Consider the following 138571-nt stretch of genomic DNA (forward strand, 5'->3'; position numbering starts at 1 on the left):
GAGGTATAAAGAGGGTGTCCTGACTGGAAGGTCAAGCTCAAGACGCCAAATTCACACGAGGGACAACTTTAGAGTCGTGCAGGCTCGTAGTCCACAATCCATATCATATAGGCAGGTAATCCGATTATTTTAGATTACCACTGACCCTTGGACTTAAATCTTTGCTGGGTCGTGCATTACTTTCTAAGGGGTTGAGTAATTAATGAATGACTTTTGTCACTCATTGATATTTTCAATGCTGTGCTGTCTTTCTTTGTGGATTTATCATTTGTCAGCAAACAAAACAAAGTGACACAGAAATACTGTTGGATAGTGGATAGAATGCAATGGATTCAGGTTGTTATTACGTTGTTGTGGTGACTTCTTATCATGAGGTGGGTGTGAAAGGGAGGATGTGATGTTAGAGGTGTGAGCCACGGGTCAACCTGGGGACCCCGGTCCTCCCGACATGGACACCGTGACTGGTGGTCAGTGGCTTATATGATGTGATCCGGTCGCCCTGGTATGCCGAGGTGCGCATGCCCACTAAGAGGACGCAGCGGCTCCATGTGTGTTGAGGCGCATTATTTGGCAACAGACGCGGCAGCGGGGAGGGCCGAAAAAAGAGGATATCCCCTGGATTTCAAAAAAGCCACGATTTATCGGGGTTAACGGCGGATTAAACATTCCTTGGTCGATCATCGGCGAAGAAGGGACGACAAAGCGACCGAGTAAGTTGACTGGGGGTAGCCGAAGTTTTCCAGTAAGTGGATCGAGGGGAGCCTTTTATTCGGACTCGTCGAGAGGAGCCAGGTCTTCCTCCACCTATCTGTGACGATAAAGAAGCTGATGGGCTGTTGAAAAGTAACACTTATCCGCAGAGCCAAAGGTTGAGCGCTGGGAAGGGGAGGGGGACATTCACTCCACATTTATTTCATTTAAGGTCTTTTAAAGCGCGTCCACTTTGCCGGTGCCGGTTTTGTTCGGTGGAAGTCGCGAAATGAGGCGAGGATTATAACGTTTCATCGCCGGCGGCTCGGCGGCGACGAGCTCCGTCTGTGGGCCGGCCGATCGAATTCATGAGTTCCGACTCGGAGCTTTTTCTTCGGGAGGGGTCGTGCAGGTAAACATTCGTGTTTAGACGCACATTCGCGTACTTTTGGGGCTCTGATGGGAAAGTTTGGATCCCCTCCGATTTGGCTGGCTGGTGTCCTGCATTGGTCTGTAGCCGAGTCAGCGACCCAGACTCGGTTCTGGTTGTGTGGGTCACGCTGAAATACAGGTTCGGTGGAGTTTTATCACTTTGTTCTGAAGTGTGTGCGCCAGCCAGAGACGGTCGGCTTTGATTTCGGTGGGCTATTTGGGCTGAACCGGGTTGGTGTTTTTGTTTGTGCGATGTTGCTAATGTTAGCTCGCTAACTAATAACAAGCTCGTCTCCGCCGTGGCGGTGTCAATAATAAAGGAGCCGGCGAGTTGCACATGTACTGTGGGCTGGGTTTCGCTTTTAAAGGGCCGTGTTCGGTTCTGGGCGACGGGTTTGGGCTGGTGAAGTGTCACTGGTTATGGTTCGGTTCGGATCAAGCCCCGCGGCACCGAGGTTGGTTCTGCTATCTGGTAGCTAATCTTCCTACTTCTCGCTGTGACAACCGTAGTCTTCCTCCTCTTAAAGCTGAACACACACACACACGCGCACACACACACTCGCCACACGCCGCGCCACGTGCGCGCGCGAGAGAGCACACACATATTCTCTGTGTTTCTTGCTCGCGCACACCGAAGCACACGCGCGTGCGCGCGCGCACACACACACACACACAGACACCAGACGAGTTTGCAGCGCTCCAGGACAAAACGGAACCTCAATACCTCAAACCAGTTTATACTAATGTTTATCTGGACGGGTGAGTTGAATTATTTATTATGTGCTGTTTCCTAAATAAATATTATGTGTTTGCCAATGGTTTATTGAAATAATCCTGCAGTCATCTCTAGTGTTAGGTGCTGCTAAACTTTGATCTTTTCCTATTATTGAAGGATTCCATGCTAGTGAGGCTTTATCACAATAGTGAAAGCATAAACAAATATTGCTGGTCTTACGGTCTACATGGAGGATAACTATTTATCAGTGGTGCTCAATAAATTATTTCAATTGATTTGATAATTTAGTTTTTCAAACAAGTATAATTGCGTATGACCAAAACAGTAACACAACTTGTGGCGGTCAAGCTATGTTAAACAAGATAACTCCTGCTGACACTGCCAGGTGTGGATGTTATTACTATTTATATTTGTTTGGTGACTAGTATTGTTTATTGTGGAGCATCTATAAACCACCCTGTTGGGATGTCGTCACTCTCCCCTCAGTAGGCTGCGACTACGGGACCATTGTTACCATAAACGTCCACACTACTGGACCGTTACATGGGAAAAAAAGACATCAGACACGTTCCTTTCACACCATAATTTAGGGAAATAAAATGAAAATACAAAAACTTCCAAAGCAACATTTCATGCTATATTAGTGTTTACATTTCCTTTCTTTCTTCAGTCACTATTTTAAACTTCAGTAACTATTTTAAACGTGACATGTTGCGTCAATCCGTACACATCATATGCTGATCAGTGGATGGTCATTATGAGGGCAGCCAGTCTCTGGGATTTCAGGAATGTAAATGTCCATGACAGCAAAGACATTGTTAAGTGTAATTTGCATTCTAACTATCTGTTGCGCAGATGCATTCTTCATGAACTGACATGTCGGCCAAACGCAGGCCAACCGAGTTGCCTGTCAGAAGAAAGAGAAGAAAGCATTGTTGATGAGGTCACTTTCATGACGGATGCTTTTTGACATAGACTGAACCCACATTTTTCTGTTCACATTCTCCATATTTCTCGAGGTCACTGTCTTCCAAAAGGCTGTCTGCTTGTTACAACTTCGGCATTTGCACTTAACTCTCCGGGTCAGTGCGGTTTAGCTTTGATGTTGTGATGAAATATACATCCAGAATTGTAGCTTTTGTGGTGTATTTAGGGAGTGCCTGGCCTTAAATCAATGTTAACCAAGTGGGTGACCCACTTTAGCCATGACCAACTTCATTGATCCAGTCCCTTCAGAGTATGGTGCGGTGGTCATCGTTTGAGATCAATGTTTATAGTTGTATGCTTGTCCAAGCTAAAACCAGAAGCTATCCTGAATGATGCATTCACAGGCTAAAAGTCTGCACCCATGAACATAATGTGCTGCCCGCTGAAGCTAAAACATGATACGTTTGTTGCAAAAAAGCGAGTAGCAGTTAGTTCTGCGACTGAATAAATATGCTCTCTAGGATATGATGGAGAACACAAGAAGCATATCAAATCCACTCTTCTCACCATCATTTGATTCAGGTTTGAGTATTTTGAGAAATGTATTTTTTTGGGAATAAATTATTAAATTAGAGGACAGGTTATTTATAGCATATAATTCTTGATGAAGTCAACATAGGTCAGTCAGTAAATTTTTGCACATTTTTAGCCCACATTCACTCCAACAACTAGACTATTTCATACTGCAAACAAAAAAATGTAACAAATCAAGACAATTAAGATTAAGATTTATTTATTTATTTTTACTTTGCATAAAGATCATAGAACCCTTTTGCTGAATAACAAACCATGCTTGCATTGTCATTCTTGTCATCTTTCACTCACTAATGCTAAGAAGTGCAGACTTATTGCACTTATATACAAGTTATTATATATGATATATTTAAACCTACACTTCACACCTCTCCTTAATTTCATTGTCACGATAGAGCTATGAAGAATAAACAAATGTGTGATTTCTTCATCTGCCATGGAGCCTCAAATCCTTGTCCCGTGACCCTCCACAACCTCAATCTGTTTTTCTCCTTCATTTGCCTCCTTGTGCTTGTGTTTTAAATAGCTTAATCTAAATGGTTGACTAAGAATCCTATAGCTGTTTTACCATTTTTTGTTTGCCAGTCAATCTGGAAAGCACGACATCTGAATGTAGTCGTAAATCTACAACGTTTTTGAAGGCACCTGCTTATTTGATTGCGATTATACACATGCTGGGCCATTTACTGTTGTCATACTCTGGGTTTGGAGAAACCTTGTATCTTCTGCCTCCCTCCGTCTGACTCTTAAGTTATCTACTGCTGGATGCATCAGAAGTTGTCTGTCGATATGTGCTCTGTAATGTACTGCTGAGCTGTCCTGTCCAGGGTGTCCCTCCGCTGAATGAACACAAACTTTTTCTTGCCACAAATTTGTCTGTAGATCCTTTTTTATTTTTTGTGACAACATAAAATAGTGTAACTATAAAAAAAAATGCAAATCAAGGTTATTTAACTACCATGTGATGTAGTTCCAACTACATTACACTGGCAGAAACCTCAACGGAACCAGACTTCAGTTGCTGTTTGGTCTGATCAATGCTACAAAACAGCATCTTTTATTTTTTTCATTATGGAAGATGATAGAATTTGTCTGAAGAAGTTGATGCATTCAAAAAAAGTCCCCACATTGGAGCAAAACAAACCCTCGTGACACTGAAACCTGTTTGTCTTAACTTAGTGGATGCAGCATGAAGTTTCGAGATAAGTTGCCTTCAGTGGTTTTGCACTGGTTGCATGTGATGTCAAGTTCTAAAGTGGGTGGGAGTTTGATCCCGCAAGTGTGTGTGTGCGCGTGTGTGGGCTCAAAGTGTGTGTAAACTGCCACGGAGATGAAATGTGAAACCTGTCTGCCATTCAGATTGCCTGTTACAAAGATAGGGTCAGTGTCTGAGAGGTTGTCGGGGTGCGCAGCGGTGTGTGTGTGTGTGCACGACCATGTGCCACCAGCATCAGGTCAAAACTCACACACACACACATTCATACACATAATGGCTGCCGGTGTGGACGCTGTGTCCCTACAGCACCTGAAGGGTTAAAACTAGATCCAGCTTCTCTCACACACACACACACACACACACACACACACACACACACACACACACACACACACACACGACCCAACTGGTTTAAACCGGTTCTCTGGAAAAGTGCTTTGTGTGTCCTACTGAATCCTGGGAAGGGTCATGTCATGTGTGTCTTGTGATGTAAGAGTTCACAAAAAAAAGTCTTATCAGATCATCAGTTGATGTATTGCATTGTGACATAGAATGCATAGGCATCATGGACCCTCTTGTTGTATGGCAATATGCTTGTGAGCAGAAAGCAGTAAGTGTAAGATCGTCACGTATCAGCAGCCAATTAGAACTTATATCTTGAGAATGTTTCAGTTCATTTGCGTTTTTGTCTCAATCTGTGCTGGTCATCAGGATATTAACTCTCAAATGTTTTTTTTCTTTTTACGTGTCTCTGTTGGCAGTTGATGTTGAGTGATTCTTAAGCTAAGTTACGGATGTGTTAAGTGTAGATGTATGGGCAGAAAAGGAGCTAAGCCAGACCTTAAAAAGATGTCTGTCTTTCCCTTAACAAGAAGCTAGAGCTAATGATATGGAAAGAACCTGACTGTCTGCAACAGTTTCCGGGTGGAGCCTCTGTTTCTCCATGGACAGTTGAGGTGTGTGGCTGCTGGCCCTGGCATTACCGGTTCTCAGCACCGTGCACAGACCAAACATTTAGATGTGTTTCTCTGTGACTCTTTGGCTGCTCGACGGTGTCGTCTTTTCAGCTCTGGCTTTGCGCATCTTTCAGATCCAACTGCCAGAGCTGACTGAAGCAGTTGGAAACAGATGACCTGGTAGAAATGGATTGTTGAAGGAGAAATTGCATCACGCAGCAAGTGATTCATGCTTTGTCACAAAATGTAGAGGTCGCTACGATCTGGTGTTGTACTGTGAAGTGGTGGAGAGTTTGCTGTCAAGGATGAGCTTAAATGTCTCTGAAAGAACAAACAACGGTGATATTGACTCTCAAAAATGGTTCAACTGTCTGGTAAATAAAGCCTGTATTGGGATCCTAAAGAAACACTTGTTAGCATAGCGTGTTTCATGGCTTTTGTTAAACTGGTAACAATAGCAGTACTTTCGGCTTCAGTGGAAGCACTAATGTTGCATGCAGTTTGAGTTACGTCGACGGCCCTTGGTAGGCACACAACCTTCGTATGTGTGATTCATGTTGGCTGTCCTGCAAGCTTTTAGTCTGCTATCTCCCAGCATAGTCACTTCGACTATGATCTAAATAATCCGTAGTTCCGGACAAAGAACATGGTAAAGCTTTCTGCCGTGGATGCCCCGTGACAGTGGCACAGCTGGACTGTCTTATCATGTTAACCAAACTTGTTTTTGTAGTCCCTTTCATACCCAACAGAAGTAGATGTACTTTTTACTTATTTTGTGTAGCATTATGGATGTCGACCTACATATAATCTCATGTTTTCTTTGTGCCCCCCAATGGTCAACCTCCGCTGTCTGTATTTTGAAACATTCCTCCAGCCAATACGAGCCAATCCCCATGCCAACGTCTTCATATGTATAAACATGGGCTCTGGGTTCGGAAGTAGAATATGATAAGTGGAACTTGGATAAAAAGGTAGGCACACTGGTGCAAGTCACTATCTGTCTGCTTTTTGTGTTTACAGTCTGGAACAAAGGGTGTGACTTTGTTTAGAAAGGTGTCCAGACTTATGCTTCGTTTGATAGTATAAAGATGGTCACACTTTTTGTGGTGTTTTCTGTGGCAGCACGTCCTCTGCTGTGCTCACAAATCTTTCAGTTGGGCTCAATTGTCTGCGATGATGTTGCGTGTTGCAATAAATTATAAAGCTGACATCCATATTTACACCCCAACTGTTTCATATGATTAATAGATACTCCACTATAATCCTGCGCTTTAGTCCAAGATTTCCAATAAGTACATTAAAAGCTTTGTTTCTAAACTGCAGATTTCAGTTGTTAAAAAAACGTTCTGCATGAATGGCTTCACATTTGTCTTGACACAGATCCGTCGACATCTTTTTAAACAAGTCTTAAACCGTTTGTCTTTCCTTTATTTACCTTCTTTTGTTTACTTTGAATTCAAATATTGACAGAAGATTGGTCAATAGTTCCAGTAAAATGTTCGGTTAAATTAAAATGACTGTATTGGGACTATACTGAGATCACTTGAGCTGGAGGAAGTTTAAAACATGGGCGCAAATCTCCTAACTCAGGGGGCGTTTGGAAGGAGGTGGGTTTTGGTTGCCTGAAGGGAAACACCACTGAGAAATTTAAATATTATTAACAAATTAGAGCATACGAAGAATCTGCTGACTAACCAGCTGAGTTTGGTGGATCATCACGCAACTAAAACTAGGCCAAGTTCGACTTTCAATACCGCAATTGATGGAGTATAAGTGTCAATCGTATGCCGTGATTTTTTAAAATGTATTTTCTTCCTTGAATCTGCTTCAGTAAAAACGGTATTTAAATGTAAATATTGAGCAGATGCGTTTTTAAATGAAGATGGCCATGAGAACAAAACTGACACGCTCATATTGCATATAATCTGCACCTATTTGTTAGTCCATCTGCTATCTTCCCCTGTCTTCTGCAATTTCTGATCTCCTCACTGCTCATTTTCATCTATTGTTAAACAAATATTCAAACGTATGAGTGTGTCTTGTGAGAAATAAACAGTTTATTTTGCTGCAGATCACTCCGCCTAGTGAGGTCTGTTAGAGAGCAGCGTGATTGACCACAGCTTATTGATTCATTTAATCTACTTCCTGAATTAGATCCACGACATCGCGGAATTGTACGTCACAGGTCGGTGTAAAAAAGGCTGCAGTGGCACGTCGCCGTGTTACTTCTGTTGCATGTTAACAAGGGAACGTTAAGAGATTGAGCGTGGTGGAAGGATATTCGTTTCAATGTTGTGCTTCTCTGTGGGTGTGTAGTTAAATCGCTGGGGTTGTTGGTCTTCACTCGGCTCCGTCATGTGTTGTGCTAGATGCCTGTGCTGGTAATTGGTTGCAGATAATTACTGATTTCTGTGTCGAGCGCTGTGCAGTAAGAGTTGACTGATCCAGTCTCTGACATCTTGGTCATGTGACCACGCTGCTCCAACATGTTTTGTCTGGAGGCCATTTTAGTATCTCTGCATGTCCCCTATTGATGAGTCAAGGTTAGCTTTGTCTAGTAAAGCTTTCAGAACCTGCTGCAGTTGTAGTATGTTTAGGTGCAATACTTTAGTGTCACCATGTATTACGGCAGAGACAAAACATTTCTATAATATGATCATCATCTAATCTTATAAATGTAGCACAATTCATGACATCTGTAGTATTTGAGTGAGATCACATTTTGTATTATGAAATGGGAAAAAATGCGTAGTGTGTGCACCTCAGTTTGTCTTCTGCAGTGTTTGACATTTGAGCTAACTCATGGCAATGTTACCAACCTAACATTGAGGCAGAAACCTTGAGAGAACCAGACTCGCAGCATACAACTACACATTAACCAGTAGGAAAAAAAGCTCAAGTATGAGACAGTTTTAATACACATTGCATAATTTTCTGATCTAAACAGTCGCATCATGTTATTAATATTAAAATTCAAAAACCTTTTTGCCCCTAGTGTCAGGTGTAGTGTTTCACCTTTCCACTGTCTTTCCTCATTTTTTGCTCACATGTGACTGAAAGGGCTGGTGCTGTGGCCTGTTTGGAGTCGTGTCGTGCCAACAGGATCTGCCCAAAGTTGGGAAATTCCAAAGGTCTTGCTGTGATGCGCTGCATAATAAAACCGATGAAGTTTTGCAAGTCTTGACAAAGTATGACCATTAAGTCACTGGAATACATCGACGCAGATTAAAAAGGCTGGATAGATTTCGCAGTAATTATTTTTCCTGGCAAATTATTTTCTTTCCCATCCATTTTGTTGCAAGATAAAATTTTGTACATGTGCCTTGAGGTTATGTATTACCTCGCGTTAACTAGACTGATGCACAAGTGTGGGATAAACCAATAAAGAAGTCAGTTAAAGGGCTGGGCATGTATGAAATAGTTACCTGGATGTAACTCATGTTCTACGACACCGGTCACTTTTGGGTCCTCTCCCTCTTGGAGTTTCAAAATGGACGATTGGTGGTACGGATTTAGACTGGCCTAGATGAATATTCTCTGTAGTGAATGTGCTGAACATTAGATGACCATAGTGGCCATAAACCGTGATGGTCTCCAACAGAGATGTTGGATAGACGTGAAATAGACGTGAGTTCTTGACCATCAGATGGAACAATGACAACTAATGCAGGCGGCAGGATGATCTCATAATAAGGTCATCTCATGAGGTCACAAGGTTATTTCATTAGAAGGACCTCTTGTGGTCTTCTCATTAGGACCTCTAGTGGTGTTTAAGACGTCCACTGAAGATCCAGACGAGAGCTAATCCAGCTGCGTACGACTATGAAATCACTTCACAGCTTGTTTGGCATCTCAAAATGCTGCGCTATGATGTGGTCTCATAAGGACTGGATTGAAAGGTCACTTGGTTATCTCTTTACTCGCTTATCTCTTAAGGATGTCACTTGATTAGCTCATAAAGACGTCACGTGGACCTCACGAGTCCAAACTGGAATCACCTCTTTGGACTGAATAGTGTTGTGATCTGTGCTAAAGGTCATCTGATCGTGACTTGATGTCATCATGTTGGCAGAAGAACGCTGCCTTGCACCCTCATGAAAGCATTCATCTGGTGGGCCATGGGTACGAAGACATGGAGGTAATATGAAGAGGAGGTCATCTGTTGACAAGTCGCAGGACACCCAGTCAGTTAGTGAGCTTGCTGTGAGCTGTTCACTTGGTCATGGAACAGCACAGTCACCTGCTCATATTGTTGGGGAGTCACCTGAAACCTGTCCATCCTGAAAGATGGCGTCACTTCTGAGGAGAATGTGTCATTGCTAGTCACTTGTTAGGGGTGGGGGGGGTCACTTGGGACACTATCTGTTGCAGTTTGTGTGGCTACATAATGTGGTGTCCCCAAGTAGGAGGAGGGATGGATGTGGTTGACAGGACAACAGGGAAACTGTCGATTGTTCTGGTGCTTTATTGCCATATGTAAGTGTCTTTTATTTGTTTGTTTCCCAGGGGATGTCTGAGGAAGCAGTCCGCCAGACGCGCAGCCAGAAGAGGGCGCTGGAGAGGGATGCTGCTCCCCAGTCTTTGGAGCCCTCCGATGCTGCTAGCGAAAGCAAACGGTCTAAACTGGCACCATCTGAACAGACTGAACCTCAGCCCGAGCCAGCACTGGGACTGGAGTCTCAGAACCAGTCTGGTACGGGGTCTGAACCAGAACCCGAAAACAGTCAATTGCCGTTACCTTTAGTGTTACCCTTGGCGTCCAAGCCGGTGAAGGAAGAAGCGGAGAAGCCAGACAATCAGACTGGACTTAAGGACGGAGCCGTCAAAGAGGCGGTGAAAACTGAGCCGACAATGGAGACCAGGACCCGCAACAGGCTGATGGAGTCGAAGGTTCTGGCTACAGGAGAGGTGAAGGCTACTATTAAAGTTGAGGTGCAGACTGGAGAGCAGCCAGTGGACATGAGCACATCAAAAGGGTAAGAGACTGTTTATATTCTTTACTTAAGGTGTTCCAAAACATGAAGAAGTAAATATATTTTGAATGACTTCTAGTGTGCAGTGGCCTCATCTGATGCTGAAGTTTCAGTTGGGGGCGGGAGGGGAGGGAGGGTGTTCACTTTCAACCTGACTTTTTGGTCCACCTCCATTTTGCCCCGACTCTCCACCTGAACCCTAAAAACCTCCCCTCACACACAAAATGAAGCTGTGTGTGTCGCAAACCGGTTCCAGCCGGTCGTTGCCATGGTTTCCACCGTGGAAGAAGCAGAGCGGGGAGGGGGAGGGTGGGAGGAAAAGTGAGTGGGTCACGTGACGATGACTTTGAGGTCATGTGACTTCTTTGGAAGTAGTGATTAATCCACAGGAAGTGATGATGGCGCTAAGCCCCGAGGACACAAACGCACGCTCGCACACACTCACAAAGGAGGACGGCTCAAGAAGGAGAGGCCTCATGGTGTCACGTTGAGTTTAATGGCTTTATAAAATGCATTAACTGTTTCCATGCCAACATTACATATGAACTTTAAACACAGACCCTCATGTTTAAAAACCATCCCGAGTGTGGCATGAGGTGGACTGTTGGACGAGCTGTTTTTAGAAGCGTGTGTTTGCTTATTACGATCCAAAGCATCCATCAAAGCGAACCACCTAATATTTTTGTATGTATTCAGGTCGCCACGAAATTGGCGTTCCTTCTTTCCCACTCATAACCACAGTGTCATGCGGCTCAAACATTGTGGCTTAAAGCAGTGTTCTGGGAGAGCGCCGGCCTGTTCTGTGAGATGTCTGAACTTGTTAGCTTACAAAGAAGCAGATCAGCTCTTGGTCATAAATTTCACAAAAAACGTGACTCGCACTTTAATGACGCCTGTGTTTTAATAATTGAAACTCCAGGGTTGAGGTGTCGCTGTGGGCTTAAATCCCAGGCAGGGCCCAGGGGTGTGTCAGGAAGGTCAAGTGAAGATCTGGTTAGACCTGTGGCTGCTGGAATAACTTTAACTAGTGATGGCCCTGCAGGGCCTCAATGAGCAATGTTAAACATAGTTTACAGTCCTATTGTTGGTAAGCTCTTGTCAAATAGTTCACTCCAAATCAATAAGTGGATTGAGTTTAAATAATTTTAACAGTTGAGAATGTCGCTGTGTCTGCAATGGCCAGCAGGGGAATCTAGTGGGAGTCAACAACAAGAAATAACATTTGCATCATGTTGAAACAGGAATGCAAGCTTGGTTCGTAGTCAGTGTAGTGCAGGTGGACGATTCCATTTCCTAAGGGGCCAGGTTATGTATTGTGACCGTTGAGAGAGGCCGTCAAACCCAAAGAGAGGAGGGTAAGAAAAAAATTGAAAATACAAATCAAGTGATGACATCATGTGTGATTATGAAATTACACTTTAGAAATACACGGAAAATGTTGCTTTGTTGTGTTGTATTTCATTTAAATCACATTCCATTCAAAGATTCTCGACATGTCTCATACATTTCAAAATCTACTTTAAATTTTGATGTATTTTAAGGGACAAGAAATACTCTGAAAATAAACAAAAAAAACAATGACAACAACAATGTCAGTTTTATAGTTTCACTCTGACTCCTGGAGAGCCGCATAAATACAGTCAAAGGGCCATATTTGGCCCCCGGACCGCACTTTGCCCAGGTCTGGTCTAGTGGGACATCTGTATCTATCTGCTACTGCAGTGCATGAAGTTATCCCTCAATTTTATCGAGCGGTCAGGCAGCAGTTGAAGTAGAGAGGCTCAGACTTCCCTCCTCCAACTCTTGTGTGCCAAACCCTCCAGTGTGTCCTGGGTTGGACCCTGGGCCTCATTGCTGAGCAACAGCAATTCTAAGTCTCTCCTGGATGGCTAAGCTTCTCACTCTACCTCAAAGGAAGCGCCTGGGAAAAGTCATTTTAGCCAGCTCATGATCATAGGTGAGGGTTGGAATGTAGGTCGACCGGTAAATCAATGTGCCGTTTGACTGCTTCACCACAGCAGACCATCGTCTTCATGACTTAAGACACTGATCTGTCTGTCGGCCTCTCCTTCCCTGGCTCCACTTGGGGAGGGACATTTCACCCTTTACCAGCTGCTACAACAATGGGAATTTGCTTTAAACCATATGTGCTTTCCAAAAGGCGACAAATACTTGCATAGCTAGTCTCAAGATGCACTGCAACAGTCGACGCTGTCAATGCTAAGATGAACCCCAGCAACATTAGCTCTCTCGGTTCACCATTAAGTTGTCTGATGTTATTTTGTTGCAGTTGCCTATTATTGAATGAGTCATGTTCTGTTCTGCAGCTTGAAGAAAGAGAAGCGACCTCCGTCCCCAGAAGATGACGATGATGTCATCATCCTGTCAGACAACGACACCCCGAGTCCACCCATGAACGGAGTGAATCACTTCAAGGAGCTGGACACAGATCTGCTGATGGTCAGTGGTGGACGGCAGAAACTTTTATCCCCCAGCTAATTTGATTTGAGTGTCTTCTCATATAATGTCAACGGCAACAATTCAGTGTCAATGTAGCGTTGAAGCGTCACACCAAGTTGTGATGTGGGTGTTTGCTATTGTGCAGAAGAGCAGTCCAGAGGAGCGAGAGCGCATCATCAAGCAGCTGAAGGAAGAGCTGCGACTGGAGGAGGCCAAGCTGGTGCTGCTGAAGAAGCTGCGGCAGAGTCAGATCCAGAGAGATAATCTACAGAAGGTAGAGCCGCTGTCTCGCCCAACGCCTGAAGCAAAGGAGAATGCAGCATTTCTGTTCTGTCGTTGCAGCCCTCCAGTCTGTCCGGCTCCACCGCTCCTCCTCCATTGATCCGGGGAACCATCACGGGCAACAAGAGCTCACAGCAGGTGAACTTTAGCCCTTTGACTTCACAACTTACACACTGTCAACATGGACGCTGCATGTTGGACAGGTCCTGATTGATATGTGCCACCCATGTGTTCACTAGGTGATGTGTTTTCCCCCCAACAACTCTGGCATCTTGGCAAAACATTATTTTCCTGGTGGCCAAATTTGCACCAATTATCTCTTTATGAGTTGTCCAATTGTTCTCCTGGTCCAAACGTGTCCTTTCTCCATATCCACTCCCCATCTTCTACTTCACCAATTCGTCTTTTCCTAGACATAAAAAACAACATTTGAATGTTGAAAGTTTGCGTGTTCAGTGTTGAACTAGAAACACTGCCACCTGGTGGCAGGAGGTAGTGGAGGTTGTAAAACGGTGAGCGATGACGTTGGTGAATAGAGATTTTTACATTTATTTTAACTTGATGCTGGCCTCATTAAATGTCTCATCTGGCCGTACTCGGCCCCCGAACCTTGAATTGGACTCATCAGTATTGACACATCTGAATCGGACCGATCAGCAATGACAGTCGTGATAGGATAGTTCCAATGATCTCACGGTACTTGTGTGAGCTGTTGTCAAAATATTCTGCTTGACTTGGTCAAGTGACCTCGCGACACTGATGACTGCCGCGAGACAATGACCAGCATTTCTCACAGCAAATCGAGTTAAATGGTGTGTTGATGTGGTGTTTCCAACCCGCTCAGATGATTCCAGTCTGAAACTGAAACAACACTCGACAGCTTTTCTTTTCGACGGCCTGCTATTACGGCAACTTTGCTCTGCTAACTTACAGTCTGTTTCTGGAGCATTGTCATTGCTGTACCTCTGTAGTTAGCTTTCTAATGGTGTTTGTGTTGTCCAGATTTTGACAGGCAGGAGTTCAGGGGCGGTCATCCCCCCTCCGCTTGTGCGAGGAGGGCAGCAGATCTCGTCCAAACACGGCTCCCAGATCATCATGCCGCCGCTGGTCAGAGGTGCTCAGGTAAGCTGCGATCTGGAGCATGGCTCAGCACCCGTTGGTTTTAAGGTTCTGACTTTTCTTTGTCATCATCACGATGGCTTTTTGAGTCCTGCTCTCCTGGGTCTTAGACTTATGACCTCTGCTCTTCTGTCTGTGTCCCTTGCTTTGGTACTTTTGATGCCCCCGCCCCATCTCCTCCATGTCTGTGTTGCCCCCCTCTCATCGTCCCGGTTAGACCATCTCTGTATCTCCACAGCAGATCCAGGCTCTCCGCCAACAGCAGCAGCAGCAGCTGGCAGCTTCAGGTGGTGGAGGCTCAGGACCGCCACCGCTGCTGATGGGCCCCAGGACCTCGGCCCCTGGAAGCCAGCGGACCATGATGCAGCAGGGTCTCAGAGTAGTGAGCGGCGCCAACTCACTGGTTGGTATCTCTCAGACTTCCACCTGAACTGTATAACTGTAATTGGAAGAAACCATGTGAGTGAAGAGCTAAAGTGCTGAGTCTGAAAAAAGTAGGGCCCAGTACAGACCCCAGCAGGGCATTGTCAAGATGCGTGTTTACTTGTGGTTGTGAGTTTCAAGAACCCAGTTGAAGGGTGGGGGTCAGAGGCTGAGCAATGCTGCAGAAAGGCTGTTCCCTTGTTGATAAAGCAGGAGGGAGACCAGTAAGTAGCTCCTCACTTCAAAAGCCTCAAGTAGTCGGTGGTGAGGAGGACTGGGGCGTAAGGTGACTACCTCTGACAGCTAGTGAGCTGCGCTGCCCTCCATGTGTTTGGAAAAAAAAAAGAAAGAAAGCAAGCCACGTGAACGTTTTTAGCTCCTCACTCCCCGGTTTAAAAATAAATGCAGCCAAAGTCCGCCAAAGTAAACAGCTCCGTCTGCGACGCACCATCATAAGTCTGAACAATTTTCTCGACGACACAACAGCGATGCGTAATTACTGTGTAGTTAAACACTGGAGTGAAGAATTTCAACTGTATCATTATGTAAGGTTGTAAAAACAGTGTGAGTAAAGGACTGCTTTCAAGAATCCTGCGTCTCCAGCTGATGGCGCTGTATTAGCCGTTTAAATACACTAAACTGGGTGACGGGGGACGTATCTGACTCTGTGCAATATATTGTGGAGGCTTTTGGAGTTCAGAATCTGTGGTCATGATGAGGTCATCTCTGTCTCACAGGCTTCGGCGTCCTCCATGAAGAGCTCCTCGTCGAGCGGCGTGTCACTGGTGAGCGTCAGCGACTCTCCCGCCAGCCGCCAGGCTGCAGCCAAACTGGCCCTGCGCAAGCAGCTGGAGAAGACCCTGCTAGAGATCCCCCCGCCCAAGCCTCCCGCCCCGGTCTTCAACTTCCTGCCGTCGGCAGCCAACAACGAGTTCATCTACCTGGTGGGACTGGAAGAGGTGGTTCAGAACCTGCTGGACACGTTCCACAGAGGTGTGAAGCTTCTCCAGTCAGTCACTGCATCCACTGTTGATTTGACTTTCAAAATACTATACAACGTTCCTCAGTGCTGCAGGCGCAGAATGGCTCTGCTCTCAGACCCAGGATTCCTCTCTCCTCTTGTTGTCCTTCTGCTTCCTCTCGCTGTCCTCTTTTCTTCTCTGCCATCTTGTTGTCTCGCTCTTTTGCTTTTCTGTCCTCAAGCTTTTTAGTGTCCTCTTGTCTTTGGAACGACTTAGCTTCTACATCCTCTCTTCTTCTCTGTCTCCTAGTGTCTGATGTATAGTGTCCTCTAGTGTGTCCTCCAGTGCCCCGGTCTTCTTGCTCATCTGGTGTCTCTGACTCTCCTGTCCTGTTGTTTCTTCATAATCTCTATCTGTCTTCTCAATCCTCTTTTCTTCCTCTGGTTTCTCTGACCTGTCTTCTGTTGCTGCTGTTCTCTGTGTCCACGATGTTCTCTCAAGCCACTGGCCATCACAGGAGGTTTCCTCTGAGCATGTGCGAGTGAATAAGCGATCTGTTGCTGGGACTTAAATCCTTCTTGTTCTCCACTCCTCCTCCACCCCCCCAGGAAAGATGGGTGTGCCGCTGCCCAAGCCTGTGCTAAAGGAACCCTACGCCTGTACGCAGTGCAAAACCGACTTCACCTGCCGGTGGAGACAGGACAAGTCTAAAGTCCTCTGTGAGGACTGCATGTCGTCCAATCAGAAGAAGGCGCTGAAGGCGGAGCACACCAACCGACTGAAGGCGGCGTTTGTCAAAGCATTGCAGCAGGAGCAGGAGATAGAGCAGCGCATCATCCAGCAGACGTCTTCGTCGCTCTCTCACGGCAGCTCCTCGTCCTCCTCATCGCTCAAGGCTGAGCAGCTGGTGTCCCAGCAGCTGAAGCAGGCCCGAGCCTCATCTCTGCAGCACCACCACCAGGTCAACCGGGGAAGCAACATCATCCACCATCACTCCATCAAGGTTGTCCTCGGCGTGATGCAGCTCTGCCCAGCCCAGGAGTCGGGGTGTAACGCTTGCGCTGTGTTTCCTCAGAGCCAAGGTATCTCCCACGGCGGTATCTCCTCAGTGAGGGGCGTCCCCCACTCCTTCTCCTCCACCTCCCAGCTGCAGAGCGCGGTGGCGGCAGCGGCTTTGGTCAGCCGGCCAGGTAAGCACGAGCGTGTGTCCCAGCGCTCCATCCAGAGCTCAAAGGTGAGCAGCAGTGGACTCGGCGGCGTCAGGAATGTCAGCGGAGGTAGTTCCTCAGCCAGTGCATGGAAGAAGCAGAACAGCAGCAACACAGGTAGACTCCCAAACCCAGCAGCCCCTCCCTGGCTCCTGACATCTGACCTCTCTTCAGTGACCCTTTGATTCAGACTCTCAAATCACTCATCTAGTGCGATTTAGCCTCATGAATCCACTCCTCCTCCTCCTGTAGCTTGTCATTTGGTGGGCAGTTTCTTTCCTTCCTCTACCTCAGCGTAGACGCTTCTCCTCCGTGTCCGTCTCAGTGTTGGTGGGAGTCGGTTGTCTGTTTTCTCTTCTGTCCAAAGTTCACCTTCTGCTCTCTTGCAGGAGTGACCATGGCCTACGTGAACCCCAGCCTGACTGGCCACAAGACTTCCGCCACAGTGGACGCACGTCAGAGGGAGTACCTGCTGGACATGATTCCCTCTCGCTCCTCCATCTCGCAGACTGCTCATACATGGAAATAAAATACTGTTATCCAAGCGCCCGGCTCCAACAAAGCGAACAACAGCACTCCCCGGAGGACTGTTTAGCAAATACAATCTCAAATATTGAAGAAACGTTCCTCTGTAACTTTTCTATGATTGTCGTCCTAGTTTACTTCTTTGTTTTGAATTTGAGGTTTGCTGTTCTTTGTGCAGACTCTTTTGATCATCTGGGAAAAATCAAAGACAAAAACATACTTGAAGGGCTTCCCACGGAGACGTCTCACCTCCGGGCTGGGTAGTGATGTGTTTGTCTGCTTTGAGTACTCTGACAAGAAAAAAAAAACAAAACGTTTGGGGCGAAAGAGCCCCGTTTGCCATGATGTGGGTCAAAATGACTCAGCTTATTGACACTTGAATGATTTCAGTCATACATAACCATAAGTTCATAGTCAAAAACACATTATTTCGGGTAAAACAGAGTTGTAAATTGTCCAACACTCACCCCTGTAGTTTGACATTATTTTGTATTTACAATAAGTTATTTGTTTCCTCATGTTTATTTTATGACTGATGTTCAGAATCGCTCAGTATTTTGTGGCCTCCACAAATGAGTTTATTTTAGCTTTGTTTTCTTCTCGTTTATCCGCATGCATAGCCTTCCTCCTGTTTATTTTGCACCTTAGCTAAGGAGAAGCATGGTGTCTTTGCTCTACACACCTGTAATTATCATCTGTTATTTGCTAATTTTATAATGGAACCGTTGTAAGATTATTTTGAGTGTTGCATCATTGTTTAGAAGATGTAACACTTTGAAGTGGATTTTTTACAGTGGAGTCGGAGGTGGGACCTCGGATTCATACGGCTATGATCTATGCTACATAGATTGTCAATCACTTCTTTTGGGGGAAGATCCCCAAACTTCCGCAACCCTGGAAAGCACAAGACTGTCTTTAATAATCCACCGTATCACCGTCATTTCTCTGAACTGTATTGTACAAAAGTATTTTGAAAACTATTTGGTTTACTTTGACCTTTAGCTTCAAAAAGAGACAATAAAAGTATACATTTTAAACTGATAATTGGTGTTGTCCTTCTGGTTTTTTGAATAATTGTTTGCTTTGAAGTCATAACATTAGCCCTTACTGTTCTTTTCGCAATTTTGTGGCATCTTTTTCAAATATATTTGCTATATATCTTGTCTGAACAGCCCTTGTTATTTGTGGTTAATGGATTATTTACTTCAATTATTATTGTTTATCATTTGTTTTTAATTAATTTATTATTATCAGTATTATCTTATGATTCTAAAGACAGTCGGGATTCGCTGAAGAACGAAAACAACGCCTCCATCGCGAATAGAGTCCTTGTATTATTCCTCGCTGAGACAGCAGGTGGCCCTCTGGAGCTGGTGTGCCACTCTGCCTTACCGAAGAAGAGCCGTCGTCGCGACGTCACCGCTGTGTTGTGGACGAGGCCGCAGGAAGATGGCGGGGTCCAAGGTGAAGCAGGACATGCCTCCTCCGGGAGGTTACGCTGCCTTTGACTATAAGAGAAACTTACCGAAACGCGGACTCTCTGGTACATACGACACACTTTCGGACGCATGCAACGGCTTGTCTCGGTTCTTGAGGAGTGAAGATACATGTACACGTCCCGAACATGAGCTAATGCTAACCGGTGCTGCTAAAGCCTGAACAATAACACAACTACCAGTCAGTTGGCGTGAAAGAGAAAATCTAAGTGCATATTATAAACTCTTATGATTAAACAACTCTAATTTGATTCAAATAAAGTGGCGTTAAAATACCGTTTTCTGTCGGTAGTGGTGGTTAGCTTTCACTGCGATACAGTTCAGTCTGTAAAATTTAAACACTCATTCACATATATTTTGTTATTGTCACCGCCAAATGTTTTACTTCTTAGTACTTCATTTTGTGTTTATCATAGTGTCATAGCTGTCTGATGTGTACATGCTCTGCATCTGATAGTAAAAGACAATGTTTTGATTCCTCTCTCCGCAGGTTATAGCATGTTTGGCATCGGTATCGGCGTCATGGCATTTGGCTACTGGAGGCTTTTTAAGTGGAACAGGGAGAGAAGGTGGGTGTTGTACGTCAGGCTCCTGATCTCAATGTCCGTTGCGTTCATTTCGTGTGCTTTCTTTCATCACAGGCGCTTACAGATTGAAGAGCTGGAGGCCAGAATAGCTCTGATGCCCCTGCTGCAGGCCGAGCACGACCGCAGGTGAGGAGCCACACTTCCCTGCGCCGATTCTCAACATGTGCTGAGATGGTTCTTTAAAAATGCTGGTGTTATGAATCCAGAAAGATGCTGACATTCAAGTGCAGGACACTATTTATTCTTAGATTTCACAGCCTCCTGCTTCTTATAGAATCTCTGTTCCAGCTGATAATATTAATAACCACCTGTTTTACCCGACTTCACCATGAGAGGAAGTCGCAACAAAGTGTCGGCTCTTGCATCACTGTGCTCACTCAAGTCGCACGCATGTGTTAATGCTTGTATCCTGTTGGTCCAGAACTCTACGGATGCTGCGGGAGAATTTAGAAGAGGAGGCTATTATCATGAAGGACGTTCCAGGCTGGAAGGTAAACCGAAGCTACTATGTGATCTGAGCTGAAGATCCTCCATGAAGAGTTGACTCATGAGCATCTCTTCCTGCCTCCTCAGGTGGGTGAAACGGTCTTCCACACCGACCGCTGGGTCCCCCCAGTGTTAGAGGAGCTGTACAACCTCCGCCCACGTGAGCAGTATCTACACCAACGCTATGGCTTCGTCTGGTACGTCTAGGATCGCCACATGGACCCACCTGAACCTTCTTGTATATGTTCACTATTAAAGTTATTCTTTTTCTGTACCTCACACCGTTTTGAGTTTTGTCTTCTAACCGATAAAGCTAGAATTGAAAGTGCTGAGGGAAAAAGAACTCCAACCAAATGTGAAATTTCAATCTTTTATTGATTTAAAAAAAAATCCTCTGGAGGACAGAAGTCTCCACCTCTCACACGTCCTGGTACCAGCAGCTCCGCCACAGACCTTAAGATAAAAAAATCATTTAGTCTCAGGACATGTGAACAAACTCAAATAAAAAAAATAAATACCAGTTGTGCGTCAGCACCGATGGCTGGGCCTGAAGACCAGACCCTTGAGCTTAGGAGCGAACCGGGGGAACCTCCGCCCAGCAGGTCAGCCTACGAAAAGACAACCCTTATTAGCGCTGGCCGCTTCTTCTCCTGACCACACAGAGAACATGACAGCCAGAAGGCATGCAGCTCTACGAGTCTGAACTCACCGCTTACTCATATGAAGGATAAACTCAATAGTCTAGACAGGTTAGACTGGTGGGACATTACTGGAGCAAATTAGAGGTCTCGGTGCAGTGAGCGGAGGTGGACAATGCTACCCATGACTCTTGTTTTTGGAAGGACTGAAGGTGGAGAATAGAATCCAGAGGAGCTTCTTAGACTGTTTCCTCAGCGATCATGTGTTACGAATCAAGACTCGTGACGAGACCATGGCATTTTTTGGGCGACATTTGAGGACTATCGACAGCAGCTAAACTTGGAAGGTATTCATGGAAACAATGAGAACTGAGTTGGAAGGATGTGAGCAAAGCAAAAGGAGATTTTTACCTCACGTGCATTGGCCTACTTTCTCCACAATTGACCTAGGCAAGAGAGCAGCTTTCATCTCTGAGGAGCACTTGTTGGTAGGCGCAACGCTTCATTCTCCAAGGACTTGTAGGTTTTTGAAGTAGCTGACCTCTTGAACTCAATGAAGCATTAACATGACCAGACACACGACTTTATTCCCCCAAACTTCAGCCATTTTAAGGGCTGAAAAAACATCAAACCAAGTTTGATGGATTCCTTTTTTTTCTGTCAGGGTGTATTAGACCCGACAAGACTGAGCCCACCCCGACCTTAAACTGCTAAACATTGACATTCATCTCCCCCAGGTTGGTTTTAATGCTTCCACTAAACTTCCCAGTGCGACTTTAAAAGGCAAATGAATCAAGATTATTTTCCACAGTCTGTTTAATAGGCTCCATGAAGCCAAACTGACAAAAGAATTATCGATCATACAAAGAACATAAAGTACAAAACTGTTCCCGGTTGAGATCTTAATTGGGGAAACGTGAGTTACATTTTTTTTGATCACTGAACAAGATGAGTCCATTTTACAGCACATTTAAAATGCAGAGGTTGAGCAGAGCACAGAGATACCTTTGCACGGACTGTAGCATGCTGCAATTTGCAACTTCATGAACAGCCGGCCACTTCGGATGTGTAGTTCACCAGTCTGAAAGGAATTCAACTCTTTTGGGAAATTGAACAGACAGGAGCCCCAGCTACACTTCAGCTCGCTAGAATCAAATTTAGCATAAAAATCCCACCAATAGGTCTACAAATTAGCCTCTTCTGCATTGGGGAAAAAACAAAATCTGGCAGGAGGGTTGGTCATGGACCAAGAGAGGGAATGAGCAGAACAAAAATACCCAAGTCAAAAAAACAAAACTACGCCAAAAAAAAAAAAAATCTGGAGACAAAGTCTGCAGGAACGTTAGTGGCTGATGTGGAGAAGTTTAATAGCCTCTTAGTGAACAGACTTGCTAGGAATAAAAAAAGTGCCCAATCTTGAACTTCTCTTTTCGAACAAGGTTATTTTTTTTTCTTTTCGTAAAGGAATGACCAAAACGGCTACATGTTTTTTTTAAAGACGATTGAGCTACTACAACAGAACTACAAAACTAAGGTCAGCAATAACACGTGGACATTTTTCTTGAGGAGCGCATCTTTGAAATACAGCCAGCCAAGTGATGGATCTTGAATCAGGGAGATGTTTACTCGTGTGCAGCTGAGGATAAGAAGTGGGCACACAGGTAAAGACACTGAAAGTTCCAACACTAGAGAGTTTCACAACATCCCCCCTCCCCCACAGTCAGAAAGAAACCCTCCCTCCATCCATCCATCTACAAGGGGCTCCATCAGCTGAGAATCGAGCGACATCTGTCCATTAGAGTAACTTTTGGCGTGAAGTCTCCGCCAGCCCCCCGGACGGCAGCGGGGCTAGCAAGTTACCCTACAGAGAGGCATCAACTTTGGCTCGAGTACAAAACTGAGGGGCTGAACCATATGTTGGGGCTGTAGCTTTACACCAAGCAGTATGTGACTAGTCAGTATGGAAGTTAATGTGTGTGACTGAGATCAAAACAGCCCCAACATGAGCCCGAGGGCATGAATCAGAGGGTTAACAAAAGGGACACTTACCATAGCTGTCATATCCGTCGCGGTATGACCCGGAGCGGTCACTGTAGCCACCCTGGCCCCTGATGAAGGCAGGAACTATTAACAATTTTTCTCTTCCCAAAAAGAAATCTGGATCAGACTTGGGTTCATGACTTGCCTATTTTCCCTGTAACCACTGGAGTATCCACCTCCGCCGCCGCCACTCCTGTAGCCGCCGCTGCCGCCTCCGAAGCTTCTGTCACCACCCCCGAAGCCTCTGTCGTTGTACCCCCTGTCATAGCCGCGGTCGCCGTTGTAGCTTCCTGCGGGTCGCACAAAAGGAGAAGTTAAACAGAGGCACTTTTATGATTTGAATAGAAATGGTATGCTCAATTAGCTATCTGCATCAGCGATAACCTCCAGAGTAACCACACCCACCTCTTCCACCCCTTGGCCCACTGAACCGGCCGCCGCCGCGTGGAGCTGAGCCATAGCTGGGTCTGGCGCGTCCACTCTTGCCTGCTTCGTCCACACGAATGGCCCTGCCGTCCAGAGTCTGAAAAAAATTATAAAAATGTAATGTAAAATATTTATCCACGTTTTCAGTCGTTTAAGGGGAAACTATAGTTTGCACTGCAACTAGCTGAACAGTGGACTCACCTTTCCGTTCATGGCTTCCAGCGCATCTTTAGCATCTTCGACGTTATCGTACTTGACAAAGCCAAAACCACGAGAGCGTCCAGTCTCTTTGTCTCTGATCACATCGACTGGAAACAAGAGGAAACCCATTCGACATCAACATCCGACGACAAACTACAAACAATGTATTCATCTCGACAAATAAAAAGGTCGATGAAGTCGCTACATAACGTTAGCTTTGATTTAGCCTACCTCTTTCGATGGTTCCATATTTGCTGAAGGCCGCAGTAAGAGAATCCTCGTTGGTCTCAAAGCTCAGTCCTCCGATGAACAATTTACCTTCGTCCGACATTTTGCAGGTTCTAAGATTTAGGAGGGAAAAAAATAAGCGTGTGGAAAACCCGGACAATCACGTGACCACTGCAACAAAAGTAGGTCATTGCCGTCGTGATGAGAAGCCAAAAGCTGCTAGCTAGCGGCTACCGCTTTTCAAAACTGACCCCAAAAATGTCGTGTAACCGCGACACCGTTGATACCATTAAAAGTTACGCCAGAGATGAAGGCCTCAGGCGCCGAAACGTGGTCCCGTTATTCGATGAGGTTAGGTAACCAACATCTGCGTCTTCCTTTGGGCGCCATTTTGAAATCGGCCACACATCCTCGCTTTGTTCTGAGGCCCGCGACGCAGCCTACGACGACGGCTACACGACAAGAGTCAGAAAACGACCCTTCGTTTTCAAACCGTCGCAAACGTGTCTGCCACTGAACATATTCAAACCAACTTTGCGCGTTTTTCACGAACTGAAACGAGCACGTTGACTTGGAGCCGCAGCGTGTATAGGCACAAAACATATAAATTTACATACATTCAAGGACAAACGGGAGATTAACGTTGCAAAACGATAAACACCGAGTGGATTGAAGCGACTCTTACCTTCGGTTCCAAAATGGCCAACGGCGAACAGCTTGCAAGGCGAGTGAGACTGAGGAGCGCGTGCAGTCGCCTTTTAGAGAGGAGTCTCCGCGGACCGCTGCGACCTGGGAAGGGGTCACGTGCCTGAGAACAGCGTTTCGATTGGTCGTTCCGCTATAACGTCATCGCCTCCTCCCTGTGGTTCAAGGGCTCCGAAGATTCTGTTGTGGATCATCGGATTTATTTTTTTTTGTAAACATGCTCGTTATGAAGTCAATGATCCGCAATAGAATCCGCATCAAAGCGAAGAGCGTTTTGAAATAAAAGCAGTCTAAAGCAAGCGATGAAGATGAAGACACCTCCCCCATGATTCATTTCAATATGTCTGCTGGAGGACCGGGGGGTTGTTGCAGGAGGAGACCCGCACTCCAACACTGGCCCGCCTGTATTTTTCCACCCGATGGCCTCGCTTCAAACTTCTTTGTTATGGTGTCTTCTTAACGTTATACAGACACGTGTTCATTTGCGGCCAGAACCAAATTAAAATTACCGTTGCTTGGTCTGTACATTTAGCTTAGCAGTTTGTAACAGACTGATGTTGTGACTAAACCTTGTGTTTTCTTTAGACAGCCATTAAACATACTCATCATTTAGCGCATGCATTAGCTTGCGATTTTTATTCATGTTAATAAAATATTATAATAAATAATAATAATAAAAAAAGTGATGTTCCCCCACACAGCTGGTGTTGATCCCCCACAAAGGATCTACATTAGCATGAAGTGTCTGAAATCTCCTGTTTCAAATTAGCATCACCATCTGATCAGCTTCTTTTGTATTCTTGCTCTTCCCCCCATGGAAAAGCACTAAGTCAAATTTAGCACCCTGTTGCTCACAGTCTCCGCTACTATTCTCATCAAATACTGACATTGATGAAATATTAAAATAGTGGTAGCATAGATATTTAATTTCTAGGACCAACCCTGCAACATTTTATATACACAATTCTGTGCAACAGTGACATTTAACAAGGATGTTTTTTCTTTCAAGCATATGAAACGCAACATTTACATTTAGCATTGGTCGGACATTTTGAAGGGACGGTGTCCTCCCTGGACAAAAAGCTGATTACAATCGTTTAAGGCATCGACAGAGAACGCAAATATCAAGACATTAAATGCAACAAGCAGAAAGAAGCACATTTTCGACAGGCACAGGTGGAAAAACATGCTTAGAACAGTGTTAACCCGGAGGAACAGTCTCAGTGGGTCATCTTGTATCGAACCTGGCACTATTTAAAGGCATTTGTCGTAAACAAAAATCTTAATTCAAATGAGCTACATGGCAAACAAGTCAGCCAGTGAAGTGGCACGTGCTGGACATTCAGAAATATGTACAAAATATGTGACAATAAAACAGCAATACGGGTGCATCAGCTTCCGCTTGGTTGCTACAGCTTGTCTGCAGAGTCAGATGTGGTTTGGTTCACGTCCCTGCCAGAGGTTTTAGGGTATTTGGTGACAGCGGTGATAGGGGTGAGAGGTCGGCGGGATCTGCGCCCGTCTGCGAGTCTTCCTCCGTTCACGCCTCTGATCCATGAGAAACTGAAGCTGCTCCAGTTTACAGTGAAGAGTTCGGTTCTCCTCTGTGGAGACCTGATGCGCGCCCACAGCTGCGAGAGAGAGAGGGACACATGTCTTCAAATGTTGCTGAATTTCCCCACTGTGGGACTAATAATATAATCTAATCTAATCTAAGTGAGTGAACATGGAGCCAAGGTTTTGCATGCAACCATCCATTATGAAAAGTGTCTTATTGAGGTTGCAACATGGGTCTATTTTAAGTTCTATACATTTTTCTTAACATGGTTCTGCTCCCCTGCACACTGAATCCTTCTCACTCACCTGGGGCTTTACTTAGCACCACCTGCTGGGCTAACATTGGTTCTGTCGGGGTTCTACTGTGACCTTCTGCTGAGTCTGAGCGGTGGCTTCTGGTCTCCAAAGAGTCCTGGTGGTTGGAGGCAGCACTTAACAGGTCTGTGAGGATCTGGAGGATGATGGTGATGCCCGGGCGAGGATGGCGGACGCTGGCCTGACCGCAAGGGGAGAGGGTTCCTGATGGACGGAGAGCAAGCAGAGGTTAAACACTCTCAGAAAGTCATTGATCAGTGAAGATTCTCATAAAGTATAATACCATTTTTGGGAGGAAAAAGTTCATGAAGCTTCTAAAAAAAACACTAAACAATTTGTTTTGTGGTTAAAGATTGGAGTTGGAGTCCAGGACTGTGATTTACAGGAGCAGCGGGTCACGACTGCAACTGCAAATCTCACACCGTGCTGTATTATTTTTAGCTACCCGCACAGATTGTTGGAGTTAGCTTACAGATTGAGGTGCTACTGTTGAAAGAAGGAACTGACCAGAGAAGGTCCCGGAGAAGACCCCGGGGGAGTGGCTCACGAAGCTCTCAATAATCGCCCCAGGCTTCTTGCACGGATCACCGGGAGGCAAATGAAGCCCACGCTGCAAAAAAATAAATAAATAAAGACATTCTGGACTTCCATTCTGAAAGGAGTTATGAACCTCAGAGACATGCTACTAACTGTCATCACATGTTTACAACAGTCTACAATTTATGGTGGCATTTTACCTCTGCAAACGTCGAGGCTGGTCGTGGGCTCGGGGGTCCAGGTCTGGTGGAAGCCGGCTTCAGACAGCGGGGTGGTGGACTGCCACAGCGCACAGCAGTATGTGGACAGGAGGGCTGATGTGCGGATAGGCAATGGCAGTTCACAGCAGGGGAAGACGCGGATCTTCCTCCAAGCGGAGAGCCCTTTGAATATTGGACCGAGGTGGAGCCAGAGTGGTTCGTGCTGACTTCTGTGGGCAGCTTGCCGTTGCTTCTGATCCAAGGTTTAGATTCCCGGTTGTGCTGAAGCTCTGCCACTTCCTGTGCGGTCAGCTGGAGCTGGACGTACATAGTGTGCGCGCCGACCCCCAGCTTGAGAGTCAGCGGTGACTGGCCTGACAGGAAGTCGCTGATCTGTGGGACGATTGAGTAAGAACCAGATAGAGATGTTATTTCTGGGTAGAGGCCGAAAACAAGATCATGGAAGTTGAGTAAAATGAGAATGCGACTGATAGTGAAAGCAATAGGATAGAAGATCCAGGGATGAGTATACAACACACCAATTTATCAGTGTTAAAACAACAATGATGGTGGTTTTTCAATATATGCATGGAGACATCAAATGTGACTGAAGCTCTCACCTGATCCTCTGATAAACTGTCCAACACGTCCATCATGGTTTTCTCTGCTCTTGCCGTGGCACACTGAGGATGGGCAGACCACACCGTGTCAAAGGTCACAACATGCAGTGTAACTGTGTCACTTCAGCGGCTACTCACCACCAACCCAGCTTCGATAACAGGCACTAGGGTCAGCTTGCTGCCCTCTGTCACCCCCAGGTCCAGCAGGGATCCAGCGCTGAGCTGCCTGGTTCAGTCCAGAGAAGAGTCAGTGGATGACAGTAGCTGAGGTGTGAGACGTGATCAGGGCGTGAAGACTCACCTGTCTCTATGCAGGAGGACGATCCGGTCTCTTTGCAGGCCAAGTCTGCGACAGATGCCAGACTTCAGCCCTCCAACTGTCTCTCCTCGGGGCACGATGAGCTCCACCGGGCTACCGGTGTTGGAGCTGATGAATAGCCGCATGGTGGAGTCGCTCGGACCCGCTATGGAGCTGCAGGATCCCTGCCGCTGCTGATCCATGTGACTCAGACTCAAATCCAGCAGCTTCTAACGCAATTTTTTCACACCGACTTTAATAATTATTGTTTCATTTCACCGTGATCAAGGTGCGTTTCTAGTTCAGCCTCGATTCAAGCGCGGAAGTTCTTCTCGCCGGTTCTTCGCTGAGCCACAGGATCGCGTCTACTCCAGCGAGCTCACAACAGCACAACGCTATCACTTCAAACCCCGCCCACACAAACACTAAGCCAACCAGCAGCCGGCTCTGAGACGGTTACACCGCTCTAGCCAATGGGAACGTCCGTTTCTTACACGGCCCGTCCTCACTCGCCGCTCCTCACACCCCATTCATAAAATACGGTAAATGACGCAATATTCCCTGCACTAGAACGGTTTGTACATTCTGTCTCGCTCTTTTATCGAAAACACCAGATCAATAAACCACTTCACATCATCATCATATTCGTGGTGTCACTCTATTATAAAAAAAATACACAAAGTTTAAATGAATATATTACAGATGAAAGAGTAGCTAAAATAATTTCCTTTCTGCGTGAAAAAAAAAATTGATATGACGAGTTGAAACAGCATGGTAATTCATGCACTTCCCAATGCTGATAATATTGCTGCCCCGTTCCTGCTGTCCAGGAGGTTTCAGTGGTGCACCTGTCACATGATGCCCACAGGAGTGGACAACAGTCAGGTGACGTAGGAAGCAAAATGCAGCAAATGTGTGTCTCTTCACGGAGGATATAAATAGCTACACCCACAACTCCCCCGCTTTCTCCTGCCTGCGTCACTGTACTTCCATATCACCTACCTCCTCCCACTCATCTGTCTTATTATACGCTGACTTTTGTTTAGCTTTTCTAATCCATTCTTATCTGATGCTTCTCCCCCAGACTGTCTGACTGGAGATATGACCATGGTTTGTTATGGCAATGAAGACAATGCATTGATAGCCTCTGCGGAGCAGGTTCAATAGGAACGTTCCCATTCCAAACACGCCAGCTGGCATGTGTCTCCAGCTCTAAGCTGGCATGTCTGAGTTGGGAGAGGCAGCCTCCCCACATTCCCAGCTCCATGCTAAGAACAATTCCACAGGATGTCCTGATCTCCAGAGCACACACGGACGCAGTTCTGACGTCAGGAGTCCTGGAACCAGCACACACACTCGCGCACACTCACAGCCACGCGGCAACACATTCCTCTCGCCCCAAGTTGGCCTCTCATGGCACGGCTCCGAAGATGTGCTCAATCCTCAAGTATGTTTCACCTCAAAACCTGTTTCAGACAGAAACAATGAAAACCTGTGGGAGGCACTACCAACAAGCATTTGTAGTCACTGCTGTACAAAGGCCAGTGTTTCAATGTACATATTTTACAGGCGTGAAAATCCTGGTGGTTCAAGTATAAACTTTAAAAGTACATTACAAATAGAAAATAATGCTACAAATACTACACTAGCTACAGTACTTTAAATGTACAGTAGTTAGTAACATGATCATGCACACAACACGCTGTGTATTAACTCTACAGATAAAATGACACAACTTAAAGTGGAAAACTTGCCCTAGAGTGCTAATATCGTCCTGTGGCCTCCTAACAACCTGTTTTCATTCAGTCCTGCCATGGAAAAAAACGTTCTGGGCTCCATCTGAATGTTCCAATCGACGCTCATGAATGAATCGGTTCCATTCTGTAAATCCGTTTGAGGTCTTAAATGACAATAGCACCGGGCTATTCACGTGCAGATGGTTGAAGTCATGAATGTAAAGTCATGTAAATAATATCAGAAGGAAGGGGCGGATTTTTACATGTGTTTTGGGGATTCATAACGAAATAAGCAGTTGCATTACATTCTTAAACAAACCACTGCTCAACTTTTTTTTTTTTTTTACAAAAGAGCTTCATTTAGGAATGTGTCTCCTGCTCCAGTCCAGTCTGGCTCAGCCAGTTCCTATCATCAGTATTTGAATAAATATTCTCCTGGTATCAAAGAAGAAAGAGAGATTTTGTTACATCCAAAATGAAAATACAAATGAACATTTTAACTGTATCCAACTATCACGTTGGGTAGTTTAATAAATTTATTTGCTTTAGTCAAAAATGGGAAGTTACTCAACATTTGGATTACTGGGGTAAAAGTGAACCTGTAACACTAAAGGTTATTGAGCTTCTGAAAACTCAATCATTTATGAGGCATCTGTTGCTAAATAAAGTAAAGTAAAGCTTATCTTAAAATAGCTGATGGAATGCAAGATTCATAATCCCATTAAGGTCATATAGCTCTACTCGGGAAGCATCACATTCCTCTCTGGAGTCTCCTCCTCATCCTCCCTAAAATATGTCTCCTGGACTGACTGAATAAACTCTGACAAGCCGACTCAAGACGTTTTGAAACAAAATTAGTGTCTAGATGCTGACACCAAACGTTTTCAACAGAAGAATTTACCAAGGAATTGCTTTTTTTTTCTTGAAATAATGGGAACTTTGATTGGAATTCATTGTGAATCGAGCCGATTATTTTTAAATTAAACACCCAAAACAAAGAGTGAACGTTAAGTTAACACCTGTGATTCTATTGGGTGAACTTTTGGGATTATTTTGGCTCATATCTGAATTTGTACAATTCTGTATAAATTATTCTTTATTTTTTTTATTATTATTATATTGTTTATTATTATTATATGTATTATTTATATTTTTTAAGAAAATATAGCTGGTTAATGGAGGTAAATAAAGATGTGTTGTTCGTTGCTTCTTTCTTTAAGCTTCGACAGCACATATGATAAGGATATTATCTGGTCGCTTATAAATGCATACGTACTTTCATGAAGTATTAAAAACTATTTTATCAATCTTATGCAACGTAATTTAATTTTTACCGATAAAACATTTTAACATGTTTTATTATCAATGGCTTTAGGGTAGATATACTGTAGATTTAATTCTATAAAGAGAGTTTTTAGAGACGCTTATGAGTGGCGCACCGCTGCCACCTTGCGGTTAAAACAATAACTACAAAAACGTCTGTCTGGATTGACATCATGACTCGGTGAAAAAAGGGAACATATTCGAATCCGTCTGTCGCGTCTGACCGCCATCACCGCGGAGAAAACCAAAGAGGCGAGGGACGGCGCCGGGGCTTCTCCTCCGTCTCGCATCATCCCCGGTCACGTGGGGCTGTGGCGGGCGGTGGGCGTGTCCACTGGCGTGTGGCTTCATTCATAACTCCAGCGGTTGATTTGCAGCCCGAATCAGAGGATGCAGGGAGCGCGTGTCCACCGAGCCCCTCCGCGGCCGCAGCTGGGTGAGTCCGCTCTCACGTTATATAAGAGCAGAGACGGGATTTTTGGAGTCGTGATGTGACGATTCCCGCAGACTGAGAGCAGACGAAGGGGAGATGTGGGACCGTCCTGAGTGGTGGAAGCTTTCGGGAGGCGCGAGGAAGATGCTGAGGAGGAGGATGCTGCTGGAGCCCAGCCGCAGCCAGTGAGAGCCGAGACCGTCTCTGCGTATCGACCGTAAGAGTGAGCACATCTGGACTCGTCACCTAACACCCTCCATCTTCATGTGTCTGACGCGAGCGTGAAGGATGTTTCCCTTCACTTAAGAGGTTCCCGCCGCGTCACATCACACTCAGTGAGTTGAAAACATCTGCTCACTGGCTTATACATGAATGTATGTATGAGTATCTTATGTAACCACGTGATTTACACATACGATCTGTTTCATTAAATCCATTTTACGCAGAAAATACACTTTGATCGGGCCAGTAAAAGTGTCTTTCAGTCCATCAGAGCAGCAGTTTTACCTTGCTATGAGTGCGAGACATTACATAAAATATTGCCTCTCACATGCTGCCAGAATGTGCAGCGCAGCCGTCAGCAGTGAGAAGAATACAATCAACCTGATGTTACACAAGCGACGTGAACCGCGATGCGCCGCCAGGTCCGCCTCTGTTGACATGACGTGTGAGGAGCGCGTCACATGCGAACGTGGCTTGTCTCCGGGACCAGCTCCACTTGGTCAAGTTCACCCAGGTTTCTGCTGTGAGCTGATGCTCCATTTTTAGTTGGGCAGTCCTCTGCTTCAACTGCCTTCTGAATCATCCTTCCCCTCTGCCAGTCATCAATAAAGTCATCCCCACTCTCATTGTTCACAGCTTCAGCAGCTCATTGTGATCGTCCTCATCTTTGTCACTCCATTAATCATTCAAGCTATTCATCTGGGCATTGTATCTCACAGCTTCATCTCTACAACTGCAATGCTTTCTGCTGCTTCGACCCTCCTTTGTGTGGTCATTTTTTCCCACTGTTATTCAAATACTCCTGGTCATCCCTGAGCTCCTCTTTCATCCGTCCACATCAGTATATGTGTCGATTCCTAACACTGTAATGTACCATCAGTCTCAGAACAGACAGCATAGTCCAGGTTTCTCGTCTGAGCTGAATGGACTGGGATTGTTGGGTGGAGTAATCCAGTCGGTGCAGTATGTAGACAGATGTTTCACCGCCAAGCCTGCACTTTCAAGGAGTAAAATGACTCATGGAATGTGATGCAAGTCAATGTAACATCCTACTTATAGGATACACACACCATCATACTCTTTTACTGTTGTGATACTTTGCTGAACACTTTTAAAATCTTTGTTTTGTTGTTGTCCCTCATTGCTTTCGTCTCTCTTATCCATCATCCCGCTCCAATGATTCATTGAAATCTTGGGTCATTAGGGATCGGATCGAACAGCCGGAGAGACGGAGAGTAATCTGTATCAGGACACACAGTGCCTGGCAACCACCTATGCACATGTTCGTGGGGCTTGAATGAACATTGATGTGAGTCTTAGGGATGCAGGGGGAAACTACAGCTTCGGCCATTTTGTTTTTATTCCGCTTCGGACGCATTTTTTTGTCTTTGCTTCTCTTCCCACAGTTTTTGATGTAGTGACACCATTCCGGGAATGAAGCACTATTAAATTTTCTTGCATCTATCACCAAGAATTTCCAAGATATTCCAGTATTTGGCCGAACATTTTCCCTTTAAAAATGAATGGGAGGAGAACAAAACACTTCTAGCGACTACTCGAATGAATGTCTTACAGCTCCTCCATATTGTCATTCCATTAAAAGCTTACAACGTTGCCACAATCCTCAACTGTTGGCTGAAAATAAAAAATATGTGCCGACTCGTATAGCTATTCATCAAATAAGCCTCAAGCCAAATGGTCAAAAAGTGAAATGGAGAGCGTGTGGCTATGCTCCTGAGAGTGGAGCAGAGCGGAAACGTTAAGCCAAAGTTATTATTTTTATTCGATTGCTGTAAGAAAACGGTGAGTCACAGAAAATTTATGTCCTCCAGTTTTGTAGACACGCTTGTTCCCTCTGGTATGATGTGCTCAGTTAAACTGTAAGACCTTCAGAATTCGCTTGAGAGTCATGAAAGTGCAGACAAAACCTGGCTCCAGTCAGTGGAATAGAAAAGCAAGCAGTAGCTGCTTTGCGGAGAAGCATTGAGTTGTTACTCACTTTCAGCTCGCCATCCGTCGCAAACCGTTGACTGTAGAAACATGAAATTTGGGTCAGTTATGGAGCAGAATCTCAGGATTCCTACGGTGCGCTCATTGTTGCTGTATCTGTATCGGTTGCTGAGATATTCTTGTTTGTTCGGGAGGTACGATTTTCCCACTCAGAGCCTGAATGTCTAAGTGTGTCAATGCCCTTGGATATTAAATATTAATTTTTAATACTGAATTGTTTTCAGCATCAAAATAACAAGTTTAATATTCAAATACCATCAAGCTACTTATATTCTTTTATCGCAACAAAGAAATATGTTTAATAGTAAAGAAAAAGTCAATGGCTGTATAAAAATATTCAATACAAAATTAAAATTCTATGCTGGAAATTCAGTCTAAATGTGTAATATAAATATATAATCATATATAATAAGTTCATATGATCATATTTTATATCAGAGACACGCACACATGAGAGCCCAGCATTCACATGGAATTTATATCGCTGTTGTTCTTGCGCTTTTCATAATTATCTTTACAGTGAGAAACAGCTTGGGAGCCAAATCAGTTTTATTGGATGAGCATCATCCATTTAATCACGCCACTGGAACAAACACAATAGGGGATTTTAAAAAGCTGGAGTTGCCAAGGCATTCACTGAAAGCATTACAATAATGAAGGGAGGAAATCAGAGCATATCAGAGGTTGAACTAAATAAGGCTTCATGTCTGTGTGTTTCAGGGTTCACCCAAGACCTGGACCATGAGCAATGATTCACCAGTCCTGACCACTCTGACTGAGACGGCCTCCGTGAGTAGACCTGCGGCCTCTGGCCTCACACACACACACACACACACACACACACACACACACACACTTATGGACTTCAGCGAACACACACACACACAGGTCCAGTGATGAATATCTGTCAGCTGCAGGTACAGGTGTATTATAAAGCGCACGACAACTGATCTTTGGACAGTGAAAGAGGCTTTGAGCAAAACAGGGCTGCTGCAGGTGTTCTCAGAGCTGATGGTTTGGATTATAGGACAGTAAACCCCTGAGTGTACGGTGGCAGATCGACCTGCGATTGTTAGGCTGACAGCAGCGGCAGCAGCCGATTGATTGTGTTGTTCCTCCGCTTTGGCTGAGCTTGGAGAAACAGCAGATTTCATTAAAGCTCCAAACAAACTGTGTGTTTTCATGTGTTGGCATCTCAAGCTGAAGATATTTTTGATCACTGTCTGCTGGCGATTCTTCCATTGTTTTGGCTTCTTCAAGGCCACATGATAGCATCTAGTGTGTGTTGTAAAACACCATTACTTCCTTATTCATCAGCACTATTTAAATATAAATGTTACATATAAGGTAAAATAATAAATACACAGCTAAATCTTCCAAATAAAATATTAATATTTTAACTCACCTAAATCCAAACATTTGATTTTCGTTGATAATTTTTGTGAAAAAATGTTAAATATAAGGTAAAATAATAAATACACAGCTACATCTTCCATATAAAATATTAATATTTTAACTGACCTGCATCCAAACATTTGATTTTCAATGACGATTTTTGTGTGTTTTTGTTGTCAGTACATTCAACTATGGAAAGTATTTAATAAAAACAATGAATTAATTCAGATCTTCATTCAGAAATTCATTCAGAACGTCTTACTTTAGTGTTCCCTTTATTTTTTTGAGCAGTGGATATAATGTAACTATTTAATGTAAATATTTTGATTTACATATAGAGATTTAATATTATTTAACATAGCGTACTACACAGGGAAATATGACTCTTATCTCATTAAAATGTATAAAGCTGCCTAGACTCAGTCATCAAAATTGGGTACAGTTTGAAAACACCAATCATTTCAGTACCTGTTTTAGCATTTGAAATATCATTGAACGCAATGACCTCAGTCAGACAGTAGGTGGCACACTCCATAGAGGTTGAGCAGAAGCTGTACAAGTGAATGACCAAAACAACAACAGGTCATTTCTTCAGAGTACACTTCTGATTCTGTTCAGCCGTGGGTTGAAATGGATTTGGGTATGAAGCAAAGCTTCTCCTTGAAGGAGATGAATGAGATTTACAAGTTAAAGTCGCTTCAATTACCTTGTTTATTTATTCCATGGTGGCAACCGCCAAAAATCAGTTTCCCCGATGCACTAAAAGAAAGGCAAAAACATTTGGAATCATCTTTATTTTTAATGAAACATGATCCAGTATTTATTTGAAAGACGCGGTGGCTCTTTCACACTGATAGATAGTTACTCATAGGTCGCATTTGAGTTTGGCATTTTTGAAAGCAGCCCACGTGGACTGAGCTGCTCCGGTGGTGTGCGTCGACTCGAGTGCCATCACAGGCGCTACGTTTCCTGACACTGTGGTGAGTGAGGAGGGCGCAGGCAGGCGACTCTGGAGTGGGGATTGCTCATGTGCATCTGTCGTCCTCCTCCGCCATTTCCATTTTTATCGAGCGGAGGACTTGTTTCCCCTCATTGAGAAGAGCTGGGAAATTGAATTAAGGGTCTGCCTGACGTTTCAATTAGCCTCCCCATGCTCACTCAGCCAAGACTGAGAGTTTAATCACAGAGAGTAGCGCGCTTGTGCCAACTCAAGCCGTGAGAAAGATAGTTCCAGTGAGGGGAAACGCAGCTGCAAGTTCACGCGATGAGGCGACGTCAGCCTTGACATGAAAGGCTTATGAGCTGGAGAAGAGCAACAATGGTGGAGCCCACGGCTCAGCTCAGACTGAAGCACTTTCCAATTGGTTTATTTATATCCTTGCTGTTTATTTTTAGAGCTGATATTTGACTGTATATTTAACATTAAAGAAGGTAAAATGCCCTTCAATTACTTTCCTTCATCCGAACAAGTCGCCTCTTTCTTTGCTTTTCACGGCTCTAATTTTAACAGGGAGTGAGTTGAAAAGGCGCAGATGAAAGCTACAGGACCGTCTTTTCAAAAGGCCTGTTGGTGTCGCGTCCTTTTGTTACGTTTGCCTTTAAAGTTTAAAAATACAGATCAAAACACGAAGCTTATTGTATTTAAGGGTTCCTTCTTCCTAAGCTGTCAAGTACACTGCAGTGGAGGGGGGAGGGGAGCCGAGCATGAGTCATGGAATCTAAAGCAGATATACAGAGCAGAGCAAAGGAATACTAGTTACCTGGATGTCACTCCAGTTCTACGAGTGCATGCGGCACCCTATCGAATCAGAATCAACTTTATTGCCATGGTCAGTGGGGATCCCACCAACTAGGAAAGTGCTTTCAATAAAATAAAATAAAATAAAACTGACTTTGCTATTGATTTATCCCCTTTAAGGCACCGCCCCTGCCCTGTAAGATTGTAACATAATCTCTGCCCACAAAGTATTCCATTGCAACAATTATATATAGCATCTTTACTTATCTTCAAGCGTAAGCTGGTTCTACTCTGTGATCTCTCTGTGACAAATGGTGTCACAAGTAGGATCTACAAAGCAGGTTTGGCTCAAGTGAGGGTCACATGAACAAAGGAGCTGAGAGGGTGTGAAACTCCAGAGAAGCTTGAACGCTGATCCGTGACAGGATGATCCACGGAGGTGACAGGGTTTCCTTCCTGGCTTGTTAGCTTTGCAGCCAGTGGTCTATCATCGATCGACAGGCCAAGAAGAAGAGGGTGGTCAATGCTGTACTAAAAAAAGTGATGAGTCATCCTGTCTATTTAACCAAACCCACAGTGTCAGATGCTCAGAAAGTCGCCCTCTTCTGTCAGGATGTACCTGTGTCAGCTGGCCATGTGGAGAACTACGTTCTGCTGCTGGTTCTGCTGAGCATTTTCGCCGGGGGAACCCTGGTTCTGCTGTCCCTGCTGCTGCTGTTCTGCCATCGCTGCTGCATGAGTGGACGCCGCTACTCCAGGTGGGCGATGCTGACACACCAACATCACCAAGAGAACCTTGCGTGTTTAGGTGACATTCCCTCCCTGTTCTCCAGAGCAAGCGATGACCTGGAGAAAACCAACACGACATACGCTGATGATTCACAGCCCACCCAAGGTCAGACAGGGTTGGGTCTGGGTTAGACTTCCTCCCATCTCACTGTCTGACACCTTCATTAAAGTTGCTGAGGGGTACCGCTCTGAAAAAGGGGACGTTGTTATGAACAATTTTGGCAGCCATTTTCTATCAGCGGGTGGAAGAACGCTGCTTCACTGACTGCTCCGTCTCTACCTTCCCTCTAAGAGATTACAATTCGTCTGGATGAGTCAGACGCTCTCTCGGCGTCCAGCTGTCACGACGGCGAGTCGGAACGGTTCGTCTCAACCTGCTCCACCGGCCGCAGAGTCTCCTTCAATGAATCTGCTCTTTATGAAAAGGAGAAGACGACCCAGGACAAAGGTCGCAGGTACAGTTGGTCTCAGCTGTGCAGCCCTTTTCATCGGCAGTGATCCACGATGTCGTGCCTTGTTAGATACACTCTGACTGAGGGCGACTTCCATCATCTGAAGAAGGCCCGGCTCACCCATCTGCACTTGCCACCAGCACCATGTGACCTCAAGATCCTGACCATCATGGAGTGTGACTCCACAGAGAGCAGCACCATCAATATCAATGAGACCCCAGGGCCCAGGCTGCCCCTCACTATCTACCAGGTCACTGAACCTTTAAGTCAGTCCGTCGCACACAGCCAGTCTCACTCCGGGTGTTTTTCCCTGCAGCCTGCCGACCGACGGATCCCTGACTGGGTGGGAGCAGGCCAGACCGGCGGTTTGCCCGGGGACCCCCATCACTCAATCATCCTGGACCAGAGCCCCAAACAAACCCTGTCAGGCATGAAGAGCAAACGCTCCCAGACTGTGAGTACGACACTAGACATAAGTGACCGTCGACCTGCTTCCACAGGTTGTAGCTCGGCTGAAATGATTTTCCTCTCTGGTGAAGCGTCGATCGACGGCTCTCTGTTGTGGTGTGGATGATGTGGTGTTCATGAGCGTCTGAATTTTACATTCTACTGAAATAAACCAGGATTACAGGGTTTGTCTCACCCCTCACCTCTTTCTCCACCTCTGTCAGATGGCAGCTCTAGGCGACAGAAAAGATGCAGACGGGATGCGAGGAGACTCGACTCTGGGCCAAACGTCGGTCCTCCATTTCTTCTCCAAACTGCGACGCCACGCCAGCCTGGAAGGAGCCGCGCCTTACTTCAGGAAATGGAAGTTTGACGGTGACCAGCGAGCAGCAAGTCTGGATGCTAAAGGTTTGTGTCCATCATCCAGAGACGAGGAAAAGGTTGTGAATGTGCTCCTCCTGCCCCAGGATCCCCCAAGAGAAGACCGTTCCAGAGGCAGAGAGCAGCCAGCGAAAACACGGATCACACAGAGGAGGACTTGTCGCCACTTCAGGACGATGTGATCGACTCTTTCCCACAATCCCCTGCTCAGAGCGTTGGCCTTGAATCTTTGTCTGCGGAGACTTTGTCTCAATCTGCTGCTGCCCCTGCGTCTTCAGTCTTCCTCAGCAGGTACCAGTCAGTGCGCTTCACTTGGCATCACTGGTTACACTAACCTACCCACATTGAGAGTCCTGGTATTCAAAAACTAGGCTCAACATTTTACCATGGATTTTGACACCAACTAACCTCTGCGTTTTCCTAGGTTGGATGTGTCGAGTATCGGCAGCCGCGGCCTCAGAGACAAGCCACACCGCCACCTGAGTAGGGAAAACATGGACAATGGAACTGTCATCGAGATGGAAACGGAGTTCAAGACCGGCCAAGCGAGGGACCCAGCGGAAGGAGTCCGGTCTTCCTTCGAGCAGAACGACTTGTTTGAGCCACTTGAGAGTAAAGCTGCGGCGATGGAGACAGACCAACCCGGATCTGATGCGGGAGGGAAGTGCGACATGGATGATGCCGAGGAGCCGGTGTTGGGTGCCGAGGCGAGACAACGTGCCGACTCTGGCTCGTCCTTGTCTTTGATGCTTCGCCAAGAGAGCACAGAGGCCCCGCCCTCTCTCTACAGAGAGATCTGGAGCTTGCGGGCCTCTCTGGAGCAGTACGCCTCCTCTGACCAGAGCAGCACCGACCGGGAGTCCATCCGCAGCGATGCAGACAGTGTGTCTTCCGTTGGGACCGGTGCTCGGTCCGGGCTGGACAGCTGCCTCTCCCAGGATCTGGATGATGAGCCTGATGGGGATGGAGAGGCTGTGGTGGGAGTGAGCAGACAGGCAACAGGGGGTGACACTGAAGGTGGAGGCGGAGGAGTGGGTGGAGAGGGCGAGCAGGGAAACCGGAAGCTCCTTCAAATGGACAGTGGCTATGCTTCCATCGAGGCCCCTTCCAGGGCGCCCGAGGAGATGAGGCTTTTCGGGACCCCCGGCGCTCCCCCTCGAGGGAAGACTGCGTCAGAGAGGCGGTTGTTTTTCACCAGCTCTGGACGGAAGGGCTCCGTGTGCGAGAGCATCGAGGCCAAGCTGTTTCAGGAGGAGCTGGAGGACGAGATGGCCGACAAGGCGGAAGAGAAGAAGCACCCGCTTTTAAAGATGAATTCACAGAAACCTTCGGAGGCCCACCTCATGTCCCCGCTGATCAAGGCCGTCTCTCTCCCTTCCAGTCCGCACCGCCCCCGTCTCCGCCGCCGTGACTACAGCATCGACGAGAAGACAGACGCTCTTTTCAACGAGTTCCTCCGACATGACCCCAGATTCGACCTGCAGGACTCGCCGCACCGCGCCAGACATCGCTCCAGAGTTCACCTCCGGAAGCAATGGCAGAGACACAAGCAATACAGCGACCCGGGGTCCAGCTCCGGTGGTCGCTACTCACCTTCCTTGGAGAAACAGAGGTTCACTCCCTTGCGGCGAGGCGACAGCGCCAGCTACCCGCTGGACACCAGGTACCACAGCACGCTGTCGCGCATTGCTAGCGCCGCGGATGAGGAAGCCAGCGAGAGCGCCTCCTGCGAGGAGGCGGCCAAGGAGAGCGCGGCGGTTCAGGTTGAAAACGCTGCACATGTGAAAGATCCCCCCAGAGACGATTGTCACGTCACCCCAAATAAGGACGTTAAAAGCACAAGCAGCTCGCCTGCCAAAACCCACATGGACCCAAAGGTCGACAACAAAAACAACAACAGCAGTCAGTCGTTGGTGGCGGAAGCAGGGAGCTCCCTGGCGGATAAGCTGGCCGCGTCAGTGGAGGAGAGGCTCTACGGAAACCTGAGGCAGGCAGGTGAGGAGGGGGATTCCCTGCAGCTCCTCACGGCCGCGACAGACAGCTTCACTCCCATGTAACCAGAGACTTCATGACCCCTCCATCGGCTCACCGCCCTCATCTGCTCGACAAACAGAAGGCCTCAGCTGCTTCCTTGTCGCCAGGCTTGGATACACTTTCCCTCACTCCTGACCATCTGCCTCAAATTCCAACCAGCTTTGTCACAGAACTTACTTAATATTGATCGATCAAGACGCACCATCTTCCTAGTCAAGAACAAATCCCTGAGATACTTGAACTACTTTACCGTCCACTCCATCTCTCACCCAGGAACGGACTCATCAAGGCTTTCTTCCCTCTTTATCAGGTATTCATTTAAAAAAAAAAAGCTATTCTAAAGCGTCTATTCTTTGAGCTCATCCACAGATTTCAATATTTTCAGATATAATAGTGAATTTCTAGCATGCTTCTGTGTCTTATGTGCGTGTGAATACTGTACAGCTTTAAAAACAAATGGCACTTTGATGAGAAGAAAAGTAGTGATAGAGTTTCTGTTGCCCATTTCACTGGTTCCAACCATATCCTCCTCAAGTGTCCTTGTCTCTATCAACATGAAGCATTAGTGGATCTGTCATATAATAAAACAATAATTACACAAGGCGATTAATATGTATCTTAAGCGACATTTCATCCACTAATAGTCAACGGTGGGTTAGAAGAAAGTGTTTTGCCAGTATTTTAAATATGGAAAATAAACCGTGACACTTGATAAGCTATACAGACCTTACTCTTTGTTTCACTGAGGTAGAGAAAACTGCGTACATTTGTGTTTTAAACATTCCACGTTTTCCAGACTTTTTCAACAATAAACTTATTCAATGATGCGGAAACTTTTGTTTCTACTTCTGAATATTGGATGAAGATGGTAGTCATAAAAATGTGCTTAAAAATTAGTTGAATTTAGAAGAAATGTAATGAACAGCTACAGAAACAAAATGTTTTTTTCGTCTGCTGTTTTGATAATACAAGCAGGAAGGTATTTTACTGACAGGATGGAGGCTTGCTGCTCCTCTGAGACGGAACATTGAATCGCTGCTGAGCAAACTGGTTTAGAGAAATATTGTTCTGCCTGTTAACACAGTCATTTCCTTGTACTCGTCCATGAATGGAGGACCTCTGCGTCGGCTCTGACGTAGGAAGCTGCTTGCCCTCCCTCAGTGCTGTGACTCACCTGCTGGCGAGAGGCTGAACAAGAGTAAAGGGGAGAAGGGGCGGGGGGGCTAGGTCGCTCCCATTGATGTGTTCAGAACCACATGCTCACGCTGACAGCACACCAGCTGTGGCCGGCCACTAGCCTCGCATGTTATTAAAGGAGCATTCCACAGCCACTTTGGGACATATTTTATATAAATAATGCAATTAAAAAATATCCATTGGAAAAAAAAAAAGAAAACAAAATAAGCCTAAGTGGAAATTAAAAATCCCCAACAGGTGGATCAGTCTGTCGGTCGCACCACAAGCCGAGCTCGTGGCCTCTTCAGCTCTGTACAGCATGCAGGTTTAACACGATGGTAGTAGATATTTGCGCTCATCACAAGTTTAAATACAGAATTATTCATGACTTTTTTCTGCTTTAATCTTTTTTGAAACACCACAATGTGCCTTAAAAACGGTCATTAAGGTTCTGTAAAAAGATCAAGGAGGTAAATAAACCGAGGTGTCAGTGTTTTTAACGTCCAGTGCAGCACTCGTCCTTCGCAGAGGAGGATGACTAGGGGACTAGAGGACGTGACTGGATGACAACAGATGTAGAAGAAGGCATAATCTGGGAGAAAAAGGAAAAAAAAAACATCCTAACAGCCAATCCAGTCTCAGAGCAAAGAACATTTCATGCTGTTGTCCTCATCTTCTATCATGCCACATCAAGCCAGGACTCAGGAGGGGCTTGTATGTGCGAGGTGGGGCGTTGGGGGGGTGGGGGGGTCAGCGTTGCAGGCTTCTCCCACAGCTGTGACGTCTCCAGACACAGGAGGATGTGGACAGATCAACCTGGGAGGGACACAGAGGCTGAGATGAAGAGGTACAGTAACAGCAAGCATCCTTCAGTCTAAATCCCGGAGTGAGCAGTGAGTCACCGGCTGAAATGAAAAGCTCCTCTGCACTGCAGCCGTGACAAACAGCTCCACACTGCGGGACTTCATAAGTGAGAGGGAGTGGCTGAAGAGGGGACGGTTCATAAGACACTTCAGGTCGGCCGTTCCTTCTGACCGCACTCACCAGGTGTTGCAGAGGGAGGGCTGAGAAGCCGGGGAGGTCACTGTTGTTTGCAGGTGGAGAGCTTGCGGATCTTGCTAGCCGTGGACACGCCTTTGCGCGAGGGGTTGGACGAAGAGGATGACCGCCGTTCGGCTTTGGCCTTGCTGTTTAAAGAGCCGCCTTCTGTGCCGTTCACGCAGACGGGCTTGGCTACAGCTGGACTGTGGTCCACGTCGTCCTGCTCCTCCTCTTCTTCCACCACTTGCCCTGAAATCCAGTAAAGAATCAGAGCTGGTTCTGATGGCGACGACCATGGAAACACCAGACCTGCATGGGGATAAGGCGACTCACACCTACTCTTCCTTTTGAATACAGATGTGTGAGCCGGTTTGACGGCGTGGGAGCGAATCCTGGGAAACTATTCACACTCCCACAGCCAAAGCTATTGAAGTGGACTATTTTTGGATCACTTCATTCACATTCTGCTGCTCCATTGGGCTTTATGTGGGGCACCACTTCAAGATATCCGACACAGACTGGTGCATTTATGATTGCCAGCTGTTGCCTAGCAACTGACCGAGGTCTGCAATCGCGAGGGGGGTGCGGGGGGTAGAAAAGCGAGGGAAGAGTAGCAAAGCAAATAAGATCAACATGCTATCGATGTATTACCGCCTGGTGTCTTCAGTACATTTACTCTCACAACAGGTTCGGCGAGTGAGAGAGCCTCCACATAGTTTTTGGTTTCGCTCAGTCTAGAAAGAAAGGCGTGATGGAATCTACAGGCCTAACCACGTGTAATAAGTTCTCACAGCGCAGTTCAGAAGCCCAGGGTTTTAATCGACTGGGGACTTCCTGAAGAGCATAATAACCAATGACATCACCCTAGTCTGTAAATCGTAAAGCTCTACATGTCACATGAACGCTGCATTACATGAGACAGACACGAAAAAAAAGGTCTTTTGTCCCATTTTCTATGGATTAAGAAGCTACAATAAATTATATTCTTTTAAGGGTTAATGCTCATTCTAGCGATTTCTCACCCCTTTAAATAAATCAAATAAATAGATAACTAAAATAAAAAACCTTATATGTAAATGTGAAACTGAATATTGACAACCTAAAATATATTGTCCAATATTTACAATGTATATTGAGAATCTTTCAATAAAACATACATAAAATGAAATAATTACTTACATAACATATTTTAAGCAAATAACATGCAGTCAATTACACTTTTTCCTAGTTCCTCCTTATTTCATAATATATTTAAAACATTTTGAGTCGAATTTCAGACTATTTTTCTTCTGTCCTTTGATTTAAAGGACAAGTCAAGGTCCATGTTGTGACCCTTAACTGGCTGGTTTATGACGTGTGATTCTGGGGCTGGTTCAAGCAGAGCGAGAGAGTCCCGCTGACCTGGCACAGTGAAGTCCTGAGTGTATATGATCTCATCCTCTGCATCGTAGAGCTCGTCGTCCTCCTCCTCGGTGTAGCCGTGCAGATCTTCCAGGTAGGGCACCACCGTCATGCTCCTCCAGGGGTCCCTGCTCTCCGCACTGGGAGGGATGGGCACGGGGATCTCCGACGGAGGATGTTTCTTTCTTACCCAGCTACAACGGACGGACGACAAAGTGAACCCACAGAACAGCAGCAACAGAGGAGCAGCAGCGTACTAACTTGTGTTGCCTTATGTTTTGTATGGAAAACCTCTTGGCAGGGTCGTACTCCAGCATTCCTACAAAGCAAACGGGAAAGGTCAAACAAGTCACAAAGCATTTATTGCTTCTCTAAGTTGGTTCATGTCAGAGTCACGCAGCTTTGGGCAGGAGAGTGAAGCCTGGTGTGGTATTTGGAAAGTAATCTCATGCACCGCTGATCATCACAATGCTGCAGACATCACTATTAGGGAAACTCTGCCCAGCCACACACCATGTACTTCAGTCTTGAATAAATCAGACGTTACAGTTAGTGGTGGGACTTTAACCGTTAATTATCATTAATTACAAAATAATAATAATTGAACAGTTTGCTCTCCAGACAACAGGGAACCTCGGTAAGTGCAGGAGTTCCTGGTCCACTGATCACACTGATGTACAAGACACGTGGCAGCTAGGATGATAACAACAACAACAAACATGGAGGAATCCCTGAACAAAAGCAAAGAAAAGCTTCTGTTTGCTCTTGTTCAGGGAGGTTTTTCACTACACAATGACCAGGGTTTCCACTACTCTGAATGTACTTGAAATTATTATTTTAAAAAGAGACTTAGTTTAAATAAGGTGATATAAAAACTTGAATATAGCCACCATCCAGATTTATTGTGTCAAACGGATGCAAAATAAACAGAATTTTGTTGTTTAAATATATATATGGGTCCATCATTTGATTCAGTAATATACCAAATTCAGTGAAATTGAAAAACATGGCCTATTGTGGCAAATATACTTTTCAAATTAAACTGTGATTAATTGAGATTAATTAATCACAAATTCTCAAACTAGATTTTTTAAAAATCAAATCCCTAGTGAGCCCTAGTGAATGTGTCTCGCGGAGACGCTAGGAGGAGGACTGTACTGCGAGACTGGCCTTCACTGCTTGCTAAAACTTTACCGACAAGTGTGCCCGAAACTCCGTCACATGACAGCAAAGGAGGGGATAAAACCACGACTGAATAGGAGAGTGAGGTGGCAGACAGGTGGTCCTCTGGAGCTCTGCAGTAATTAGCCAGCGCTTCTGTTGTGTACATCCAGACCTAATAACGTAATGGACCCCGGCAGCAGATAAGGGCAGCGCCGACAGGATTGCAGCTGAAGGACACCTTTTGTAGCCCTGAGCTTATAATAGACTCCGCCATTATGGGCAGACCATCTCGCTGTTGCGTCATCACACGCAGACGTCACACAGAAAAGCCAGCGATGAGTAATACCGTTGTGGAGGTTCGCCTTTATTCACACTCTACAATGTCATTTCACCAGCCATTCAAAGTGAGAAGTGATTTCTCACAGGTCTGAATCATCGCAATTATAGAAGAAGCACGATAAACGCTACTCACAGGTTCACACCTGGTGCGAGGGAAACATGATGGGAGTTATCTTTGACACACAGAGAAAGGGTGGGCTATTTCTTGCTCACCCCCGAACGCTTATACAAGGAGTGTGGCTCATCTCCAAATAAGGCTCGACACCGGTCGGCTCAAGTGCTTAATATTCAGCTCAGCACGCCACATCAATGAAGCAAGAGGGAATTCTGTTCGCTGGAGGAAGGAATCCCGCTATTGTCTCAACATCACCGCGGTATCTCAATGTCACAGCACCACCTACTGGGCACAATTCATGGTCCAAAATCGCCATGAATTCAGATTCATTTTCAGGATGTGTTTTCGCATGCAAATATGCTGGTCAATACACAGCTTTTTCCCCCTCAAGATTAAGCACAAAAATGTATGGCATGGCCATTTAAAAAAATGAGCATTTTCACATACCTTGCAGCAGGTCTGACAGGAGTGGTCCACACTCCTCAGGAATAGTGTATTCTCCTTTTCCAATGTTCTCAAATAGCTTATAGATGTTGTCCCCTTCAAACGGATACAGGCCCGTCGTGATGTTGTACCTGGAAAACAGGCATTTAAAAAGATGCAAACCTTCTGACATGACCATAAGAGGGAGCAAGTTCTCAAACATCATGCCATCGGAGTCCAAGCTGTGGACTTCAGCGTTCTTCTCTTAATTCTGATAATTCCACGACTAATAATTTTGGGCTTCAGTTACTCACAGCGTGACTCCCGCAGACCAAATGTCCACTTTAAACCCTGAAAAGGTGTCCAGTCCGTTTGCGATCTCGGGAGGCTGGAAGGCAGGCGAGCCCTGACTGGTGCGACACGTGTCGTCCTCTGCAAATGGGTGAAGGGCCTAAACAACATTGAACACAAAGAATATTTTTTAAAAACTGACAAGAAAGACTGTCATTCTGACTGAAAGTTAATGATTTAATCCAATATTCTTGCTCTATAAATACAGTGGATTAAATAAATGAAAGGGAAGGACTGTCCAACACCTGCAGTAAAAGCAGGATCGACTTCTTCTACACTCTCAGGTGCTATTATTATTGTTAGTGCCATTTGTCAAATAACTGCATCCAATTTTAATTTACAGTGGATTGCATGTCGTGTGTTAGCCCCCATTTCTTCGTCAACATACAACCTGAGCTCACCTCTGCTACTCCAAGGTCAGAAATTTTAAGTGCTCCATCCGTGGTCAGCAGCAGGTTTCCTGGTTTGATGTCTTTGTGAACTATTCCCTGGCTGTGCAAATATTCGAGGCCATCCAAGAGCTGGCAAAAGTACCTGCACGGAGCACAGAATGTTAGCAGCAGCTTTAATGCGAAACATAAAGCAGAAGGTTTCAAGTTGGCTTTAGCAAAGACCAGGCATTCATGCGTTGCTGGATGGATATTCCCAAAGAAGAGGCCCTGCAGTCCTGCATCTAAACATAGGCTTCAGTGCAGCAAGGACCAGGCTAAATTTAGCAGAAAGTCAGTCAAAGAGAGCCGGGAAGGGGGAGAGAAGGGGAAAAAAAAAGACTCACCCGTGAGCCTGAAATACTGGAAACCTTTTCTCAGGGACGCTGTCCAACATTTCTTGCATCCCACAAACGCAATACTCCATAACCATATACGTACACATAGGGGTCAAGGATATTAACCCATACTTAAACTCAACATTAATGACATTTATGAGGCGCTGGGATTGGGCACAGGGAAGCCAGATGGAGAGAAAGGATATATTTTCTGCTTCTCTTCATTGTACAGAACGTCCACCAACTGAATCACATTCTTATGCTGGAGTCTTCTGAGCAGCTGGATCTCCCTGCAGGATCACAGAGACAAGGAAAATTCAAATGGACTCAAACAAAAAAAAAGAAAAAAGAAAAAAAAAGAAACTGACGTCCATTTTAAATAAGCAGTTCTTCTTGCATGGTGCCCTTCAGTGTTGTGCAAAAATAATTAGGCTATATTTCAATTAAAAATACCTTATGTTTGATAAACCAGTAATATGCAAAAACAATATGATGCATAGTCAACCAATCATACATCACAGTCTCTGATCGCTGAAAACTGCTAATCTATTCAACCTACAAAGAGCTTTTACCTAGTTTACATTGGGCGGAAATGCCAGCTTCAGTATGGATGCACCAAGACGTCACTCTTCAAGTCCCAAGGACAGTGACAAACATTGCTGGTGTGTGACTTTCTTCTCCACTCATTGTGCATACGGAACTTTCAGTAAATATATACAAGCAGAACATGACCCTCTCTCTGAAAACAGGTGTAGGCATGAATACCAAATGCTGAAAAACATTTCGGAAATTAAATGAACCAAAAATATTTTTGATTTGAAGTGGGGGAAAAAAAAAGACAAGTCCAGGACTGAAATTGCAGCATTAAAGTATTATAAGATGTGAAAATAAAACGTCGAAAAAAGCCATGAATGTATTCTGTGTTTGTAAACCTGATCCTTCACCAAAAGGATTCCCAACATTGCTCCATATTTCAAAATCACAGTCGAGGAGAGGTGTAACGTTGCAACCATGTGCACTCCTGACATGGCGCGACTGTGCATTCACCATAGAAACTGTAGTTGTATTGCTTAATCAAAGCCAGAGTGGACAAGCCATCACCATAGAAACCCTTCAGGAGGAGGAAGCTTTTGGCAGATGTGCTCAATCCGAGGAATGAGAGTCGGGGTGGTTCATTGGAGAAAGTGAGCAAAAGTGATTAAACAAATCTAGAGATGATATTGACCTTTTAAGTTACCCACAGAACCCGTTTTTTCTCAAGGCAGAAATGTTCAAATGAATGTAACAGAGGGAGAAACTATAAAGTATTATTAGAATTATTTCCTGTCAGAAATGGAATTCTGGCAAAGTCGGTAGGATACTGAATAAAATATTGAGCACGTGGCAATAAAAATGTGTTCCAGCCAGTAAGTTTTCAGTTTTCAAAGGACGCATTTAAATCCTTAGGGAGTATACACTTTTTGGCGTCTGCGTTGTTCGACATCATTTAGAAATTCTCAACTACGACCAATGGTTCTCGCACTAAACATCTCACTGGCTTCAAAAACTGAAAAAAACCCAAAACTTCAACGCTCCAAAATTAGCACAGACTCTCTGGCTGCGATAATTAAGGAGCTGCTATGTGATTAAATCCTCAGCGACGACAAAATCCAAGAGCTGAGAAATGAAGTTGAGATTGGATTCATCAAGCACAACCATCGCTTATCACCAAGTGCATCTCTCATCCGCCGTCCTCTATTAAAGTGAGGAGGCTGTGACTCACTGAGGTGAGGAAGACAAATCACTAGTAGAAGTGGAGCTTTCATGACACAAACGCTTCGCGGTGAGCTGGACTTGTTATGACATTCGATAACAATACGCTGGCATACAAGGAAACTACGCTATCTTTCCTCATAACGGTTTAAAAATACACAACTAAAAGACAACTTAAGCATTTTTATGATAATTGCTAGTGAATAAAAGCAGCATTTTCAACAGCCAAAAGGAGAACTTCTTCAAAAGCCTAAGACATAAAACTACTAGCTAAAATAAGACGGAGAAGAAGGAACATTTGGTCTCTTGGTTTCACATATTATACAACCACCAAATGAAATAATGGCCAGTAAACACTTATTTGTTGCACTTCCCTCCCGTTCATGAAATCCGAATCATTTGAATAAAGTGTTCCATTGAATTTATCTGGATGGAAAATCAAAGCTGGGTTGGCAATGTTAGAATCTGTACAGCAAAATACAAAAATGCCTTTGAAATGAGTTGCTGGTTACACCCATGGGTCTACCTCTCCTGAGTCATACGGGATCAATGAAAGCCTTCTTCCACCACAATGTTTTTCTTCTCCAGGCTTCTCATCTGGCGCACAGTGTATTTTCCACGGTCACCAAAATGGGCCAATTCAAGAGCATTTCTATTCACATTGATGCGTTTGAAGCAGACAATTTCAATTTACGCCGCTTCTAAGGATGTTACAACTTACTGTCGACGCATACAAGTGCATTTACTGTATAGTGATTTATTACTACCCCTCATGGACCAATGGGACATCACTGCATTATACATGTTGATGATCAGCATTAGATTCCCAGCGTAGACAGCACTGGCTTTTTCAAGCCGCATGTGCACCTAGATTGAAGTTGAGCTAATAGGAACAAGACAGAATGACAGAATGGTAGCATCATCAGTCACTTCATGATTCACTAGTGTTAAATTTTTCTATAAATGTATATGGAAACAGATGAACTAGTTTGCTTGAACAGCTACTGTAAAACAGCAGTTAACCATGTTGACATTTTCATTTTAAAAAGTTGATTCACTTACTTTTTCACATTGGCCTCTCCATTGGGAATCCTCCGAAGCTTCTTCTTCTTTAGTATTTTAACAGCCCTGCGGCAAAGAGTCTCAGAGTCCAGCATCTCTTTTACTTTGCCATACGATCCTTCCCCAAGAAGATCCCCCATCAAGTACTTTCCTATCAGCTTTGCCCTCTTCCTCCTGGGCTGGTATATAACCTCAGTAGAGTCAATACGGTGAATGAACGTATCCATCTCCATTAGTTCATTTTCATTAAGATAGTCCAGTTGATGGATCTCGCCGGAACTCATGACTGACAGAAACGCAGTCGGAGCATAGGTGTCCAAGGCAGAGAAACTAAGCAATGATTCAGGACTCCTCAGGAAACCTCAGAGCCTTTAGAAGAGTTCACCAAGGTCACTGAGAATTGATACGAATTTAAAATACCGGGAACAAGAAGAGGGAAAATGGGTGAAGCTCTGATTTGTAAACATTTAGACCATGGTTGCTCAAAGGTGCAAGCTAAGGTGAAAAGCTCTTGGGTCCAGTGAAGAAGAATCAGTGCTTTATATGACACATTTTGCAATGACTAGTGCAACAGCAAACATAGTTGTGTTTTTGTTTTCTGGTTTACCAAAGCTAAAGTTATTTGCAATTAGTGACTTTGGCCTGACGATATAGGTCCCGGTTCTGGGCCATGAAGCACAGCTGCTCTTTCAGAAGTCCATGCTGCATGGTGCAGTCTGCCTCAGGACACACAGGCGTGTGTATTTGGACTGGATCCAAGCTCAGATATGCAGGTAAATAAAAAGTCAGTCCAGCTTCTGGAGGCAAAGCGAGCCATCCGATGCCGTTCCTCTCCCCTCAGGTGTCCTCCATGCCTGCGCCGCCCTGGACTCCCTGAAATGGAGAATCACCAACATCAATTCTAATGTGATACAATCCGACACCAATCAACCCCTCAGAGGAGAAACCTATTCTTGTAAGTGTTAAGTGATCCGATTTCACAGGGACTTCAGCGCCATCAGAAGCTTATGTAAGAAAGCAAAGCATGTAAATCATGCAGCAGTTGAATCAGAACTTCACGATGGCACATTTGCCGCCCACATAATGAAGTTCATCATCATCACCACACCATTCACCAGCTGGCGTGTGCAAACACTGGTACAGATGTAACATTAACATTATCTGAGATTATAGCCCGCTGATAAGCTAAAAGGCCTGACTTTGATTTGACAGTTTAGTCTTCCGTGCTCCTCTTAAAGACGAGCGGAATCCAAAAAGACAGACACCGACCGTCAACGTATGAGGACAGAACTGTTCATAATGTACTGTGCGATGCAGTACTGAAAATTTGATGTCTGTATTCTCACCACAACAAAATTAAGTTGATTCCTATTAAATGTACATACAATTTTTCAGTTTATAACTTCAAAAACACTGTATTTGGCACTGACATAAACGACAAGAGTTACAAAAAGCGGAATTTGGAAACTAAAACGGACTTTATAAGGCTCTAATTGTATCATTATTTTCTTCCACCCCCAGCACTGATAAAAAAAAGGTAATGTAAAGCAACACACGTTGATTAATACCCAACTGAATAAAATATTTACTCAAAACCCAGAGACTACAGGTCAACAGAGTGTGTGTTCAGGAGCCATGAAGAACGTCTGTTTAACTTACAACATATACAGCCTCATTTACCGCAAAAAAAGAAATACACTTAAGACTGAAGAACATGTTTAACGTGGAACGTCTTTGTGCAATGTCATGTGCTCATAGATGTTGGCAATTTTCATGCAATTGAACACACGTTTTCTAAATTACCTGTCCACGAGTCGTATGTTCCTTTGTTTAGAGTGAAATGTCGCAATATAGAAGTTTCTCGCGGTGTGAATAGCCTGCATCTGTCTGCTGAGAGGGTTAGCCGGCTAACTCGCTAACACGCCTGCTTGAATGAACTTGAGGACCGTGCAACTCACTCGTGCCGCACTTATTCCTATTGTCAACTTGTGCCCCGAGATGCGCCTGGAAGTTCCATGCAACGGCGTATTCGTGACGAAGGCAGTCGTCGTCTCGTTACTCGAAACAACGTCACACAGATGTAGCTAACCACGACAAGCAACTGTGGTCAGCTAATATTGGCAATTAAATCATCTCAGCCCGCGGCGCAAATGCAAGTTCCGTTGCTGGGAAAGTGTTTTTGCATGGCCATTCTGTCGCGCCGTGCAGTTGGAGGTGAAATAACCAGTCCAACATCCAACACCGGAGGGATACACCACAGGCTAACCGGGGTTAGCAAACAAGCTAACAATCCCTTCATCTTACCCGAATCCTTGCAATTCTCGTGTCCGTAGCAGCTTCTGTGTATCAAAACGTTCTTTTCTTCGATTGTCCTTGTTGCAACAAACGCGTTCCTCGGGTCAAACTGAACAGCAATTACATGTTGTGACTCTTCGTGTTGCTCTCGCCGCTCAGGTTGTCGCCATCTTGTTTACCTCTCCCCAACTCCGGCTCTGACAGCCCCGCACGATGCGTCAAATCAAAGTTCCCCCTCACCAGCAGCTCCACTCTTAAACGCACCATGTATCTGGTGCGCTGCAATAGTTACTTTCTCATGGCATTTCATTGTTTATTCATCTCCCAATCCGGCTGGCGACCTTCGCATTTAGAATTACTGTTATAGTTACGTTTCCATGATGCGATTGAAACATCGTATCCAAAGTATTTTATACTTTATCGTTGTTTATTCATCTCCAAATCCGGCAAACGACCTTCTCACTTAACATTATTTCGGATCATTGCTGCAGTTTAATGAGTGTGTCACCCGACTATTCCTCAGTCGGATGTTTGATGATGAATTCTCAGCCACATCAGAATTCTGAGTGACATTGTTGACAAGCGGAACACCAGTCTGAGTTCTGAGATGGAAGACAAAAGAACGCCTTTTAAAAGTTGTGCACTACTTCGTGAGGTCAAGTGTAGAATTACTTGTGTCTTGGAGATTTGTTTACACCTTAGAGAAAAATTCCATTAGGGGAAAAACCACAGCAAAACTCCCGATTGTAACTTTACAACAAGATGAAGGATACATGAAGCCTGAACTCTTGTCTCACTTTGAGGTCGGTTTGCCAGACATGGAATTCAGGAGGTGCATTGAAGACCAGAAATCACCTCTGAACTACTTTGGGAATCTTTCAAGTTCCACAATTTTCTCAACTTAAAACAATACGATCAAGTGTGGGACCATGACAAATTTTCACTGAGTGTGTACTGTGGACGTTATGGCTCAACATGGAGTCTCCACTTGAATAAGAAATAGTTTTATTGCCATGGTCATAAAGGCTCCCACTAATTTTTAACGTTTTTCCACGTCATTTATTTTCAATGTCTTCAAAGTGCCATCTTTGTCAGAGGATTATCAGGTCGTTGATTCAGAGCTATTTAATATTGATAGGGGGACCAACGGTGACTCTTGCTTAGCTGGGATTTCAGAGCTATAAATATCCCACTTAAACCCCCTGAGGAATGGAAACCTGGAGGTCTGATTTCACTGATCAGTCACCCGCTGAAGTGCTGACGGAGACAGAAGGCGGCTTCTCGTCGTCGCCAAAAAAATCTCAAGTGGCTTTAATGAATGATGATTCATGGATTACGGCAAATTATGAAAAGAGCATTTAGCAAACACATAAGCAGAGACTCGAGTTCGCGGTGCAGATATTGTTTTTAATGTAAAAGTGACACTTTAGTTGGACATACTTTCATTAGGTGAACTACCGTTTTCACAGGACACAGAAATCAGAACCAAGATGTGATGACTCCATCGACACATCGGATCTGTAGCAGGATTGAAGTGAAACACTGGTCAAATATTTCATTCTCTTGTTTGAACTGACAGACTTGTGCAACAGTCTCGGTTTTCATGACGCGATTTAAATGCTGATTTACAGCAAGGCATCAGTAGTACGGCCTCCTTGGATTATTCTGAGAAGAAAGGAGAAAACATTTCAGTTGACATGAAGCTCAAAATCAATTGGACACGACACCAACATTTAAAAAAGATAACCGACCATTTGTGATAATACATTTCATTATGTGAATTTAGGGACGACATTTATAAACTCATTACTCATAGGGTTTTATGAAATTCTCTTCCAGATTTCAGACACATTAGAATATAAAGTAGTAATAGAGAAGAATAATAGAGAAGACAAGCAACTTCAACAAAGGAGGAGCTTCAGTTTGGTCATAAATCATAAGCGATTCTTTTCATATGAGGCAGCTGCACCACCTACACGTGTGAAGAAGACAGCAGTGGACTGCCCTCTACTGATGAGTTTACAAATGAACAAACATCACTGTCTTAGATCTGCTGAAGGTGTTGTTTTACCAAAGTCAACATCCTCACCAGTGGGTTGGGTCTGAAGCGGTACGCCAGCATCATCCTCTTCCTGTAGGCGTCATATTCGTCATCACTTTTTGATAATTCAGCCGGGCGATCGACACCAAACCCGGCCCCATTGAGTGCCGTCGTTCCTCTGAAAAAAAGATTACAAACATGTAAACACAAGTGCAACAAAAGCTCATAAACACACCAATGTTGGCTTATGAATAATCCAAATTTTTGTTGAAATTCTTACTTGTTGACAGGAGCTTTAATTCCCTGTCCATCACTGCCCAGGCCTTCACCTTCCTTCCAGCCCATCTTCATAAGCATTCGGAAACCAAGATTCTCCACAGTTAACTTAAACTCCTTGTACTCCGAGTAATCTGGATCCCGTCCCTCCTGCAAGTGAGAAAAAATCTATTAGCATCACATAGAGAAACAAGTTATCAGTACCACCTAAACATTGGACACACACCTAAAACAGTTTATTAGTTGGCAGTGGGAATATCATGAGCATTACTTTGTATTTCATTTCATTTTTTTAAATATGTTGAGGTGGTGTCTTAAACCCAGATGGATAACGGTCTGGTTTTCACAACACAGCTAAACTGGGCAAGTCTGTGTTATCTGTTGCAACTGTAATCCTCCCTCGTAGATTCTTCTTTGGAGGTGAGAGACTACACCAGGGACAAAGGTGACGTGCAGGATGCTGCGTGTTCATGTTGCCTCTGACCTGAATAAGCAGCTTGGAGCCACTAGCATGGATGGATGACTACAATCCTGTTTGCAGACAGACGACCCTGAATGTGGCCTTGTTACAGAACAGCCACAGTCAACACAACGTACAGCAAGTGTTCGTTTGGTGTTGACATTGATTCATGGGAAGAGGGTTTCAACAAGGCACTAAATTGTTTCATTGTTTCCTTATGATGCTGAGCTTATCGAGTTCTTTTGTAAACGGCAGCACTTTCTTTCTGGAAAATGGTGAGCAGCTAAAGGTGGCGGTAACAGGTATTAATGCTAATTGAACTAAAGCAGGGACAGACAATCTAATCAGGTTAAATTTAAACACACTCTACATAGTCTTTAGAACACAATGGTATTACCTTATGCTAACAATGACTTACTGTACATTCTGTAGACACAAGCAAACAGAAGCTACTGTTTGTATGTTGCACTGTTTATATGCTGCAAATGATAAAGAAAGTGAATCCATGATGATGAATACTTTAAGTCTGATGCATTTTTCATGGGGTGATATTTAGGACGATCATTACATCACCTCCTCTTATTTGAGGTGCAACTACAGTTATAGTTTCGTGGAGTTTGTGTTGGGGGCTGGGGTGAAGCTGCTTGGTGGAGGTTTGCCCTCCCTGAGTGCTTTTCTTGTTTTAAATCTATCTTGGGCACACTATCATCAATGCAAACATTGTGGCAGTTTGACAAGAATAAAAAAAAAAAAAAAAAAAAAAAAAAAAAAAAGGACAAAATTCGACCTTCAGCGCCTTGAATGTTTCCATAAACTTCTCAAGCTCCTCTGGAGGCAAGAAGTCACCAATAAAGTGCTTCCCTCTGCCCATTTCTGTTAAGGATTCCGCCCACTCTGAAAACCAGGAGACAACACTATTATAACCAACGGCTTGACTATCAGCGTGATCCAACCGCCGAACTAACCGCGCGTCTTCTCCATTTCCATCTGTCGTAACCGGTGCTCCCAGGTGCCGGCCTCCTGGTCTACTTCTTCATCACTGTCGTACTCATGCTGGTGGTCCTTGATGGCCTTCTCCCACATCACCTGCATCTCCGCCATCGCTCGCTTGTGCTTCATTATAACCTCATACATCTCTTGCATCTAGAGTGCAAAAAGCAACAATATATGCTCAGGTGCATGTATACATTAAATCTTTGCTCAAATTCTCATTGTTTTAGTACCTCTTGTTGTTCCTTTAGCTGCCTCTTCTGGTCCTCAGACAGTTCGCTCACACCCACAAGGCCGACAGGTTTCCCTTTCTTATAACCCAGTCCTTGCAATTCAGCAACTGTGACACAGAGAATGGCTTTGACTATGCTATGAAAACATTTTCACATTTTACTGTTCATTAAATCTATAAGTACCAGAGAGTGCAGGTGCGTCGCTGTCGGGGACCACCACATCTTGTGGGACAACAACAGGAGGAACTGGCAACTGCACTTTGTCGTCCTCTGCACCCCATCTGCTCTTTCTCTTCCGTTTCACTGGTTGTGTTGCTGTTTCCTGACTGTGGTTATCAGACGATGTTGCGCAGGCAGGTGGGGCAGGATCTGTTGGCTGTTGCTGGTCATATGAGTAACTGGGGAATGGAAAGGAGTGTTTGTGAGACAAACAACAGTGTGAATTATAAGATTATTTCTGTACAATAAACTGGAACAGACCTGAAAGTTGAATAGTTGTTTTGTAGGACAGGTTTCACGTCAGGATTAGCCTCAGCCACAAACCCGCCAGGCTTTCCAGGTACAAGCTGGGGTTTCACGTCCACTGGGGAGGAGACTTTAAGCAGTCTATCAGTACTCTGGCTCAATTCACACCTATTACTGAACCAAACTCAACTGGCTTCATACGCCACCAGTCTAGAGCTAATGGGGAATAAGAAGAGGAGGGAGGAGGAGCAAGTGGAGGTGAATTGGGAGCTTGGATGCGAGAAGACTTGTATGATGTAACACATGTGTAACAAAAGTTCATCTACACACAAGTTATCCAAGAAACAAAACACAACTCAATGTAGACAGATACGTATATCAGTATGTTTTAGTCTACGGTACAGAGAAAACTAAATGATGTGTTTCAAACAAAAGGGGGTAAACAACATTTGCAATTGTTTTACTAAAGCATAGCTGGGATAATCCCCAGGCTACTCCCCAGACTAAAACATCCTCAGGTAGGGATGGGCGACAACTATCATCCACGATTTACCGCTGAAAACAAACCCTACGATGAGATATTAACATCTCAGATATGCTTATGTCACCCACAGCATTGGACCTGTATGTTACAATAAACTCAGCTACTGAGACTGTGTCAGTTTTGGTTTTGTTAGATTGCGCGGTCAAATTACTGTTTCCTTGCCGAGATGACTTTCTCCCTAAAAACTACTGATACCGACCTTACTGAAAATATTAACACCGCATCACTGCCACGTCTTTTGCTAGCCGCTACAAAAGCTACAAACATCTTGGAGCACTCACTGTCTGTCCCATAGCACAGCAATTTAACCCCAAAATAAAACTGGCTGAACACATTCGATGGTGCTATCAACACAACTGCGTTCTACATAAGACGTGAAACATTGAATTGCCAACCTCTGCACTTATTATACTATTAGATTTAAATATAAACAGATTCTTTGTCGATGTTGGAGAATTAACAATGCAGAGAACATAACAAACAGGTGAGCTTCATCATGAAACATAATGTAGTGAGTCAAACACATGCGACACAATGAAACTGTACTTATTATTGTTATTGTCTGAGTGGCTAAATTTATTGTGATAATTTTCTAAGCCTATATCGCCCATCCCTATCCTCCGGGTAAAAAAAAAAAAAGAAAAAAGCCCAAGTAAACAGCGGGGTAACCATACCATCATCTGTGTTGTTCTCTGGTGGAAGTTCTTTTTTTATTTCTGCAACTCGTTTTTTGTAGTAGAGGTACTCTGCACTACTTGTGTCAAATAAAAATCTGAAAGAGCCAAGAGCATTGAGACAAACATGTTACGCATATTGATTCACTTTATTTTGCAAAACACTGTCCTTCAGACTTACGAGAAAATAGGGTCGTCCTTGTAATCCTCCTTGGCTTTCCTCTCCAGTTCACGTCCCCCCTCCGCCACAAAAGAGGCCATCTTGTTGATAATGAGTCGGGTGTCTGAATCCTCTGGGGGAGAGACTTTAAGCAGGCTATCAGTACACTGACTTGAAGGACAAAATGGCAGTCAAAAGCCATGTGCTCCAGTATGCACTGATAAGTCCGACTCATCCTGCTGTCCCAAGGCTTTGATTTACCTTTTATTTCTAAGAAATCGGACAAGTCGGCCTCTTCACCATCGTCATCATCTGGTGAAGAGAATACACTTGGCCTCTGGCTCAGAACTGGACTTTTCTTAGACTGAGCATAGCTCTTGTACTGGCTGAGCATGCTGCCGACCCCCATGCCAGGTCGCTTTCCAAAAATAATGCCCCTTTTTTGCAGAGAATTTCCACCCGGTGACGTTATTGATGGGCTTTTTGTCTCATTGGAAGCACCTACAGAAATAACCAAGACAAATATTAAAAGAAAGGAAACATTTAAGCATCAGGAAAGTTAGTAATTTGATGTGCATATTCCACTGTCTTGAACTCATTGAATATTCAGCTCATGTTATGCTGGACTTGTTACACGCAAGCGGCAAAAACTATTACCATGAGAACTGAGTCATGCACACAGTGAGAGGAGAAACAAGGACAAAGTCAAGATTCTGTAGATGCAGATACACACCAGAATTCGGTTTATCCTTCTGCATACGCATGAATTGCTGTAAGAAGCTGCCATCATTTACAAATTTGTTTGAGTTGCCTTGATCTTGGGGAGCACTGTTGAATTCAAAACACATGAGGTTTATTACCACAAAGTAAATAAACAGCACTCAAAAACAGGAAAGAAATTGAAACTCAACACTGCTGTATTTTAGATGCCTTGACATGATCGTTTAAAACAACAAATGAAGGGCTTAAATGATACAATGTACACTGAATTTGAGTCATTCACTTACGGAGTAGTGTTTGTATTTGCCGCTTGAGCATTCATTTTTGCCTGCTCTGCCATCCTTTCCTCGATTTCCTTCTTTTTTTGGGCAATTAGCGCTTCCTGACGAAGAATATTCATGTTCATTTTGCTTTTTTGTGGCTGAGAATTCCTCGACTTCCATCCTCCCCTCCCTGGAAAACAATAAATGACATGTTTATCGAAAAATTGACACATGAAAACAGACATGACTGTGTACTGAGTGATGGCGTTGAGCATTGAGAAACATACAATTTAAAAACGTACCACACACATCTGTGGCTAAAAATCGGTTGATAACAAGGTGTCATTAAATTAAATGCATTAAATATATACGACACAAGTCATATTAAAACAAATAATAATTTGGCATCAACTGGATTCTTTTACAGCTTTAGCATTTATACCCAAATCTACCATTAAAGGTCAAAACAATTCCAGGGTCATATATACATTTTTATAACGAAGCAGACATATGAAATAAGATATGTATCAAGGGCGTTCATCAGTAAACACCGTTAGCTTAGCCGCGCTAGCCCATTAGCATTTAGCATTCTATCTTGCTAACATGCCCGATAAAAGATAGAGCGACGGCTACGAATCCAAAATATGAAAACGTTTACATGAACACGCTTACCGTTATTACTAGACTCCATAGTCGTAGCTGTGGAAGTCAATTCCACTCAAAAATCAAAGCTATAAAATACGACACTATCGATGGGGGTGAGCTCGCGAAAAAAAACAACAATCAGGCCATTTCCGGGTAACTTTCAGAATAAGACAAATATGTATTTAATACGTCCTTATCCGGAAACAAATCGAATAAAACCAAACAAGTGAAAACGACCTCGTTTTGTTGTTTTAATTGAATTTGATTCAAATACAAGCAATATATTACAGGTAACGATTTCATTTTTTCCGGTTTTATTTTCTCACAAATTTCAATTCACAAAGCATATACTTATCTTCCTTTTCAACCTGTCTAAATAAAACCACACTGAGCTCACTAATCATTTGGGAGCTTAATTCTGATGTTGTCTGTCAAATAAAGTGAAACTCAAGACAAAAGACAAAAGTAAAACGATGTGGAAATAATAACAAAGGCAAAAAAAAAATCAAAGTTAATAAGTGGGATTAAATGGGGGTGGGAGCGAACACATTAGGGTTCTAAAAAGTTTTGAAAACAAGGTACACTTATTAAAATACATTTTACTCAGCTATCACAGTACCTGCTGCCGAATTTAAACCCATTTATTTATTTAATTTATTTTTTTTATTATTTTATTTAACCCACTATTTACATCTGACCCTTGACCCCAGGGTGCTTTCTTCACTACACATCTTTTCTGACCTGCACTTATAAGGAAAGAAACAATGGCTGAAACACCAAATCAGAGGTTCTTTTGCCATGCATGCTTAACAGAAATATATCAGACTGTACCGGTAAGATAATAATACAGAGTGATGGCTACATTCAAAATAATATTGTGATTACATATAATAAATTCATTCAAAACTCAAGATAGATATATTAAAATGAGTGACCTAGGTACTATATTATATATTAATAATTGCATTCTAAATACAGGATTTAACTTGCCCATTCTGTCAGTCTGGATTTGTAGAAGAATTACCAGAAGAGAACAGGTGTGTGTGAAAGTTCCTCAATGATTGAAATCAACCTGAAAGTGATGTTGCGATTTCCTCAGGTCGGCATTGGAGACTGATTCGTCGTCATCCTACGATGAGCCCCAGACATTTTATGAGGTGATATCTAATTGTTGTTTTCTGTATTAAAGGAAGTAGCAGGCGTATCTTTGTCGGACACACGTTGCTTTTTTCTTGTAGCAGATGGAGCCACAAAGTATATTCTCGTTTCAAACTCCCCGCGGCACGTACACACTTGATTTTCTTCAGGAAAACTTGGACTTCCAGTCTCACCATGACAACACTCAGAGAGACACTGGTTTGTTGCCAGGGCAGAGACAAATTCCTTGGCAGCCGCGCAGTGGGCAGACTCTGCAGGGACAGGATACGGAAGGAGGAGCAATGATTTCTGAGGGGTGAGACTGTAATCATTTGTTAGATGGAAATTTATTTGCTTTTACTGAAAAATAAATTTGAGAATAAGTGGTTCAATACTGTTCTTAATAATAATTCCATTTTTTTGGCTGATCCAGGATCATCCAGATGCTACTGAGTGGCATCCTTCCACCTGAGGTCTTGCAGCATACAGTGTCAGAACCTTGGTAGCTGAAGACAAATCTTTTCATGTTAGATTGGTCCTGCAAATCACTGACTGTATATCATTTTGACGCTTCTATTCAGGGCTCTATCACAGCTGAACACAATGAACTTTCCCATGAATTCCGATGGACTGGACGCTGTCATATCGGAGGTAGGAATAATAATTACAAAATAGTTATGAATCTTCTTTTTAAAATGCAGAGTATTTCAGATGGAAACTGCTATTTTGAGATTGCTTTTGATGAAGTAAATCTTTATGTGATATCCATATCAAATAAACACCACCTGCAGGATTTTGGATATGAGATAAAAAAAGAAATATATGCTTTACAGCAAGTTGACTTCGTCTGTGAGGTGACCGAGGTTAGATGCTAAGTTCTCTCTCCTTCACAAATGTACAGCTGTTGAACCTGTTTGGAAATGTGGGTCCTCCTCCAGCAGACAGAGATAGAATCAATACGATCCCGACCGTCACCATCACAGAGGAACACGTGGGTGAGAAAGAATCGCACACCTCACCTTTAAGTCCACCTGGCCTAACCTAAACTCAGTCATACAGCAGTCTGGATAATAGTGTTGGTCCCATTTTAGTTGATGTCATTCTGTCTCTACATGAGGTGGTCTGGAGTGTCCCGTGTGCAAGGAGGACTACAACATTGGGGAGAATGTCCGACAACTGCCGTGCAACCACTTGTTTCACAACGACTGCATAGTCCGATGGCTAGAACAGGTACCTGACCTTAATCTTTTGTCCTCCAGCCACTATATTCTGGATCAATAAAATGACTGGTGATCTAATGTTAAAGAAAAACATCTTACTGTTTTTGTCAAAGCACGACTCATGCCCAGTGTGCCGGGAAAGCCTCAGCGGCCAGGACACGACCACAAACCTGCCAGCGTCCAGCGTGAACTTCTCACCTCCATCATCATCAACATCATCAACCAACTCCTCCTCGGCTCAACTCACCCCTTCATCGGCCTCTTCCTCCTTTTCCCCCTTCACCTCCAACTCGCCGAGCGATGAAACAGATGATGGGACTCAGAGTTCTTCTTCATCACCCTCTCCTCATTTATGAGCCGCTCATCATCGCTGACAGCTGGGTTTGACTACAGCAAATATGAGAACAAGGTGCTTTGTGAAGAGATATGGATTCTGCCTTGAAGCAATGGACTGAAGTGGCCTATGGCAATCCAAGCTCAGAGATGCAAGTGGACATCTACCTGATCATGAAGCCACTCTCCTGGTATGGACTCGTGGTTCTGCTCATTTTCACGTTATGTCCAGACCCAAACACGTCTTTCTTGATTATCAGTCGGTGTTGAAACCCATTACACATTTATTTTGTACTTCATTTATTGCTTTATGTCAGCCGGTGTTGTGACCATATTTAGTTTCATATAGTTTTTGGCTACAGTTTTGTCTTGGCTTCATTTTTTGCATAGCTCGAGACATGAGGTGGGGAAAAACGTTTTTTCAATTTTAAAAATATTTTTAAAATAAATGTAGTTCTAACTCACCCAGACTAACACCCAGATCTTGGTTAGACCTATAGGTACGTGTACAACAACAATGATAATATTTTTTGTTTTTCTTTTTTTCTTTCTTGTTCTCCAGCCCCCTAAAATGTCTGTGCACGTGTCCAACTGGGCCCCTTGTGAAACTTTTAACAAATGTCAAATATCAAGTAACTTAACAAAAAACACTTTCAAAGGGAAATTTATTTCCCAAACCTATGATCGACGTAATCCTCTAAAAATAACGCTATTGTGATTTTGGGAGAAGACGTTCTAAGTCCCAGGTTGAAATGTTCCTCTTATGCCAGTAGAGGGCGCTACGCACCAACTAATCGGTTGGAATGCTGTCATTGAAAACACCTTCTGAAATAAAATATATTTTACGTAAACAAGATGATTGAATGGGGATTTAATATCGGTGTCTCCACATTAGAAAGATGTATTATTGCGTATAAATAAACGATCGATTCGTCCATCAGATGCTCGTGTTGACGCTGAAGAACATGAAATAAAAGGCTGGTTAATTGAACAATGCGAGGTGAGATGTTGCTTGACGAGCGTCTGTCAGTGAAAGTAGAAGCGTATGTTTGCAAAGAAGTCACGTCCTCTCCTCCTCTCACCCCCTCTGCTGTCTCTCTCTCGCTCTCTCTCTCCATCCCTGCATCTCCCCCCGTCTCTCTGATTGGCCTTCTCCAAAAATAATTGGAGCCAAATTGTGGATATTCTCAATGTCATGGACAGGAATGAGGTTTCTCCGGCGTCTGCTGCCGCCATGAAGAAGGAGGCGGCGGCGGCGGGATGCGCTCACATCAGCGCGCACAAATGCTCAAGACGAGCGAGCTGTCAGAACTGTCTGGACTCCCCGGGTTCTCCCGTCAAGCCGCCCGGAGCGGCCAGAGACGTCGTGATGGATGAGACGGAGGACGCAGAAGAGGAGTCCAAGTTCCAGCATCCGCGGTTGCGCCGAGCCGGGGGGAGCGGTAGCGGCGGAGGTGGAGGTGGAGGAGGCGGCAGCATTCGGATGAAAAACTTTACGCCAGGAGGGGGAGCCGCGTCCTCGGCTACAGGGCGACACTCCAGCAAGGAGCCCTGCCTTCCGCACGCAGAGGACGCCCCTGCCGCCCCACGGCCCACTGCTGCCTCCAACACCGAGAGCCACACACCTTGTCCGGGCGATGCTGCCCTGCGCGGGGCGGAGGCGTCGGAACCAGCAGGCGCGGTAGACGCCGCGTTCAACGCGACCACGGGTGATGTTTGCGCCAGAAAATCCAGCATGAAATGCAACAAAAACGGAGAATGCAGGAGGGACTCTGGCACCGGGAGCCTGCGCTCGATCATCTCCAAGCAGGAGAAGCAGACCGGAGGGTCGGGGAGGGCCGAGGACGCCAAGAGAGCGGCTTGTAACTCGACCACCGCCAGCATGGACGGCTCCATCACCCCCGGAGGGTCTCTCGCTGGGGGGCAAGGAGGAGAGAGCGTCAACCCGGGGAGCGGTGCCCCTGAGAAGAAGGACTCCAAGGTGTCCTTCTCAAACGCACCGAGCCGCAAAGCCTCGTCCTCCTTACACGGCCCGACCCAGACCCAGCAGCCTCGGAACTCGGTCACCTTCCAGAAGCCGGAGGATGGACCTCCGATCGTGGCCGCCGAGGATGCGGAGACCCGGGGCAGCCAAGCCAGCTTCATGCAGCGGCAGTTCAGTAGCATGCTGCAGCCTGGAGTCAACAAATTCTCCTTACGCATGTACGGCAGCCAGAAAGCGGTGGAGAGGGAGCAGGAGCGGGTCAAGTCAGCCGGGAACTGGATCATTCATCCTTACAGCGATTTCAGGTAAGGGGGGCCCGAGTGTCACCCACAAGTTACCAGATCAAACACATGGCCACTTATTTGCCACTCTCTCGCATCGGTTGTCAATGAATCACGTTTGAAATGAATCGATAGCCTGCTTCCCCCGGAACTACCTGTTGTCCGGCCCTAGCATGGACTGTCCTCTCAAGGTTGTAAACAAACGTGTAGCAGCAGTAGCCGGCCTGCTCTCCGCGCTCACGCTTTCCTCCTTCCTGTCACTGAATTAGGCTTCAAAAACATCAGAGGGACAAAGCTCTGCGACACAAAGCATCAGTGAGAGGAAGCGAGCTGCATCTGCATGTGTGTGTGCGTGTGTTGCTCCCAGTAATGGAATGTCACCTTGAGCCAAGTGTGCAAGAAGCATGCTCACTGGAGACTGTCTCCGCCTGAGCTTCCCGATGACACATCTGACAATAGACCGACCGTTTCTCTCTCTTGACTCCAAACCTGCCTCCTGACGAGTGCGGAGTTTAAAGTGAGCAGCTGCAGATTTCAGCACCGGGAGGAGTGGACAGCTCCGGCCTGACACCTTCAACCCGGCGTCACATCTGCCTGCACATTTGGCCCATTTGTATCACATAACCCAGAGTCAGTAGAACACCAACACCTCCACTTGAGATGTAACTTGACTACTGGACACCGTGGAGACCCGCCCGCCCCTTTCCAAATACACCCTTTCAGCCACAGTCAGAGCATCCACATGGAGCAGGTTAACGTGGTTGAGAGCAGGATTCAGAGCTTGTTGCGTAAGTGAAATGACTCAGCGCTGCACCTGTCCTGCAGACAGACCTCCATTCTTTAATTTGTCAGTCAACATTCAACACAACACACGTCGGATCGGAACCAATAAAACTTAAACGCTTAATTAAGCGTTGTAAAAGCTGTGTTTTATCTTAACTCGTCTACTAAAAGTTTGATCTGCTCAACTTCATGAGAACACTTTACAATAAAATAAAACATTAAATATTTTTTATTCTACTTGCAATTCCTCAAAACTTCTGGGGAAACCTTTCAAAATTTAATGTTCCCCGAACAAATAACTGCTACATTGTAAGAGTACGGTTTAAACTTCACTCCAACCAAGTTTCCACCAGGGACTGAAGAAGACCAAAACCCGCTTGTTCTATTGTTACTAATCCTTTACATTTTCTCCAATAGATTGGACAGTTATCAAAGATGAACGTGTTAAAACTCTTTAAATAAGTCAGGACTATATGACTAACAAGGGTATCATGTCCAAAAATCACACTTGTGTTTGCCAACACAAAATCTCTTCCAGCAAAGATCATTCTGACGGAGCTCTTCTAAAGATGAAGAAACGCTGTTTAGAGCCACAGTTTGAGCAGTTTGGCCTGTGTTTAAACTTGTCAAAGAGGAAGTTGAGTACCAAAGAAAATCTTCGCTCTTACCTCACAGAACAATTATCTACTTGACTATCAACCGTTTGAAGCTTTGACTGATGAGTTTCAGCTGCGCAAAATATATATATTTTTTTTTATTCAGAAGTGTTTCATGTTTGTTCTGACAGGCCCATTTAAGCTCCTGCACTTCATTAAACTCTCTGCCTATCAGTTTTCCACAGCAACTCACTTTTATATCTGATTCTATTTTTGTCTTCCTCCCTTCCCTGCTTGTCCTCCACTCACACACACGTACACACACACACACACGGAAACACACACCACTTTGCATCCCCGTCAGGTTCTACTGGGATTTCACAATGCTGCTGTTCATGGTGGGCAACCTCATCATCATCCCTGTGGGCATCACCTTCTTCAAGGACGAGACCACCACGCCCTGGATCATCTTCAACGTGGTCTCGGACACTTTCTTCCTTATGGACCTGGTGCTCAACTTCCGCACCGGAATCATCATAGAGGACAACTCGGACATCATTTTGGACCCTAAGACCATTAAGAAACAGTATCTAAAGACGTGGTTCATAGTAGACTTTGTCTCCTCGATCCCCGTGGATTATATATTCCTCATAGTTGAGAAGGGCATCGACTCTGAGGTGTACAAGACTGCCAGAGCCTTGAGAATTGTCCGCTTCACCAAAATCCTGAGTCTCCTGAGACTGTTGAGGCTCTCCAGATTAATACGCTACATCCACCAATGGGAAGAGGTAAGTGATTCACCACATCACCCCTGTTGCAGCAAACCCATCATCTTGACTTGTCAATTTACTCGGTGTCTAAATTCGCTGTTTCCTCGTGCTTAGCGAGACACTTGCCTCAGCTACGAGGTCAAAGAACATAAAAAAATCTGACTATGAAGACAAAAGAGTGCATGAAGGTGCCCTGCTTCTGAGGTCATAGAAGCTCAGGGTTAGATCCTCATAAGGAAGATCTGAATCTTTTCATTGATTCAAAACTTTAACTTCCTGATCACATCCTTGGGAAGCCATCTTGGTTTGCATTCTCAGGTTGGTGAGGAGTCTAATGGCATTGTCCTTGGAGAACTGGGAAAGTACCAGCCACTCAATGCATATTGTTCCACACATATACAGCATATAGAAATGATTCTCTAGTGTCCTTTGAAATAGTCAAGCTGTATATACAAACTACAGTGCGGACCGTGCCAACAATAGCTATCGTTCACACTTTTATAAATGGAATGCGAAGAGCTCGGCTGTGATGTCACTTCCCAGCTCCGATCTCCGACTTCCCAGGTAACTGGATCGCAAAAACTAAAGTTCACTGTTGAATATACAAGATGCTACAGGAGGTTTACTTATTGACGACAAGCCGAGCAGCCATCTTGGATTGCAAACTCGAGGTGGTGAGAATTGTCCCATCTTGCAACTGGGAAATCCGACTTTGGGTGAAGTCAAGAGGAGGCGGGGGGCCAAGCTGGGAATTTCCCAGTTCTAAAGTGGGAGGCAACATCAGACTTTTCAACTAGGAAATCTTACAATGGGTGATGAAACTGGGGTCATGAATGTGACTTTCGAGCACGAAGCACAACTATCTTTTGCTACATACCTTTTGTGGAAACATAAACATAATGGTTTTGCTAAAAAGAAAGTTGAGTAGCTCGCCATCATATGTGAGCCCTGATAGCGGTGGGGTTGGGTTTAATTGGGCGGAACAATTCAAACAGAGGAGGCAGATATTGAAAATGATGCATATAGACAGAAATCAAAGGAGGTGATGGAGAGAGTGCAGGCGGGGTGGAACAAGTGGAGAGTATCAGTTAGAAGGAGAGGGTCAGAAAACAGTATATTAAAGCTTGTGTGAGAAAGTTTGGAGGGAACATTAGAGAGGCGAGAGAGGGTTTTGATGTGGATGAAGGATTCTGGAGATGTGGTAGGGAAGGACATGAAAAAGACAGACATGACTGTGACCAACATAAGTTCCTGACTGTGGAAGACGTGTCGGCCATTCATCGGGCGATGTGCTAGTTTCCTGCCCCACAGTCTGCAAGCTCAAAACCACTTTGCTCCAGATATATAACTCTGTTGCAGCTGGGACCCTGCGTGCAGTGATGTGCGGCTACGTGATTGTTGCTGTTGACAAAAGGGCTCAGAAATGCCTCCAGTATGTTGATCTTGGCTTCAGACCAAGCAGGAGAATGTGCCACTCTGACTGCGATGGTCCTCGAGCAGAGCGAGCTGCCATCCTCCAGCTCAGAGTCCCCATAATCGCACCCCCACCTGCCACCTGCCGCGGACCCGCCGATGTCAGCAGCATGTTTAAACTATCACAAAGTTTGCATTCTAATGACTGTTATTGTCATGTAGCCCGCTGCCCGACACCCGCGCTTCTGTCTCCCTGCCTGACCTGCCAGTCCCACAGGTGGTCTAATAAGCAGCCTATTACCAGGGCAAACACACTTAATCAATTAGGATGCCCGAGGAAGAGCAGGCGGGGGGCGGGGGGTGGGCAGGGGATAATCATATGTAGCGCTGGGGGGTGTTGAATGTGATTACCTGAGTCATTAATTGTTGATTTAATAGAAATGGAGAGGTTAAAGAAGCAGGTATTGTCTGAGGATTTCTATTGTCTGGAAGAAGGGACTCGCTGCTTTAGTCTTGGGCTTCATCTGAATAATATCGCTCAGATACATAGAGATTATTGGGCACATCAATAGGATATGGCTGCATTTACCTCAATGAACTATTGTGAGTGGAGAACCTCAAATAGAAACAAAGCATTGCTACGATTACAGCGGTTATTAAGAAGAAATATTCATGGCATCTGCTAAGGGGGGTTGGATTAGGATTAAATATATAGAAGCAAATGAAAAAATGAGTCACATTTCCAGTGTAAAAATGTAGTCTATTATTTAGTTCACATGAGCTTCGAAAACTCGAACTATCACAAAAAGAAATTGGGTGCCACAATTGAATAAAAAAAAAAAATAAAAAAAAAAAAATAAATAAATAGATAAAATAAAAATAAAAAATAAAGAACCATACTCAAAGTGTTTCTCGCAGAAACCTTGCAAGAACCTGCATTATTCTGAATGAACTGAACTGAGAGGCAGACAATAGCTCACATGTTTTGGACGTCTTCACTCTATTAACAGGGTAATAGCAGGTTTGTAGGGGAGCTGTCCCAGGGCCAACAATGACAAGAGTTCCCTCGACTCTGCGTCTGTGCCAGTATAGACAGCGTAGTGTTGGCATTTTGCAGTGGCGAGCGCCGCAGCAGGGCTTGACTGCTCACTTGACCTTTGGATAATTGGATTTCTGAAGATATGATGCCACACACACACACACACAAAGACATGGTGCATGATGGGAAATGATACTTGGCATGCATAAAGAATTAGAACAGAGATGCAGTGTTGAGTGAGACAGTGACACAGGCAGTGCCCTGCTCAAAGGCCTGACTCCGCCACTGACATCAGTTATTTATAGTCCAAACCAGTCTCAGAGCTGTCCATGGTCCTGGACTCGGACTCTGGAATTGACAGTTTTTTTTTTTGCTGACTGATCAGAAGCATCTACTGGACTTAAGAGAGATGAAGTGAAGTGGATATATAGTAGTCTACACCTGTTGGGACCAGAAAGTTTAATAAAATCAAGATATTTGCGTAGTTTATCCGGGTCAGGAAGTGACCGTCGTATGCGAACAGTCAGGTTATGGATGATCAGACGGACTAAAGTGTCCGATGACTGAAGGTGATTGATATGTGAGATGACGTGGACTCTCAGTTGTTGAGGATCACCATGGCTCCTGTCCATCACTCTGTGTGTGCATGTGTCCGCACGTCTGTGCTGCTAGCACATCAGTGTGTCCGCAGGCTTGCGTGATAGCTTCTTGAGTGTGTCAAGCGTCGTGATTGATGTCCACTGTCCCCGCGGAACAAACGTCTCGCCTGCTCCCGCTGTGTTGGTTCCATGAGTGACGGAACCCGACTGCGTAATTAATCACCGGATGGAAGCAGTTTTCACTTTTATATACGTAAAAATGTTTTTTTTTGTTTCTCTCTCCAGATCTTCCACATGACCTATGACCTTGCCAGTGCGGTGATGCGGATCTTTAACTTGATCGGCATGATGCTGCTGCTGTGTCACTGGGACGGTTGCCTACAATTCCTGGTTCCAATGCTGCAGGACTTCCCCTCAGACTGTTGGGTGTCCCTCAACAAAATGGAGGTGGGTGTCTCTTCGTCGGAGATGAGGCGTTGAAATCGTGTTCCTCTGATGGAGCGCTGGAGTTAGGGGATGGGAAGAGCGTATTAATGAACCGATTAACTGCTGTCATTACCTAAATGTAAGAGGTTTAAAAGTGGCCATTTATCACTTTAAAAAGACATTTCAGGAGGTGAATAATTGATGAAAGTGTGCGGCGTTTCAGTGAGAGATATGAAGTTTCATTTTTTGCTTGAGCAGGTTTGGCATAGCTAAAGTGTATCACTGAGGCAAAATCACAAAAGACCAAAGAAGAAGATCAGAACACGAGCAACACGTTTCAAACAGGCAGAATTCATTGTCTTTTATCCTCTATTGTCAATGGAGGATGAATGATGGGTTAAAGGAAATGCAGACTCACCAAATATTATCGCAGCTCCCACTCAAATATATAGTTAAATACAAGTATTTATAAACAAAAATAAAATATTTGATTATGATTGTTGCGCTGCTAAAATGTCATACTATTATTTTTATTTGCCTGGACAACACTGAGTAGTATGCGACTTGTATATATTAATATACAGTAATATATTAATATACAGTATATAATTTCTCACTGACCGACACGACCAAGAAGTAAACATTGCATTAGTCCCCCCGATAATCTTGAGTCTGCTCCATCCCGGATTGAACAAGGAGGTTGCTCTCCAAACCGGAAATCACACCTGATCACAAGTGACACCTGGAAAGCACAACACGTATCATAGTAGTGGACAACATTCTGGTTGTTTTTTGTCTGTTTGAATGGAAAATCCTAAGAGAAGCATCTTTATAACAACTAAACTAAATGTAATAAATGTGCTATTTATTCATTTCTTATGGTGAAACGGTAGTATTTTTATATTGCGCTCAGTTTCCCCAGAAACTATCCGTTTTTTTTCTTCTGACTGGTGTTACTTATACTTTGTAGTCATTAATAATCCCCAAAATATCATAGTTTAAATTCAAGGCTAAACCAGCTTGACTATCTGCCACATTACACGCTTCAATAATTATGATTAAAGTTCTGGTGACAACAAGTCGCGTGAACGTCAACAACACTGTTGAGTTTGTCCTTTTTCTCGCATCGAACCGACTCAAAATGAGTGTTGGACTAATAAACCGACTGAAGGCCTCCTCGTGACCCCCCCTCGGGTGCGGGGGTGATGACTGGGGAGATAAAAGGGGTGAAAAGAGAGATGGAGGCATGAGCCGGGCTCTTTGTTGCCATGTTTCTCTCAGTGAGATAAAAGCTGCTTGTTTATAGGTCCGTCTGAGCTGAGAGGATCCACAGGCGCAGGTCCAAATGGGCTTTTGAAAACAGACTGAGCCCAGCTCCCTGCCGTGGTCCGGCTCTGACATCACTGTGTAAATCTCAGTGATGAAGTGTTTGCTCCTCTTGGCAGCCGCTTTTTTACAAATGTAATTTAAGTTCAACAAGTTAATGTGCTGTAGGGTGTAAATATTTGCTCCCGCTCTCCCAAAGCCTATGATTCATCTCAATGTGTTTTCCTGTTGGACTGCCACCATCTTAGCTTGCTTCATAATAGCTTCTGTGAAATTAAGGAATGATTTAAATGGAAGACAATGTTATTACAAATAATTCTTTCTTCTCTAAATATGTGTCTTTTATCATAGATATTTTTTCTCTTTTATAACTTAATAACTCAATTACTAATATATAAAAGCTACAGTGCTATAATAATAATAACAATGAATTATTATTATTATTATTATTATTATTATTATTATTATTATTATTATTATTATTATTATTATTATTATTATTATTATTATTATTATATTAAAAGTTCTCATTTGATCTTTCCCATATTTTTATTTTCTTTGGAAATTGGATGGAATTTAATTTGATCATATTTTAATCCTTTTTAAAATCTTTTTTCTTTAACTATATTTAGTATTGTTCTTATTATTGACTATTAATTTGGACTTTTTAAAGGCAAAAAGTAGCTAATTCTATTCAGTCATGTAAGTAGTTTTATTTTTCTATGACATGCTTTTGCAACTTTTAACTTTAAATCCGTTTTTCAAATGCAGTCGGACCATATTGAAATTTGTGTTTTTATTATTGTCAACCTTTAATCACTTGTGGATTTCTCATGCACAGCACACCTCCATTTGCTACCTTTCCCTGAAATGGAGCAACTCCTGGAGAAAATTGGGTCAGTGGGCAGGGTGAGCGCTCAACAGGACGCCGGTGTACATTACGGGGCTGCCCACCAACCTATTTAAAGTCTGAAATAAGATGTAGACAGGAAAACACACAGCAGAATATCAGCATTTTACGATGGTTGGCAAATATAAAGCATATAAAATCCTTGTCAGCGACAAGTCGAGAAATGTTTCCCCTTCACTACTTGGTCAATAAATTACCCAAATGAGAGAAGAATTTTCATTTTAATTTATCGTATTGTTGTTGCAGCAGTCAAAAAAATGCATCATGAAGAAAAACAAAATACATGCTGCCGTCCACAAAGTCATTTGTTTTCATCACTCCAGACAAGAACTGTGAACGAAATGTAGCCAAGATGCGAGCAAGAGAAACAAGGAAGCAAAGGGGAGAATTTCTGACATTTATAGCTCTGATGGCAGTAAAAAAAGTTGTAGTCATCTGCAGCCGCTTTCACCTCCCCTTGTCTGCCTGACCATTGTCCGGCGCCACATACAAACGTCAGACCACCACACTGGTCCTGGGAGAGGTGCCTCTCTGAATCCACCTGAGACCACCCCCCTATTGAGCGTCTGACAACTTCCAACATTAGCATAGCGCTGTGGCCAAGCCGTCCATCAAAACTGCGCCCAAAGGCAGGACCCATGGAGGGTGTTCAGAACTAACTCCGGATGACAACCACTGACCAGTAATTGGGTTCAGTGGAACAGTAGGTTTTATTTATGGCAGGAAGAAAACGACAACATTACGATTCCAGCTCCAAAGACAAAGAACCTTCACCTCACCGTGTAGTTTTGAAACAGTAGCAGCAGCACTTACTGACAGTCACCAAGTGTAGAGTTTCAACCCTGTAATTACAACCGAGTGTTTGTGTGTGTCAACCTTTGCAGGAGTGTATTTACACCGAAGCACTCTTTCATGTCATCAGCTGCTTGAATCAGCAGCAGGAGCTTCGCCCAGAATCGCTTAACAACATGTCATTTACTCAGTAAAGACACCGTACAGCGTCAACATTGCACGTTCCTGATGTTTTATTTACAGTCTAACAATCTCGAAAACGTCAGGTAAAATTGTGAACTGGCCCCAGTGAGGGATTCGCGACTGAACAAGTCACGAAAAGACACACTTCACTTCTACCTTGATGAAAGCACTTTCTTCACAGATATTGATTTAGGAAGTGATTAGCCTTAGTTCACCTGTCAATAACAAACAGAGCTTCTGTCCCGGACTCTTCTGAACCCCAGGCATCATTATCTGACTTTAATAATACATGCATCATGATGTCTTTTAAGTTTACTTCTATTCCTGCTGCTGCTGAACTCACTGACCCCTGTATTCTGCGCCAAAGTCAGCGCATTAGCATACGCGTGAAAATGATGTCACTCTCCGTGACTTGACAAAAAGAAGAGTTTTAATGGGACAAACATTAAACTTCCCTGGGTTTTAAATCACCTGCAGATGCCTGAGCAAACACTGGCCGGTGTGTGGACGATAGAGAGATCGCCCTCACTGCAGCAGACCAAAACAAACAAGCGCTGACTCCGCTAACCGCTCTGATAAGCCGCTGTGTACCGAACTACTGTTTACCTGCAGCACTTCTTTACCGTTGGCTGCCAAAAGCCTTTTATTCTTCAAACAGATGCAAAGCTTCACCCCACGATAATAATCGATTTAATTTCAGAACAAAAACTCACAGGTTTGGAGAGGGATTTAGCGGCGCATCACAGCTCAGCACTTTTTGTTTTGTTAGCACGTAGCTTAAAAGTGCTAACAAAAATAAAGACCATTGCGCCATGACTCCAAAAAAATAGCATGTAAGCATCTCAGTTACCGTTTCATGGCTGCAAAAGTACAAACTGGGATAAGTTGAAAGACAAAAACCGTGTTGCTAACCACTTGTAAACCAACCCCTGAGTAGATAAAACATTTGAAACATCTCTTGATTTTAACACATTTACCAGGCAGTCTGGCTTCTACAAGGTCAAATATTGACCCGCTTCTCTTCCTTCTCAAGGTCACAAGCCCGCATTTTAGTGGATACACTTCGGCGCTGTGTTGACATCAGGCAGCGATACGCAGCTAATGGAACTGTTGATTACCATTAAAGACGTGGAGGATCGCTCTCCCACTGAACCCTCTCGGGGTGGACGCTGAGACTTATGAGGATGCAAAGTTTCTCTTCCCCTCTCTCTCTCTCTCTCTCTCTCTCTCTCTCTCTCCCGTGCTATTTCAGAATCAAAGTGCTCATCGTTCATCTATTATTCAGTCTGTTTCACTCCACTGTTTCTCTCTCTGTTTTCACATACACTATTTAGCCTCAGCCCACTTGGTGGAGCTATATTTATTTTCGGAGTCTTTAACTCGCCGCATGGTGCAGCGGTGTAATGTTGTTCCTGCTGGATACAAATACTTTTTACTGCTGCAGAGTTGTTTAGTTGCTTCTTTAATTCGCATCATTGGAATATGCAAAAATAAATATGATAATCAGGAAAAAAATGTTGAGGCAAAATTCATCTTCTTGTAGTTACAGATCATATCAGTTACAGTTTAGTTTAAGTTTTTGGTAAGACTATGATTTGAGTTCCTGCGCTGCGGCCAATGTTGGTGCTGCATTTCTCACAATTATGGCTGGCTATGACACATACATCTAACACAGAATTTGAATGTTTGTTTTTGTTTTGTTTTATGGAAAAAAAAGAAACGTACTGACTGAAGTATTAGTTTTTATGATGCTCTTGAAATGACATGTCAAACTCAGGGCTTGCAGACCACATATAGCTTCAAAATAAATAACAGTCCCATCAGTGTAATTATATAGTGTCTGTTATTAATAACACTAATTCCCATAATGCACTGCGACAATTGAAGCACGTTTAAATCAAAAATCAATTTCTGACATTTTTTTACATAATTCATAATATATATTGATAATAATTAATACAAGATAACTGTTGTTTTTAGTAAGAGAAATATTTGTATTTAAAAAATGTATATTTCACAGAGCCTAATGAATTAAATCATATTAAAACCAACCATCAGTTTTTATATGGAGTTATGTTAGTGCCACAAAAAACAAAAAACAAAAAACACATTTAACAGGGAATAATGAAAATGGAACAGGGGAAATATATAAGGAAACTTGCAAATGTGGAAAAATCTAAGCAGAAATATATACCTGAAAATAGAAAGGAAACATTGTTATATTACATTGACTAAAATTGCTGAAAAAAAGCAATGTTTCCAGGTTGAGGCTGTATGATTTCCGGTGTCATAAATATCATAAATTGATATAATATAATAATATAATTGATATAATTGAAGTGATACAGATTTAATAAGTAACTGAGGCGTCAGACTCAAGCACACCAGGAAGACTGTTCTTGTTGGACATCACTGGTTCTGGGTCCCATTGAAGAGCAGCTAGTCTCAGAGAAGAGAGGCACAATGACGACCCCCAGTTTCATTTCTCTCCGAGGAAATAAACCCCACACCTTGTCAACTCAGCTGATTGGGCCGCAGAGGATTCTCCTGACGTCGTTTCCATTTCCTCCCTCTGCCTCCCTAATGGGCCCGTGTCCCTGGAGTTCTCATTTGTATAAGTGCTAGCGTATGACCCCGCTGTCCCCAAAGCTGCTCTCTTGGATTCACACTATCCATGGCCACCAATCTGTCTGAATACACCTCCTTTTTAAAGCAGCGTCCTCCTGTCTCTTGTCTCCTCAGAACGATACCTGGTCCGAGCTTTACTCCTTCGCCGTGTTCAAGGCCATGAGCCACATGCTGTGCATCGGATATGGCCGCCAAGCCCCCGAAAGTTTGTCGGACATCTGGCTCACCATGCTGAGTATGATTGTTGGAGCGACGTGCTACGCTGTTTTTATCGGCCACGCAACCGCTCTGATCCAATCCCTGGACTCCTCCAGAAGACAGTACCAAGAGAAGGTGAGGGTCACCCGTCCATCCCGCCATTTTCACCTTCAGATATCATGTAAGACGCCACTGTGGTGAGTGGATCATATGCTTAAACACTTGGCATCATCCTCTTGAGAGGCATTGAGAATCCGCTCTTGAGAAAGGAAATAGGAAGTGAGGTCCACTAGAACAAAGAAAACATGCAACATTCTGCTTCACATTGACTGTATATGGAATGTACATGTTGATGTAGCAAGTAGCAAGTTATTGAAGTACACATCGCTCACTTCTTTTGGGTAAACAAAATGCGGCGGCTACATATTAGACAAGGGCACGAAAGATTTATATATACATTATACAATTGAAAGTATAAATAATAAAATGTGAATTATTATTATTTTATATATGTATATATAACATTTAATATATATTATGTGTTAAATGTAATAAATATTATATGTAATACTGAAATAAATAAATTAAAAAATAATTATATAATTTCTAAATGAAATTATATATATATATATATATATATATATATATATATATATATATATATATATATATATATATATATATAAAAATGTATTTATTTCAGTACTACATGTAACAGCTATATATTTTGTAAGAATAAGCAAGTCTTTTTATGCCGGAACAATATTACAGTAATATACACAATAGACGTACTTTATACGTGAAAAAATTTAAAATCTAATTTATTGAAATTATGCTGGAATAAATGGAGAAATGGTGTTGGATGAGGACCAAACCTGAAATGTAAGACGTACAAAACCATAAATAAAATAAACTTCCAAGTAGCTGCAGAACTAAGTTGAGAGTCCCGTGACACCACAGAGGTCAGGCAGAAGTCACTTCGATCCCTGATATTTTAGGAGGCGCTGTTGGTAATTTGTCGTAATTTGCTGGTAATGGAGCGTTGTCACAGGTTAATACAGCTAATTAGCCGCCGTGAAACGTCTTCAACTTCAGAGGCCTGAAGTTGCCGGAGCCTTTCGAATTGATCAGGAGCACTTGGTTTAATTCAAAAGTCTCATTGAGAAGCCGGCGTGAGCTCAGCGCTGCAGCAGTGGCCTGTGATGGCAACAGTGCAGCCGCTCTGTTTCCAAGCAGAGTCTCGCTGGCTGGGGAGTGTTGCTACCTCCCGGCAGCCAATCACAGGCCGCGGGTGTGTACGGCCAGGTAGGGCCACGTCGCCAGGGCTGGATGGAGGGAGCTGATGTGGAAAAGAGGGAGAGAACAAGGCATAAAAAGAGAGTGAGGGAGGGGAGGAGAGGGAGAGATATGATGTCCCCTTGGGCAGTGGGAGAATTGATGAGGCAGCAGACCTGTGTGTCCTGCCAATGTCATCCTGACAATGACGTCAGCAATCATGGCGGCGCTCTTCCCCTCGCCCGGATCACTCCCTTAATGTCTCACTCTCCATCACCTCATTTTCTCATCTCCCCTACCTTCAGCTGATTCCTCTGCGCTGCTTCCATCATCACCCCCTCCTTGCTCTCCGGCTCTCTCTCTTTCCTTCTCTCTATCTGGTGGTGTCCTTGAGAGATGCGGTGCTAGTGCTAACTGCCTGCTACAGGGAGCGAACGGAGGGGGAGGGGGAACCTGACGGGGAGGGAAAGGCCGGGTTGTGGGATGAAGTCTTCCTGCACTGCATGGTTTTTCACACGCTGACATCTTTTGTTCTTCAGGTGTGGAATGTCACTTCACGAGCAGGTTCAGCGCGATTTAGCATGTTGGGAGTCACTGCTGCCGTCACTGCTGCTCAACATCTGTCTTGGCTGTGTGAGGGGGGTTTCTTTGACTGCGGGCTCAGCTGAATCATGAGTGGGCAACACGTAATCCAGAGGAGATGCGTGAATGCCCAGATATGTCTGCAACTTGATTTGAAAAAAAGCATTTCCCTGAGATGCCACAAGAGGATTTCAGTTTCATGAAGCGTTGTCTGTATAGCCATCATTGCCTTTCACTCGGTCAGGTCTCGGGGGCAGCGTTCTTGGTAAAGAGGCCCACTCATCCTCAAAAACAGAGGTGGGCAGTTAAATTTCCCAAAGGGCCACATTATAAACTGTGACTGTTGTGAGGGGCCATCACACCATAAAAGGCGGCGATCACTACAAAATGTGACGGAAAAAAATCTAAAAACCATATGGATCCTATGAACCAAACATTGAAGATAAAAAGCCAATTTATTTCAAAATATATTTTGAATTTTCTTTCAACTTATTTTGAGGAAAATACTATAATGAAAATGAAAAGAGGAAACAACAATTTTGTCATGGATCTGTTGTATTTAAAACGGAAAGAGGATACAAAAAATGACAGAAAATGACAACTTCATTGTTGTATAGTTTTAGTCTGACCCCATGAGGGCCGCAAAAACACAGGCAAAGGTTCACATATGGCCCCCGGGGCGGCTCTAAAACCTTTTTTGTTTGTTTTTTGTATATATGTAGTGCCACATTTAGTGCAATTTTCAGATTTTCACTGCCGAAAATGCAGCTCCGTGAGTGAAGCTCATGTACTTAAGGAGCACCTCCCTGTGGTGTTAGCCTTAACTCCACCCAATTTTTAGTTGGACCGTCAAGTGAAGCGCTGCCAATGCCGTCATAAAATGCCACAGAAGGCGAGACATTTCCATCAATAGAAAACCGCCGGCATGCAACTTGGAATGTTGCGCCAACACCACTAGCCCACCGTCAACCTCAGCCTTGCTAGTGAGATTGCGGGGGGCATAACATTTAGCTTCACCTAGAGCTCAAATAATACCAAATGAAAGAGCAGCAAAACCTGACTTTCAACACTTCAGGTCGCGAGTCATCTCCTCCAGGAGTTTCATTTTCTCAGCAGACATCCAAATCCCCCTCTTTGGTCATTGAGAGGATTAGCGTTGGAGGGGAAGACATGCTAATAAAGTCGCAGCAGAAACTTCCTTCCATGCCGCTGATGCTGGATCAACAAAAACCACTATGAGTGACTTGACGCTTTGAAACCAGTCTGCTGGAATCAAAGTGGATCAAGTCGGGCGCCTTCTGCCTGGTGAGAGCAGGGACATTGAACATCATTCAGTGGAAATTCTTTTGTATTTTGTGGGATATATTTATAGGCATATAGTTATTCAGTAAGGTGGTCACATGACCATCTGACCAGGAGTGTTGGGACCGGCATTAGTGCTCCTCATTCTGCTTCAGCAGCCTTTTACATGCCTGAATTATCAGGTGGAAAAGGGCCACAATAGTCCATTTTTGAAAGGTGAGCCACATTCAGATCTCTTCATTGAGAACAAAGCACAATTCAAATTATTTTTGTCTGGACCCCAGACAGAGCTTCCACAACAGAAGCAGGAACTGCCTGATATTCTCATCAGAAACACCCCGTCAGGTTCACTGGTCGACACCAATGTTCCGCCTTTCCTCAGAAGCCCGATTTGATTAATGAGACTTTGTTCTGCAAGAGACCCCACAGTGAGTCGTTCCTCCCTCCGAACACATCTGAGGATTGAGAAGAGACAAAAAGCAGCTCAGACTGACTGTTATCTGATCTACTCCGCTGTGGTGAATGTGCTTCATAATGTAATGAGGCGAATTAGCCGAAATTTCACTGAATGAATCAAAGGGAAGGAATTGAAAAGTCTTATGGCGAGATTGTAGGAGGAGTTAGCAGGAGGAAATTAGGACGCAAAGAAAAGTGGCACGGAGGGAAAGATAGGAGGAAGAAGAATGAATGAGACGAGAGAGGAAAGGACATCGTGAAGATTGGGAATGGAAGCTAACCAAAGGGAAAGAGAGGAGGAGAAGGAGTAGGATTCAGGAGAGTAAGACGGACGGAAGGAGGAGGTGAAGAAAGGATGAGGTGGGAAGGGGAGGCTTATTACAGGGAAGGAAGGAAAAGACAGTTGAAATGAAAGAAAGAGTGTGTGATGGAATAAGAGTAGAGAGTAGGTTTGGAATGGAAGTAAACCAAAGGGAAAGAGAGGAGGAGAAGGAGTAGGATTCAGGAGAGTATGATAAGACAGAAGGAGGAGGTGAAGAAAGGATGAGGTGGGAAGGGGAGGCTTATTACAGGGAAGGAAGGAAAAGACAGTTGAAATGAAAGAAAGAGTGTGTGATGGAATAAGAGTAGAGAGTAGGTTTGGAATGGAAGTAAACCAAAGGGAAAGAGAGGAGGAGAAGGAGTAGGATTCAGGAGAGCATGATAAGACAGAAGGAGGAGGTGAAGAAAGGATGAGGTGGGAAGGGGAGGCTTATTACAGGGAAGGAAGGAAAAGACAGTTGAAATGTAAGAAAGAGAGTATGATGGAATAAGAGTAGAGAGTAGGTTTGGAATGGAAGTCGACAAAAATATTATGAAGGATAAGGAAATGACATGGAAGAAAAGGTTGGAAAGGAAAGGAAGAAAAGAATTGAACTGAAGATAGTAATGGAAAGTGCTGCCTAAGGATGTGAAGGGAAGGAAAAGTCAAGTGAGCTGAGTTTGATAAAGTGGGGTACGATTGGAACAGGAACCGATTCAATTAAACCGTTTGAAACTGATAATCATGAATAATGAAAACTGGATAGATGATGGAGATGGAGAACTAAACCAGTACAGGGATAAGAACAGCGACTACAGGAGAGAAAGGAGCGCTGTCTCAGTGTGTGAGATGAGCAGGATGAGAACAGAGAAAAAAGGAATTGTTGGGAGTAAGGGAGGGAAAATGACTCCAGTAGATTGGAGACAATATGAAGTAGAAATGGATGAGCGGCGTCAACAAGATGGACATTATAAGAGAAAAGGAGGAAGTGAATGAACTATGAACCAGGGAAAAAGTCAAGATGAGTTTTTGGTGGAAGGTTAATAATGAAAAAACAGATATAGGGGTGAAAAGAAAGTATGGGGAATAAGGGAGAGGGTTGATACATGTAAGGCAAAAGATCAGGGCCAAGGGATGAGTAACTCTGACACTCATTCCTGTGAGGTGACGTTCGCTTACAATCGATATCCAAACCATGTGACTCACAGGAAGCCTTGATCACTCACACGGACCAGAGCCGCCTCATTGAGTGGGTTCACGCTGGACGAGTTCCTTTGTGCTGCTCTCTCTGCTCGCCAGGCTGACACGACTTTTTGTACACATTCAGCACTTCCGCTCCACGTTAGCTTGACACGGCAGGTAAAGAGTTGTGACACCGGGTCAGCTCTCTAGGCCACGTACTATCCACAGATGTCAGGAAGCAGAGTCACTCATGCAGGGGAGACTTGCGTCACTATACACTACACTACTACACACTTTGGTAAACCAGAGAAATGCATGTTCGGTTTGAGAAAACAAGGTGGAAATACGCTCCCAAATACTACTACACATCATGACTATCTGCTGTCTGAGCAGGGTGGCTGATGGAGAGGGGTCTGGGCATCTCACATACTGCTGCTGCAGATACACAACAGTCCACAACAGGTCCCCCTCAGCTGCACCATATCAATGACCCAGGCCAGGACGCACAATGGCGAACTCCATTCATCAGTTCCATTCCAGTTAGTAGAATAGTAGAATCCATTCCAGTTCACAGAATAATTGAACAACAGACACTCATTGGTCTCATTGTTCCTGTGTTGGTCTTTCTGTTTGTATTGATCGGGCATCGACGGACCTCTGAAGAGTATTGACTGAATTCAGGAGGCAAGTGACAGTTGAAGGGCATGTGTGTGTCCAGCGTTTAGGGTCACCAGTTTTGGTTTGTTTGGAGAAACAAGGACAACTATTCAGTCTTCAGTAGTCAGTATTTGGATACTTTTTAGCTACTTAGCATTAGCATTGTGTGTTTGTTTCACCATGACCTTGTTTGTAAGGGAATTCTGCTGGTCAACTCAGGGCTTGTGGGCCACATCTGGGACAGTGTAGAAATACATCTGGCCCGTGTGTGACATTATTGAGGTTGAATATTTTCCACCCAACATTAACGTTTCGACATGAAATGAAGTTTATTCAGCATTTATTGCCCCGTGTCATCTTCCGCTACCATCCTGTGGCAAGTGCAGTGACTCCGGCTTGCAAATGAGTCAAACATAGAGTGAAGGATCCTGTATCGCGGTCAACATTTAGCAATTTCAAAACACAAGACATTAGCGACAGTCTCAGAGACTTTGGCACAGCGTGTGAGTCAGAGCATAATGGAATGTTCTGCTATGTTTGTTTCTACTGAAGTAAATAGAAGGGAGAAACAGAAGGAAGTGTTTATCTGCGAAACCTTATGGCTGTTTACCTCTCAAATTCAACAATGATTACTCCAGATGCATTGTCATATGGCAGAGGATTTCAAGGGACATTCAGTTGGAGAGAGTCGAACCAGTGGAATCTTGCTGGATTGGGAATTTCTTGGCATGGTTAAGGTGGCTACACAGACAAGAGTAAAATTTATTAAACTGTGAACCCCTAATATCTGTGCCTGCCTTGTTTACAAACCTTCTTAACATGTACCACCAAAACAGAACTTGTAAATCAGCGAATCACTCAGCACGGTTGCCAACACAATGAATGCTAATGCGGCTGTTTCAGTGACCTTTATTGACCTAGTACAGTTCTGTGCTCTTGGCGCCTGAATAGAAGGGCCAGCATCTTGGACGGAGAATATTAGAAAGTCTGTGTACTCACTCACAAAAGGTGGTTCTGTAAACAAATGAGTACACTGGCACAGGAGACGGCTTCACGCTGTGCTTACACATACAACATCTGTCAGTGAAATGGCTCTTCATTCATGCCCATTTGCATCGTGAAGTTCGATGAATGTTGATATTTGCGCTTTGTCTATTCCAATGTTTCAATCTCAAAGTTATGTGTACTTATGTTCATGCTTTCCCCTCCAGTATAAACAAGTGGAGCAGTACATGTCCTTCCACAAGCTGCCAGCCGACTTCCGTCAGAAGATCCACGACTACTATGAACACAGATACCAGGGGAAGATGTTTGATGAGGAGAGCATTCTGGGAGAGCTCAGCGAGCCACTGCGAGAGGTGACGCACACGAATATGACATGTTTTTCCTGAAGCATCTATACTGGGAGTTTGTAATTATGTGGGAGGAGAAAATAGGGGATAGAAAATTAAATTAAGATATAAAATATGTTCATGCTACAAGATTTTGATCTAAATTCATAATTCAACAAATGAACTGCAAATATCAAATTATTTAATAAATGTAACATGAAGGCACAATATATGAAACGGTTTTCAATTTAAATGTAAAATTAAGTAGTAATTAAATAATATATCTATATCTTTAAGTCTTAAAAATTTGTTGAAATAAACAAAAAATAGATTTAATATTATGATTAAACCGGATTTATAAAAGATTTATAATAAAAAGTATTACATTAAGTAGTAAATTGAAATAAAAAAAATATGCCAGGTATCAACAATATTATATGTGGGACAATTTATACTTTTATACAACTGTACAAATTACAAATTTCCAAACAGCCACTCTGTTTTCTGAGTTGTTTAATGGCTAGTTTAGAAGAACGTGCAGTTAATAAAGATCATTTCTAGAAAGATCATTAATTACCCTTTTTTCCTATTGAATATCTCTGATTCACAAAAAGAGTTGTCATGGAAAACTCGGATATCAATGGCTTTTTTATGCACAATTGGATTTGGGACTGAGTAATCCATTGATGATCGATGGCAATAAAAATGTGATGAATCTCTCTATATATTTATATATTTTTTTACCTTTTAGGAAATTGTCAACTTCAACTGCCGCAAGCTGGTGGCTTCCATGCCGCTGTTTGCGAATGCCGAGCCCAACTTTGTGACCGCCATGTTAACCAAGCTGCGCTTTGAGGTTTTCCAACCTCATGATTACATCATAAGAGAAGGAACCATTGGGAAGAAAATGTATTTCATCCAGCACGGAGTCTGCAGCGTCATCACAAAAGGAACCCTCGCTATGAAGCTGTCAGACGGCTCGTATTTCGGAGGTGGGTTGCACTTGGCAGCGGCGCTACCATTCTGTTTTTACTTTGTTGTAAGCTGTTATTTTTGGCGGTTTCAGAGATCTGTTTGCTGACAAGGGGTCGGCGGACGGCCAGCGTTCGAGCGGAGACCTACTGCCGACTGTACTCTTTGTCTGTCGACCACTTCAATGAGGTGCTGGAGGAATATCCCATGATGAGACGAGCCTTTGAGACGGTCGCGATTGATCGCCTGGATCGGATAGGTACCTGAGAGAAGACTGCAAACATGCCATCACACACTCCTGCTTCTCTTCCTCACACTCTTCATCCGCTTTAATCTCTTTGATCTGAGTCACCATCAAACCATTTTAATGAATTAATCTTCACTCACATTGCGATGTCGAGATGTCGATCCTGCAAAGAGAAACTAGAGATTTATTTCATAGACACACATTCAGACTGAATGAAGATACGCTTCCTATGAGCACAAAAAAACCACGAAATTTATATGTATTTGCATCTCAATCATCAAGTGTCATCAGGATGATTGATGAATAGAATTGAATGGCTCTCTCTCCCAGACTTCCTATGAGATCAACCCGTGTGCTCTCCCTGCTGGGGCCTCTTGGGAATTGAAAACTGGGGTTTTGACACTGTTCACTCTCAGCATAAAAACATGGCCTGAACTGAAACGCTTCTTTGCATAAAGCGGTATAACAATATCACACTGTGGAAGCAGTTTACTGTCGTGGTAAACTGAGCTGTGCCGTTCCCTCGAACGGACACATGACCCTGTAACAGTAGACCAGGGAGTCGACGGAAAGTCAAATCTTCCCTTCCGATTGTCACTAATGCCGAGCCTTTACTGTTTCAGGTAAAAAGAACTCCATTCTCATGCATAAGGTGCAGCATGATCTCAACTCTGGTGTCTTCAACAACCGCGAGAACGAAATGATCCAGGAGATTGTCAAGTACGACCGCGAAATGGTGAAGCTGGTGGACCTGCAGCGGCCGAGGGCCATGTCGATGACCCCCTCCATCGGCGGCATCTTCGCTCCCCCGGGCCAGTCAGGCGGAGGAGGCTCTGCTATCGCAACACTCCAGCAGGCAGTGGCCATGAGCTTCTGCCCCCAGATGGCCAGTCCCCTGGTCGGGCCGGGGACTCTGCAGTCTCCTCGTATGGTGCGACGATTCCAAATGATGCAGAACTTATCCAGCCCAGTGTCCATGTCTCCTCTTCAGCCTCAACCCCCTCAGACGCTTGGAGGGGTGTTCGGCTCGGCCATTTCCAGCCCGCCTGTTCAAAGCCCTCTTGCTGCCACAGGACGGACTTTCCAATACATGGCAAGTGTAGGACCTTCTGGTTCCCAGTTGTCTTTAGTACAGCACCATGTGCCCAGTCCTACACAGACCCAGCAGCGCGCTGCCTCACACAAAAGCACCCACTCACTTCATACGGGCAGCTTGAGCCAGGACACCCGAGCACTGTCTGCCTCCCAGCCTTCACTCCCCCAGGAGGGAGCTCCGCACGCTGCCTCGGCAGCTCCCAGCCCTCCACCCTCCACCCGCACCTCCAACTCCTCCATCGGCCCCTCTCAACCACCTCACCCCAATCTTCCGGGGCCCTCAGGGGTCGGGAGATCAGTGGGAGCTCAACAAAGAGTTGCCTTCGCCTCCACACCTCCTCCCAGTGGACCCACTGGAATGGGAGCTGTAGCAGCAGCTGCCGGATCGGTACCTCCAGACTCTGGAGTTCCCAAGAAAGATTCAATTGTCAGCCTTCCAGAGCTAGACTCTGCCAGATCCCGGCTGTCTTCCAACTTGTGACCCTGGTAGAGTTCAGGAAAGAGGCCTTTTTTGTAAGTGAATCAGTTTGTTTCCGGTCAATTTGGCTGATCCCTCAGCCTGCCAATTGATCAAACGGCTGCCCCCCCGAGCCACCAGTCACCTGACCGGGATGCTCTGTGTGCGGCGTCAACAAGAGGAAGAGAGCATCTCACAGTACTGAGACTTTGGCGAGGAGGAGTCAATACAACTGAACTAGAGTAACTTAAGGTGGAACTGGTCGGATCTACTGTGCCAGCACCTTTAGTCTTAGTATCACCCCCTACACTCTGCTTCCAAACACCTACTGTATATCGCTGTCTTTACTGTAAAGATAAGAAAAGTACGATTAATGTAACATTTGCAAACTGTGTAGAATCCATGCAATGCAATCTAGCAGGAGCTGGACTTAAAATGAAAATCAGGGACTCGAGGTCAAATGACAATGACATTTTAAGCGTTCAAATGTGTTTTGAGTGACATTCTTTTGCATAAGCTGTCATCGCGAATAACACATTGCTCTTCATATTGTTTAAAACAGTAGTCAAAGTAGTGTTTTAGACCGCTGGTCGATCTTACATCGATGTGTAAATACGTCATGAAAAAAGTGTGGACGGATATTATATTCATCGTGTCTACCCAAACCAAAGCTGGAACACAAAGTCTGGTTGTGTCTGTATCAACTTAAAAAAAAAGAAACATAGAGAGAGACAAATGCCATTTATTTAACTGCCTTGATTCAACGTTAGAAGCCATATATTTGGTTGGTGTGTGTGTGTGTGCGGGTGAATGTTTGCGTGCGCGTTTGTCAGTACGTTTTGAATCTATTTTCAGAGGACGGACCCGTGCACTCTCCCACTGGGCTTTGTAATGGTTCAACACGCTGGCGGTTGCCCGTTTCCCCGCGACATCTGGTCAGCCGTTGGTCAGCGGTGGTAGCCGTGGTGGCAAAGGTGGCTTGAAAACCTGAGCTTTATCGAAAGGAAACATTTGTGATCAACTCATACTTGCTTGTTTTTTTCTTTATTTATTGACACATGCAATATAATTCTGCAATACTCTACCCCGCCTATATATATAAATATATATATGATATAAATATCTATACATTTGCTGTACAGAAAAGTGATTTTGTTTTATTTTTTAATGTGAAATCTTTAAGAATCCAGCAGCTATCGTGGCTTCAACTGAAGTATTGTAATCCAGTGACCATGTTGTTACCTTAACCAAAAATGTTTGAGGGACTGAGTCGATGTGTGCAGTCATTTTTTTGTATCGCACGTGTGGGGAGGACAGCATTGATCCATCAAATGTCACTTTAAGCTCATGTGAAAGTTGCTAAATTGTAAGACAGAAATTGGGCAATACAGGCAGGAATATGTCGCATGTACGATAACTCCATACCAGACTGGGCCCGCTCCTCATCCGGATACTCAATGAATGTCTCAACAGTTAAATCTACAGCAATCCCAAATGAACGGGTTGAGTTGAGGCTTTTTTTTTTTTTTTGCTTTGGTTTATTTGCTTTCTGATCCTCTTGAACCTGGAAGCCTTCTCTTGCTGAATGTACGCCATACGAGAAGGAGGACAGCTAATCAGATATAAACTGCCATGTAAATAAAGTGGAAGCGAGTGAAACTTTACGACGCACGAAGGTTGTGGCTGTTGCTGTTTGTGTTGCCGAGTGTCTGCGTGATGTTAAAACTTTAAAGCTTCTCTGGCTTGCTGCACTCATCGGACCCTCCGCCCCCAGATCTGAACAGAGGAACGATTTTTGTCATGAGAAATGCTAGTGCATTTCCACTCCTCGGGCCAAAACAAGCACTGAAGCGATCTAGTTAAGCACCTTGCGTTGCAATATAGCGATCTATTTAAGAGAAAAAAACACACTTCTCCTGGACCTGTGATGTGGTCTAACAGTTCGGGCAGGAAAGTGGCAGCGGATAACAAGAAACTGTCGGCAAGAGTGTGGATTTTAACTGTTAAAATGAATGCAATGGGCGTTTCACTCAGGTTCGCTACCTTCCCAGAGAGATGTATCGATCGCGTCATTGATTCATGTAGCTTTGCATTGTGAACATGTCTGCTGACAGATTCAGCGAGGATTGGTTCGGAGGAATCAGAGCTCATTTCGTTTCTCACTTAATGCTGCCGTTTGTTTACTTTTGAACCGAGTTGAAGGTGATTGTTTTATCAAGGGCTTCATCACATCATTGTAATCGCTGGCCCATCCTCGTCACTCAATGTCTATTCAGTAACATGCACTAAACCTTCGTCAGGTCTCAGCGATGAGTCCTGGTTCATCGGCAACACAGGATTTTTGAAAATCTTTTTTTTCCTATGGGAAAGGTACATGCCAAATGGCCAATATGATTGTGAGTCCTTATGAGTTAGTAGCGGTTGTGTGCTTCAATACTGTTCCTCGTGCAATCAGTTGGTCCCCTTCCCCGTATTCCTTTGTGCTATTACCAGAGTTTGCCCTATAAAGCTGCTATCAGGACTGTGCTGATATGAATGAGTCCGCAGTCAGTGAGAGCAAGATGAAAGGAGAGTTAAAGAGCTAATGTTTCAGGCAATATCAGGCACTGTCTTTCTTTCATGACATCCATCCAGTACAATAGTGTTGTGTGCAATCCACTCCCACACAAAGGTTGGCAGCCCGGACACTTGATCAGTACCACTCTGCGCGAACCCGCAGCCGTGAGGCCGACAGAACCCGACCGGCTCGCCGCGTCGGTCTGACGGCTGCCGGTTCGACGTGCGATTGTCCGACGGTTCGTCTTCTGGACCTTCTCTGTGAAGCGGGATGTGAATCCCCCTTCAATGTTTGACACTGACTGACAACTATTGAGAGCAACTGAGATTCAAACCTCTCATTCTTGCTGTACCAGAGGTACTGAATGCCTTGGTGTTGATATGTTAGCAAATCAGGGTATCATTTTGTTTTTAAGTGTTTTCTCCGTACGTTTCGGTTCTGTTTTTTTGTTTTTTGTTTTTTGGTTTCTACAATGTGCCCCATGCACACGGACTGTATATACCTTGTGCCTAGTATATCTAGTTTCCACATAGTCTATTTTTGTGGTATGTATGTGCCTGTAAAAATGCAAATATGTGTTTTTTATTTCCTACTTGCAATATATGTATAAACATTAGCTCAAGACTAGAAATGACAATGTCAGTATTTATTATTTTCCCTGATTTGGGAAATCACAAACTTGCACATTTTTGTTGGTTTGAGCCTTCCAACACCATGCGCGCTGTACTTCATGTCCTGTAGATATGGTATACACAGAAATGTGGGGCACATTGTCGTGTTTTTACCACAACCTGCTGTGCAAGAAATATTTTCTACGGTGAGCGTGAACTCTGACAGGCTTCTGGTGGACATAGACGTGAGCTTAGATCACCTGCACACGAATAAATCAAAAACAAAACGCAGTGGAGTTGCCTGCACAATAGACATAAACAACACAAGTCGTCCTTCCTCAAGTAAACTCTGGCGCTGGTTGCACACTGATCGTGGTCGAGCTCGACAGCAGCTTCACGCCCGGTCTGACAGAAAGCCGTGTGCATGATTCTGTTTTCCCAAACAGAGTTCTGTGACCCATTCTGAGTGGGACCTTCTTATTCTAGACATTGTTGTGTACCGACTATTGTACGATAATTTAGTTGAATCTTTGTGTCGTAGCTACTGTAGCCTGCTTAGCTTACCTAAGCCTTCTCTCTGCTTCAGGACTCTATGTATCGTGTGCTTGAATTGACGTGTGTGTGTGTGTGTGTGTTCCTGTGCCTTTCCTTCAACTATTTCGGTCCCACTTGAGAATATGATGCCATTTCTGGGCTTGAACTACCGAGAGAGAGAGAGAGACGCCAGCACAAGCTAGAAAGTATTGTAAACAACGAGACAAAACAACAACACCACTGTCACGATCCCAGAAAGGACTCCAGCACATATCTTTAGACTTAGTAGCATTCCACTGGCTGCATGAGCAGCCCTGCCGCAGGCATCCAGATATACTATACCAGCACCGTGTAGACAACAGCACAGAAACATGACACAGCATGTGTTGTCTCTCTCGTTCTCTGGAGACCAGTCTGCAACCATCTCAGGCTGCGCTCAGCTTCTGCTTAAACGAAAAATCCACAACCTCAGCTTGTCTAAGTTGATGTCTACACTTCAAGACCAGATCAGCTCTCAGCCTTCCTCCGACGTGTTTGTTTTTCACCTCCCGGTCCCTTCAGACAGGTGGGCGCTGGAGCTGATTTGCTCTTGGATCCAAAAAGCTGTCTTGTCCACCACCTCTGCTTGCCGAGGTCACGGAACCGCACCCTGGTCTCTCTCAATAAGCCGGTATGTCAGTCAGTGGCAATGTTGTTTAAGCGTTCGTTAAAAGACGATACATTGTTGTGCAATAAAAAGATGAGCGCATTGGCATACTTATCTCTGTGTGGACATTTGTTTCTTGGTGTGTGTGTGTTTTGGCAAGACAAATGAGGCCACACGGGTTTGAGTTTTCATTTATTGATGGCTCAAACATGTGGCCTGTGGGCCATTTGTGGCCCTGAGGATGCAGTTTTGCATCTTGCCACTAGGTGCCCAATTTTAGCATGGGTGTAGCCCCCACAGAGCCCCCAATATCAGTGAATTCCAATGAATGACATTTAGGATTTACCTTGGAATTCTTTCTTAAATTCCAGGTTCATTTACGGCAGACCTGGGCAAAGTGCGGCCCTCGGGCCATATGCGGCTCGATGCCTGTATGTCCTAATTTTTCTGCCTTATTTTGTTCTTTCTCTTTTTGTCACCACCACCAGTTCAGCAGTAAATATTGCATGTTCTTGTTTTAAGATTAAAATGTTTCATTCGGCATTTTTGTGCGTTTTCTTGTTCCTCAAAATAGATTGAACGAATACTGAAAATATATTTTTGATTGAAATTGCCATTCTGTTCTTGAACGTCTAGTTAGTAGTTGTTTCATATTCAAATTAAGTGCATATAAAATGAAATATTTCAATAGGTTTCATGGCATATTTACACTTCTTAATATGCTTTATTTCATTTCATCCTCTTAGGTCAATTTTGTCCTGGTTACTTAAGTATATATTTGGGATTTTTTCCCATCATGTTCTGTAGTCATTGCTGTCTACACCTATATATTATGGTGTAATGCCATGTGATGGACATTTGTTATCATGAAACATATGGTATTTGAAGTCAACATCATCTTAATGTTGAACGTGATCAGGTCTTTTTTAAAGGTCAGATGTTCAAGAGGCTCACATTGACATGACGTGGATCTACCAACTAGGGATCAATTCAAATAAATAACAACACCAGATGTAACAAAGTCACCAATGATGACCGCCAAAAAAAACCTCACTCCGCTTGCCCAAAACTTGCCATTGGCTCTAGATTGAAAATGTAAATGGACAGGCAACCTGTCCTGGGTGTCCCCTTCATAGCCCATTCATAGAATATCCATGTCATTCCAGTAGTCACATTCTTCGGGCACATGCTGTAATGCTGCTGGGCCGTACCCCTGACCCATTAGGGGGCCTGTATCTGTTTGTTCAGTCCAGCTGGCCTCAGTTTCTTGGCCTGGCAGTGTTTTATGTTCAGACAGAAATGTAAATCAGTCGGTTCCCCCTTGACCAGCTAGGATAATGGACACATATTCATGAAACTACAGTGCCAAAAGTGACGGGGGGAGGTGATGGTAGTATTGTGCCGGGTGAAGAGGGATGATGAGGCTCACCAGTGGTAGTCCTACAACCAGTGCAGTGGGACCAGAGCGGCCATGAAACGTCTGTCTTCCCCGTTGTGTAGAAATGACAAACGTGTGTGCCAGTTTCTACGCAGAATCCCTTGTCATCACATGAGCTCGAAAAGGTCGCATTGATGCTGAATCTGAGACATCTGTGATGTGTGAGAGATACTGTATCTCTGTTGAGGCTGTTTTCAATAATTCCTTCAGCCTCTCATTACTGACACCTGCAGGCGACTTATCAGCTCATCAGGTTCATCTGCACAATACGGATAACTTTCTGATGCTTCTGTGAAGAAAAACTTAATGTCGGATAAGCCTCGCGTCCCTTAAATCCAGGCGACCGTTGAGCATTTCTGGAGGTGAGACATGCAAACACCCCAACCTTGTAAATCCACCAGCAGCCTCTGCACCTAGATTCCACCTCCCATCAGATCCCTCTCCCTCTCTGCAGACAAGAGCTCTGCTGCATCGCTGATGAGATGTCTGAGCTCCGTCTAAGAGCCTTCTTCTTGTGTGTGCGGATGTATAATGCAAAGCTGTGTGTCGCCGATGTGTGTACGTTAAGAGGAAGTAGACATAAAGAAACGGGGCGGGTGCTCCTCCCTGTGTAGTGTGTCCTTGGACTGCCCTCACCCGTGACGCACACACAGGTTCTGACACACAGCGTTTACGGTACTTCATCAGTTCCTGACACGGCTGGTCCAAATGTGGGTGCAGTTAAAGCGGTACGCTTCTTTATTCCCGATACCGATATCGTCTTTTTATATCACTGCTAAGTATTAATAGAATGAACCAAGTCTTCCCAAACTGTGACTTGATTTTGACAAAGCTTGTCCTCTAGCTCTTCTCCTCCGCAGCGCTGGTCCATTCCTCTGTCCTGGATGTCCTACTTCAATTAATCATATAACCATCTCCTGCTCTCCCCCATGGCTGTTTTCCTCTAGAGGGCAATTTGCTTATTTAGCTGGATACAGGTACCTTGGTCCCTCTCCCATCAATCTGCTCGGAGTAACTTTGCCCTGCACACGTTCTCAACAAATGGCTGTATCTCCATTTTTAGAAACAAAAACATTCCAGTCCCTCGAGTCTCCAGTAAGCCAGATTTGCATTTTTCAGTTATAGCAACTCATGCATGTGGCTTTGGTTGGTGTTTATGCGAAACGTGCACAATAAACTACGTGAACGTCGCTGGAACAGAGAGAGACACACACGCTAAGACAACACATCTTAATGTTTCCAAAGAGCCGAAGCTGTGCAGAGGGAAGCGTCTGGAAAAAAAACAGCAAACATCTGAATGCCAAGATTAGCATTTGGTCCCTGCTCTGCGTCTATGAATGAGTCAGTGAGCAACACACACACACACACACACACACATGCAGTGAGAGGGACAGTGCAGCCGCAGGCAGCTTGAGCGGCATCACAGTTGCCGGACAGTGGGCTGGGGAGGAAGTGACAAGTGCGTCAAGCTGGAATGATCACGAGAAAAACAAAAAGAAAGAGGAAAGATAATGTTGCGCTGATCTAATTATATAACAACCGTGGCCTCATATTACTCTCTGTCACTGTAGATGAAAATGCCACGTGAAGTCATAATCATGTCACAGTCTTTCCATCATTCAGACCTCACAAGACGGAGTGAGGTTGAGTGGACGGTTGACCTCCACCTGATGAGGCTATGAATCACACTGCCGAGGTCAGCGACGGTGCTGCAACAGTGGCACCTCAGAAGCTCACGAGGAAAACTGTGGAAACACTGTGATGAAACTCGAGGTGGGACTCGATAAGATATGAATGTTTCAATGTTTGATATTACAATCCGATGCATGTTGAACGTGTAAACATAAGCTTAGACATCAGGGAGGAAGTGCTGAGTGAGGAACAAACAGGCTGCATGTAGTGTGCAGAATAATGTTTTCCATTGAGTTTTTTACTGAGGTTTTATGAACTTAAATTTTTCATCTAATTTGGTCTCCTTCATCATAGGTGTTTTGGTTATGACATCACACTGTGATATGAGGTGCATGTGGAATTGGTGCTCTAGAAACGGTCCCATAAAAAAAGGTGTTTATAGAAGGTTATTTGTAGAATTTTTTCTCAATAATTTATTACTGAAAGAAAGAGTCACAGACCTATATAAAGCAGGCAGTTGTTTAACTACATCTCACTCTCTCAGCATCACAGCATGTGGAGCCATCCTGGGTGGTCAGGCCTAGGTGGGCATTATGAAAATAAAAATGTGTGTTTTATTATTGTTATTATTAAACGCATATTGCTCATATTTTCATGCTATGTTATGTTTGAATCTGTATCTAACTTTTTTCCATGAGCTCAGATTTGTCTACTGCTTTTTCCATCCCACTTTTCCAGAAAGTGTCCCTGTTGTGTTTCTGGAAAAATGAAGCAAAATATTATAAATATTGAATGACTCAGACCTAAAATCTCAATAACTGAGCTGAGCTAAAAGGCTCCTTTTTTACCTCTGGATTTGCATTCCTCATCTCATCTTCCATCACAAGCTTTGGGTTGTCACTGAGAGATGCCGATACAGCTGAAATCAGTTTCTCTCTCTAGAGAGACAGAATGAGTTGCACTGTTTGGGCCTCTTTGCTCGGAGTGCTGCCTCTGTGACACGACCTTGTATCGGAGAAAGGTGACTGGCTGTGATCCTCTAAAGGCCCATTTATTTTCACATTTCTGCACGTTTCCACAAAGCTTACGGATACAGACCAAATGGCGCAGTACCACTGGCAACCTTGGGGGGGGGCAGTGTTGCTGTTACCACCTGATATGTAGCTCTAATGAGACACAAAGAAGACATAATGGCTAAAATTCTCCAGTCGCAATATATTTAAAGGCCTCTCTTGTGCAAAAGCTGCATGATCAAAACTTCTTCCTCAGTCGCCATGTTGGTTTTGGAGTTTGTCATTGTCATAAATGTTTGACTGTGGCTGCTCCCCCTGGTGAATATATTGGTGAACAGCAACACCAATGTAGAGAACGCATGGAAGCACGTGTTCGAGACGGTAGCAAAGTTTGAAAATTTGGACGTAAAGGGAGCCTTTACAAGCATAGAAAGATTTTGTTAAGCTAAAAAAGCCTCAGTGTGGAGAGGCTAAACGGCAGTGCAGTCTGCTGGGTTTTCTGTGAGCAGCTGCTCCGGGGTAGCGCCATGCATCAGCTTCAACAGATAAACACTTCCCATTACACACGACCCAGAAGTGTCCATGCACCCCTCAGGCCCAGAAGTACGAGGGAGAGCAAAAAATATGAGCCCGGCCTGGTGCGAAAAGGAAGTAAAATACGGTGGGAATTGATACCACTATCTGCCGTGCGAGCCTTTTGTTAGCAAAACATTTCATCTCACGAGCTCCTCCAGCTCTGATTGTTTAGCGTCAGGAAAGGAGGGCCCCTCTCAATAATTTCACTCCATCATCTGCTTCCACTGATAATATTTGCTCTGGGCTGCCAACTGAAGTGACGAGAGCCAGGACAATGCTCCGGCTTCTGAATCATCTCATCTGTTCTGCTCCGTCAAGGTCTGTACTCAGTGACACTGTGGCTATTCATCAGAGCTCACACACACACATACACGTTGAAACACACGCTCCCTTGACATCACTTCAGGGGGTGTTGAAGCACTGGTGCCACTCGCAATCCTCACTGTGCCTCTCGATTCCTGCGTTATCTGATGTCACTCCACGAAGGATTTTGTGGTGGTTTGGACCTGAAGAAGCGGAACCATCCTTGTGGATGACGGCGTCACTTCTCCAGAGAGCCGAGGTGTCGTCGAGCAGGCAATACTGCAAAACATGATAAACAGACCAGACATGTTGTGATCAACAATAAAACCTGGGCAGCAGCTCTTAAATCTTCAGTGTGTTGCAGATTCATGACGGGCACATTTGTGGAGGTCTATAAAACTCGACCCCAACCTGCCTCGGATTAATAAGAGGGGACTCCTTCACTACACAGGTTTGAAAGTCACCGTGATCTAATGTTGAATTCCTCCATTTAACAGAATGATTTATGATATTCAGACTCGATAGTCGATAAGGAAAGACCTGAGAGAGTTAGTAGAGTGTTAGTTCGGCTGATACTTATACATCATAAGGTGCCAGAGCTGAATCTTAATTTTGATCAGTAAAAACTGAAACTAAACAAACAGAAAGCAGAGTCCAGTGATGATATATTAGTATTGTAAGTATATTCAACACGAGTGAAAACTTCACCCGAGCGCTTCTCAGACGGGACAGTCAGCAGCACTTTTCAAAGTTCTGCTGTGTCCGTGACTCATTCCCATCTGACAGCGGATTCCATTCTTCCTCCTGCTGTTCTTCAAAGCCCCTCAAGCTCTTGCAAAGTTGACCCGGGACCGACTCCATTGTCTCCGCCGGCAGTAATTCTCCAGCCACCATGATGGAGCGCCTCTACGTTATCTTGGCGGACAGAACACCCAGGACCTCTCCCTTCTCTCCTTCGCTCCTCAGATATCCCAGAAAGTCTATTTCTGTCCCTGCGTCTCTCAGCAAAGAGCCTCTGACGTCTCTCTTTCTCTCCCTCTCTTTGCGCTAAACAGATGAGGGATGTCAGTGACAGGAATTCGTCGGAGGATCCAGCAATATAATTTGAATCTTTTCCTTTTCATCCACGGTGTGTGGCTCATCATAGGAGAACAATGTTTTGTTCTGTCCCCGTTTTTTTTTTGTCATTACAATGATGAGGTCCTATTTTTGTGTTGGGAAAAGCAATTAAGTAATGCAACATGAATGATAACGGGGCGTGAAGGTAAAGGCATCGAGGGGTGCGAAAAGGTCACCAGAATATGAGGCAGTTAAAGTGCGAAGAGCGGATTATTTACTGGAACTGTAAAGCTGCTGAGTCACTGGACGGGTAAAGCTCCAGTGCGGCTCTCTCCCTCCGTCTGTCTCCTCGCTCACAGGTCCACTCGCCAACACACACAAACACACAACCCTGGAGAACGATGAGTGCAGAGAGGAGGCGGAAGCATTTTGTGAGTTCGCCGTCGCGGCCCCATAGCATTGCTGCTAACGTCAGCCGGTGCTTGTTAGGAGAAACTTAAGTGCTGGAAATAGTTCCTTCTCAGCGGCCAATTGATTTCTGGTGACGTGAGCCTGACTTTGGTGCAGGTTTCATGGAGACGGAAGTTTAAGGCCACTAAAGAAATCACTGAGAATGAGTTTAAAAATAGCTTTGTGTAGCCCACACTAGCATCATCCTGACTCTGCAACACCTGAAAGTTCCCTCCAGTGGAGGCGGGGTGCGCATGTGACCTCAGGGAACATACTTTTTTGCCGTACTAGAATAACGTGTCATGTTAATAAAGTTATTATTTATTGTAAATTGATCTATATTACTACATTTTTTTCCTTTTCTTTAATGTTAACAAGGATACAATCTAACGCAGAGGTGTACTTATATTAATTTTATAGACAAATGATTCTATTTAGAGAGGTGGTGAAAAGTTGGGGGTGGGCACAAAATGTTTACTTCTCCCTGAGGGACGCACAACAGAAAATGATTGTGAAGCAGTGTAACATTGTTTTGATATTTCTTTTTTGTTGAAATAACAATGAATTATGACCACAAGCAGAAGGGGCGGAGCAAGAGAAACAGGTCGATGAGAGGTGCAAAGAATGGAGGGCTGTGATCTTGTGACACAGGGTTCAAAGGGGAAAACGGAGGAGAGACATTAGTGGGGGTTTGAGACATGAGTCAGTCAGCATCTACTGTAGATATTTATTCTTTTAACTTACACCAATTGCATTCAGGTTCTGACCTTTAATACCTATATGTGACACTTGACCATCTAGTGGAAATGTGTCGATCTCAAAATGTTCTACAGTCTACAAGTGGCTTTCCATTTTGGAGACTATTTGATAAAAAAATCTTTATGGTTTGTTTCAAGATAACACTCACCACTGACTCATGACACAAGCATACATTTGCCTTCCGGTTTTCCAATGGATTCCCTTCTTTTTCCATCTATGCTTTGGTTTTCGGAAGCTAAAGTTGCTGTTGAATTGTGAATGATCATGTTTATTGCACACTTTAAATCAGTGTTTTATTTGACTTCGAGTTTGATCACCCTCATGGCAGGTAGGCCCCCCTCCCAGAGGAGCTACCTAAGGATCTTTCTGCTGCACTCTTTGTCACTTTGCTAGTGTTGAGTATCATGATCCACATTCCTGCAGCGTCACTCAAAGAGTTGAATGTGGTAAAAATAAATGAGTTGAGTTTGATCCAGGAAGAAGGATGTTCCCACTGCTTCTTGTTGGGACGGTGCAGGATCCTCTCCACAGAGAAGCATCATTCCCTGTCCACGACAACCAAATAAACATGAAAATAGCTGTACAGTTGCCAGCCTCAGAAACTCACTGACCACTCATCTATCAGCGAGCCATTGACTGACAGACTGACTGATGGCCTGAGCCACTGACCTGTGTGTGAGGAGGAAAGAGGCTGAGCAGATACAGTATGACTCAGGGCGGCAGAGTCAGAGTGTGTTTACGTAGAGATTAAGGAAAGGGATGTGTGGGACGGCTGAGTGAGTCCACTACGGTGCCTGAGGACTTCAGTCGCTCAGACAGAGTCTTCAGAGGCGAATCCTGCTGGTCTCAGAGGGCCTTTCTCATTTGGAGTCAGTCCAGACCAAAGTCTTGCTGTATCTCACAGCAGCAGCACCAGATTTTGGGTCACGTTTTCTTTCCATCTCTTATTTCAAACCAACCAATCATGGTGAATGGGGACAAGAGATAGCATAGATAGTATATATGTACGATCACAGAAACCTGGTTCTGTTACAGTCAACAACACAGATGTGCCTCACCTACTACCTACTGAAAGCGTAAACGGAAGGGAAGAAACCTGTGTCCAGGACACGGAAATAAGTCCACCGGATTGGTGGAGAGGAACAACGGAGAGACACACACAGGACGAGCAAACGCGACAAACTGACGCCGGTTTTCTTCTGGTCGGCGTTCGAGAAGAGCAGTGGCTGATTAGATGTTTGGGCTCAGGTGTGTGTGTGTCGGTGAAACCTGTATGGCAGGAAGAAGAACCTCAATCCTGGAAGAGAGGAGGAGAAAAAGGCAGGAAGCTGTCCAAAACAACAACAGGGGGTTCTGTACCCGAGAAAGAATGTTGTTTGAACTTGTGCTACTGCAAGGGGATGATAATAGAATAAAAATTAAAAAACAATCGTCTTCATTCATTTATATTAAAATATACTATATTGGTTTAAAAAAATTAATAATAATCGTAGTAACTGAGTTAAAACTGTAGGGAAAATGTTCATACTTTACTTGATTAAAATAATATTCACATTCACATTTCATGTTCCGGTTTTGTAACCAAACAAACAACCAAAAGCAAATCTAAATAATGATAATGATGAATGTATTTTCCTTTGGGGAGCGACTAGCCGAAACCAGATGGTTTGGACAGGTAACCAGCGAGGAGACAAACACAGCTTGAGTCTTTCTGAACGAAAGGTGTGATGTGATTCACACGGAACAGAACAGGTCTAATTTAAGCCACTGGAAACACTCATTAACGGTCCTCCACTGTTTTAGCTCTGGCACCTTTTCTATTCTCCCCCCACCTCCCCCTCACTCCACACACATTTATGTCTGTCCTTGTTGGAACAGGCTCTAACATATTGCATCCCTGAACTGAACAGTAATGTGATCCTTGACCCCGAAATGATCCGCACCTCACTGTTGGACATTACAACTGAATCAGTCTGAAGAGAGTGTCCAAAACTTTACATTTATTCCTTAAGAGCAAGTCACTTTACATATGTTCAGAGGCATTTATGAAGGCATATCACGTCACTGGTGACTTGCCCTTCACCTGTAATGAAGTCAGAGCCCCAAATCTAGTGACGCACATTACAGAGCCGTGGCTATTGTCCCTGAAGGGGGCGGAAGTGTCGACTGCTGCACTGTGCCCAGATATATGTTCCTGCATAATGGTACACACACGGTTATGTCCAACTCCAGACACTGAGGTTCCTCAGATGCTGTAGTTCAGGTTGCATAGGGAAGTTGCTAATAATAGTGATCTAATCAATGGACACTGGTGCACACACACACACACACACACTCACCTCTGGTTGACATTGTGGGTTTTCTGGTGCATAAGCTGTCATTAATTCCCAACAAAAGGCCACCACTCATCAGGTGCATTATCATCATAAACATCGGTGGGTGGAATTGAGATGTTCACGACGACAACTAAGTTTCTCCAGGTCTGTTTTTTTAAACCGTTGCTGTGACAACAGGGACGAGAGCACGCAGCCTTGGACGCCGGACAGCTTTGTGTCGATTCACTGGCATTCTCACGGAGGTTGTCGGCCGACACTGCAGCAACACTGACTCAGACCTCGCAGCATTTCTGCCTGCTATGAAGTGATCCGACGCATCTGTGCTTCGATAGTTTTAATCCAGAGTGATTGGAAAGAAGTAGGCTGCTGCCGTAACCGCAGCTGAAAATACATTTTCCAGTGAGCTCCCGATTAGAGAGGGCCTCAGCAGCTTACTGTACCTGTCAGCACAACAAGCAGAAAAACATTAGACTTTAGCCGTGATTTTCACCCAATATTATTGTCCTATGTTTATCTATCACAGACAAATTGAACTGGACTGTGTGTTTCTGTACCAAGAAATGAAGTTGTGTGAACTTGTGCTGCTGCATGGGAAAGACGTCACTGGTGCTCCAGAGCACCGCTAAAATGTTCTTGAATATGTTTGTCATTGAAATTTGTTCCTGGGTGAAATTTGTTTGTTCCTACTAAAAACACAGACAAATGCCAGCAAAAACATATAAACATACAGTATATGCTACAAAATGTTTAAAGTGAAATATCTTGGATGGAGTGAAAAAATAAATACGGATAGAAAATAAAAAATAAAATTTCCAGTCTGATTTCAACATGACTACACAATGTATGTTAATGTCAAACACTGATTTGTTTCAAACAGATTTTCCGAAATTACACATTAATCTTACTAGATGACATAAAAATAAAATTGAAAAATGACTGTTTGTATATTTTATTTATTCATATAATCCACTGTTACATATATATATACACAGAAATACTATCCCGATAAATCCCTATAACTAGGGGAAAATGTTCATAGTTTACTTGGTGAAAATAATTGTTTCTCTACTGGCGGTGCTGACAGCAAAAAAGTTCACATTCAGGGTTCAGGTTCTGAAAACAAACAAACAATCAACCAAAAACAAATCTAAATTAAGATAATGATACATTTATTTTCCTTTGGGGAGCGTAAAAAATAAACATATTTATGTACATATTTTTTTAATAATGAAAAACGTAAATAAAAAAGCATCACAAATGTGTATAAATATATGCATTTAAAAATATTTCATCTGAAAATAAATCATCTGAAAGTTGATACTTCTACTTCTACATGGGCTTATTGAGTGGATATCAACAGCATTATTCATCACCAACCTGCTGTGCACACATCGTTAACATGGCAGGTGAGTCTCACTCACACACGCGCGCGCGTCCTTCTTCCATGTCCGAGCCGCCAGACCATCACTCAGAGGCGCTGCATCATCCACTCAACACAGCGGCCGTTCAGTCAGCGTTCTGTCGAAGTCTGCGTGTTTAGTGCGACATCTTGTGGCAGGAATAAGCGTTTCAGTTCCAACGAAACCTTTCATGCGCAGATATTATTCGGCACCAACGATAAAACACTTATCATCACCATTGTTATGTTGCTCGAAGCAATAACGATGGTGGTTATGTGTGAATCTAAAGACAAATGTAACACCGGCCATGTTGTTTGCAGTGTCTGAATGCGTTGCTATGATCCAAATATTGAATCGCGTTTACCTCTTTAAGAACCAACGTCACAGTTTGTGTTTCTCTAAACTCAATGAGTGGAACGTCTTGTTTTGGACAAAATGAAAACCATCCTCACTGTCACTGACGTCAGCGGCTCCAGCAGACTTGGAATCTCTCCCGTGATGCTTTGTGGTCTACAGAAACCTTCTGGTATTTGTAGTCTTTTATCCAGGAGTCGTTTCCTTGTGTATCGCTTCGGTCTGGTGGAGGAATCTCCTGGCCAGAGACAAACACATGTGAAATAGAAGACCAGGTAGGTCGGACCTTTCGCCCTGGCAAACTCTCGCTATCGACCCTGATCTTGTTGACTTGTCTCTCGTGCTCGCTCACGGGTCTGGCGCTCGATCTTGCTCACGGAATGCTGGGAACCGAACCAGCGCGTACATGGCGATGCTGGTCCTTTTGTTCAGTCAAGCTTATGTTTAGAAAGCCTGGCACCGAATTCCCAGGAATGTTCCCCACAACAAGAAGCAACAGACACCGGACGTGAACGTTAGCCACCTAGCATGCGTTCGTGTTTTTGTTTTTGCATTCCACGACGACATGTCGACACTTGTCCCGCTGGAAGTGGTTGTGTGCAGCGTTTTATCAGCTGTTGTGGACACGTTACGCAAACGTGGAGAAATGTAAACTGAAGTTAGCGCGTAGCTATTTCTGCTAGCGTTAGCATCGGGCTTGCTCTGTTTACATCCGGTGACTGAACTACTTAATATGAGATAAGTATGTTAACATTGCAGTCATTGCTATCGCTCTTTATAAACTTTATAAAATAAATAGATTGCCGCGCATGGAACGTTTGTTGTAGGGTTTTGAAATATACCTATATCTTACGCAATGTCACTACTATACATATTTAAAATAGTTCACGGGACCAACGGGAACCAAACATATGATGATAAATGCCACGTCTGTTTTTCAGTAAAGTCAGATCTGTAAAACCACTCTGACAGACGCTACTCTGTAAAATAAACTTATTCAAAATTATATCAACTTAATGTAATTTAAGAGAAAGACAGCTTTTCATATCAATACTTGTCTGTCTCATGTGTTTAAGATGACATACATGACAGTATATATTGCTTATTCTAACCTCTCTATAGTACATATCTTTTGGAATACGGAAGAGGATTAGAGCCAGTGAAAACTTTAACCTTAGAATTCTGACTTTAAAGTGTGAATTATTTTTTTTTCACTGGCCCTAATTCTCTTCCGAACACAGAACCTTGAACCGGGGAATCTTGTGTTTAGTCTACTGAGGGAACCAGCATGCTGATTTAGCAAAAAAAAGGACATCTGCTTTTGTCACCTTCCCTCACTTGTGTGCCCTTGTGTTTCAGGCTTGTGAATATATATGGAAACATGTCGAAGAAACGAGGCAGGTAGGATCACCGGGCTTCACTGTTTTAGACCAAGCTTTTTAATCATACATTTTTTTTATTTACAATTTTATTGACACTAAAAAACACCTTTCGATATTGCTAATCCTATGACTGTCATTTTCAAATGATAAAAAGCGTGACACTGATGTGCTGACAGGAAGCGTAGCAGCGAAGAGCTGAGCGAGAGCTCTGCTTCAACCTTCAGTCCAGATCCTGACAACCTGCTGGGGCGCAGGATCCAGCACAACTGGAGAGAGAAGGGAAACACCACCAAGTGGAAAGGCACGGTCCTGGAGCGGCTCACCGTCAACACTTCTCTCTACATGGTCAAATATGACGGCTTCGACTGCGTCTATGGCATCGAGCTCTTCAAAGACAACCGGGTGTCAAACCTTCAGGTTCTGGCAGAGAAAGTTGGTAAGTAACTTTTGAAGTTACCTGTATAAAGATGTCATTTCGTGGCAGTTTTTCCTCTGCTCATCTTTATATTGTGGCACTGTATAGTGCAAGAAATAATGACTTTAAAGCTAATGAGCGTTGTCTGCTGGTGTGCGGGTTGCGTGGAGCTGATGAAGAGATAACCAAATGTTTGATTGAAAATTAATTTAGTAACATCTGGCGGTTGAAGACCGTCCCAATTAGGGAGCCCTTCAATGTGTCTTGTCTTTCCTGCAGTGAATAATAAGATCAGGGTGCCTCCCGGGGCAGAGGAGCTGGTGGGTCGGGCTGTGGAGCATCTGTTCGAAAAGGAAGACGGTGAGAAAAACGAGTGGCGGGGCATGGTGCTGTCCCGAGCCCCCATCATGACCCACTGGTATTACATCACCTACGAGAAGGACCCCGTGCTTTACATGTACCAGCTGTGGGACGACTACAAGGACGGAGATCTGCGCGTTTTGCCGGAGTCAGGTACAGAGATGCTTTCATTAAGTACCCACCGTTTGCTGTCTTAAACCATGAAGAGTCACGGAGGGATCAGTTGAAACTAAAAGTAATTATAATGTTCTGTTAAGAAAAGTGTTGTGTTTTCACAACACCTGTTAAAAATATGAAAAATATGTGAGAAGAAAGTAAGAAAAACAGTCGGTGATATCAGTAATGTATAAGTAACAAAAAGGGTCAATTAAAAAAAAAAAATATATATATATATAAATATATATATATATATATATGCATTTAATAAAAAAATAAAATTGTATGTTGGAAAAAATGCTTTAAAAGAGTTGTTCAAATTAATAATTTGATTTATAATTACTATACACAATGTTTTAACAGCATGATCTAACATTTAATGGTAGGGATGAAAACATAATATAATTGTAATAAATAAAAGAAAATATCTTTAACATGTAAATTTGGGGTGGGATTCGATTAAAAAAATAATCTTGTTAAGAGAGAGAATTTGTTATTAATTAATCTCAATTAATCGCAGTTTAATGGTTTATGGATATTTGCCACAAGAAGCCACATTTTTCAATATGAATGAATTTGGTATATTACTGAATCAAATGATGGACCCATAGATACATTTAAACAACAATATTTGTGTTTATTTTGCATCAGTTTGACAATAGCACAATAAATCAGGATGGTGGCTATATTCAAATTTTTATATCACCTTTTTTCAACTAAAGCTCTTTTCGTGTCTTGAAAATATTTGTATAAGAATTTCAATTTTATCAGAATTTCAAGTACATTCAGAGTAGTGGAAACCCTGGCCATTGTCTAGCGAAAAACATCCCTGAACAAAAGCAAACAGATGCTTTTGTTTGCTTTTGTTCAGGGATTCCTCCATGTTTGTTGTTGTTGTTATCATCCTAGCTGTGACGTTTCTTGTGCATCAGTGTGATCAGTGGACCAGGAACCCCTGGATTTACTAAGGTAGTTATGTGGGAAAATAAACTTAAAAATAAACAGAATCTTCAATATATCTATCTATTCAGAGTTGAGGATTGATAAACAAAGGCACAAGGCCACGTGTTGCACACGGACCAGAGCTTTCCCAACACACCCTGAAGTTAAGGTGTAATGCCATTGGAAAGTTCAAGTCAGGTCTGTCTGTCCCTCATTCAGAAAACAAGCACCTGCTTCCAGCCGACAGGAAACCGGGGGAGGAGCCGGAGAGTCTGGTGGGGAAGCAGGTGGAGTACGTAACAGACAACGGCCTGAAGAGGACGGGTCTGGTCATCTACCAGGTCCCTGCCAAACCCACCGTCTACTACATCAAGTACGACGACGACGTCCACATCCACGTGTACGACCTGGTCAAGACCACCTAAAACTGACTGTGGGACAGCCAACCTTTTTACCTGGCAGGACCTCACCCTTCATAGTGTTACAGTTTTTATCTTCTCCAGCAGGAGGCGACGTGCCGAAGATCAGAACGTTTGTTTTTTTTGTTTTTGTTTTTTTTATTTGAACACGTTTTCTTTCATTTTAAACATATTACAAGATGTCTTATTTTTGCATAATCACCTTTAAGTTAAGCTCAATGTTCTTCGGTCACCTTAATTGTGAATAGAACAGGTCTGAGACCGGTTGTACAGCCCAGCAGATGAAATGGAGCTCGATGGTTTTGGTTCAACCACACGTGTATATTTACGTCTTCATCTCTGAATTTTTGATAAACTAAATATAAAACTAAAAGAATTGCATTCGCTCTGATGCATCTGTGTTTAGCTGGTGTTTCATTTCACCCTTATATGCTATTTATTTCTCCGGGGAACTCGGCTGCTGGTGACAACTGCTTTGCTTTCCTGAATATAGAGATTTTGATCTCAGATGTCACATTGTTTGGCGTTTATTTGTCACCTGACTGAAACTAATGTTCTTTATGTGAAGTTCAGCATCTACCCTGAGATGTTTCTGTGTCACTATTTATGCCTCCTGATGTTGACATGTTGAGCAGGCCTGCATTATTTGCCAAATGTTAACTGAGATATTTAGGCTACAAAACGCATTATTATCCAGAATATTTTTTTTTCGTTGTCATGTATATATAATCTGAAATTATATTATGATTTTAATCCTATTTTCCTGTCGATTGTTGTCGAATGCTCTTGGCTGTGGATGTATAGTTCTGTGTGACAAGCACAACATGTTTTGTTTAAGTCTGACCAAATGTAAAAGGCATTTTTAGCAGATTGGCTACATGAACATATCTTGGTCTGTTTTGAAGCACTTCAGAGAATGCAACGATTGGATTGTTGTTCCTCCCTTCTGTGAAAATAATTTATAATCCGTATCAATGCTAGTGTAGCTTGAATTTGTGACGTCACCTTTACACTATGATGTTATTTTTAATTAAAACATTTCAACTGGACTCTCGTCTCTGGCCTGTTTCCACCGACGAGAGCTGCTGCGTGAGGCAGAGCTTCCACTAGCTTGAAAGCACGTGTTGAATCTACACCACACAAGCATTCTTGGTTCTGCCTGACTTTTCCTTAATTCCCATTTTTAATCACTCCGCTGATGAGCATCTGCATTTAAAGGCCAATCAAATCAAAGGATCAGAATCTGCTAATTAATGTTGAGCGTGATTAAGAACTCGAATCATCCAAATGTCCCAAAACGCTGACATTTCTTTTGCTGTTCCAGGTGTGGTTATAGGAGTTGCTGAATATATCGGCTGTGAGTCAAAGTGCAGCAACACTTCAGTCAACAATCTAAATCCAGGCTGCTTCTTGGTCGTGAACAAGAGTTCAGCATCAGGTTCGACCACAGATCTCAGAACTGGGCGGACCTGAGCTTTGCTGTGCTTCGGGTCTCTGTTTAAAAGCAAGACAGTTTGTCCCAACTGTGACCTTTCAGTTCATGGCCATGAGTCAGGTGCTATTGAGGCAAATATTGATTTTAAAATTGGGCCCTTCTACTAGCCATAGTCCCTCACTCACGCCGCATTGTTCCTTTCTTCAGGTGATTCCTGCCAAAATAAACGTTTTAGCATCCCAGAAATAAACAACTTACTTAAGCTTATTACTCTCCACTAAAATGTCAAGAAGTAAAGGGGTAGGTGAGCCTGACAATGATATCCTGGAACTACATCCGGGCAGATATAGATACACATCACGATACTTGGGCTGTGATACGATAATATATCAGGCTATTATTATATACAGCGATGATCTACACAGTAGTCTTGTTGTACTGTGTGTCCTGTTCTGGAGACTGGTCTCAGGACTGTTTTTTTAGGGTCTCGATCTCAGACTGCCTGGATTTCTATTTACAATACAGTACAATTGTAGTAATATTACAATACATTATTAGTCAGCATTTACAGTCAAAAACCTGACTGTAAAATACTTATCTTTATGAAGAAAATGCAGCGTTACATACGCATATAGTTATTTCTTTCCTGTTTTTACTTGGAAGCTGCAACACTTTCACACGCCTTTTAGTCAAGCGAGTGTTGCTATTTTTGTCGGCCATATTGGCGCCATCTACCTGTGCACTCTGACAACTAGCACTTCACCAAGTAATTAGCTTGTTGCCAAGTAGCACAATGTATTGCTGTGTCAATAGTTTTTCACACCTCTACTGCGGAAGAGGAGCTTCACACCTGAAGGTGGAGGTACGCATAATTATTTTTCGCTCTTGGGTGCGAAGTAATCCAGTCAGAAATGAAGGTTCATAAATGAGAAACTGGTCATGTGCTTTGACCCTCTTCTTAATTCAGTGTGAGAATCGGAGAGCGAGGCTCACTGGAGTCTGTCATGAGCTGCTTCTCCTTCCCTCTCTAGAGTAGCACCAGGGGGCCGTGGTGCCGTGCCAGCATGGACGTTGGGAACAGTTGGCATCTGCTGGTGCCAGCATATATGGAGGATGCTACAACACGTGGCCTCCGCTCCTGAAAATATGTCTGATGGAAACCATCAGCTGGTGCTTTCTCTGCTGTGACTCGTCCTCATTTGAACATGCGGCGCTCTTGTCCTCATCACCGGATCTGGTGACACACCTGGGTGGAAGCAGCCTCGGCCGTCGTTGACCCCCTGACGCCTTGGAAAAATACAGAAAGCGCCCGATTTCTCCAGCTCTTTGTGCTCCTTCTCCAATCAGACTGGAGCGCTCCACTCACCAACTGTTTCCAGAAAAAGCTCAGCTGTATATTCCTCTAACCTGCCAGTTCTATTATCAAAGGACCTTCCTGGAAAAACCTTGAAACTTTTTTTTTATCTTTATTGTCCGTTGAGCACATACAATTGACTCTTTTGTGTTGCCTAGCAACCGGTTTTATATATGAAAACCAGCATGCCCGCGAACTGTAGACTTACGGGGTGAATGAGTGCAGATACGGTTTGTTTGAAATGGAAGCGTCTTGTGATTTTTCTGAGAGGAGCTATTGGTGCGGAGGATGATGATGATGATGAGGTTGTTAACTGTTGCTCTGCTTTTCAGTCAGAGATGAGTCAGAGGGACGTTTCTGACCTGTGCTCTCCTGCCACGACGTACACCGCACCCGGGTATGAACGCATACATCTTCATGCTCCAGAGTGTGACCCACATCGCGTGCAGGTGACTCACTCACTGGTGCACTCCTTCATGAGTGTGTCACACTGTAGTAGCCATATAAGGCAGACTTTAACTGACAATTATGAGTCGCTCATTTTCTAAAAAATATTGCTTAATTTTTTTTTTTATATTGCAATTGTTATTTATTTTAGGCTACAAAAGAGGATTTTCTTTTTATTTTTGTCATTTAAAGAAGAAACATGGACCATTAATATGATAAAAAACTTAATTTAATTTAATATTATAAAACTGAAATACTTATACAAATATTTTGACATTAAAAGCGCTTTAGTTTAAATAAGGTGATATAAAAACTTGAATATAGCCACCATCATGATTTATTGTGCTATTGTCAAACTGATGCAAAATAAACAATATTTTGTTGTTTAAATGTATGTATGATTCCATCATTTGATTCAGTAATATAGTATAGTATAGTATATATACTATACTACAGTATATATATATATATATATATATATATATATATATATATATATATATATATATATATATATATATATATATATATATATATATATATATATATATATATATATATATATATATATATTCGATTAAATAAAGTAATATATACACACCTGGACCTGGACCTGTAGATGGGACAAAAGCGCATTAACCTGAAAGTGAAAGTGACACCTACGACACAGAGTCTTCTCTTCCATTTTCATAAACGTTGATGTTTATTTCACCTCATCGCTCTGTTAGCTCTGCGTGGAGAAAGTGCTTTTCTGGGCACAAAAATAATAGTGATGATTCACTCACTCCATTCAGATCTCATTTATGCGCACACTCATATTCTGACTTACTCACTGCAACACCAGTTGCTCATTGATGCACTTGTGATGCACATTGGTCGCAACATGACACAAACAGATGAGACCAAACTGCTCACGCTTTACTTTGAGTCGCTACCATGAGCTAGTGGAGGTTGACAGGTGAGCGGACGGTCCGGAGACAGATGCAGTCAGAGAGCAGGAAGAGCTGCAGAAGGAAGTTGGAGAGTGGCTGTTCTCCAGTGCAAAACAGGAGCTCGAGTATTAACACAACTAACCCGTTTATTTTTATCAATATTGCTGCTTTGCATGCATCTTTCTCTGAACTAAAACACTTTTTGTGGGAAAATGATGTTAGCCGGCAGCCTGATTCCAGCTTGATGCAAAATAAACTTGTTTTAAAACACTATTATTCAAAAAACGTTCATCAATCTATTCATCGATAACTTGTGTGGCTATATAGTCAAGTGACACATTCATGACTTATAAAAACATAACTCTCTTTGCTGGTCGCCTGGCAGATGTTTCAAGTCAGTGGATGCAGATGCAGATTATTCCAGACTTGTAGTCGCAGCAGGACACTTGGCACATGTGCAGCTGAGCCGTGTGTCTTTCTGAGAGAGTGTTTCGATCAATGACATGGGAGCTGGAAATGTCTTCTTCAAGTATTCAATGACAGTGTAACCAGTAAGACCCCAAAACTGCCTGGAGTCGCTGGGATTAGCACCTGTCATGAATGAAGTTCCCTCATATTTGAATGTCACACCTCAGATTATGCTCCACAGCTCAGCGTGTCCTCCAGTTCAAGGTCACTCATTTAACCTTCAGGTTGCTGAGTAATTCTGTGAACACACACTCTTACAATGTTTCCGCCAATCTGGAAAACAGAATGCAGGCTTCATTATTTTACCCGGTTTTTCATTAATATTGCTCTTGTGCGCAGCTCCTACTTGACCATGTGGAAAAACAGATGCTGTCTGACCACTCATGCAGGTATCCTGGTAACAGCAAAAATAGACATATGTCATTTTTATTCCTTCTCCCACCTCTCTCCCTCCCTCCCTCCCTCCTTCCCTCCCCCGTCAGCGACGACGTGGATGGAAAAACTCAGATGTGAGTTTATGTTGCTGCACCTGACGGAGGTGCTTATTCACATTTATTTATTTGAAACTTTGCAGCTTCATAGCGATTCATGTATTTGAACTATGACATTTATTGACAATCCAATGAAGGCGACCTACGATGTGAGCAGAAGGAAGGCGTTGTTTCTAAAGCAACTGCTGAATCAATGTCAAGTATTAGGAAATGAAATCGCCATATTTCAGATGACTTTTTTAGTGCTCCTCATTTGAAGATGCTGTTTATAGCTTTGTGTATTTTATGATCCTATGCATTAGCTCCATGGGTTGCATGATCTGCGATTCTTCTTCATAGGTGGGATCAAGGTGAGCTCCCCCTCCCAAAAGGTGCCTGGAATCCGGAGCAGTCAATAGAGTAAGATTGTCGTCTTCATCCCAGACTAAAGAAACATGTTATGTTTATGTCATTTTGTCTATTTGACAGGCCATTTTGTTGTATTTTTACACTGTAGTGACACAAAAATAAAGTGAGCTGTCTCTCTGTAAAGGTGCCGACAGGATTCTTCCTCTCCATCAATCACTATGTTCCGATATATTCTCATCGACGCTGCAAAAACTGCTCCGTTTCACGTAAAAGAAGTGTGGTCCAATGATGGCGTCCATTGTTGGCACCACTGCCACTGAGCAGACGGGGGTCAGCATGGGCACCGTGATTGGCCTACAGCTACACAGCATGCGACACACTGCGATACAGCGTGAGCTCTGACACCTTCATATCAGGAGCAGCCATTTGATCTACAGTGACAAGCTGGGCCCATCATGACACCGGCTCCCAGGGTCACGACAGACAAGCAGCGTCACATTTGGGGCCAGATTTCACTTAATTGAAATGTCTATAATTAAATTTAAAAAAAAAGAAAAGTTTCATGATTTCACCGAAGCTCCTTCTGCATGTGAGTGAGTCCTCTCCGCTTCAAACACAAAGCGCTGCTTAATATTCCTGCTGCCACTACAGTGTAATAAACTAAAAATATAAAAGTCATTTCTCTAAAGGTCATTGTGACTCGCATCAGGAAGTGAATGTTTGTGTTGATGCAAAAAAATAAAATAAATAAAAAAAATACAAAAGCATTTGCAATTTGCTCGATTTATTAATGAGTAGTAAACATTTGAATTAAAACCACAGCCACTGGGGTCCACAATTAGAAGAGCAGATAAGGGGATGATTGAAACAGGTAATAATGTCATGCATTGCAGCGTCGAGCGCAGTTTTAATTTCCTGCATTTCTCTTCCCTGGACATCCCTGCTTGAATTACACTTAATTGCATTTTGTAATTAATTAAAATGGCTAAACACAAAGGGACACAGGAATGAAGCAGATGGTATTTAAAGGATTTTTTTTTTGTTCTTTTCATGAGAAGGGGGGAAAAAACACGGCGTCAAGAGGCGGCTGACGTGGACTGAAGAGCCGTGCTGGTGCTGAGAGGCAGACTGGGACTTGTTGTTCTTTGATCAGCATCACAACAAAATCACTAGTCTTCCACTCAGAACCACCAACACTTCACCTCTCCGCTCCGGTTCTTCGCATCCAGTGTCTGGAGGGAAAGAAAAACAAGAAGAAAACACAAACCAATAGGCTTGGAAAAAAAAAAAAAATCACTCCTATTGACTGTTCGATGTTGTGTATTGATTTTCAGCATCAGAGAAAGACTCCAGAGTTGATAAAAATATATTTAGTGGGGAAGGAGAGAGAGAGAGAGTGTGTGTGTGTCGCTGTGGAGCGCTGGAGCGGCTCGTCCGCGCAGGTCGTGAACTTTAGACGGTTTGGAAACGTACGATTCCCATCTATGTGTTCCTCATTTCTCTCTGAAGCCCGTTGACATTCCATCCCTCCTTTGTTGTTGTAATGCCAACCTTTCAGATCCTCTCTAAAGAGACGAGAGAGGAGGAGGAGGAGGAAAGGGGGGAGGACCAGACAGATCACAGCAATCTACAATAAATGGAATAATGTGCGCCCGAATCTGCGAAAAATCTGTCCGTCAAATTCCCTGATTTCTGCTTCCCAGCCAATTACAAGAGCGAGAGGGGGAGAAGGTGAAAGATTGTCCTGCATCTCCAGTATGTTTCTAATCTGGTAGCTATGCAACAAGACTGGGAGTGAGTGGAAGGGGGGATGGGAAGATGGGGACAGTTTAGTGAAAGGATGGAAGGGGGGGAAGGAGGAGAGCGGGAAGGAAAGCTACTTCCTTCAAGTGCAAAACAGAGGGAAATGAAAGCCACGGCAGAAATGTCACATTTTTATATTTAACTTCCCGATTTGAAGGGCAAATAATTCCGCAGTTTCCAGAGTAAACACACCTCGGCGACCGTAAAAAGCGGCTCTAAGGGCAGAGCGACGTGCGGAAACCCAGGAGGTGGGAGCTGTCCAGACTCTGGTGCTGAAAAACGCCCTACTTTTCCTCCATCTCGTCAACATCTCGCCTCGATGTCGCGGCCCGGAGAGAGATAAAAACACATGCCACCTGTTGCTGCCCCGAAGTTTCCTCTCTGGAGCTTTTAACACTACAAATGCGCTCAAATCCACCGACGTGCGACCGAGAAGCAAACTACCGTCTGGTGTGTGTTTCTCCTCAAACCACGTCAACGCGACGGCGTGACAAACCTTTTCATCTGGAGGAGCAGGAAGAGGAAGAGTCACGGACCGAGCTCATCTGGAACTCACTCCATATCGCACAAATATATTCTCATTTGGATGGTTTTAAATGCGCGACTTATTTGGGCTCTTCACAAAATGAATCAAGGTCTGAACCTTAGCAACGGTTAGCTTAGCTGCTAAAACGCTTACTCACCGGGCGGAGCTGCGAATGCGCCTCTTTTCTTTCACGTTGTGGACAAGAGTCCGGGTCGGAACCGGCTGCTCCTAGTTGAGTTCGGATGATGGCGGTGGTGGTCGGGCTGCAGGAAGATGGATCGGTGCGCTTATATACGACTGAAGACAGGGAGGGCGGGGAGGATATTGATGACGACACAGGCGTGCGCCAATGACGTGGCTCCTCTCATCTTGACCTGCTCTGGGTGCGGCCCAGACAAATCACATTACATGAGGGTCCATGAACCAGCGCGTGTGGCTGCATATGGTTGTGGTTTATAAAAAAAAAAAGGAAAAAAAGATCAACGATAGAAGGAGTTTAACATGATACATGGGGATGTAATCATTGGTCTTATTGACAGCACTGCACTAAAACCACAGTAGTATATTCAAATGGACTATTACTTCTTAAGTCGTATATTACCCTGTTATTACTGTTAATATACGTGCATAACATTTTAGGAGGCTAGTGCTCAATTTATATTTATATTTATATTTATATTTATATTTATATTTATATTTATATTTATATTTATATTTATATGTATATGTATATGTATATGTATATGTATATTTATATTTATATTTATACTTTAATGTTACATTTTAATATTAGAAGATAGAAATATCACTTTCAATTAAATACTTAAGTACTTGGAAGAACTATAACAATAACAATAAATATTTCCCTCAGAACATTCACCTTAAAAATAAAAAGCTGTTCAAGCAAGTGGACTCTTCTTGCATTGTCTCTAAGGGAAACCAGGGTTTTAGCAGGAATCTCCATGAGCTCATGCTCCACTCAAAGATGGGAAACCTTGAAGTTTCATCTAAGCAGAAGTGCAGCGGAGGACTCACAGAAGCATCATAATTATTTAACTTGAACACGCTACTCTCCTTCTGCCCCCACGTCCCTCTCTATTCACGCTCCGCTGTTGCTGCCCTGTTATTGTGCTTTTCCATCTTTACACGTCCTTGTGTTCATCATTTCTTCTCCTCTCTCTCCCAGTCTTTATATGCTACGCGCTGCTGTTTGAGCTGAGCATTGATCGATTTCTTTTTTGTTCATCGGCTTCTCTGACGACCTCGAAACATGGAACGACAAATGCTGCTGTGATTGCTTAATGGCTCCATTTGTTTTTCTGATAATGTCTTTGTGTCCTGGTGTAAGGCAGAGTTTTGACATACACAGACAGACAAGTTAATTTAATAACAAAGTGAGAAAATGTGTTAGTCATAGAGGAGTAGCGCCAGAGATCCTGAGAATCTGGAGTAAATAATGTGACTCAAAAGCTACAGCACATATCAAACTACTACTACTACTAATATAATATTATTATTATTATTATTATTATTATTATTATTATTATTATTATTATTATTATTATTATTATTATTACTACTACTACTAATAATAATAACCAATATATTCCAAGTAAATCTGTATTATTTATAATAATATAATTCATAATAATTTCAATACAACATTTTGTCATGTTTGTCTTCTTCACCACTTGTGTGGTCGACATGGCTCCTCGAACAACCAGCAAGAACTTAAAGTTTGAAATCATTCCATATGAATGAAAAAATGAAGAAGCTTGACTTGGTGAGAGCTGGTGAAGCTATTGATAAACAATGCAAGTTATTGATGATTATTTATATTATTATTTTCGCAAGTCCTTTGTAGATTGGTTGATTAGTGTCGCAGTATAAACACCCACACATTTCAACTGAAAAGCTCTGGTTTTATCAGGGTTTTTTTCAGTGTTTGTTGAAGCGCAGTTTTTGGAGATCTGAAATTCATTTACAAAGAAAATAGAAAGATATATCGACCCTGAGCGTGAGGATGATTGAGGACTTGAGAATTAAGTTCATCAATGCTGCCACAGAGGAGCAAACAATAATAAGAAAAAAAATATTTTTGGCTGTGCGTTACCATCTTTAAAGAGTCAGCTGTAAAATACAACATTATGCTGATGCAAATGATCACAGCAGTATTGTGCTTGTGCATTTACTTTGTATTGTTTAAGGGACATAAAACTAAAAAATAATATTTATATTTATATTTATATTTATATTTGTGAACATATAACTTTACATTAAATAATTAAATTAAACACTTAACTATTTGCAATAATGACAAATATTTCCCTCAGAACATTTCCTTAAAAATATAAAGTTGTCACAGCATGTACACTTAGGGACTCAAAACTCAAACACAAATAAAAATAAATAAAACTTATAATAACACATAGAGGGTCCTGAATCGTATTTTCATAATTGACACCAGAATGATCAAACTTACTTGAATATGCGCACATAAGCGTCAACAATAGGAACTGTTTTTGCAAGTGTTTCTCTCTTGAAGTTTTGGTCATGAATAACATAACAGCCCCACAGTTACCTCAGTGTGTTCGTACATCCGACCACGAAGTTCACTCCTGTTTCAAATGTCGTAAATGTGCAGATTATTCAAAGAGTAAAAACGAAAGATAAAAATATAAAAAAGTACTGTCATTTTCTTGTCAGTGTTCCTCTGGATTGCTGCTCTTTTATAATCTCAGATGTGTCCTACACCTTCCTCCTTCTCACTGCACACCTTCACCTTCCAGAAAGTTCAATCAATAATTGACACCCATGGACAAAGTTGTGATCTCAGTGCTGGTACCAACCTGCTCAGTTCGATGTTTCAACACCCGTTTTCAGTCCGAGAACCATGGAGCTGATGAGCTTCTGCTCCCCAGGGCAGCACAGTCCCTGTTGTTTCACCACGGATATAAAGCAAAGGTGGTGAAGATTAGTAAGAGTCGGTGGAGATATGCTTCGGCAACTGATGGGTCCATCATTTCTGTGCTTCCTTGATGCTCCTCAAAACGGCCCTTTATCCAACCACCTGCTTCATTTTGAGCGGAGAACATCCATCCCAATATTGCTTCAGCGAATACCTGGTTGCGTACTCAACCCAAGTGTAGGAGGCCTGTCCATCTTCCTATCCTTGAGCATAATACTTCCATCCCTACTTTCAATCCCTTAATGTGTCAAGGCGTTTGTGGAAAAACCTGCTCTTTGACCTTGAAAGATCAAGCTGGCTACCTGGCACGACAGTTTCTAAAAACCCTCTGAGGTTGGTCCGTCATCACCAGCGTCCATCACAGGCATGGTACGTCCTGACCTCTGACCCTGGCCTTCGGTGCGGAAAACCTGTGTATTGATCTGGACATCAAAGACTAAGGGGCACTTTTTGGAGTCCAAACCTGCCGATAATTCCAAAGTGGTGGTTCTCGAAGTGTTAAATGCTGTTATAGACGACCCGGATCAGAGAAGTCAGCTGGGATCTCAGAAGAGGCCTGACACCACACAGGGGTCTGTGGGGAGTCGCTCTGATGAAAGTGTTTACAGATAACTGTTGTGTTGAGGTAACACTTTTATGAAAACAGTAGTTCCGAGTCCACCATTTTACGTTGCTGATGACAGTTTCTGTCGATTCCGTCTCCAGCAAATTCACTTCTAATTTCACCACTTTCATCTCATTTGACATTTATCGCTCCTGGTGTTTTTAGTGCAACATTTCGTGGAGAAGGATCACCGTCTACTTGGCGAGCTAAACCAGAGCATCTTTCTTTGACATCTGCTCTTTGCCAGGCGGCTGAGAAAACACCCATCCCCCGTGTCATGAATGGAAGGTGTTGCTGGGGTGAGTAGCGAGTGTGTATTTGTTAACAAGACACACAAGTGACCCTCTCGGCTCCGACTGGATGACACAGAAGGGAGAAGGTTGGGTGGCGGCAGAAATGAGTTCTTTTAACAAACCTTGCTCCTTTGATATCCCTCTGCAGGGCCGGCGAACAATGGGAGTCAAGAGTTGGTCTCAGGCAGGAACCTGGGGGAAGAGCTGCTCGCTGTGCAGCGAGGCCTCGCTGCTATAATGAACATCACACTCTGTGCCTCTTGATGGAAACATCAGGAGGTAGGATTATGCATATTAGCGAAGCCCTTGTGTTTTCTGTCTCTGCTTCCAGGCCTTATTGTTAACATCTGCCCACCATGAGCTGGATGAATGTTTTCAATGTCTCCTATTCAAACGTCTGCTCACGAGAATGGACTGTGCGTGTTATTCAGATGACATTACAATCAGGCCTGGAGGGGGGAAGAGACTCAGGACCTCGGCTGCGGGTGTGGAATCATGAAACACTGCCGCGTCCTATAGACATAACCAGGATTCATTTCTTCCCCAGAGATAACTATGATTGATAAATGACTGGTTATTAACCACTTATCGAACAGTACATCGACCTGTCTACCTGAGAAGATACAATGGGTGCTGATAGATAGATAGATAGATAGATAGATGGATCGATAGAGATAGATAGATGGATGGATAGATAGATAGATAGATAGATAGATGGATGGATGGATGGATGGATGGATGGATGGATGGATGGATGGATGGATGGATGGATAGATAGATAGATAGATAGATAGATAGATAGATAGATAGATGGATGGATGGATGGATGGATGGATGGATGAATGGATGGATGGATGGATGGATGGATGATAGATAGATAGATGATAGATAGAAAGATAGATAGATAGATAGATGGATGGATGGATGGATGGATAGATGGATGGATGGATGGATAGATAGATAGATAGATGGATCGATAGACAGATGATAGATAGATAGATCGATAGAGATAGATAGATGGATGGATGGATAGATAGCTAGATAGATAGATTGATGCATCGATCGATTGATAGATCGATAGATAGATAGATAGATAGATAGATAGATAGATAGATAGATAGATAGATAGATAGATGGATGATACATAGATAGACAAATAGATGCTGAAAATAAAGTTGAAAAATGGATGCGGACGGAAGGGGATTTAGAGAGTTAGGTTTGTGCTTCAGGATGATAACCAGAGTGACTTGTGCTGTGAGTCAGTTCTTGGTGAAGGAGCATTTTGACGCACAGCGCAAGCTAATATTCAACAGACATTTTCAGCATGTAATGAACTTGTTTGAAGAAAGTGGTGCACCTTCCTCTGATCTTTTCCACGCCGTCACCTGATGCTGTGTTCCATCGGCACATTGAGAATTACACAACCATGCTATGAATCGCTTAGTACCAATATCCCCCCCGCCCCTGCGCCGCTGCGCAGCTTATTCAAAGCCAACGTGTGATTTGGGGAGGCCAGAGGTCACATGTAGAGATGTAGGCGGTGGTGAACATTAATTATTTTGAAGCCTGAAGGGGGAAACCGTGTCTGTGTGGGATGGTTTTGGAGCTCTCGCGTACGTTTAGATCATGTTTAGGCTACATTTGCAGCCCTTGGGATCTTTATTTGTTACAAACACACTGTTGAGCGATACTCGACAGCGCCATCTGCTGATCATACACGCGGGCGACAGGTCGCGACTGAAAGGCAGCGGAGGAATATACACGAATAAAAACGCTCTTCACATTCACAAATAAAGACACTCCTTCATAGGAGATATGATTCTTTAATCGGTAATGACTGCAGTACAGAAATATGCATCTTTTCCAACAATACTCCTGTAATTCAAGTTCTTGACAAAGCCAGTGAAAGTAAACCAACTTCCTGCAGAAAGATAACTGTGCAAGTGCTCTCCACAAATATTCTCAATTGTTTAGTGACATAATGCACTCAAATATTGATAATCCAAAATACAAATGCTAACATATTCTTCCTCCGTCATAACACAACTGCTGAGAAGAGGATACTGATGTACAATCATAGTGAAGCAGGAACAAGCACAAGTGTCACGGCAGTTTGCCTTTCCTTGACATATTTTAAAGGCTGTCTGTTGTTGTTACATGAAATGCGTTCAGAAGCTAAATATTCCATACTGACTGCCACATGGGGGAAACAAAAACAATGACCATCACAATTCAAAGGGCAGAAAAAAATATATTGTGAGATCGATCCACAGTTTTGAGCAAAGGTCATGACATGACAGTTTTAACTTTTTTTTTTAAACAGGTTTAAACAAGATTCCTAAACTCTGCTTTAAGTAATGCAACAAAAGTGTGACCAACTTTCATGACCAAAGAGTGACACACCATCTTGTCATTAATAACAATGTTTTCTGCAGCTGTGAATCAAAATGTTTTCCACAGATGAACCCAAATAAAAGTAAAGCAAACAGCATTCAACACAAACACACAAATTAAAATAGTTGTTAAAATTCCTTTCAAGAAAAAAAAAAAAAAGAAAATAAGAAATAAATAAGGCAACCAGATGGACACACAATTTGGCAGGTGTAAACCAGTCTGTAAACAAAACAACCGGGTGAAGCGGGTCAAAAGTGGCTCCGATGTTCGGGAGTCGGCGGCTCGGGTCGTGCAGGCAGAGGTGGGACGTGTGTGTGCAAGCCTCTCCTCCACACTGCTGTCCTCAACCTACTGCTACAACTTGGCTGACAAGTGAGGGTGTGGGTGGGGCTTCTGCAGACCAGTAAAGAAACAGGAGGTCCTGTTACAGCTCAGACATGATGCATGCAAATGAGTCCCGCTAGAGTCTTTAGAGGTGCGCCACTATCGGATCCTGGTGAAGAGGTTCAACACCGACACAGACTCCTGCGGGACGACAAATAAACAAGACCGGTTTAATCTCAGGACGTTGGAGCAGGAACGTGAGGATAATCACCTTGGTCGATCTCATTTTGCTAAAGACATTCCAGAAGCGAAGGGTTTCATCTCCAGCTCCCGTCACAATGGCTTCTCCATCAGGGGACATGGCCTGCAGAAATGCGTCTTTGACTACTTGGAATATATGTACCTCCAAAGTTGCATGAATATTTATCCGCAGTCAAACTGTGGTTTGGAAGGGAGAACCATGAAATGACCACTGACCAGGTAGAGAACTCTGTAGGAATGTCCAGTCAGTTTGGCCACTTGAGTGAGGGAGGGGTACTTCCACACCAGGATCTGATTCTGGGAGTATCCATGAGTGCTGACCTGAAGAGAAAACGCATGTTTAGTTTAGAGAAAAAAATCTCAAATAAAATCTTGAAGTGAGTACAAGCAACATCCGACTTACGACCGGATGGCCGGAACCGATCTCGGTCGTAAGTCAGATTGGACGAAAGTTGAATGCCATTCAAAATAGCCGATGCGAGGGTTATAGGCACTACTGTAGTGGTAGATCACTGTGTGAGAGTGAGGTGCTGGGATACTGTGCTGCCGTAACTGTGGTACGCGATGCCGGGCTGCTACGTGCTGTGGTGCCACACATTGAATAAAAAAATAAAATAAAAAATAAAAATTTGTTCGGGTGGACGTAAGTCGAGCAGGTCGTAAGTTGGATGTCACTTGTATTCCAAACAAAATCCTATCCAACATTTCACTACAGAGTGAATAAGGTCACTGACGTAAGGGACTCACCAGTTCGTTGGTGTGCTTGGACCAGGCCAGGTTGCAGACCTGTGAGCCGGTGTCGGTGCAGTAGAGCGGCTGGCCGGTCAGAGTGTTCCAGAAGCGGATGCAGCGGTCAGCTGTGCCACCTCCTGAGGCCAGCAGGCCGTGTTGGTGCGGCGACCAGGCGATGGCTTTGACTGCAGCTAAGTGTTCCGTGTACTGCTGCACTGGGAGGACGCTGGAGTGGTTCCACACCAGCAACTACGAAGTTGGATTGGAAATGGATTTAGAAATGAGTCTTCAGTAGTAAAAGAAGAGAGTCAAGCTCACCTTGTTGTCGTTTCCACCAGATGCCAGCAGCTGGTGGTCGGTGCTCCACTTCAGGCCGCACACTTCCTGTCTATGTCCTTGAAGGCGTCTCTCTGACTGAAGAGGAGGAGCCCTGATGTCCCGCTGCAAAATGACTCGGTCCCGACTGCCAGAAGAAAGCTGGTCTGCATTCCAAGCCAGTGCTCCTGCAGTCAGAGAAGAGAATTGATTTTCTACTCAGAGGATATATCATCCTCTGAGTCCCCCAAACAAGAGTCTTTTTATGAAGAAAAATGCAGCAACAAGCTCAGTGAGAAAGAAGATCATTTATACATTGGAGCGAATGAACAAACAGCTGGATGGATTCGAACTTCAGGAAGTGGCTACTGAAGACGTCTCGCTCTCACCGACTCTGGCGGTGTGTCCTTCCAGTGCGGAGAGTTTTTTCCCTGCAGCTGCATCCCAGATCTGCACGTATCCTTTGTGCGTCCCAACTGCCACCAGGTTGCCCTAAGACACAACACACACAGACAAACTCTGCTAAGCACGGTGAGGCACGTCCTGTTGCTAAGACCAAAAAAAGCATTATGAATTTATGACAGCCTTGATTCAAACTCAAACAGCCCTCACCCTCTCCGACCAGCCCACTGACGTCACCGAGTCCCCTTCCACTGAAAGGTCACACAAGCGCGTCACCTGGAACACAGAAAAATACACCGATTCTCCAGCAACCATTAATCATTTACACTAGATTGTTTCTTTAATTTAGCAGGTTGGCCAGAAGATCATGTGATATGAATGAGCTCGCGGTCATCAATCATCACACATACTCGTACCTGGCTGGTGCAGGCACTCCAGAGATAAACACAGGTTCCAAGGCCAACACTGAGCACGTTCAGAGAAGACCAGTCCACGAGGTTGAGGTAGAAGTCGTCCTGTAGCTCGGGGGCGTCCAGAACTTTAAAGGGTATTTTGGATATTTTCCGCGTGGGTTTTCTTGGCGACCGTAACAACTTTTGGCTGCAACACACACACACAGTAACAGCATGAGCGACAGGGGGAAACGCTGAGGAGAATTGTGACGGAGCAGTTATTTACAAAAAACAAATGAAATTTGATGCCCTGTGATTCCTCAAGGGGAGGAGAAAAGGGGTACATTAGGAAGCTATTATGTATTGTTTGAGGCGTGTTGGTGGCTGAGAACCTGTGAGTTGGAAAGCTAATTGTGAGCCATTTGTTTTTCAGTTTTTTGGAACGCTGACTTGGTTTCTCTTTTTGGAACTCTGTCCAGTTTTTCCATGTACATTTTGTAAATAGCCTCTTTTTTCCACTTTTTTGTAAATAGCCACTGAGTTCAGAAGACCACAATAAATTGCAGCTTTTTCTTCTATTTTTTTGACAACGGCATCATTTTTTTGGAGTGTGGACAAGAACCCCGCAACAAGGTTTCCTCACCTGTTGCTGCAGACGGGCGATAGTGAATACGGAGACACAGAGTTTCCATCCTCCTCAGTCAGGGTCCTCTTAACTCTGACTGAATACTGCAACAAATAGACAAAGGTTTTAACACAGAATTCACTGTAATAGTTACAATAAGCATTTCATCATTACGAGGTGTGTTACTCTTTAGACTGCTGAACTATTGCTGCATTTTTCAGTGATGATGCGTTGATATATTTATACTGACTTTTTGAGTGATTCCTCCACAGAAAAATTCAACACATTCGAACCAGCATTCACATTTGGACTTGATCCTCAGCACGCAACACAACAATCCCCCACACACACTAAGGAAGCTGCCATGCTTCTCCTGATGACAGCAACCCATTTGTCCCAGCTATTTACATTAAAGAGGCTCCTCTTGGCCGGAGTGGAAGGCTGCAGGCGGCGGTCCTCCGACTGCGGGTCCTGGACCTTTTCGATGCCAGCTCCAAGCAGCTCATTCTTCAAGAGCGCCGAGTACGCCAGACCGTCCGCTGAAGGCAGAGACAGAGAGGAAATCAAATTAGCCGGAGTGATTAGGATCACCATCAGTCTCTGTGAGCTCCCTCACGTCATTAAAGTTCCAGGGAGATTCATCACTCGCTCAGCTCAATCCTTATCAACGCTATTCATAAGCCTGAACGGGATTTAATAAACAAAAAAGCATGACCTGCATTTGGGCTGCCATTAATGACTAGTAGTATAATTATATATCATTAACTAGATTATTTTTTTAATTAAAAAAACAATTGAATTTAAAATATTTTCAAGAAGCCACATTTTTCAATTTGAATGAATTTGGTATATTACACACCAGTTTCACAATAACATAATAAATCACGATGGTGGCTATATTTAAGTTTTTATATCACCTTATTTAAACTAAAGCTCTTTTAATGTCTTGAAATTATTTGTATAAGAATTTCAATGTTATATGAATTTCAAGTACATTCAGAGTATTGGAAACCCTGGCCATTGTGTAGCGAAAAAGATCCCTGAACAAAAGCAAACAGATGCTAATATACATACATACATATACACATACATAGATACACGTGTGTGTGTGTGTGTGTGTGTGTGTGTGTGCGCGCATCTATAGCTATCTATCTATCTATCTATATATATATATATATATATATATATATATATATATATATATATATTTTTTTTTTTTATATATATTTATTTATTTTAATATGTCGACCTCATTGCAGCTAAATATTGAGACACACACAGTTCAGTAACCTCGTCCAGTTATTTAACCTACTTGGTCTTGATGCATAACTATACGATTAGGTCCAAATGCAGATGGACTACCTTTGTTGTTGTCAGTTGTGCCGTCTTTGGTTTTTCTGTTTTGATTGTGAGACTTTTCGATTTCCTGCAGTGTGAAATAACACAATATCAGTGCATCAATATAGAAGAAGTTAGAGACGAGTGCTGGCCTTGAAACAAACCACTGGGTGAAAAGATTCTCAATCTTATTTACAAAAATGTAGGAGGCTAGCGCAACACATTTCTTACATTAATGCGGTGGAAGTTGACACTCCAGTTGGCTCCCGCTCGAGAGGGAATAAACCGGTCACCATGCTTGCTCGGGGACATTAATGGGGAGCTGGTCGGGGTCAGTGGACGTGCTGACCCCATCCCCTTCTGCTGAAGGAGAAGAGTTGCACGTGAGAATCAAGAACAAAAATAATACAAAGGAAACTTAGTGTCTCTGCTGTTGGCTTCTTTTGTAAGTTCAGACCAACCAACGAAAAAAAGAGTAATATAGCAGAAACACTTAAATTGTAGCATCAAATATTAACAAAGTTAACATCAATATTGAACAAAGAGCATTTTAATAATTTCTTTGTACGCATCAAGAAATCTGTGCGACATTAAACATATACTTACAGGTGAGCCGGCATTCTCATTTTGGATGTTGATTTGTCTCAGCAGCCTGCTCTCATAGGCCTGATCCATGACACCTGCCACAAGCCAAAACCTGATGTATCAATCTGAATATAACATACGAACGTATTAACTCTGCCAGTAATGTTTGACACAGGACTGGAATGGAGAGCAATGTCGCTTATTTGAGCTTAAATTCCTGTAGATCTGTTCTGATTGAACGCACGCCTATTAATTCTGGAATACTCAATAATAAAAAATAATAAATACTCAATACATAAAAGGCGTCATCACAAATCCAACCTGACTGATCAAGTCAGATTGGATTTGGAGGTTGTAGATGCGGTTAAAGATAGTTATAGTATCTTATTTTTTCGTTCATAACTACTTCACTTTTTTATTTGATGTGCTGTACATTTAGCACATACAACCGATTTTAACAACCAATAGAAGCCCCAGACGACTTGACGTAAATCCGAGAGTTAATCCGATAATTAAATGATGTAGGCTCGATGAACAAACAAAGGACGAGGAACCGAAAATGCTGTGATTTTACATGAAGAACATCGTGACTCTAATAAAACGATTGAGGTGATTTGCATCACAATGGCACTAGGTGTGGGGGGCAAGATCACTCCTTTTGCTAACACGGATTAACGTCAAAAGTCGAGTATCTGCATCAAATTTGCATTTGCTGAAACGAGGTCGCGATCATCACATTTTGGCGGTGAAGACAAACGTAAATAACGTGTCGAATCGTAAGATCGTGAACACAAACACAAAGTAAACACGGGAATGCTAATGCTAACGACATAGCCCATTGCCTTCTGCATTTGTAAATTGTCCGCTCGCCATTCCGATTCGCACAAACCTTTCGCGATACGCCGTCTGCAACACGCCGGGCAGATCTTCCTCCAAGGTGAGCGGATCCTGCGTGAATGCGGTTTTAAAACGGTAACACAGAGACGCAAAGAATAAAGAACACAACTGTTTTCTTGACCGAGCGTTCGACTTGGTGACGCTAAGGATCACGGGAAGACAGTGACGTCACGATTTTTGAATCATACCTCCGTCGTTGCTAAGGAAACGTGTCAGTTAACGCCGATTTAACAGGTTAATTTTGACCAAAATAGTGTTCATTGTTTCTTCAGGTGGAAGCTCAACGTTGTTGTTGTGAACTTATTCTTTTTGATAATTTAATTGTACGACATTAATAGCGGAATGGAAGTTATTTTATAACCATGTGGCTCATTTGTCACGAATGTTATCTGTTTATAAATCGAGAAATATGTAAAAGCTGCGAATAAATTGACACACCGAATGGTTAGAGCAATAAACAGACTCCTAAAAACACATTTAAATCATCATATAACTGATTTATTTCATTGTATTTAGCTGCATGGCTAGAGAACATAAGTTATAGACACTTATATTATATTATATTATGTTATAGACACTTTACAATGAATGAATCTCTCTTTTTTTCTTTTAAATAACAATGCTTTATTAATTAAAACATTAATATAGTGGAGAGGCAGCATTATCCCAAAATATTGCTCTAATGTTGACCATTCTGCAAGTACAGCCAAAAAAATGCTTGTATTCAATGTGTTGTCTTTGCAAGCAAACATGTATTTTCTCACATTCAAGGGCACAGCAATAGTGAAAGGTTCGTGATGAGCAAATGATTTGTCCAACTCTGCTGCGGCTGAATAAGCATCGACCTAACCCTCAGTCTGACGACTCAACACACTCCAACAGCTTGAAACATTGCAAAAGGTGCCACATAAAAATAGCACTTTCAAGTATGGTGTATAAATCCCATTACTAACAAGTCAAATGACCGCATGAAAGCATAAAAAAAAGAAAAAAAAAAAGTATATATCAGTCTAACAGGTCCAGAAGAAATGTGGCTCAAGACAAAACGTGGATCTAGACTATGCAACACGTTTACATTTTAAATGACCAAAAAAAAATCAAGAGCACAAATTGCAAACATGGATATGCTACAAAAGCTTTGTTTAGCTATAAGAGTCAGTAGTTCTTTCCAAGAATAACATTAATTTATATCTAAAAATTTCAATTTAACATGCATCATTTGGAGTGTCATTTCAGCATTCTCTATCTAGCAAGTACGACCAGTGATTTTTTTGTAGACACTACTAAACTTGAAAGGTAGATTAAAATGTGAACTAAAGTGAAAGAAACTAAGTGAGGACATGTTGAAACTGACAGCATGTATTTATGTATAGTCGGACCGCGCCTGCATCTAATACGAGAAGTTCATGATGGAGTCGTTCAGGAGCAAACACCATCTAAAACACATCCCTGGTTTACAGTGACGACGTGTCTCTTGATGTTACTGGCAGACCGTTGCTGACTTGAAACCGAGTCTCATCTGATATCCCGTACTGTTCCAATGGATCCTGAGGAGAGAACAAATATGAGTTGAGAAGAGATTCGGAAAAGACTGAGAACATCTTACTGTGCCAGTTAGTCTGTGGATCTCAGTTCTGTAGAAAATCAAGTTCCTCCTCATGAATTCGTAGCTGGAATAGAAGCCAAAATATTGAAAAACATAGTAAAAAAGGTGATTCAATACAGTAAAAAATCAATGTACAGCTCAGTCAAGTGATGCCACATGAGATCTAAGACAAATGGAAACAGTGAGGCTGCATCTCACCAAAGAACATGTGTTTGACAGTTACTCCAGGATGGATTTCCCTGTTGGATCATCAGTTCTCACCTGGCTGTGATGATGGAGTTAATCCACTTGCTACACTGTTCCTCAGACTCACACTCAAAAAGATACTTCTTCTCTGCCTCCTCCAGAAACGCTGCTCAAAGAAGAAACAATCCAGAATATGTTAAATGAACTTTGCGGAACATCCAGACATCTGTGAATATTTTATAATCAACATAGAGTTGTGCACATTTGTGCACGAAACTGGAGAACTAGTACTTGGTAATACAATTGGAACCCTATCAATTTAAAATAATTCATTTTAAGTTAACTGGTTGGTCATAAGTATAAGCTAAGTGTGCTTCTTCTGAGTGGTTCCACACTTGTCTTTCTATAATGCAGAAAGGCTCAGTTCAAAAGGAAGCAGCAATAAAGATGTGGTTCACCTATAGAGAAGGTCTGACTGTCCTCCTTCTCCACACGACACTGCTCCAACAACAAGGCCCCGACTGGCTGCCAAATGAAATCATCATACATTAGAAAAGTCACTAGATAAAGAACAGAATTTCTGTGGAAGAAAAAAAACTTCTTTCTGTCCAGGAAGCGATTATTTGTGAAACACGTTTGCAGTTTAAGTATTCAGAGAAGATAATCAGTGACAGCTTTCAAAGAATCGCCGGTTTTCACAAGGAATAAATGAAAGTTTGCCTTTAAACCCTGAGTTATATTTAAAGACTGATCTCTTGGTGTCAAAATACCACAAAGGACTAGCACATCTTTCTCCTTTTAATCTCATAGCAGACTTTAATATGTCATATGTAATGATAATAATCTCTGCTTGTAGGAAAACACCTTGTTGTAGTCGACATATTGCCAAGAAAACGACACTTTTTATATGTGTGACAATATAGTTGCTTGGAAAACAAAACACAGCAAAGCATGCATATTACTGTATATTACTATTACTGTTTGATGATGTTCGAGGTATTCCGATCTGAGTATTGAATATTTCTCCAACCTTGTAATGATGGGTGTTTCATTGGTGGAGGTGAGGATACGTCAGCAGGCTCTGATTCATCTGACATTTACTAAGGCGTCAGGATCGAAATGTAAGTCCTCCTCAGATGAAGGTCAAAGTTGTGTTTACAGTGTTAGGTTTAATCCGAGCGCAAACAAGCAGCCTCACCTCTTCTTCGTCAGTCTTGAAATAAAAGAGGAAGTTGACGACCAGTTTGACCAGCCTCTTCTTCACAACTGGAAACAAAAGAGAAAGTGAATGTCAGCATCACCATCGCAAAGGTGGCATATATATATCAGTTACCGTCTCCTTTTTTGGGTCCTCGCATGCCCAGTTCGGCTGCCATCTCCGCCGGCTGTCTGCTCAGAAACACCAGCTCCTTCTCGTTGAAGCGCATCTCGATCACACGGCTGAACACCTTCACAAGAACTTGGTCCACGAAGACGCCATTCCCTCCTTCTTCACCAGCAGAAAACAGTCACCACCGAAGTTCAAACGGCTACGTCCCGGACCATTCTGGCGTGTGCCGATGTTCTGTTGGTCATTTCCGCGATGAGGACTCGATCCGATTGTCTTCTTCCTGGTGAACACACACACACACATCTGCGACGATGACAGCACACACCTTTTTTTTCATATGACTACGGAGACCACCGAGGGTCAAATTAAACACAACCAGGAAGCAAAACAAATACCAAGCGGTATAAATTAAACAAAACACGATTCTTCTGTTTGGACATTGTAGACGCGACATGTTTAATTACACTTTAATTATCCATTATGACATTATAATTAAGCTGAGCGGGCGCATCTGATTTTTTCCCCGCTGAATATTACACTGGAGCAGTCAGATAATAATAATATAGTAATAGTCAAATAAGAGAACTGAGTAAGTCGATTGTTTCAACATAATAGTAGATTCACATAACGAAGGGTAATCTAGAAACGTTCAAATGTCAACACTCCAGCCACTGAGTGGTTGCTATATAACAGGCACACACAAAGGTAAACCCAATGTTGGATAGTCGGATTTCCTCCGGAACACAAGGGGGCGACAGCAACCATTCAGATGCCAATGAGAAACCGCGTAAAGGAAGTTGTATTGGGCATGCGCGACGTCCGGCTGTTAGCGTGTTCATTTCGTTGGTAAGTGTTAAAAAAAGAGAGATAAATGTGTTATCCCTTTTGTATTCATGGTAGACGAGAGACAGACTATTCTACATACACGATTACCGTTTCCTGTGCGCCTTCTGGGTCGGTTCTTTGTGCAGGTTTTGCTTCTAATTCATTTGGGTACTGAACAATGTTAGCTTAGCATTAGCATATGCGTTCTGTGATGATACGGTCATCTCTTTGAAACTGTGGATTTTTTTCCGAATGACGCCTTTCATTCTTGTGTAAACACATTCAAAACAGCACATACACATTCTCACTTTATTTACGTCTAGAGCCACCTTGTCGACATATAGTTACTAGTTTTTGATACTCTTCGCGTCGAACTCAGTATTTTTTTGTCATGAAGTTAAGTTTTCTGCAGGCTCCACCATGTATTATTAAATTGTGTGATATATCTTTCATATTATGGTATTACATCTGACCTATAATTGAAACAATCTTGCGTTGTTTGTGGTTATATCGCTATTTAATAATTTATATCGAATGTAATCAATCGTTTCTTGAACGTGCTGTTGAAATGCGGATCACTTCTTTTCTATAGATTTCAAGGACCTCACTTTGCCGTCCCGCTCTGCTTGGGGCTCTTGGTTCTGATCTAAGTTTGAGTCCAGAACTTGGGAAAAATGGATTTCCAGCACCGTGCGGGTGGAAAGACAGGGAGCGGTGGAGTGGCATCTGCCTCGGAGAGTAACCGTGATAGAAGAGAACGACTCCGCCAGCTCGCGTTGGAGACGATCGATATCAACAAAGATCCCTATTTTATGAAAAATCACTTGGGGTCATACGAGTGTAAACTTTGTCTGACTCTGCACAATAATGAGGTGAGTAAATTGATGATTTTCCAATGTTCCCATTTTGGATGGAAAAGTAAAGTGAAGTCATCATTTGCTTTCAGGGTAGCTATTTGGCACACACGCAAGGAAAGAAGCATCAGACCAATTTGTAAGTTTGATCTTCAGTATTGATCATTTCTGATATTTTTTTGTCTTTGGATTTGGAGATGGGTGTATTTAGTACTGGAAGCCTATCAGCTGTGTTGTAAACCATGTGTTAATATTGTTTTATAGAAATGCATGTAATATTTTAACCTAATGTATGAGCTATATCTACCTGTTAGTTTACCGTACATATTCCACATACTTAAACGTGTCAAAGAATCAGTTTATGACCGAACCTTTTGGGCTAAATTTTGACTGTATGTACTGAAATTGTGAGGGGAAACAAACCCTCAACCCTTACAATTCTGGGGATTCTGAAAATTATGAAACAAGAAAATTGTTGACTAACCAGCATTTGTCTTGTTAGTACAAGTAGTAGTTAACATGTGTATCCTTGCAGAGCTCGGAGAGCAGCTAAGGAAGCCAAGGAAGCTCCGGCTCAGCCAGCTCCAGCCAAAGTCAAGGTCGAGGTCAGAAAGTTTGTCAAAATCGGTCGACCTGGTTATAAAGGTAAATGTGAATTCTTTTGGTGACCTTTGCACTAAGTGCTGCTATAAACTCTTAGCTAATGCCACTATTGTTTGACAGTGACCAAGCAGAGGGACCCAGAGACTGGACAGCAGTCTTTACTTTTCCAGGTGAGCAGATCAGAACTTGGCTTGCAGATGAATTATTATTTTACGTGCGTAACAAATGAGTGAGTTTTAGTGGAAGTGTCACATTTATTTTGCATCGTCTGGATGGATGTATTAAGGTAGTAGCTAATATTTATTTTCGTACACAGATTGACTACCCTGAAGTCGCTGAAGGGATTGGGCCCCGACACAGATTCATGTCTGCATACGAGCAGCGTATTGAGCCACCTGATCGTCGTTGGCAATATTTGCTGATGGCGGCTGAACCCTATGAAACCATCGCTTTCAAAGTAAGTGAAAAACATCCAGAACGTGTATCGTTCCTCGATATTCTAACTTCTGAAACTCCTCAGGTTCCTAGCAGAGAAATTGATAAAGCCGAGAGCCGATTTTGGACTCACTGGAACAGAGAAACTAAGCAGGTACTGGTTGGTTGATAGAGTTTATTGAAACAAACCCAGAATTGTTGTTTTACTTGTCTGTTTTTTTGTCCTCTTTAGTTCTTTCTTCAGTTTCACTTCAAAATGGAGAAGCCTCTCGGGCCTCCCATGGGTGGTCCCATTCCAACAGGCATGAAGCGCCCACCTCCGCTGATGACATCGCACACTGGACATGACTCCATGTCTGGTCCACCGCTTCCCCCTGGAGCTGCAGGACCTCCTCAGATGCACATGCCACCCATGCCGATGAGGCCCCCCCCACCTGAGAACCTCTGAACGTGAAGGCTTGAACTGTGTTTGAAGAAAAACTGCGTCTTGTAAACACAGTCAGGTTTTTATGGCTTGTTTTTATGTTGAGCTTTTGGTCAAATGAAACTGGCTTCATTTTGTACAGGTGATTCATGATATCTCCTCTATTAAGATTGTGTTTTTGTAATTAAATACCTTGTAGAAAACGTTCTTGCCTTTTGTACTTTTTACTGTGTCTTTCACAATAACACATCAGGATCAAGGCTTGATTTCATCAATCACTGTTTTGAGCCGAACAAGAATTTATGCTTATCTAATGTTGAGTTTGACTTTTTGATGAGTTCAGCTCAAACTATTGGGTCGAGAATTGGTTGTGAATCTCATTAAAGCGAGACCTTTGTTCCTTCAGTTTCTTCTAGTCTGTAGCCTCCACCTCCTCCTCCTCATCTCCATCTTCTGGTTCGTGTTTATCTTTTTTCTCTGCTGTATCCTCTTTCTTTTGTTTCTTTGCTCTTCGTCTCTTGGGTTTGTCTTCTCTTTGCTTCATGAGCGTCTTGTTTGGTATCGGTTTGTTACGTAGACCACTGGAGGCTCTTGCTTTGCTCCTGGACTTCTTTTGTTTGATTCCCCCGTCGTCGTTCTCATACTCCTCGTCGTCATCATCCTCATCATCATCATCACTGAAATCAGGGAGCCATTCGAACATCACCTCCCACAGGCTGCTTTCAGGCTGTTGGGTAAAGTAAAGTAAAATGACCTGATCAGCATGTCTGTCAAGAGCTGTGCTCTCAACAGATTTTTACCAGTTCCGGCCTCGCTCTGTTTCGTAATGAAGTCGAGCATCTGACTCTCACGGCGTCATCTTCGTCGTCCTCTGCTGGCCTCTGGCCTCGTAGAGTCGCTGGTATTCAGAAGCTCAGGTCAGTTGAAAAGTTCCCGTCAGACTGCTTTATGACCTACCGTGCAGTCTTTGGAAGCCTGAGGTGAGCACCAGGATGGTGATGGCCACAAACAAGCATCGGTTCAGGGTGACATTTTCCCAAGGTTTCTCATTCGGACTCACACTCAGGGCTGCTGGAGATGCTACTCGGAGGAAACAGTCATGAAAACACTGCAAGGTTTGAGAGCTTTAGGGGCAAGAAATGAAAGTTTCACTGACCTGTCCTTGTGGAATTGACGTCTCTTGTTGGATTTTTGAATTCTGGTTTAAGTGGTGGTGGAGATGGGATCATTTCCTGTAAGCCGTAGAGAAAAGTTTCTTTTTTTTTAAATCATGTCTGATATCTAATGTTGTCAGACGTATTTAAAATGCATTTTCAGTTAAAGTAGTTAGACCAGAACAACGGTGACAAAGTGGTGTCTGAGGGTGAAAACGGCCGGGACACTGAGTCTCAAGGCTGCCCAGTTCACACGTCCTACTCACCTCTCTCATTTTCCTGGGAGCGTAGGCTTCTGCAACACAGATGGAAATTCAATTAAAAGACCATATGCTACCTGTGCTGTTGCCCTCATGTTTCAATTTCTTCCTCTGTTTTCAAACCCAAGCTTCCCCATGACATGCTGAGGACACAGATGAATCTCTCACTGGGACTCGTGAAGCCTAGCTGCTGTTCAGAGCCATCTTTAATCGTTCGTTTCACTCCAAAAGTAAAGACTATCACCTCAAAAATACACTCTGTGATGTGTTTAAATCTTATTCATTTCGCCCTAGTTGTGGGGCTGAACAAAAATGTTGTTGAGCTCAGTTTATTATTATTATTTATTTTTCAATGGCAACATTCAGCTGTGTTTATCTTAGTCAGAACGCGTGAACGTCTGTGACTGTTAAATGGAAGATACCACTTTTTCTAATGGGGCGCAAGACACATTGCAGAAACCTCTTTAATTATCAAAAATTTTTTTCAAAGTTTCTCTATCATCTTAATATAATATTTACCTGATGGAAAACAAAAAGCTGAAAACAAAGATTGTCTCAACAACCCCTGGCTTGCTTTGATTTAATATTGAATTTAATATTGAACCATTCATATGCATTCCAGCTCTTGCTGCAATGACTCTTCTACCACGGATCCTAACCTCACATATCTTTTAAGATACATGTGAACCCTCAGCAGAAAGTCACCCTCATCTATTGGGTAACATTCTCGACAGCGTTGGTTGGTCTCTGAACAACAAAACTAAAAACGTTAAGGACACATTTTGATGATTTTTCGTTTCGATTTACAAACCTTTCCTCTGCCATTTGCGTTACTTCTACTCGTGTGACTGTTGCGTGAAAAAAAAACCTAGTCGGAACTGGATATCCTGCCTTAGTAAAACATAACATACAGTCACTGAAATGAATAAACATTTGAAAAAATGTGGATTTGTTCTTGCCAGCACTTTAAAGTTTTTCTTTTTCATTCATCTATCTTTACCATCTGCTGTCAGATCGAACACATTGCACAATGAATTTTTATTCATGCAGAGTAATATGATATCTATATGATATATATTACAGTTTGGGTGAAAATGAGCGCCTTGGCAGAGGTATGACCTGTCTCAGTGCCTTTCTGGTTTCTGAAGCGTCTAAAAGAGCCAGCAACCTCAGTAATAGATGAATTATTGAACATTCCCACTCCCTGAATAATCGACAACAAGTCTCCATCCACCCTGACCAGAGTTCAGTATCAGTGGGCATCAGGTTTCACTGGCTCTTTGTGCTGCAGCCGCGTTGTATTTATAGAGTTGTGCTCTATAAAACAGATAGATGCAGGCATTATAGACGTGTGTAGCCACCTGGTCTCCGCGTCTGTCTCAACGGTCGTGGTGGAGCAGGATCAGCTCTCAAAGGCCCCAACTCCTCTCCAAATGTCTCAAAACTGTCTTCCATCACTGACCTGAGAAGGCAGAACACCAATATTCTACATGTTTAACTTCATATCCTGAAGGTGAAAATGGTTTACAGTTTGAGCATTTATGAAATATCTCAGAGTTTCCCCAATTTATGAATATATGCCTGTACCATAGTGGCACATGTCACATTTCTGCATATTTACAACACTGCGACTACATTGATTCAATTACAAATGAAGTCTATATAGAAGGTGCTATGATGGTTAAAACAACCTTAGTGAGCTTGAAACAACAAATCATGGAGAATAAAACCTGAACTCCCCCTCAGATTATTCACTCTTGATCCTGACTGAAGTGAGTGCAGAGAAAGCTGAGAACAATCTTACTTCTTGCTTTAAGTTGACATGAACTCTAATGACTATAAATGTATGATATACACATGCAGTGAAGGCGTCAAGGTCATAGTACTCTCCATGACATTTCTAACAGGACTACAGCTGAAGTCCCACAGCCACTATAAATAGATGACGAAATCCCTTCACCGGCACAGATGGACACAGATCCATCCCAATAAGCAAAAGCAGCAGTTGTGATGTTAAAAAAAAACAGCCTGTAACTTTTACATAATTGTTGAGTCAGTACTTTGACCTCAGCTGACAGAAACAAAAGACCTACCTGCCCTGGCGGTGGGCGTCTCCCCCCCTGGCACTGCTGCCTTTGTCACTGAGCTGTTGTTCCTTCACAGCGGTGGCTGCAGAGTCACGTCCCAAGTGTGTGACGGCCAAGCACAGGTGCTGCAGGAGAAAAAACAAAAAGCAGTTAGAGTCAGTCAGAGTGTTGACTGAGGCCAAGCTGACATCACTGCACGGCTGTCACAGCCAAGGACCAAGGGGATAAGACCCGTAAGAGTTCACACTCTTACGGGTAAAAATGTATCTGCCCATGGTAATCATTTCTCCCTGGTGAGGTCTTTGAACCTGCCAAGAAATAGAAATAAAATATTACTATAAAATACAAGACTTATGTTTGTAATTTTTCCAATACATTTTATGCAATAATGACGTTGAATTAAGCAGAATATAACAATTATGGATTGAGAAATCATAATAAATAAATAAACAAGAATAATTTAGGCGTAAAAGAAACAATATGTTTTATTCAATTGCTGTACATTATTTGAAATCATAAATGAAAAACACATTAATTAAAAGTCCACATTCAGAAAGAAATATCTTAAATGAAAGATTTATTATTAAAAAAAAGAAAAAAAATTGATTGATTCCGAAAAGTTTTAGTTCTTTGAGGACAAAATACGCAACAAGGTCTTTGCAACACGACACAGTATTCATCTCTGTTTAACCGCCTAGCAAGTCGCCAGCAGATGGCGCTACTCTACATTTTATTTTAGGGGTCATCAGCCTCACACTTTGAGTTTGCAGTTACAGCACAATCCAAAAATACCCCAACACTTCATTAATGGAATCATGTGAGGCCCACCAAGCACAAATAATCCCATCATCAGTTCTTATGATGACATAACTGACTATAGGTTTACAATTCACACCTTCACACTGCTGTGATCCTGGTAAAAAGGGAAACAGTTTCTGCCCAAAATAGGATTGTGACGGTCCAAATATGACAGTCCTGGTTGCAGAATTATGTGGAGGAATAACAGTTAGTTGCCAGACGAACGAAGAGTGATGTTGATGACTCAAACGTTCTGTCGGGCAACTTTATATTCAGACATCAGTCGTCTGACTCCTGGCACCCCGGGCAGATGTAGCACCCACAGAACTATTATGTTTCAAAAGGAAAGGAGTTTCATGCAGATGCTGACATTGAGGCTGACATTGGTGTAGAGTAGGATTTTATTTCTGGCTTATTTGCTTTTTTCCTTTCCATGTTTGCAATTTAACAAAAGGAGAAAGCAGCACCTTGTGTGCCACTCAAAGGATGTTTAAGGCATAGACACGTCTAAAAACACAGGGCTTCTATGATGCCTCTTTATCATTGAACAAGTAAATAAATAAGGCTATTATTGGGATGTCAAATTCTGAATTATTAGTGAATGTTTTTAACGCAGTTCATTTTATTTCAGCATGATGTTTTTGCAGTATCATTAATGACTTAACATTATTACTAATTATTCCTGCACTATGTGTTTTCTGTCAATATAATTCGTGTTAAAAATATTTCGAGTGCAGAGAACAATTCGACAGCAGGTGGCAGTAGCGTTCAGATGCTGTTGAAACATGGAGGACTTCATGAAGAAGCCAGCAGGTGCAACTAAAGGAAGGACTAGAAAACCTTGAAACGTCTTGATAGTCAGGTGAAGGTTATTTTTGTTGTTTGTTGTTTGTATGTTTTATGAAGTGAACATTTGTTGTTTGTGCTTGTTTTTAACCAGAAGTGGTCACGTGACACAATAAACAACGGATGAATACGCAAAAGAGCAAAACATTACGGAGGAGACACAATAAATGCCATGAGCGAGTTGTTTGGTTTATAATGTAAAGCTACTGTGAGTTAAAAACAAGTGAAAAACATTTCTGAGGACCTAAACAGAACAGCTGTACACCAGGAATACCATGATAAACAAATGATTTTATCATAAGATGACGAGCTTCAAATGCGATGATAAGTAAGAATTTTAATGCTCTGTCGAGCTTATTATTATAGCAGCTTTGATGCATATTCATGTTCACAATGAATCGTCTTTTAGCCACAATATTGATCAACTAAACACATTACAGGATTCCAGCGGCGAATCTTGTTTCACTTTGATTTTTGTCCAAGTAATGAGCCTTGTTGTTTGACCTCCATAAGATGCCACTTTTTGTTAGTCACAGCCACACAGGTAGTTAAGGAGCATCATCTGTGTGAGCGTCTCTCCCAATTACCTCAGACTGAAGTGCAGCAGATGTGGATTAATTCATTATTTACCATCAGGTCCATCATTATCGCAGTCAACGTGCAAATTGGAAAAGTTCCTCTGGAAGTCAATAGGTAATCTCACCGGCTTCGCTCTGATCCTCAGCATGCGTCCGGATAATGAAGAAAGTTTTACTCCTGTGCATTTGGTCTTTAGTGAGGAGGAACTGTTTCAAGGGCAGGACAAACACCTTGGATCAGCCAAGATCTCATTTCTGCCTGGAGAGCAACCTGCTACTAGGTGTAAGATGATTTCTAAAACATTACATAATTTGCACACCTTTTTTTTTAACAAAATATTTTTATTGGTTTTCTAATACAAAAGGTTACAAAAAGCAATATTTTATGTACATTGCAAATTGAGGTAAGTGAAAAAATAAAAATAAAAAAAGAATAATAATAATATATAACAAAAAAAAGGGGTAAGGGTGAGTAGTTCGTCATCCGGCGTCATCCAGCTTGGGGTGGAGCCGCTGGTCCTCCACATTGAGAGGAACCAGTTGAGGTGGCTCGGGCATCTGATCCGGATGCCCTCTGGAGGCCTCCCTGGGGAGGTGTTCCGGGCATGTCCTACCAGGAGGAGACCCCGGGGAAGACCCAGGACTCGCTGGAGAGATGATGTCTCTGGTCTGGCCTGGGAA

General features: G+C 43.4%; 14 protein-coding genes across 34 annotated transcripts; 7 read left to right on the forward strand and 7 right to left on the reverse strand.

Moving 5' to 3' along the window:
- Window positions 1–547: 547 nt before the first annotated feature.
- On the forward strand, window positions 548–17816 carry LOC128769613 (transcriptional repressor p66 alpha-like). Of its 9 annotated transcripts, none has more exons than XM_053883488.1 (11): window positions 548–710; window positions 10058–10527; window positions 12852–12984; window positions 13130–13258; window positions 13327–13404; window positions 14269–14388; window positions 14603–14788; window positions 15546–15801; window positions 16379–16773; window positions 16846–17095; window positions 17368–17816. In XM_053883488.1, the coding sequence occupies exons 2-11, from the start codon at window positions 10061–10063 to the stop codon at window positions 17505–17507; spliced, it is 2154 nt and encodes a 717-aa protein (XP_053739463.1). In that variant the 5' UTR covers window positions 548–710; window positions 10058–10060; the 3' UTR covers window positions 17508–17816. The 9 variants fall into 9 exon arrangements, with proteins under 9 accessions (XP_053739463.1, XP_053739464.1, XP_053739466.1 ...); XM_053883489.1 differs by lacking the exon at window positions 548–710 and adding an exon at window positions 837–1102; XM_053883491.1 differs by lacking the exon at window positions 548–710 and adding an exon at window positions 1109–1261.
- Window positions 17817–18901: 1085 nt separating this feature from the next.
- On the forward strand, window positions 18902–20345 carry ndufa13 (NADH:ubiquinone oxidoreductase subunit A13). The gene is made up of 5 exons (XM_053884119.1): window positions 18902–19046; window positions 19490–19568; window positions 19641–19712; window positions 20008–20077; window positions 20160–20345. The coding sequence occupies exons 1-5, from the start codon at window positions 18953–18955 to the stop codon at window positions 20277–20279; spliced, it is 435 nt and encodes a 144-aa protein (XP_053740094.1). The 5' UTR covers window positions 18902–18952; the 3' UTR covers window positions 20280–20345.
- A 1163-nt stretch (window positions 20346–21508) lies between these two features.
- cirbpa (cold inducible RNA binding protein a) lies at window positions 21509–24448 on the reverse strand. Its single transcript, XM_053884118.1, has 7 exons — window positions 24291–24448; window positions 23609–23718; window positions 23378–23484; window positions 23156–23273; window positions 22896–23040; window positions 22760–22818; window positions 21509–22346 (listed from the first exon to the last, which is right to left on the reverse strand). The coding sequence occupies exons 2-7, from the start codon at window positions 23706–23708 to the stop codon at window positions 22333–22335; spliced, it is 543 nt and encodes a 180-aa protein (XP_053740093.1). The 5' UTR covers window positions 23709–23718; window positions 24291–24448; the 3' UTR covers window positions 21509–22332.
- Window positions 24449–25006: 558 nt separating this feature from the next.
- On the reverse strand, window positions 25007–28612 carry LOC128769654 (midnolin-A-like). 2 transcript variants are annotated; one of them, XM_053883559.1, is made up of 8 exons: window positions 27841–28612; window positions 27678–27765; window positions 27540–27602; window positions 26920–27312; window positions 26690–26792; window positions 26261–26386; window positions 26174–26224; window positions 25007–25941 (listed from the first exon to the last, which is right to left on the reverse strand). In XM_053883559.1, the coding sequence occupies exons 1-8, from the start codon at window positions 28038–28040 to the stop codon at window positions 25775–25777; spliced, it is 1191 nt and encodes a 396-aa protein (XP_053739534.1). In that variant the 5' UTR covers window positions 28041–28612; the 3' UTR covers window positions 25007–25774. The 2 variants fall into 2 exon arrangements, with proteins under 2 accessions (XP_053739534.1, XP_053739533.1); XM_053883558.1 differs by having other exon boundaries at window positions 26174–26386; window positions 27841–28611.
- A 2483-nt stretch (window positions 28613–31095) lies between these two features.
- Window positions 31096–42666, forward strand: LOC128769616 (voltage-dependent calcium channel beta subunit-associated regulatory protein). 6 transcript variants are annotated; one of them, XM_053883499.1, is made up of 11 exons: window positions 31096–31332; window positions 31404–31552; window positions 34282–34350; window positions 37307–37452; window positions 37528–37589; window positions 37776–37938; window positions 38005–38185; window positions 38252–38389; window positions 38607–38790; window positions 38850–39054; window positions 39188–42666. In XM_053883499.1, the coding sequence occupies exons 3-11, from the start codon at window positions 34303–34305 to the stop codon at window positions 40818–40820; spliced, it is 2760 nt and encodes a 919-aa protein (XP_053739474.1). In that variant the 5' UTR covers window positions 31096–31332; window positions 31404–31552; window positions 34282–34302; the 3' UTR covers window positions 40821–42666. The 6 variants fall into 6 exon arrangements, with proteins under 6 accessions (XP_053739474.1, XP_053739473.1, XP_053739476.1 ...); XM_053883498.1 differs by having other exon boundaries at window positions 31404–31546; XM_053883501.1 differs by having other exon boundaries at window positions 31111–31332; window positions 31404–31546; window positions 37272–37452.
- Window positions 42110–53200, reverse strand: stk11 (serine/threonine kinase 11). The gene is made up of 11 exons (XM_053883503.1): window positions 52692–53200; window positions 50388–51260; window positions 47780–47863; window positions 47583–47672; window positions 47209–47341; window positions 46771–46907; window positions 46481–46608; window positions 44677–44734; window positions 44416–44609; window positions 43018–43263; window positions 42110–42789 (listed from the first exon to the last, which is right to left on the reverse strand). Exons 2-10 carry the CDS (start codon window positions 50669–50671, stop codon window positions 43055–43057), a joined length of 1317 nt encoding a protein of 438 aa, XP_053739478.1. The 5' UTR covers window positions 50672–51260; window positions 52692–53200; the 3' UTR covers window positions 42110–42789; window positions 43018–43054.
- Window positions 53201–54063: 863 nt separating this feature from the next.
- Window positions 54064–60364, reverse strand: sugp1 (SURP and G patch domain containing 1). Its single transcript, XM_053882884.1, has 14 exons — window positions 60181–60364; window positions 59533–59698; window positions 59259–59353; window positions 58787–59026; window positions 58547–58670; window positions 58366–58463; window positions 57163–57277; window positions 56866–57080; window positions 56683–56789; window positions 56425–56602; window positions 56247–56353; window positions 55004–55149; window positions 54772–54901; window positions 54064–54347 (listed from the first exon to the last, which is right to left on the reverse strand). Exons 1-14 carry the CDS (start codon window positions 60197–60199, stop codon window positions 54321–54323), a joined length of 1767 nt encoding a protein of 588 aa, XP_053738859.1. The 5' UTR covers window positions 60200–60364; the 3' UTR covers window positions 54064–54320.
- A 356-nt stretch (window positions 60365–60720) lies between these two features.
- LOC128769810 (E3 ubiquitin-protein ligase RNF126-B-like) lies at window positions 60721–63760 on the forward strand. 5 transcript variants are annotated; one of them, XM_053883799.1, is made up of 10 exons: window positions 60721–60986; window positions 61132–61190; window positions 61253–61310; window positions 61392–61407; window positions 61522–61606; window positions 61724–61792; window positions 61872–61941; window positions 62192–62285; window positions 62408–62520; window positions 62624–63760. In XM_053883799.1, exons 1-10 carry the CDS (start codon window positions 60918–60920, stop codon window positions 62864–62866), a joined length of 876 nt encoding a protein of 291 aa, XP_053739774.1. In that variant the 5' UTR covers window positions 60721–60917; the 3' UTR covers window positions 62867–63760. The 5 variants fall into 5 exon arrangements, with proteins under 5 accessions (XP_053739774.1, XP_053739771.1, XP_053739772.1 ...); XM_053883796.1 differs by having other exon boundaries at window positions 61392–61606; XM_053883797.1 differs by having other exon boundaries at window positions 61395–61606.
- Window positions 63761–64025: 265 nt separating this feature from the next.
- LOC128769758 (potassium/sodium hyperpolarization-activated cyclic nucleotide-gated channel 2-like) lies at window positions 64026–91070 on the forward strand. Its single transcript, XM_053883731.1, has 8 exons — window positions 64026–65132; window positions 66852–67275; window positions 70594–70755; window positions 76688–76906; window positions 83738–83884; window positions 84609–84849; window positions 84924–85088; window positions 85700–91070. The coding sequence occupies exons 1-8, from the start codon at window positions 64039–64041 to the stop codon at window positions 86650–86652; spliced, it is 3405 nt and encodes a 1134-aa protein (XP_053739706.1). The 5' UTR covers window positions 64026–64038; the 3' UTR covers window positions 86653–91070.
- Window positions 91071–102446: 11376 nt separating this feature from the next.
- LOC128769357 (spindlin-1-like) lies at window positions 102447–107013 on the forward strand. 2 transcript variants are annotated; one of them, XM_053883016.1, is made up of 5 exons: window positions 102447–102571; window positions 103656–103697; window positions 103855–104114; window positions 104373–104606; window positions 105771–107013. In XM_053883016.1, the coding sequence occupies exons 2-5, from the start codon at window positions 103678–103680 to the stop codon at window positions 105974–105976; spliced, it is 720 nt and encodes a 239-aa protein (XP_053738991.1). In that variant the 5' UTR covers window positions 102447–102571; window positions 103656–103677; the 3' UTR covers window positions 105977–107013. The 2 variants fall into 2 exon arrangements, with proteins under 2 accessions (XP_053738991.1, XP_053738992.1); XM_053883017.1 differs by lacking the exon at window positions 102447–102571 and adding an exon at window positions 102660–103038.
- Window positions 107014–119442: 12429 nt separating this feature from the next.
- Window positions 119443–126052, reverse strand: fzr1a (fizzy/cell division cycle 20 related 1a). Of its 2 annotated transcripts, none has more exons than XM_053883531.1 (14): window positions 125897–126052; window positions 125029–125102; window positions 124654–124782; window positions 124447–124510; window positions 123493–123623; window positions 123103–123188; window positions 122484–122667; window positions 122278–122343; window positions 122055–122157; window positions 121669–121853; window positions 121366–121599; window positions 120835–120939; window positions 120629–120721; window positions 119443–120558 (listed from the first exon to the last, which is right to left on the reverse strand). In XM_053883531.1, exons 2-14 carry the CDS (start codon window positions 125095–125097, stop codon window positions 120517–120519), a joined length of 1491 nt encoding a protein of 496 aa, XP_053739506.1. In that variant the 5' UTR covers window positions 125098–125102; window positions 125897–126052; the 3' UTR covers window positions 119443–120516. The 2 variants fall into 2 exon arrangements, with proteins under 2 accessions (XP_053739506.1, XP_053739505.1); XM_053883530.1 differs by having other exon boundaries at window positions 124654–124785.
- Window positions 126053–126442: 390 nt separating this feature from the next.
- Window positions 126443–129423, reverse strand: plekhj1 (pleckstrin homology domain containing, family J member 1). The gene is made up of 6 exons (XM_053883533.1): window positions 129030–129423; window positions 128895–128962; window positions 128155–128221; window positions 127772–127862; window positions 127511–127574; window positions 126443–127451 (listed from the first exon to the last, which is right to left on the reverse strand). Exons 1-6 carry the CDS (start codon window positions 129121–129123, stop codon window positions 127359–127361), a joined length of 477 nt encoding a protein of 158 aa, XP_053739508.1. The 5' UTR covers window positions 129124–129423; the 3' UTR covers window positions 126443–127358.
- Window positions 129424–129779: 356 nt separating this feature from the next.
- sf3a2 (splicing factor 3a, subunit 2) lies at window positions 129780–132382 on the forward strand. The gene is made up of 8 exons (XM_053883532.1): window positions 129780–129872; window positions 130444–130723; window positions 130798–130844; window positions 131241–131350; window positions 131429–131478; window positions 131625–131765; window positions 131829–131897; window positions 131976–132382. Exons 2-8 carry the CDS (start codon window positions 130526–130528, stop codon window positions 132189–132191), a joined length of 831 nt encoding a protein of 276 aa, XP_053739507.1. The 5' UTR covers window positions 129780–129872; window positions 130444–130525; the 3' UTR covers window positions 132192–132382.
- Window positions 131916–137957, reverse strand: LOC128769748 (junctional sarcoplasmic reticulum protein 1). The gene is made up of 8 exons (XM_053883720.1): window positions 137943–137957; window positions 135675–135793; window positions 134943–135043; window positions 133588–133616; window positions 133324–133399; window positions 133125–133247; window positions 132968–133065; window positions 131916–132894 (listed from the first exon to the last, which is right to left on the reverse strand). The coding sequence occupies exons 1-8, from the start codon at window positions 137955–137957 to the stop codon at window positions 132580–132582; spliced, it is 876 nt and encodes a 291-aa protein (XP_053739695.1). The 3' UTR covers window positions 131916–132579.
- Window positions 137958–138571: the final 614 nt, after the last annotated feature.

Source organism: Synchiropus splendidus, chromosome 13 (assembly GCF_027744825.2).
Source record: "Synchiropus splendidus isolate RoL2022-P1 chromosome 13, RoL_Sspl_1.0, whole genome shotgun sequence".
NCBI classification, from domain to species: domain Eukaryota; kingdom Metazoa; phylum Chordata; class Actinopteri; order Syngnathiformes; family Callionymidae; genus Synchiropus; species Synchiropus splendidus.

Coding starts and splice junctions, on each gene's coding strand:
- LOC128769748 (XM_053883720.1), bottom strand. Junction 135,044..135,674: donor GACGCCCACCGCCAGGGCAG/GTAGGTCTTTTG, acceptor CTGCCTTCTCAG/GTCAGTGATGGAAGACAGTT. Junction 133,066..133,124: donor AGGCTTCCAAAGACTGCACG/GTAGGTCATAAA, acceptor TCTGAATACCAG/CGACTCTACGAGGCCAGAGG.
- stk11 (XM_053883503.1), bottom strand. CDS start 50,671: ATGAGTTCCGGCGAGATCCATCAACTGGACTATCTTAATGAAAATGAA. Junction 47,342..47,582: donor CCAGTATTTCAGGCTCACGG/GTGAGTCTTTTT, acceptor TGCTCCGTGCAG/GTACTTTTGCCAGCTCTTGG. Junction 46,609..46,770: donor TGGTCTGCGGGAGTCACGCT/GTGAGTAACTGA, acceptor CCTGTTTTCCAG/GTACAACATCACGACGGGCC.
- cirbpa (XM_053884118.1), bottom strand. CDS start 23,708: ATGTCGGACGAAGGTAAATTGTTCATCGGAGGACTGAGCTTTGAGACC. Junction 23,274..23,377: donor TGGAAGCCATGAACGGAAAG/GTGAGTCCACTG, acceptor AATTTTTTTCAG/ACTCTGGACGGCAGGGCCAT. Junction 23,041..23,155: donor TGGGCCAAGGGGTGGAAGAG/GTGGGTGTGGTT, acceptor TGCGACCCGCAG/GAAGCTACAACGGCGACCGC.
- LOC128769613 (XM_053883484.1), top strand. CDS start 9,606: ATGTCATCATGTTGGCAGAAGAACGCTGCCTTGCACCCTCATGAAAGC. Junction 9,690..10,057: donor ATGGGTACGAAGACATGGAG/GTAATATGAAGA, acceptor TTTGTTTCCCAG/GGGATGTCTGAGGAAGCAGT. Junction 16,774..16,845: donor TCCACCATCACTCCATCAAG/GTTGTCCTCGGC, acceptor GTGTTTCCTCAG/AGCCAAGGTATCTCCCACGG.
- plekhj1 (XM_053883533.1), bottom strand. CDS start 129,123: ATGCGCTTCAACGAGAAGGAGCTGGTGTTTCTGAGCAGACAGCCGGCG. Junction 128,963..129,029: donor AGGACCCAAAAAAGGAGACG/GTAACTGATATA, acceptor TTTTGTTTCCAG/TTGTGAAGAAGAGGCTGGTC. Junction 128,222..128,894: donor TCAAGACTGACGAAGAAGAG/GTGAGGCTGCTT, acceptor TTCATTTGGCAG/CCAGTCGGGGCCTTGTTGTT.
- sf3a2 (XM_053883532.1), top strand. CDS start 130,526: ATGGATTTCCAGCACCGTGCGGGTGGAAAGACAGGGAGCGGTGGAGTG. Junction 130,724..130,797: donor TGACTCTGCACAATAATGAG/GTGAGTAAATTG, acceptor ATTTGCTTTCAG/GGTAGCTATTTGGCACACAC. Junction 131,479..131,624: donor AGCAGTCTTTACTTTTCCAG/GTGAGCAGATCA, acceptor TTTCGTACACAG/ATTGACTACCCTGAAGTCGC.
- LOC128769357 (XM_053883016.1), top strand. CDS start 103,678: ATGTCGAAGAAACGAGGCAG. Junction 103,698..103,854: donor ATGTCGAAGAAACGAGGCAG/GTAGGATCACCG, acceptor ATGTGCTGACAG/GAAGCGTAGCAGCGAAGAGC. Junction 104,115..104,372: donor GGTTCTGGCAGAGAAAGTTG/GTAAGTAACTTT, acceptor TCTTTCCTGCAG/TGAATAATAAGATCAGGGTG.
- LOC128769616 (XM_053883497.1), top strand. Junction 34,351..37,306: donor CTCTGACTGAGACGGCCTCC/GTGAGTAGACCT, acceptor CTCTTCTGTCAG/GATGTACCTGTGTCAGCTGG. Junction 37,939..38,004: donor ACCCAGGACAAAGGTCGCAG/GTACAGTTGGTC, acceptor GTGCCTTGTTAG/ATACACTCTGACTGAGGGCG.
- sugp1 (XM_053882884.1), bottom strand. Junction 58,671..58,786: donor CGATTTCTTAGAAATAAAAG/GTAAATCAAAGC, acceptor GCCTGCTTAAAG/TCTCTCCCCCAGAGGATTCA. Junction 57,278..58,365: donor AGAGAACAACACAGATGATG/GTATGGTTACCC, acceptor GACTGCTTAAAG/TCTCCTCCCCAGTGGACGTG.
- ndufa13 (XM_053884119.1), top strand. CDS start 18,953: ATGGCGGGGTCCAAGGTGAAGCAGGACATGCCTCCTCCGGGAGGTTAC. Junction 19,569..19,640: donor AAGTGGAACAGGGAGAGAAG/GTGGGTGTTGTA, acceptor CTTTCATCACAG/GCGCTTACAGATTGAAGAGC. Junction 19,713..20,007: donor CAGGCCGAGCACGACCGCAG/GTGAGGAGCCAC, acceptor CTGTTGGTCCAG/AACTCTACGGATGCTGCGGG.
- LOC128769758 (XM_053883731.1), top strand. CDS start 64,039: ATGGACAGGAATGAGGTTTCTCCGGCGTCTGCTGCCGCCATGAAGAAG. Junction 67,276..70,593: donor ACATCCACCAATGGGAAGAG/GTAAGTGATTCA, acceptor TTCTCTCTCCAG/ATCTTCCACATGACCTATGA. Junction 70,756..76,687: donor TGTCCCTCAACAAAATGGAG/GTGGGTGTCTCT, acceptor TTGTCTCCTCAG/AACGATACCTGGTCCGAGCT.
- LOC128769654 (XM_053883558.1), bottom strand. CDS start 28,040: ATGGATCAGCAGCGGCAGGGATCCTGCAGCTCCATAGCGGGTCCGAGC. Junction 27,313..27,539: donor ACAGTTTATCAGAGGATCAG/GTGAGAGCTTCA, acceptor ATCGTCCCACAG/ATCAGCGACTTCCTGTCAGG. Junction 26,793..26,919: donor CAGCCTCGACGTTTGCAGAG/GTAAAATGCCAC, acceptor ATTTTTTTGCAG/CGTGGGCTTCATTTGCCTCC.
- LOC128769810 (XM_053883796.1), top strand. CDS start 60,918: ATGGCTGAAACACCAAATCAGAGGTTCTTTTGCCATGCATGCTTAACA. Junction 61,311..61,391: donor AGCCCCAGACATTTTATGAG/GTGATATCTAAT, acceptor TTTTTCTTGTAG/CAGATGGAGCCACAAAGTAT. Junction 61,607..61,723: donor GGAGCAATGATTTCTGAGGG/GTGAGACTGTAA, acceptor TGGCTGATCCAG/GATCATCCAGATGCTACTGA.
- fzr1a (XM_053883530.1), bottom strand. CDS start 125,097: ATGGATCAGGCCTATGAGAGCAGGCTGCTGAGACAAATCAACATCCAA. Junction 123,624..124,446: donor CACAACTGACAACAACAAAG/GTAGTCCATCTG, acceptor CTCTGCCTTCAG/CGGACGGTCTGGCGTACTCG. Junction 123,189..123,492: donor CCAAGAGGAGCCTCTTTAAT/GTAAATAGCTGG, acceptor TATTTGTTGCAG/TATTCAGTCAGAGTTAAGAG.